Source organism: Myiozetetes cayanensis, unplaced genomic scaffold (assembly GCF_022539395.1).
Source record: "Myiozetetes cayanensis isolate MyiCay16 unplaced genomic scaffold, myiCay2020 scf1, whole genome shotgun sequence".
Lineage (NCBI taxonomy): Eukaryota > Metazoa > Chordata > Aves > Passeriformes > Tyrannidae > Myiozetetes > Myiozetetes cayanensis.
In genome coordinates, this window is record NW_026086604.1 from 134,922,453 (window position 1) to 135,066,032 (window position 143,580).

Genomic DNA, 143,580 nt, shown 5'->3' on the forward strand with positions numbered 1-143,580 from the left:
GCCGAGCTAGCTGGTGGTACTGAGCTGGTATTCACCCCCAACTCTGGATACCATGGAAATAGTTGCTCCCTGGGTTCTAGGTTTTTAAACTCTCATGCCTAAAATTTTAATTTAAATAGAAGTCATTAAACCTATTTAAAAAATAGCGGTAATTTAGGTGAATTGTGTGAATAGGTGTGGGTATGAGGATGGCTGTGAGGAGGGGAGGCAGCAGCACAGCAAACTGCCAGGGTGGTGGGCGGTGGATCTCCTGAGGATAACTGAGGTCCGTAAAACGGCTGGAGTATGGCATGGATTGAAATTTTCATGTGTTGTAGCTATACAAGCAGAAGGGAGAACGGGGAGCAAGAGGAAGACGATGTAGACACACAGAAACTACGTTTCCCGGCGTGCCCCCGCGGCCCCGGGGCGGTGCGGGAGGAGGGCAGGGCAGGGAGCCGCTCCGGGAGACAGAACATGGGCGCCTGAGGCCGGGGCGGAGGTAGGGCGGGCTGAGCGCGGGGCCGGGCGGGGGTGCGGGGCGAGGCCGGTCCGAGGGGCTGGGCGGGCTGTGCCCGGCCCCGCCGGAGGGGAGGGGGCGGGGATCGGGGCCAGGGCCGGGTGGGTACGGCCCGGCGGCTCCCGGCACCGCTCCCGTGCAGGCGGCTGCGGCGAAGGACGCGGCCCGGCAGCCGAGCAGGAGGCGGCGAGGGACCGGGGCCATGGCGGAGACCGGCTCCGTGCACGCCACCAGGTTCGAGGCGGCCGTGAAGGTGATCCAGAGCCTGCCCAAAAATGGTGAGTGCGGCGCGGGGGGGCGGCCTGGCGGCAGCGGCGCCATCGGGGCCGGGCGGGCACCGGGAGCGGGCAGGGCCCGGCTGTGCCCGCGGCCTCCGGGGCGCTCCGGGCGGCGGGGCCGCGCCGGGCCGGGCGCTGTCAGAGCCGGCGGCCGGAGAACCGCTGGAAGCCTCGGCGTCAGTGCCGTGCTCCGCCTCTCCCGGGGAAACGCCGGCTCGGGGGCTTCCGAGCTCCTCAGCTGAGCGCATGGACGGCAGTGCCTGTCAGCTCCTCGCGATTTCAGCCCCCCTGAAAACTTGACGTTGGTTTGACGGAGCTGTTACCGTGCGTTCCCTCTGCTGAAAGAGTTAACAGAACGGAAAAGCAAAAAAAAAAAATAATATCAATCAACCAACCAACCAAAAAAAGAAACAAAAACCCCAAAATCAGAACATATTTTTTTTGTAAGAATAGTGATAATAATTAAAAAAGTTGGTTTTTGCATACATCATTACTTACATTTCTATAAGTAAAACTGGATTTTTTTTTAGGTACTAAGATAAAGACCACTGTAAACTTCTCCTAATGATTAGAATTGAACCTCAAAGTATTTGATTTGATGGGTTGGCTAAGAATTTTCCAGGCCAGCTGTTAGAGTTTTGTATTTATATTTTCTACCTCTAAAAAAGTGTGTTCGCAGAGGAAGAAAAGAAAACCAAATCAGGAGGTACGGTGAAACTGTTACTGAAAGTGCTGTCAAATACCCAAAGTAAACAAAAACACTGCAGAAGGGTATGTTTTGGGTTCATTGTGTTTAGTTTGGTTATTTTTTTTAAGTTCTGGAGTTTCTCAATAAGTTTGTAACAGCAAAGTGACTAGCAAGGTACTTTCTTTACTGGGGACTAAACCTGTCCCTTTAAACTGAGTGAAAGGACACTGCTTTACGTTACTTATTACCTCTTTTTTTTTATTCTAGTCGTGGAGTTTGACCTTAGGAGTAGTAAAGGTTATAGTCCCTCAAACTCAATCTGAAACTCCCTGTTTGTGAAGTAAATATTTTCAGTGGTGCTGGTTCATGGTAGATGAGGTGAAGATGTTCTGTGTTGACTTAAATTGTACTGCTGTGAATCGCTCTGTAATAAACTGCAGGCTGTTTCCTCACAGAAACGCTAAGCTTGTAAAATACTTGTTAATATTCTTGATGGCAATTTAATTGTGTTTTAAAATGCTTTCACTAGGTTCATTCCAGCCAACGAATGAAATGATGCTCAAGTTCTATAGCTTTTATAAGCAAGCAACCCAAGGACCCTGTAACATTCCACGACCTGGATTTTGGGATCCCATTGGTAGATATAAATGGTAACTTTTCATGAGTTGTTATTTTGTGTTTTTTTAATGCATGGAGTGGAGGTGCTTAGAAGAGTGGCACCTGGAGGCAGAGTTTAGTGAGTTTCTTTCTTAAAAGAAAGAACATTTACAACCTTTAATGCTTGAATTAATTTTCTGTTGTATTCCAACTTCCTAGCTCAGATAATTTATAGCTTCTCAGAGTTGCAGGTGGAAACATTCCCTTGGTTCTGCAGGTGGGCAGGTTTTTCTTGGGCAGCCACCATCATGGTACCTCAGCAGTGTTTATCTCATGTTGTAAGATGAAATTATAGGTGCTCTGCAGAATGAGTGATGTGGATGAGTGCCTGGAGTTATTCCTTCTCGAATTTTCATGTATGGTGTGAGCCTGAAGTAAATAAGAGCTCATTGGTAGCCACTGATACAGCTCAAGCTCTTGGGGAAAGGTTGCATTTATGTGTCTTTCTGTTTTGCCTGCTCAGTGGCAGGGCTCCCCCCTGTCTGTATTTTCCTTGCTCTGGGAAGACTTCTGATTCACCAAATTGCTGTTCTCTTTGAAAAGCCAGTGTGAATGTGTTGTTTATTATATTTTAATGATTATTTGTCCTGAAGAATAAGTATTATCACTGTCTTTGTGGTCATGGTGGACTTGGGATCTGTGAAATGATTCCTCTTTTTTTTTTTATTCCTTCCTCTTCGGGTTCCCCAGGTTAGGGTGTAGGGATGTCTTTGCAGAGGACTAGGGCAGTAAGCTTCCACCCACCTGGCTGGTTGTAGCTGGAATGTAAACCACCAACCTTGGTGTTTTTCTGTAAGTGGGGCAGATACTCTGGGATGTCAAATCATGTGCAAGACTGAGGAAATGTTTTATTGCAGTCTGTGTTCTGACAGATTCCTTGTGCAATACTGATAAATTTGGTTGCAGTTTTCTGTCTAGCAGAGTTGGAGAGGGGAAGATTGTATTTAGGTCGTAAGTAGCTGCTGTGGTAACTGAGGGTGATGGTTAACACTACTTGCCTCCTAGGCTGATGTGTCTTTCCCTAATTGCTAAGCTCAGAAAGGAAAGATTTTTGCTGTAGCCTGTTCTGACTTGGTAACAGCTGTTTATAAATGCTGGCTGAAGTGTCTGTGCCTGGTATTTTTGTATAGCAGAGTCTCAGACTCAGTCAAAAGGGAAATGTCCGTGTCTCATATCTGGGCTTGATAACTTTCTGTGTACAAGATCATAGCTAGTCAGGGGAGAATTCTTTGGTCCCCACACTTTTCAGTTTGTTTCTTTATTGGTGTACCACTGTGTAACTATCATAGCAACTTTTATATTTATACTTTAAAAAAAATGTGAATTGTTCTTGCATTTTATTTGTATCAGAGAAACTTTGAGCATTACGTAACTGACCTACTTAAGGCAGGCTGAAAAAAAATCCAGTATGCCCTGAAGATGCTGAAGGTGTATGTGCCTTTCTTTCCTAGGGATGCTTGGAGTGCCTTGGGAAACATGTCCAAAGAAGAAGCCATGATAGCCTATGTTGAAGAAATGAAAAAGGTAAGTTTACTGATGAGTAGAAGGGATCTTCTAAAGTGTTCCAGAAATAAATTATGGAACGTGAAGCAGTTCTTGCTGACTACTGTTGTCAAAGTTTCAAATGAGTTATCCCCCGTGTGAACTGTTAATTTCAGTATTGTGCTGTTTGGCCCATAGGGAGAAGAAAATTTTGTAGCTTTAGAACAAACTACATAATTTATGTTGTTTTCAGAGAAGCAGGAGAGCTCTTGCTTATATGAAACTTAAATGACAGTGGTAAAGAAAGTGAATTATTGAAATCATGGTAAAAGGGGCAGTGGGGAAAAGAGTGAAACCTAAAGTACGACAGAAGAAAAGCTGTACTGCAAACTGCAGTACATTTCTTAGAGGTGGGAGATCCTTATCCTGAAAAGGAGAATAAAACAACTCTCCAGAAGGTCTTCAGGAGCAAAAGTCTCACTCTCATGTCTGGAGACAAGATTATAATCAAATATATAAATGTAATAATCTTTGATTTCTCAGAAAGAATTCATCAACCTGAATATTCTGTACTTGTCATGAAAATATTTCTTGTATATTATAGTTGCAGTCAAACAGTTGGCATTGAGTAATGTGCTCTGTTTTGGAATAGATGTGCAACCTGTAAACAGTCATAGTTACTATATTAAGCAGGAATTGCAGCATTAACTAAACAGAGTTAAAGTTTCTTGTCTTAATAAGTAACTGTTTTCACTGCAGCTTATTCACTGAAGCTTTTCTACGTGGCTTTTCCAGTTAAAACATTATTTGCTGTCAATCTGGATAAAAGTGTAATTGTAATCTATTATTATAATGAGGTGAGGATCGAGGGGAGAAAATCTAAGTTCTGTTCTGAATACAGTTGCTTTTTTCCAATGCCACTATGTCTACCTCGAACTCTTAACCTTTTCAATGATTGATACAACAAAAACCTTTATTAGGCAAGGAGCTGGAGTCTGATTTACTGGTCTTTTTCCTGTCTGTAATTTTGGTAATTTAGGTCCTGCTGGTATTACTGTGTCTGCTTTAAAATGAAAAATAAGCAACTCCAGAAAACATAGAGGGCCAAATACGGTTTGATTAAACCTTACTAAATTGTAATAATACCTCTTAAATGTGTGCCACAAAGTTTAGTGCTTTATATCAAATCTTGGATCCAAAATGTGTTAACACTTCAGTAGACTACCTTGTGGTTTTTTTCAGCGCAGTAACTGCTTTGGTCAGGACACTAAAACTAAGTGAAACTGCAGTATTTGTTCTAAAAAAACTCTAGTGAGCCTCCTTTGAGGAGATCTGCTTACTTGACCCTAATGAAGCACAAATATTCTGCCTCTCTATGGTTTACAAGTAGGGATTGGAGAGCAAAATGACTTCCTGCCTTGCTCAGCTTTGAAACTGGGGAATCTGTTTACCCTGCTTTGGTGCTGTATCAGCTCTCACATTTGAAATACTAGCTTCAGCTTTTCCAACCCAATTGATTCTACTTGAAATGTCAGTGGAAGTGCATTTCAGATGGATCCACTGGGTTGTTCTATCAGCACATACTGCACTAATCCTTGTGCTCTGACTGTGGGCAGTCTGCTGTTGCAGCACAGGTATCCGTGTCTAAGGGGGCAAAAAACCACTTGTACACTGATATCACAGGACTGTGTTTAAGGGTGTATAAAATTGCCATGTTCCCCCAGCCCCTGGGACATGTCCCTAGCATTAGGGCGTTGTGTTTGGGCTATGCATACATCAGATGACCGTGTCACAAGAGGCTTTTATTCTAAACTTGTCTGTTGGGGTTTTTTTGCCTCACTTAATGTGGTAGCCTTGAAAATTACAGATGTTGAGGAGTGTGTCTGGATGAGGTTTTGCAGAGCTGATGAGAGATGAACAAATGTCTTCTTTCTAGTTAAAGTAAACAAAATGCACCTGAGCTCAGATTCAAGGTTTATTTACATTTCAAGTAGCATTTCTGAAATTTTATATTGCAGTACTGTTGAAACTAACTTATTTACACTTCATATATATTGTTTTGTTATATATTAGAAATAAGTGATATCCTAGCATGAAGAATTATTAACTTTATGGTGCTTCTAATTTAAAACATGAATCTTTATATGTGAGTTGTCTGATACAGAAAGAAAACAGTAATTCAGGATACATAAAACTTATTTTGCACTTTCAAATTTTGAGATTGCTTATTATGCCTAGTGCCTCTATAAGCAAGCATTTGATTTTGTTTATGGAAGTACTTGCTCTTTTCATACTCACATAAAAGCAGTCAGTTAGAAAAGATTCTAAGAACTGCTCCACGTAGCATAGAGGATATTGAGGTCTGCTTAGAATAGATGGAGAGCAGTCGTGCGCAGACATTGTAGAAATGCTTGTGTGAAGGAGTTTACAGAGCTGACTCTAGAAGTAAACACATAACAAATACAGCTCTTTTATTCTAGAATGGGCTTCTGGTTTCTCTCAATGTTATTGAAGTAAAAAAAGTAATCACAAACCTGTTCTATTTCTGCTTCATATCCAGCTCTGTGTCGGAGTATTTCTCCCTAACAAACACGGAATGAATTACATACACTGAATAGATCAGAGAAGTGGCAACGAAACAGCAGTTTGATAGGACTGTTGTCTCTTGGTATCCTTAATTGGTTTGCAAGTGATGACTTTTTACATGATTGTCTGCCTGGAGCTCCTGCTTTGTGAAATAATGCCACAACTTTTGCTCCTACTGCTTAGTGGTGTGCTTGGTGCTTTTGAGCAGCATGTTCTGTGGCAACTTGTACCTTCATCTCTTGCTTTCTTGGTGCTCTTCTGGAGGCGGAGGTGCCCCATAGCTGTTAGTTTTGCTTCAACCTCAATTTTTTTCCTATAGCTATTGAAGCTATAGCTATTGAAGCTATAGGAATTTTAAAATATAATAACTAAAAAAGTAGAGGGTGAAGGAGGAACAAAGCTACTGACAAAAAGCTTGGTTGAAAGGACCTTAAACTAGACAAAAATATTATGTGCTTTTAAAATAGTATTCAATTATTGAATCTCTTCTGTTTAATCTATTTTAGATTTAAGATTTTTACATTCCTATCAGATGATCAAAGGTATTATTTTTGTAACTTAAAATGAAGAAATGCTCCAAATTACTTCAAGAGCAGAACTTGGATTTAGTTTGTTCTTCTTCTAAGTGTGTCTTTGTCTTGTCCCAGTTTTGTTGTATTGTGTCCATTTTTATGTTTGGGTTTAGGTGGACCCAGTAGTATGCTTTTGATCTGCTCCTTACATTCCACTAAAGATGTCAGGATTTGACAATATGAAGAATGCTCTAAGAAAAATAAGTCTTTAGGTTTTATTTTCTCTGTGGAAAGACTTGTCTATAAAATAAATATATCAGATAACAGCAGCCTGTTGAACTTTGAGATGGTTTAGTTTGAAAGTGCTGAAGTAATGGATTCCAAGGTCTACTAATAAATACAGTGCCAAGGCTGTCTTTTAGTGTTGGCAATTGCATTTGCTCTGTTATCTCTTCTTCACCTAAAAAAGTTAATCCAACTAGAAGATTCTTGTTTAGTAATTTAGTTTTATGTTGTTTTCCTGTAATAAAAAAAAAGGTAAAAACCAATCAGAATAACATGTTTAGTGGCTTAGTGAAATGTTGCTGAGCTTTACAATGACCATCAGTTTCTAGAATCAGTTGAAATCAATGAGTCATTGAAATGCTGTTTCATAAGATGCTTCATATTTTGGATTTGTGCAGATTCTTGAGAGTATGCCAATGACGGACAAAGTTGAAGAATTACTTCAAGTAATAGGCCCATTCTATGAAATAGTAGAAGATAAAAAGAACAGAGGATCTGACCTAACCTCAGGTTCGGACAAATAACTTCCTTTGTACTACTAATAATCATAACTCAGTATTTTTGGGGGCTTGTTTTCTGTAAATGATTTTAAAGCTAAATGTTGCATTTTTCTGTTCATTCTTTTTACCATATGGCAGTTCGAATGGAGAAAGTCTCTAAGTATTTGGAAGGTAGGAATAATAAATTATATGTAAATCCATCGTTTCCATTGTTTTGGTGCTGTAGTAACTTCCTGCTAACACTTGTGACTTCTGGGCTTGCCATGTCGTTAGTCTGGGCTTTGTTTTATTTTAGACCCAGGTGATTTTATTTTAGACCCAGGTGATTAGACCCAGAGGAAGCTGCATGTATAGTCCTTGTCTACAGGCTTTTTGAGCTGCTGAAGGAGCCCTCTTCCTGAAAAACAGGAGAATATTTAAAACAAAATAACTCTCCCAACCAAATCTAGTTTCTGCCTTTCCATTAAGAAAAGGAAGAAATAACATGTACTGCTACATTCTGATGTTGCTGTGGATTATCAAACTAAATGCAGTTCTGGTAATCCACTTTTGTCATCTGATTTAAAATTGAAAGAAATCCACAATCAAAACCCATGCTTTTTTAATCAAGACTACTCTAATACATACAAGTTTTCTGAGGCTCAAGTTTATGAAGGGGATATTTAAACATTTTAAGTTCTGACAAGTGGCAAACCTAGTGGTGTCACAACTGCATAAAAATCAGTGTGGTGATTTTTATTTAGCAATACCATTGTGAGAATGTTTTGACCATAACAATTATGATGTTACAGGTAATGTGTTCATAAGGTTGTCATGTAAGGCCTACACTTGTTTAAATCTGGCTTAAAATTACATTTAAAAACTGAATTGCAACAGGTTGAAACTTGAAACAGTTTATATAAAAACATTGCACAAATAAACTATTTTAATGTGTTTAAGAACAGGAGTCACCTAGTTAAGTTGCCTTTTGTATATAGCTTTTTTCCTCCTTTCTTGAAGGAACATAGTTTTGGTCTCAAGTCTCAGAGAAACAGAAATAATTTTTCATTGTTTTGGGGGAAAGGTAATGGTAGAAGTTTTTAAATGGCCATTTTGAAAGTGGTGTAACTTTTTTCTCAATTTAAAGTTGTGTATACTTCATGTGTGGGAGGTAATAAGTTTACCTGACAGCTGGATTGATGGGCAGGTTGTAAGAGTATCAGTAGATTCAGGTCAGTGATCTGTGTAATAAGGATTTACTTAGACTTGGTGTCTATGGCACAGTGCCAGAAGTCACATCTTAAAAGAAGTGGCTTTTCTAGGCACATAGAGAATCATGGAAGTTAAACTGTTCCATAACAAATCTACCATACTTGTCTTTTAAAGAAGGAGCTTAAATGTAAGGCAGTGTAAGTTAAAAAGAATAGAAAATTTCAGCTCTGCCTTGTTCTGTCATCATTGCAATAAGTCTGCTGATATGTTGTTATTCATACCGTTTAAAGCTGCAACATCTGATGATGCCACAATAAATTGAGAGAATTTTCACAGAGTCCTTTGTATGTTATAACTGTACTATTGCATTTCTTTGGTGCTCCTGCCACTTCCCTGATTAAAAGTGAAGCTAGAAATAATTATTATTTTTTACAGTACAGATATAAAAATATTTCACAGAAGTATGGAGGCATGTATACCTTCAGTCTTCTAGATAGACACTAAAGATAGAACCAGTGTACCCAAGTCTTTGTTTGAGATGGTGTAGACACCGGGGACAATACTGATAAAAATTGATACATGGTTGTGTTTTGATTGTGTGAGTTCCTCTGGTCCTGTTTCTTTCCCTACTCCCAAGCCCCCATTCTCTGTAACTTCTGTTGCGGAAGATGTTTTTTCACGGGCAGGCAATTGGTATGTTCTGGAAACTGGGACCCTTCTTTTGACTGTCTTGCTTCATATTGCACCCCCATCATCTGGTCCATTCTGTTTTGAGTTCGCTTTCCATCCTTCCATCAAACTTTAATCTTTAGCAGATCATTATCTTGTTTAAGAATTGCATACCACTACCTCAAAATCAACAGTTTCTTGAATTAGTGAAAGAGATTGTCTTGAAGTTCAGTATATATCTGCTATGGATGGTGTATCATCTCTATCAGATTGGCCTCAACAGAAAAGTGTAACCTTTTAAAGTTGAATTTCCACTCCTTAATGTTTCATTGAGAATATTAAATACAAACCATTGAAATGCTGTCTTCTGGAATCAATAGAGCTCATGCCTCTTTATTAAAGATCACTAAAGCCTGATATGCCAGCATTAAAGTGACTTGTAACATCTACTTGAAAACAAGGACAAATTTACCAGATCTAGACTTGAATGAGTTGGTAAAGAAGGGAAAATAGAGAATTCCCTCCAATAGGCTGAACAAATCTGAGGGTTATTTCAAGAGCATGTAACCTGGGTGGTGGTTGGAAATGTCATCCTGCAGCTGTGTGAGAAGCTTGAGTTCTCTGTAAAGCTGTGTCAGTGGTCTCCTTCTGACAGGTATGAAGTACTTCTGTGCAGAGAAAATTATTGGTGAATTATTTTCAGATACATGAAATACTGGACATCAAAGAAATGGGCCCCTAGCTGTCATAGCACTGCAGAAAAGAAGAGGTAACTCTTGCAGTATTAGAGGGACCTTTTGATTGCAGCTGCTGGAAGAATAGAGGGACTGTCACTAAGGTGGACGGTGCTTTAGAAGAGCAACCTTACAACTTTTTGCTCTTGCTAACAAATGCACAAGAAATCTGATGTCCAAGCCAATGCTAAAAAGGCAAAGAAGCTTCAAAATACCATTGCTCAGTAAATTTGATATCTTCAGAATGGGCATTTGAGCTTTCTTACTGTGCTATATCTGAAGAAGCCAAAGATGGGCTAGAATTGTGACCCTAGTGGCCTGATAGTGGGTGAAAATATCAAGAGTTTCAGAGCCAACTCATCCTTCAGAATGTTTCCCTGAGAATGTTTGTGGATGTTTTCTTTTTTCTGGATGTGAGTAAATCCAAAGTGGGGCAAGAAAATCTGTACCTGGCAGGCCCACACTGAGTTAAGGTGTACGAACAACTAAGCAAAATATCTGGAATTTGTTCACAAGGTCTTCAGTAGAATTTTTCTGTGTACTCTTTCTGCTTTGTGACAAGGTATTTAATCTGTTTTAAAATCCTACTTAATAAAGATGACCCTTTGCCTGTATGCTGAGCAGTAGCAGTGTTAGTAAGCCTTTGTGAAGACTAAATGTTCCCTCGAGTAATGACAAGTTATGCACTGCAGAGGCTGTGGAAAGTTGCAGCATTATAATAATCCTAAATTTTGTCATCCTAATGAGTGCTTTTCTTCTGAAAGCTTTGCTCCCAGCTGTGTTGCAGTTGCACCAGATGAAGGCCTGTTGAAGCAAGGTGACTTGTATTGCTGCTTATGCTGGTTTTGGGCAGTGCAGATTGCAGTATAGACTGCTTATGGTAGGAGCCCACTCGGGGCACTGCTTCAGGAGCAGCTTGTTGGGAATGGCAGAAGCTGACCTGGCTCACAGGCAGTTACAGCTGTTAAACAATTTGCTTGGTGTCTTTCTGCATTGGATATGGGAGCTAGGTTTAACAGACAATACTCACTGAGGTCTGTGTGCTTTTAGAACAAGCAAATACATGTAAACATTTGTATTTCAAAGGCAGTAGTTAGTACAGCGCATAGTTCAGCTTTAAAAGCTTAACTATTACTTTCCAGGTAGAAATACTTTTCTTTTAAAACGCAATATATTTTTCAACTGTGTTTCTTTAGATTGCGTATGACTAGTTTATCTTTTCAAATAGTTTTGTTTTCTCAAAGATCACCTCAGGTTATTTTCAGCATCTTTACTTTCTAAAGGAGCATTTGGTGGCACGCTCTTCCTTTACTGTGAAACGCCCTCCTTTTGCTTCATAAATTCACTTTTTTGTGGCTGTTTGTCTTCAAAGGTACTTGTTAAAGAGATTTCCTTCCCTCTCCTTCTGCCTTTCTTTACTAGGATTTTTATGGAACTCAGTGGCTGTGAATCTTAGTCTTTTGTAAAAAGGGGAAAAAGAGCTAAAATTCCTGTTGCTCTGAAACGGCTGTGCTTTAGTAAGTTATGTTAGTGGCTGCACCACAGCCAGGAGGTGCACTAAGGCAGGCTAAGTGTGGGGCAGGAGGGCTGATGGGTGTGTGAGGGTTTTAAAATTCCATCCTTTTAACTTTTTCTCCTCTTCTAGTTTCCAGTGATAAACTAACAGATATAATCAAGGTTACAGATTATATTCAGGAAGGCTAGAGTGAAACTTAGTATACTAATATTTTTGTTAATATCTCAGTAGTGTAACCTTCAAAAGCATCTAGAACATTCTCTTCAGTGTTTGCTGCAGGATAGGATTATTATATAGGATTTAAGGGCTGGGCCAGCAAATGCCAGTCAGTGTAGAGTATCAGTGAGATGTGGATCAGTGTCTCAACAAGCTGTGGCTTGTCCTGTTGCAAAATGTCTGATTCAGGCTTTACACACCAAATCTGAGCCCACTTTGTGACTCACCTTCAAGCTGATGGCTCTATGTGAGTGCTGTCTGTGTTGGAAATTAGGGCAGAGCATCAGTATAGCTCTAAGCCTGAGGATATCAACAGCTTCTTTCTCATGCAGTGATCTATTGCCACAGGGTGAGCAGCAGAGTATCCAAATGTGAAAATGTAAGATTAAAAATTGTTTCTTTCAAAGTGGAGGGAGCTACGAGAAGATTTCTTTCATGAAAAGAAAAGCCTGTCTGTATTGCGTTTCATGCTGAGTTGAATCAGCAGTAACAGTTCTAGTGCATAATTGGTTGTTGAACTTGGATTTTTTTCCTTCCAGCCAGACAAGATTTCCCTGCAAAAGGGAAAATAAGTGTCAAAAGCTCTTCAGGTTTTGAGAATCTAGAAGATGTGTATCCACTTGCTATAAAATGCTGGTGTCTATTTTAGCTGTCTCATAGTTAAGCTCTTGTGACAAGAGAACTGAAATGCAGATTTCCCACAGCTCTCTTCCAGAAAGACAAGCTACAAAGAAGCAGTAGCTGGAGGTATGGGAGGCAGGGGAAGAACAGATGTAGGTAGTTGTATCTTGATTGCTGTCAGAAAAGTTCCCAGTGGAAACAGGCTGGTGTTTCATGTGTAACTTTGTTTAGCAAAAATAATTAATCATAGCCTCTAAGATGTATGGAAAAGCCATTTGTGTTATCTGTGAGGCTGGGTTTGATATGGGCTTTGTAAAAGGCTGTTCAGCTGGTAGGCTTGGAGCAGATGGCAGGAGAATATAATCTTATTTCCTTTTTGTTTGGTTTTTCCTTTGTATAGAGCAAAACAATTTTTGATTCAGGCTACAATGGCTAACTCAGCAATGTTGCTTTGTTTTGTTTTCAAGCATAATTCAGTTTTCTTTATGGGGTTCTGAGTTCACTGTGCTAATGTTTTTTATTTTCTGGGACAAAACTGAAGAATGTAATAATGCTCCTCTCTACTTGCCACGCACAGTGAAATTTCCAAATAATGACTGTATCTCTTCCACACAGAAGAGAGCTTAGCGAGTTCTGCTTGTTCTCCCAGAGGGAAGTAGTACCAGACTTGGGGACATCCTGGATCCTGGGATGATCTTACTATTCTTGCAAGTTACAATAAATATCTAAGAAGCAGCAGTTCCTCATGTCCATCCTCACATGTTGACCAAGGTGTTGACACTAAGCTGGCAAAGCCTGGATCCATTGGTCCTGCTGCACATGCACCATGTAACTGAGCTGCGTGTGCTTGGTGGCCCTGTACTCTGGACATCCGGTGACCTTCATGGAACTACTGCCAGTGCTGGGAATGCCTGTGAAGCAGCTGCTCTTCTCCCTGGCCTTCTCTGTCAGGAAATCCCAGGCAGGTTGTCTCTACTGGCAGAAGGCTCAGGAGCATCAGGGAGGAAGGAAATGTACCTGAGCCAACCCCTAAACTTGGTAACCTTACTTATATGGAACACATTCTGAAAAGTCAAGAGAAAAGGCACTGGTGATATGGATGGAGATGAGAAACTCCTTAGATACTGAAAAGTATCAAAGTCTAGGATAACTAGTCAGTAATCCTAAATACTGTAATTGCAAGTTCATATAAATGTCTGAGAAGTTGCTGTTGTCTGTGTTTGTTCTTACCCACAAACTGTTATTTTTGTTTATTAATGGTAAATAAAGACATGAGTATTGTTGATTAAATTGTATTATTAAATACACTGGCATCTCTTTGAGAGTAACAGCTTGAAAAGCACATAAGCAGAGAGAGGAATGCTGACAAAACAAGGCTGTAGTCTGTTGGAGTATATTAAAAAAAATAAAAAGGAGGATAGGCCTAATTTTCTTAGGAAGAGCTGTCTGCCATGATCTGTGTGCTTAGGCAGTACATTTTTTCAGAGAACTTGCATTTAATGCACTTAAAACTGTAGTAGTTAAAGTAAGGAATTTAATATTTTTCTCTCTGTGTTTCTGACAGATCTTCTAAAATCTCTTTTTATTTGTGATGGCAACTTGTTTGAGTACTGTAGAACAGATGTTACAGAGCAGACTGGGCCCCTGGAAATTTTCTTTGTAGTGTCCTATATTAAAAAGAATGGAAGGAAATGAGAGTATAGAAACCCTTGTTCTAGCTGAAGAGCTTATTGCTCCCAGATGCTTGCCTGTGCCCCTCCTCTCTCACTGCAATCACTCCTTTCACTACTTTGATCCATCAGTTTCAAAAATGAGGTGGAGATGTGTGTAACCAAGTGTATTGGAAACAGCAGAACATGGTTGCACAGGCTTGGAATGGAAACAGGGAGCCCGCTTGGGTTGGTAACAAGCATGAAACATCAAGTGGTGATAGCAGGAAAAGAATTTCAGTTACCTGATTATCAAAACAGTTTTATACAGCACATAGGTCTCTTTGAGACTTAACATAAATATTTTGGCAAAGTTTGAGTCTACTTAAACACAGGTGTGCAGGGAGATCCCTGTATAAGGTGATATGGTGGAAAAAGTCCTGAGTAGCTAAGACAGCTGCTATTGAGCAGATAGTAAAGTTGTGATATTTTACAAAAGCACATAATTTTTATTAAACACTGAAGACATACACAGGTAGTTAAATGTTTTATCACGTCTTTCATCTGCTGTTGTAGACTGACTCCTGGTCACTGGTGTTTCCACAGTGTGTGAGAGGCTGTAGAACTTGTGTGAAGATGATACTGTGGTGTACTGGGCTAACCATCAGTACACCTCCAGCAGTGCACGTTAATTTTGTATAAGAATTATATGCCTGTTCAGAAAACAAAAATACAAGGCATTTAAGAAAAACCTGCTAGGCTAGGTTTTCTCTGTAAAATTACCTTCAAGCTGGGGCTGATCCACAGATCCTGAACTCCCATCTGGGTAACAAAAATTGCCTTGGAATATGTGGAGAATTAGAAATCACATACTTATTTCTGAGAAACTTGGCCTCATTATAGAGGTTATTCAGAAGAACTGTGGTGCTGCCTTTAAAGAAATATATTTAGAATGATTCATAGGGAATCTCTTAATAGAGCTGACACAAGAAAATAAACATCTAGTGAAAGCTTGTAGAGAAGCTGCAATGTCTGTTCTTCATATCATTTCCATCTTGCCGTTTTCTTTTGTTAAATCCTTGTTGCTTCTGTTTTCATGTTGTTACTGTTATACAGCTCTTAGTATATAGGATTAAAAAAACTCAAACCCCATGCTCCAGGTTCTTACAGAAGAGAACTCTTTCTATGGCTACAGAGCAGTACAGCTTTGATTTAGAAAACTGTCACAAATCTCACAGTTTGATGCAGGCAGTGAGGTGAAAGTAATAAACCAAGAGGAATTCTACAGTATCTAAACTAGGGCAACAGAAAAAGCTACTAACATTTTGCCTGCAGTTGAAGTGAGTAAATGGAATAAAGGGGTGGGGGCTGGCTAAGTGGGATTAGCAAAACCAAGTAAGGATTTAAAAGCTTGCTTAACTTGTGTCATTCACATTAAGAAGATACGTTCCCTGGGGAACAGCCATTAACCTATCAACAGGGCCAGCAGAAGTCACTACTAGTTGGCTCTCTTTACTCTTTAACTCTGTTCCCCCTGGGATTAGTCATCATATCTGGTTTCGTAGCAGATGCTCAGAGCAACAAGGAGGATGGCAGCAAACTGTGGTTTTACAATGTAGCAAAAGCAACTGGGGATGGACCTGAGGAGGATAGGAGTGCAAGGGTTCCGGGGAAAACCACACCATTAAGTGTGGCATTGCCAGTGGCCAGAATTCTGTACTATGATGTGTTCTTCAGAACCTGCATCAAAGTGGTGCCTCTTTATGGTCTTTAGGAACACTGTTGCTAAGAATGTCTTTGTGGAAGAAATATGATCCTGATGGATTTCAGTTTATTCAGATGTTCCATGGTGTGATATCATAAATCTATAGATACATTCTCTCAGTTCCTCCTCTTTATTTAAATGTATGTGACGTATCGGAAGTTTCCCCAAAGGAATAATCTCCTTACTGAAAGTAAGTGAAGAAAGAACATACTTGAATGTTCAAAGACATTCTCTTCAAAAAGAAAAGAAGTAAATCTTAGAAAGAAGCTTATGGTATATCTGTGGTTTTTTACAGTATCTTTGGTAGGGTGAAGAGCTTTGCAGTTTTAATTCGCCTTTCTTCACGGCCCAGTGTTCCTCCTAGTCTTGTCTTTCCTGTTTACTCCCACGGCTGGGTAGGACACATAGATTATTGTGTCCCCACCCCCTTGTTGTTCAAAGGGAAGGGTGATTTGTGCCTTCCCATGCCAAGGGAGCTGTGTCTGTGCTTAATGCTCATGCTGTGAGGACAGAATTGCTGCCTTATCCTTCTCATGTTGCTGCTTTTCACAAAAACATCTCAAGAACTGGGATTCACAATTAATGAAACATGCTTGTGAGAAAAACTGGCAATATGTTGGGATTTCAATTTTGTGAAACAAATTTCATTGCAAATAAAATGTTCTTCAGTGAGGAGAAAATGGCAGGTGATTGCTTATATTCTCATAGTTGACAGGGTGAACACTTGCTTTCCAATTCTCTTTTTATAATAAAGAAGTGGGTTTTTTAATCTTCAGATAAGAGTTGGATTACATCAATCCAAAACAGTGATGCAGGGTGTCCACAGAAACCTTACCTTGCAACAAAACTAAGGTGAACATAATATTTAACATATTCGTTATTACTATACAGTAAGTTATTTTGCATTTTTACTTTTTTAAAGTGCTGTGGATAAGCTTGGAAATGAGAGGAATGTGGGAAGGCTCTTCACTGGGAGCTTAAAGCAGAAAAACCCCTTAGCTCTAAATTACCATGCAGCAAAGAAAGTAGTGAAACTGGTTTGGCAACTCCAGTATAATTGGATATCATTTTGCTGTTTAATGTTAAGCCTAAATATAAGAATTAATCTCTCAGTGTTCTGACAAGGGAATGTAGAAATTATGCAAATGAAATGCTGTGGTGACAATTTAAACAGTCAGATTTCAGCCTTGGAGTCAACATGTAAATTGTGTGAGTGTCTTACAGAAACAGCTCCCTCTTTGTACCTTGATCGCTCTGTCCTAACACAGGAGGCTTAAATGATCATCAGGATGTGTTTAACCATATCTGTTTTACCAGAGGTGCTAGAATTGTCCTTTGTATACTCCGTATTTTTAAAGAATTGTTACCTTGCAATTCTTCATACAGTCAGAGTGATCCTTGTTGTTTGTGATCCTTGGAGTGATCCAAAATGTGGCAAGCAAGGATGTAGCAGTTACTTTGTCTATTTCAAAATTTATTTTTTAAAATATTTACGAAAAAATGCTCAGTATATATATTAGTTTCATCAACTTTTGCACTGAAATCAGAGAATTTATTTCCATATGCCTTTGCTAGATAAAGATCTGTGTAAGCTTGAGTCTTCTTACCCTTTTTTCACTGCCTAGATCACAGCAAGAGATATATTAAATACTATCTTTACCTTACTCAGACTTGTGTTCACATAGTTGAATGTTTCAAAATTTGCCTTTGAATTGAGAGCAGTTTTGAAGCATTTCAGCCCAAAAGGGAGCATCTATTAATTTTTATATTATTTATATTTTTATTTAATATTTTATTGTTTTATATATTATTATATATAATAAAATATATAATGATAATATATTATATTATTAATTTTTTTAATAGAAGGAGTTTAAAATTACTTGGCCACATCAGTCCCAGCTAAAACATTACTACAGCTGTACCCTAAATACGGTTACAGTCTTGGTCTGAGACTTGGTAGTGAAAGTAGCCTCCTGTCTGCTCCCAGGGGGCTGTCTCAGAGTCACTGAGAATCTCTGCACCAGCAGCCAGGCACTCACTGATGGGCTACAAAAGAAACACTAAATCAATCAAGAAAGAGTTTACAGAAATGAGCTGCTGTTACTTGTTACATCTTCTAATATGGAAATAGTTTTGTAGAACTGCTGCTGATAGTTTGAGGGGGGAGTGGTTACATGTTTGTTTCTTTTAAAATACATCTTTTTCTCTTCTTTGATTTTTTTCTTAGACCTCAGTAATGTCATGAATTCCACTCCAAATATAAAGGCTGTAAATGGAAAAGCTGAAAGTAGTGACAGTGGAGCGGAATCAGAAGAAGAGGGGCTTCGTGAAGAGGAAGAAAAAGAACTGCAGATAAATGGAAAGGGTACGTTTTCTGGACCATTGTCTCTGCCAAAGTTATTCTTAACCACCTAAATGGCAAAAAAATCCCAAAGTATCATGAATGTTTTTACTTTTTCAAGAGAATTAGGTGCAAATACACAGGGATGCCTATGTGAACAATTTCTGTCTCCCAGCCTAGGTTATAAGAATTCAAACTAGTACAGATTTCTGAGCTGTGATGTACAGTTTTTCACTTGCATAGCAAGTTCTGTCAGTAGGTTAGGTAAACATTTATACCCTTTATTGTTTTGGGGTTTGTTGCCAGTGCTTTTTGTAAGAGCTGTGAATGGCTACATGGCCTGTAAGTGTAGCATTGAAAATTACTTTTTTTTTCTTCAGAGAAAATAGAACAGAACTTTCAATGAGACTCATTAGAGGGTCCATAAAGAGTTCAATGCTGGAAATACCAGCATCTAGTGAAAACCAAATGAAATTATATATTTAAAATTCTATACAGATTTTTTCCTCCAAGGACATTAGGCTTATTATTTAGTTTAGCAGAGAGACTTGCTTTGGATTTGCTTACTTATGTTCTAAGTATCATCTGTTCTTTCTGCAGATTAAATTTTATATTTATGCTTTTTACAAGAACAGAACAATCCACACAAATGTGAATCCAGGAGCATTTACACGTTTTGTTCTGCAGATACATTTTACATACAGTCCATTAGAAAATGAGGTACTTGAAGAAATATAGTTTGAGCTGTTAGGTGCATAGCTTTCTATTTGCAAAGTTCTCTTGTTCTTTTACAGACTATAAGAATGTGAAACCCGAATCAGCAGCTGCTAAGGATTTGGAAGGTATTGTTAGGAATGGCTGTTACAAGGACAGCTTTATCACAGATATGCAGAATGGCATCCAGACCAAATCTGCCTTGAATGGCTTAAACCCAGAGGAAGAAACAAATAAAGAGGAGCCAAGCCTAGAAATAGCTAATAACAGTGCTCACCAAGGTATTGTCCCTACAAAACCATGTTTTCATTTGCACATGTTTTTAATGGAAAATACTCTTTTCTTGAAAGCTCAGTCCTGGGATTCAGAGACTAGCAGTGGTGTCTCAGTTGCAGAAATCTGAACACAGAAAAACCAAAAAAAGCTCAAAAAAATTAATTAATTCCATAATAATTAATAGTTTAAAATAAGGCTTTCTCTTAGGATCTCCTGCAGAAAGAGAGATGAATTCAGAAGCAGAGAGGCCCAAACTCACAGAAAGAGAATTGTTTTCTTGTAATATCATTATGCTACCTAAATAAATACTATTTGCCTTTGAAAGTGAATCTGTAGTAAAATAAAAATCACTAATATCATATTTATCATTCTAAGAGGCTGAACATACTATAAATGCCAGTTTGTTGAAACTGAGGTCTAAATACATAGTTTTAAAACTACCATAACACCAGGCAAAACTGCTTCATACAGAACTAAGGGAGGAGAGTGAACAGGGTAAAATTAAATTTATAATGCAGAAATGTCAGTATGAGGTATCGTTTTCCCACTAGTAAATGGAAAAATAAATATAATTCCTAAATTAATATGGCCTTTTTATTCAGAATGTAAGTTTAGGATGACAATCGTAGATAAAAGAGCCATGAATTGAGGCTCACATTTTAACTCATTGCTTTACTCTTTGCCAGGGTTGGCTCAGCTGGCTCACATTTACAAAGCATATGTGCTATCCCCTTTCCCTACAGGTGCAAGTGAAGAGAATACTGAAGAGATCTCAGCAACTCAGCACTTAACCAGTGATTCAGACAGTGAAGTTTATTGTGACTCTATGGAGCAACTTGGACTAGAAGAGGTATGGGATTCAGTAGCCCCTTAGGTGTATTTTGGAACTGGTATGCTTATTTTTAAATAGGCTTCTCTTGATCAGGTGAACATGGACATGCAGAGGTAAATGCTGTCTTGCTGTTTAAAATATCGGATTATGTTCATTTTATTGTCAGTCTTTTACAGCTTGGTTACTGCTGATCTAAAAGCCTTGAAATTTTTGCCCTCAGAGAATTTATTTGAGGGGAAGGCATGAAAAACAACAGTACAAAGAAACAATTGTCAAAAAACCCAAAACAAAACAGTACAAAGAAACTAAGATCTGTGCCCACAAATTAATTTAGGATCTCACTAACATATGTAGGGAGCAGAGTTCAGCTATTTCTAGGAAACAGGAAGTGTCTTTGTAACAATGAACTTTTTGCTTGCTCTTTTTCTGGCCTGATGAATCCTGTATTTGTTTCTTAGAATAAATAAAGAGTAAGCCTTAGCAGGTGGCTGTAGGCCAGTGCATAAAAGTGGGTTAGGTCTAAAGAAGTGGGAGATAACAAGGATTTCTGTGTTCTCTTGTATTCTCTGCAGTCGTAATATACATCTCTGACTTTCGTCTAAAAAGGTGGGCACCAACTGTGCTGCCATAGTTTTGACTGAATTTGTGCTCCCGCTCATTGTATAAACTGCAGTCTTAGCTGACTTATGGGCTTGGACCTCCTTCAGAGGTCCAGGTTAAGTGTAGACTTCATAAACTGTACTCAAACACCTTGTTTCCTGATTCTGGAGAGGAATAAGTGGATAATGTATAGGATCAGAAAGACCAGTAGGCACTCTAATATTTCATCATTCTCTTGTCTAGCTCTTTCCTGAGTAAGCAGAAAATTCTTTTTAACAAATTTTAACTGTTAATGAAACATGTTAGGAAAGATAATTTGATAGCAGTGCTGCAAGTTGTCTTATCTAGGTGATTTCCCAATCATCTTGTTTATTGTTCAAGCTTGTTTGAGATTCACTAATTGAAGTGGGTGGATAATTTGTCAGTTTCCCAACCTGCATGAGAAGAGTTCTAGTTTTGCACAAAATAACAAATGTTCAGGTATATGTAAATAAATGTACAAGTGGAATTATAGATCAGTCAATTCAAAGTAGAAGAGAGGTTCACTTAAATAATTAAATACAGCTTTTACTTGGAACAGATGTAGCAAACACTCTGCCCTTCAGTTCTGGTGATCCAGGTTTTTGAGCTGCTGTGTGACAAATTTGGGCAGCAGTTTCCATTTCTTTGTCCCTCCTTTTGGTTATTTTGGCTTTTCCATGAACTTATTTTTCAGCTGAGTTTGCTTCCACATTTGCTTGTGCAGGTGCTTGCCCTGGCCCTGAACGAAGGGTTGCTTGAGCCACCGTAAGGCCGTGCAGTTGCAGAACGTGTGGCCTGAACAGCTCTTATGTCATCCATTTTCAGTGTCTTCCTGTAGTACCACTGATTTTGAGTGAGAAGTCGATAGAACACTCCGCCTTTCTTTTGTTTGGTGAGAGGTGCAGGTGCAGCCAAGCTGTTCTGAACAGGTTGATAATAAGCAAGGGGATCTCTTTGCTGTGAGCGCAAACACTGCCTGCTCAGGGTTGCTAATGGCACGTGACTTTTGTCTGTGTGGCTCCCAAATTTGAGTTGAGACTGTTTCACTGTCTAGGTAGCAAAGCAGATTTTACAAGGGAAAACTGAACATTTTCAGATCTTAATGTTCTGATGTAGTGATTATTAAGTATTACTGTATGTGGGAAATATCTAAAGAAATTCTGGTCGTATCACTGTTCTGAGAGCATTTGCTTCAAAGGCCTCTTCAATCTGAAAGTGACATTTAGACAACAGTGAATACATTCTATGGGAAAACAACTGTCCCCTTAATAGAAAAGTCTTAATTATGGGCAAAATATTTTCTTAATTTGAAAGTAGAGATGTTTCTACCTTGTTAATGGTAAACTGTCCCATTTTACAGAATTTAATTACTTGCTAATGTTAATTTGTAGCCCTTGGAGATCATCACGTCAGCTAAAGGATCTTTAAAGCATTCATCCCATTTCTTGGATGTAGATCACAGTCTTCTATTAGAAAATACGGATTTTCCAAGGCGTGCTTGCATGACTTATGGGAATCTCCAGTCTGGAAATACTGGAGAGGGAATAGCTGAAGAACAAGGTGAAGTCAAATGTGGAGGAGAAGATGGCAAAGCTGGTAATGGGGGCCCTCACAAGGAGAAAAAAGGTGGAGAAAAAGCAGATTTCTACAGTGTCAGACGAGGGAGAGGTACTGTGCATGCTGTGTTTGTGTTCCCCCTCTCCTCGCTGCCAGAAGTTACTGGTGCCTGAGAGGCACTTCCCAGCACTGTCCATTAAGAGAGTCATTTATGTAGTGCTTCTGCCCTTCACTGTAACAATAGATAGCAAAATGCTAATGACTGTGGGTAACCTTATATTCCAGCTGCTGTTGTGGCACCTGGGTTTTTAGAAATGTAATCATCAAAACCAGTCTGTGCCTAAGAGGAGTTTTCTTAGAAGTTACATATTTATTGATAAATACATATGCATTTATACCTCTATGGTGGCTTATTTGAAACCATGGAATGGCTTGGAAAGGTGTCAGTGACACATTGTTTTGTGTATTATTGGAATGTTAGCCACACCTTTAAGTGATCCTGATACTATTCATTATGATTCTTAAAACTTAGTCATTCTTAATCACATAATAGCCCAGGTGTTCAATTTATGTTGGACGTCTGCTCTTTTTAATTCCATAATACTTCTAATGCTGTCACCTAGGAGCAGCACCATATTCCAGTGATATGATCTGCAAAGCCAAGGATAACATTATTTTTTCTTGTACAAAACAAAAAAAGGCAAAAAGTATTTTATTTATATATATATGACACCTATATGTAATCAGATGCAAAAATTCAAAAGAAAATCCAAGTAGAACATTTATGTTTAAAACTGCTATGAAGTACATACTGTAGTTTAACTATCTCTTCTCTTTTGTTGTTTTACTGAAGTTTGTTACTTGCAGGCAGAAACACGATATGCTAGTTGTAGTTGTATCTAGTTTAAGGGAGCATTGTAGGTTTCAAATAATTACCTTTCCTCATCACTGTATTCCAGTGATCTTTGTTTTCCAGCTGGACACTGCCAAATTTAGAACAGACCTACACTTGACAGAAAAGACAGATCTTACTTTCTTTTCGCTAGGGCAGAATTTACTGCTGAACTTGTCTGGATGTGAATTAATAGTTTTTCCCTAAATGTTTTTGCAGTTTTAGGAACTTGAATGATACTGTCTCACTGAGGCTGTAGGGAAACATCTCATGACATTTCAGTGACCTCCCAGTGCTTCTGATCTGTCTGAATACAACCTGTGATGAGGAGTACCACCCTCCCGGGTGGAAACTGAGGGAGGAAACTGAACTGTTAAACATTTTCAATTGAGTTGGTAGCCCATTCTGTGTTTTATGTTTCTGTTTTGTTCTCCCTCAAAACAGGGCACAGACTTCAGCCTTTAGGAGACGGTTCCCAGGGGGGCCAGATGGGTAGTGGAGGGGACGGTGAGCGCTGGGGATCCGACAGGGGACCCCGGGGAAGCCTCAATGAGCAGATTGCAGTGGTGCTGATGCGGTTGCAAGAAGACATGCAGAATGTCCTCCAGAGGCTGCATATGCTGGAGGCAGCTACAGCATCACAGGTACTGTTCTTTGTAGTTATTTGATTAATTTTTATGAAATGTCCTTGGATATTTGTATGCCTCTTCAGTTGATAATTTCAGATAATATTTTCTTGAACTGTGAAGACATTTGAGATACATTCTGTATCTCAAGTTCAGTCCAACTTAAATTTTCTTATTGGTACTTACTCTCAAGAACACAATTAAGGACTCTTTTACATGTGAGCAAGAACATGTACTTCAGCTTAGAAATTAGCCATACATTGTTTTACTGATCTCTGATAAGACTGATCTAAGCCACAGTTATTGATACACATTACACAGTCACTATATATGGAGATTCCATAGTTAATGTTAGTAATATATGATCCCAGAGAATTTCTTCATCACTAGATCTCAAAGCATTTTCAAAGAAAGTGAGAAATTATCTTAATCGTTCAGACTGGTGAATGTTTGCAGGCAGAACTTCTGATTCCATTTTTCAGTTAGCAAGACCGATTCTTCTCAGCTTTCTTTCCTCATGAAGTAATCCAGCTTTCTTGGAATTTCACATCATGTACACAAGACGGGCAAAGGAAGTCTTAAGTAATTGTAGGCATTTACTGATGTAGTGTTTCTTTTTCCCTCTGTTTCAATGGAAATACTGTTTCTTCAGGAGAATAGAACATGTTGTGAATACAGTTGATCCAGAAACCTGGAAATGTTTGGTTTTGTTTGACTTGCTGATACATTCTGATCTACCTGAGAATGAGAGAGCTGTACAAGCAGTATCCTATGTGATGCACATCCAAATCTAAGGCAGCCAGGGAAAAGGATTTGTTAAAACCATGATTTTGCTGCTTCACAGCTATTCCAGAATCTAATGTTTTGAATTCAGATTGATTTTCTTTTTTTACCTGAGCAATATATGAAGAAATAGTGAAAGACTGTTCTCTAGCAGTTCATGCTGTGCTTGCTACCCATACCTAGGGAGAAATAGAAGTTTCTGTTTCACACTTGCATAAACTAAGAACTAGAAAACCAGCTGCTTTGTTTTTGTGGAAGCACCACAATAGTGTATGGGAATAGTCTTGAAAAGTTTCTGGTACTTCCATTTTCAGGATTGCCTGGAAGATATGGAACAGAGTATTCTCTTTCCTTTATGGTGTTGGACATGGCTGTAGCTGTAGCTCAGGGCAGACTAAAACAGTGCTTTTCACCTTATAGTACAGGGTAACGTTGAAACGTCATCATGCAAATTAAGCTGGTGGGATTTCTGCTCTGGGTCAGAACTGAGACTGGACCAGGTTTGAGGAAGTTGCAATGACAAGTTGAACAAGGGTGCCTTCAGAAACTGTAAAGAGGTCCAATAAGTGCACTGACTCATTTTCTAAGACACAAGAGATGAGATAATGCTATAAAGAGTAGTGGAAACATCAGAGGTATGTGGTGAAAGGGGGGCTGCAGAAGAGTCGTTCTGTGTATTAAACTGTGATATATACAGATTACAAAGCCTTCACAATATGAAAAACCTCATATCCTTGTTTTGTGAAGCAGAAGAATTTTAATTGAAGTTTCCATTTTTATACTTACCAGCCTTTGTTTGTATTTAAAGGCAAAATCTGCAACACCACATTCAAATTACCAGCCTGCCTCCTCTGTCAAGGTAAAATACTGTTTTTACTATTTGTAAAAACCAGTGTGAACTGTGAAAAAAGATGAGCTGAATATTTTATCTCTAGCTCTTGGTATGTGCTTTTTATATTGTCTCTTCCGTGACTAGGAAATAAAAAATAATCTGTCTGAAGAAATTACTTGATAGATTAATCTTTTCTTCTGGTCTTACTATTATTTTCTACTTTGGTACTGTAGCATTTGAAAGTGATTTAGAATTATACAGGTGATATTCAATATGTGCACACAGATTGCTGACTGGAATTTTTTTCTGTTTTCCTTAGAAACCATCATGGTGGCCCTTTGAAATTTCTCCTGGTATTTTAGCTTTTGCTGTTGTATGGCCATTTATTGCCCAGTGGTTGGTACACGTGTATCTTCAAAGAAAGCGAAGGTAAAGATGTGCATTCAATAGGACCCATATGCTGTATTTCACCTGTTTAAACCAGCACATCGTATATTGTGTTACCTAGGGCATAAAATTCTTTGCTTTGAAAGTTTCTCAATATAAGAAAGTATTGGTTAATTTGACTTTATATGTGGTGTGCTTTACATGTGGCAACTTAGATTAAATGTGTGAAATGTGATGCAGGATAATGTCAGCGAGCATACGCAAGTGGGTGAGACTGGATAGCTTGGAAGCATCTCCATGACAATCTTTGATCCTCTTACTCCTGATACCCTCTTGAGCCATTTTCACTGTTTCTAGACTCCCCAGTCCCCTTGTGCCATGAGAATTTTTTTTCCTGTCACATCCTTTGTGGAATACCACCTGTCACCTATTTCTTATTTAACATCTACCAGTACCTTACTGTGATATTTTTATATCATCTACTTTGATTTCCTTCAGCTGAAGGACAGTTGTACTCTCGTCTTGCCTTTCCTCTCAACTCTCCAAGCATCAGAAGATGGAGTGTTCTGTAGTTGCTGTCTATTTCAGCCTCATAGTTGACTTTGTTAGCTCAATATGCTCTTACCTTTTGTGTTTTTTCCCTCTGTCAGTCTGCAGAGAGTTTGCATGTGTGTAAATCTTAGGAGAATTAGCTAAATCGGTTTAGCTTTTTGAAGTTTGATAGTTTTCATAGTATATTTTCTCATCCAGAAAATCACAGAAAGACAGAGTGGTTGAGGTTTAAAGGGGGCTCTGCAGCTCATCTGGTCCAACTGCCCTTTACTCTACCAGGGACACCTGGAGCTGGTTTTCCAGAACTGTGTACAGACAGTTTTTGAATATCTCCAAATATTCAATTTGAGAGAGACACCACCACCTCCCTGGGCAACCTGTGCCAATGTTTCTCTCTCCTCAGTGGTGCTCCAGTCCTTTAATCAACTTTATGGCCCTTTGTTGGACTCTCTCCAGTTTGTCCATGACTCTCTTGTACGCAGAAGTGGACACAGCACTCCAGGTGTGGCCTCTCCAGTGCTCAGCAGAGAGGAAGGATCACCTCCCTCAGCCTGCTGGGAGGATAACGCAGGCCGCAATACCACTGGCCTTCTTTGCTGCAAGGGCACGTTGCCAGCTCATGTTTAACTTAGTGTCCCCTTGGATGCCCAGATCCTTTTCTGCCAAGCTGCTTCCCAGCTGGGCAGGCCCCAGCATGTACTGGTGAACTGGGGTTGTTTCTCCCCAGGTGCTGGACCTGGTATTTCCCCTTGTTGTACTTCATGAGGTTCCTGTCAGCCCATTTTTCAAGCCAGCTGAGGTCCCTCTGGATGGCAGCACCACCCTCTGGCACATCAGGCACTCCCAGTTGTGTGTAATCCACAGATTGCTGAGGGTGCACTTGCCCCATCATCCAGACCATTGCTAAAGGTGTTTCACAGGACTGGCCCCAGCACAGACCGCTGGCATACACCGCTAATTACTGACCTCCAGTTAGACTCCTGTCACTGATCACCGCTCTTTGGGCCCAGCCCATGGAATTGTAAACAATACACCGCCCACAAAGGCTGCAAGTCTGCCAGGAAGTTCTCCTGGCTCAGAGCTGTCATTGGGAGCGTTGGTGTTACTGCTCTGTCTGATGAAACAGAGATTGCACTCCTAAGGCTTTCAGGCAGTTAACGCACAGTTTGCTCATTTTCTCTACTGGTTAAATGGAGATTTCCATTTCATCGGCAATGACAAAGTTGGTTTTTTTATATCAACGCAGGGTTTTTTTTGGTATCTTATGTGAAGCTCTTACAAACTTCAGTGTTTTGCTAATTGCTCTTTTATGGCCATCTTCTCTTGCTCTCTCTTTGAACAGCTGCTGTTCTTGCAAATCAATTTTGCTATCTGTTCTCACCTCTGTAGCACCCTCAATCCATTCACAGGTTCAGTCAGAATTCAGTCATTAGAAAAGCACCCTTACCAGCAATTTTTCTAATATATTGTCCTAGTGATTCAGAGCTTAGATGAGTAAAAAAAAGGGTATATTATTTTTTTTTTGGATTTGTCTAGTTTTAGTTTTCATTCATTGGATTTTCCTAGATCTTTATCTACTGGGAAAAAAAGAGCCCATGGTGTGTTTTCCATGGGTACTTTATTGGTATCACCAAGTCATCTTGTGTCTCTTCCTTAAAACAAATGGAGCAACTGGAATCTTAGTTTGTCTTCCAGTCTTGGGATGATTCTAGTGGCTCTTACCCAAATGCTTCAGTTTTTCAACACTGAGTTCAGGATCTGTACCACAATTTGTACCACAGTGTGAGACACAGATATAGCACAACCCTGTGTTTTGTTTACTTATTCATGTGTTGTACTGAGATGAACTTCAAGAACAGAAACTAAAGAATTTTCTGTATTCTTCAGCTTTCCTCTCTATTTCTGACAGTCTGCCCATACAGAATTTAAGGACTATCTGCTTCTTTATCACTTCTCCATCTGGAGTTCCATCTCCTTTAGCAATGTGTGGGAAGTTGATCAAGTACACTCAGTGAGAAAATGGAATTGCAGAAACAAGTCCTTTGTTGTCCCATTGCCAGTTTCAGCTTGTACCCTCTTAAGGTGTGCAAGCTCTTGGGCAACACCTGTATCGTGCCTATATTGATCGTGTCTGTGTATTTTTGGTTTTCAAGTCCCTGAACTGTCCTGGAGCAGAAGTCAGGAGTCTGAGCTGCCACATGAGGTGTTCTCATCCTGCAGCTGTGGAGCCATAACTCCTGAACTCTTTTGCACAGTGGAGCAAATTCCATGGAATTGGTGGAGGGACAGCTTTCTGTAACCAACAGCTTTGTGTTCAGCTCATGTCCCTGGGCAGGGGTAGCTCAGCTCTCTCCCAGCACCTCTTAACTTGTCTCCTCCTCCTTTATGGGGAACGTAATGCTGAAAATAACTGAAGAAGGCTTGAAAACCAGATCACAGATAAAAATATAGTTTTAATAATAATTGAGAGTTGTCTGGATTCAGGTCATGATTTTAGAACCCTCTAATTATATGTTTTCTGGAATCACTGCCAAAACAGCTCTAAAGTGTTGCTGTGCTGTGAGCCAGCACACCACTGACTGATGTGGTCAGAGGCTGTTCTGAGGAATTCCATCTTCAGTTCAGAGTTCTTAGTGAATTTTGTACTTGAGGCCATGTTACGTTTTATCTGATAGGAAATAATTCACATGTAACTTCAACTGTTTAGACAAATGAAAAATTGTCTCATATGTGAAGGTACATTAAACTATTTGGTTCCTCTTCTAGAAAACTGAACTGAGAATTTCATGGCTTTACATAAGGACTTCTAGGAGAAGATGGCCCTGGAAAGCGAAGGAATTCTGAATTCTCATAGAATCTCAGAATCTGGGATGATCTTCCTTATGTTACAGTAATATTTTGTACTACCTTTGAGCTAAACATTTAAGGACTAATATTATTGAAACTTGAATGATTCACAGCTCCTAGGTTGCAAAAAAATTTAATAATTCCATCCTCAAAACCATATGAACATTAATTATTTTGGAATGTGCTTGTGGATGGGCCTTCAGTAATTGCTGGCCTTGCTGATGTCAGTTGAGGAAGAGAATAACATCTCTGTAAAAGAGTAAGTTAAAAATATGTAAAACTGTCACTTTAACATAGAAATAATTTTACAACCCCAACTTCCCTGCCTGTTTTTCCACAGGGTTACATAACACCAGGTGAAAGCTCTAATAAAGTATGAATTCAATACATTGCAAGCTGTTGGAAATGTACAATATAGCTCTGAGGAATCTGCTGGTTATTTTTTGCTGCTAAACAAGTGTGGGACAAATTTCCATGTAAATTGGTCGTAAATGAAGTTGAATCCTTCACTTATCCTGTAAAGTTGTAAAGGCGATTTGGGAATTTGTGTATGTTCTGAAAGTTAAAGCCATTAATAACAGGAGGGCTGTCAAATACAGGTTTGGAAACGGTGTGTGGTACAAGGGATCCATGTAAAGAGGAGGCTGCACCTTATCTTTTTAACTTTGATAATTGTACTCTTGTTGACAACAGCTTATTTTAACTGAAATACATAGTTTAGGCACAAGGTGCTTTAAGATGAGATGAAAACTAGCTCTGTAAGTCTATCTCTAAGCTTTTAAAAAGCTCAGTGCACTCTAAGGTTTCTGTTGTCAGTTTGTGTTAAATTGAAGTAAGGTTTAATCCATTGTGGACTTTTCCCAGGTCACATTTTGGAAAATACCAATTCTGGTATTTCTCTCTTATCCTTCTACTTACTTTCAAAACAAAACGTTTCAGCTAATTTTGGTGCTGATTTTTTTTTCCCCCCACAGAGTATTTATTAACCAATATACAGATAAGAGTTACAACTCTGTCAAGTTTGCTTGACTAAAGCATGCTTTACACTCGATTTTAAAATAAATTAATATATAAGTTGTTTAAACCTCTGGAAAAGGCAAATGCACTAAAATTAGATTTGACAGAGAACCTAAGACTTTGCTATAAAGAATTATACCACAACATAATCCATGGTTAAGATCTGAATCTTCAGCAATTTCATGATTATTGATGTACTTTCATTCTCCACCTGGATTACATGTTACAAATAATTTTTAAGGAAAGTTTTTTTCTCCTTCCTGAAAATCTTTTATAGTTTGGAAAGCATTTTTCATAAAAGCTATACTGTATAAAAATGTAATCAGAGAATTTAATGTTTGTTTTACCAGAGAAATTTAAATCTTTTTAGTTACATTCAGGATTTTTTTTTAGTTACATTTCTCCTCTTCTGATTTTCTTACTGTAAAGCTGAATTAAAAATTAAATAAAATGGTTGTAATCTCTTTGAAGACCACTGTAACAAGTAGATGGGTTTGTGTGCCAGAGATGAGTTTTTGGCATGAGATACACTGAAACCTCAGGTTTGAACAAAGCTTATCCTGGAAGGGAAGTTCTGCTGTGACCTGAAGCCCTTGTGTCCAAGCTTAAAGTTCCTAGAGTGATTGACTTCTCACCACAAAAAATATAAATCATACAGGAAGGATACTCTAGCTTGAAGGTCACGTGAAAATAACCTCCCTGTCCTGTCTTCTGCCAGGACAAAGCACCCTGGAGAGCCTCCCCCGTTCAGAACCATGTTACACGTAGATATCAAGCTCTTAGAGATGGGACAAACATTCCCAAAGGTACTTACTTGTTAACTTCCCACCGAAATAAATGTGGGCTTGTACTATCCTTGTTATTTATTCATGTTTCAATAAATGAATCCCTTAATATTTTGTATTTTATCTTGAACTTTCTTAATGTTTACTAAATAGTGTACCCTGGATGGTGGGTGGGACTCTACAGAAGAGCCTGCTGGCTGTGTCGTGAAGAATCAGTCTCAACCTTAAAAGTTGTAATACAAAACATGACTTTTGTAACAATTTACTTTTAACTCAGAACTGGGCCTCAGCCTCTAGGGCTATCTCAAACTCACTGTCACTGCAACAGATTCCTAGTTAACTGGTGTTTCAGCTTAAAGGTAAGGAAAACTATTGTTGTGTGTCTTTTTTTTTTTTTTTTAATCACCTGTCCAGGTACAAAGACACAGCTTTAATGTGGAGGAGATTATTGGAGCTCAGAAATGGTATACATTGTTCAAGCCTGTGCTCTCCTCAGGAGTGCTGGCAGTCAAAACAGTTCTGCACAGCACTGAAACAGCTTAGGCCCAGCTCAGAATTGCACTTCTGAAGCAAATGTCAAGTTGGTTTCCTGCAGTGAGTCAAGCTTTATTTAAAAAGCAGAGTTTTGCTCTGTCTAAAACCAGATTGGAGATATTCCACCCACTAAGAGTTGATAAGAGAACCAAAACAGAGCCTGGTGTGTGTGCGTGGTGCAGCTGTTCCAGGCTCAGGGCCTTGTTTCTTATGCTCTGCTCCTGGGGCAGCACAGCAAGTGCTGAGGAGATGAGCATTTTTTTTTTGACTCATTCTAGTTACCACAGCGGAGGAGGAGGCTCCCAGAGGGCATTACAGGCCAGCTCAGGACTTTGCTCTCCTGCCATTAAGTACACAGATGTAGCTTCTACTAAAGCCTGCAGACACAGGTTAGCGTGTTATGAACTGAAGGCCATGCACACCTGTAATAAAACATATTAGTTATTTCCCCATGCACAATCACTCCTTGCTGAGGTAGTAGGAAACAGAGTTTGCTTGTGTAAAATCCACCTCCCATGTTCCCAGCAGGGTCAAAAGTATACCATAAAGTTTGAAGAACAATATTTTATTTAATACAACAGTATTCTATTTTATATATTTACACAAAAGCGTGCAAAGTAAATTTTTTTGAGAGGAAAAGAATGCATTTCATTGCAAGAGTAACCATAGGTAAACCAGACCATGCTGAAATTGGAACCTCCTAACTCAACAACACAGGACATTCAGCATCTTGGCCCCCAAACTGCACTGGTACAGAGGAGCCCAACAGCAAGTGAGGGGTAGGAGTAACTGTCCAAGACTGCTATTTCTGCATAACAAAGTGTGACACTGATCTCTGCGGTAGTTCTTAGAGGAACAGGCCTGTGCTAATGGCAGATAAACTGTCTCCCAAGATAAACTGGAAGCTACAGAATTTATATGTAGGTTATGCATAGCAGGTTTAGGCCTGTAGGAAGCACCATGTAACAGCTGGATACTTGCCAAGTGATATGTTCCACAGCTTCTAAGGATCAGAAACTTTTGCCAGCTTACTTAATTATTTATAAATAATTACTAATGAGAATAAACTTTAAATCTCTTCCAGCTACCACATTATAGCTTTTTGCACTTTTACGTGTAGTATTTCAAGGGAAGCAACAAGTGGGGCAAAACTTTAAATAGAGTTAAGAGTTGACAAGGAATTCCATGTTGAACAACAAAGCTGAAAAACCACCAACTACAAACAAAACCATACCACAAACCCCAACCATCAACATGTTACACCCAACTCTGTTTGCTATAACCAGGATAAATGCAAGATACTGAAGAGAACAGGTATTTGCACATCTTCAGTGCTGATGGTGCAGAATTTAAATTTTGGACACCAATGTAGAAGTAACTCCATACTAAACATTAGGATTTGTCTGTTGGTCTATTTACTGTTCTTACAGAACCTATGTTTTTGTATTGCATTAATCAACAGGTAGAAAACTAACAACTTTCTTTTAGAATAAGGTTTTTACAGAAGCTTACTTGACCTTTGTGACTGATTCAGAACTGTTTCAAGGGGCTAGAGGTTTTCTTTAGAAGACCATACCACTGCAACAAGTTCTTCCACCTTGATGGGAACATGTTATACTGCAAAATGGGAACAGGTGTAAGCATTCATTAAGCACTGAAGATGAAGAGCTGGTGGTGGTGTTCAGTTTATATTATTTACTCAACATGTAATCGTAGTCCATTCTTGTAAGACTCACTTTCTTAAACCAGATTACTGGAAATGGAATAATAAGTTTTATAAAACATCAGTGATTGCATACCTTAAAGTATCCCTCCTACCCCAGTTTATATATTCCAACTGTACAGCAGAAACCACAAAAGAACTTCTCATCACATTCCGAGAACATGGTTTATGGACAACTGCTTCAGTAGTGCATTACTTTGTAGCACCTTTTTCATGGAACAAGGTAAGAGATTGAACAATTCAGAAGTTTTCTGAAACTGCAATCCTTAGCAAAAGGAGTGAGACTCACTCTATATTTTACAACAAGTTTGAGTTATCACACCTAGAGCTGGGATTGGGCAGTTTGAGCTGTTAAGAATCACCTCTCTCAAGTTTTTCTAGGAAACTTCCATTTTCCTCACTTTTCCCATTCCTTTCCCAGCAACCCGAGGGGACAGCAGGAAGCCTAGCAGGCAATGTTTGCTCAGAATTGCACCAATAAATCCTGTCTTCCAGGCAGCAGAGTGATGGAAGGACAACTTGCATCTGCTACAAAAGGGGTCAGTGCATGAAGCCACTTCAGCCTCTTGGCAAAAATCACTATTAAAATGCTCAGCTGGCACATGGCCCTTGGCTGGCACCACCATGTAGCACAAGTGATCTTTATGTAACAAGTACAAACCTGAAAAATTAAAATCTTCATTCAGTTAGCAGAGAAAGATACCTATGCAACAGAAATACTGAAGATTATTTAAACAGGATTACCTAAAAACAAACCTCTGAAACCTAGCAGATACAAGTTTTGTGTTGCATTTAAAGATAGATTAAAGTATATTTATCCCTAATTCAGATTTATAACACTGAATATACGCTTCTATCTTACGTTCTAGTAAAAATCTAAGCTCTTGTTGTGAGTTTACAGAACAATCTATCGCTTTGCAGTACATTATAGTCTTCAGTATAGAGCAGCTTCCATATGAATACTGCTTCACTTGTTAAAAGCCAAAATCATCTGTTAGCTGACACCTGACATGAGTGAACACGCACACACAGGACATTTTCTAGGTAAAACTTGTACCTGCTAAAATGTATGTTCAGTCCAGCTTCATACAGCCCAAGTGGTTACAACGCAACAATTTAAGCAGAGGATTTTTTTAACAGAGTTAAAGAAGTGCTTCCAACCCAGCCTGTCATTACACCAAACCACCAATAGATGCAGTTAGTATGCATTTTTGTCCTTTCCCTACTAGGTTTAGCTAGGAAATAACATCGCACCTCCTAACTGGAATTACTCATTGCTATGAAAAAGTCCCAGCACTGTCAAGAGTTACCAGCTCCGAGACAGTCAGTGTTCTGGGTTCTTAGTAAGGTGCAGTGAGTGCACAAAGGCACTCGATACCAGTTGCATACAGTAGTTTCACTTTAGAACAAAGGAGACTATAATAAAAAGACTGGTCATGTAAAACACTAAATTTGGCCCAGAAACTCAGTCAAGACCAAGCTAGTGTTACCAGATAACCTGTAAGTGTGCAAAACCATGGAGAATGTTCACTTATCTTGATGCTACAAGCTAAATCCAGACACAGTCAGGTGCTGAGCGTTATTCCTCGCTTCAAAGTAAGAGGTATCAGTTTCATCATCTGGCTGGGGTATAAACGGCATGGTTTGATTCTGCAGATTATCCCAGTCCACACCATGAAAGAGGGGGTGATGTTTCAGCTCTGGAACAGAAGTTCACGTAAGCATTATAAACTTTCTCAGGCACTTTGTGCCCTTATGCATAACTGTCACTAGATTTGCTCTATATTGCTTTTTAGAAATTCATAGAAGGGCAAATTGCAACTGGGCTTTGATTACCCCCAATCTCAGTGGCATCAAACTGTTGTCCTGCCAACTAGCTGCCTTCCCCTGTCTGGGGACCCTGTTCCACACAGAGCAGATCAGAGGTGTCCCAGAAACATTTCTCATGCTGGGGCACCAGAGAAATTCTAAGCATCACTTCAAAGTCTGTTTATAATTTTACCAAAGTTCTGTGCTTCTGAGTAGACACGTGGGAGTCACTCCCACCTGTTGCCACTCCAGGTCCTCTTCCTTTTGCTGTCTCATGGATTTGATTCCCTCCTCTGCTTTGCACAGTCCCCTTTGGCCTAACACCAGACACGGAAGTCTAAATGCCCTTACGGTGAAGTTACCACAGACCACCAGACTTTACTTTCCCAGCCTCAAAATGGGATAACTAACCAAGTTCCCGGACTTTCTGACTCAAGGAGAACTCCCCTGCCCTATCCATTCTGACCAAAAGGTGACCTCCTGGCATGAGGTTCTGATATCAATTCTGCATAACCTGGAAACACCACTCCCTGATGAAAATGACTTTGCTACTTTGATTCAATCCAATAAAACACTTCTTTGTCTAACTGGGATACAAACCCATGTTTTTATCACCTGCACCACAAAATTCAAAGGCAAATAGAAAAATAGGACAGGAGAAAAAAGTTTAAAAAAAACCCCAAAACACATTTGGAAGGAGGTGGAAGTTTGACCAAGGCACTCATCACAAATTTTTCACCTAAGCACATACCACACGCTTTTAGCTGATAGACAGGAGGACATTAACATTTATTATTTCTGCATTTCCTGATCAAAATACAACAACACAACATGAAGCGTTTATTTCAGACAAAAAGGCAGAGTGAGTCTTAACTCCTTCCAATGGTTTCAGCAGCCACACAAGCAGCAGGGCATTGCACAGATCCACTATCTCAGAATTGTATGTAGTTCTGCTCTTAAGAAAGTTCTCATGCACCAGAAGCTGCCTTTGGCCAAGAAGGCATAAGCAAACTTCTTTGTCTTTTCCCACAATATTCACATGTACCACAGCTGGCACTCAGCTCCTGCTCACAAGACTGAAGAGAGGAGTGAAAACCAAACCAACACCAGATATCAGTGTTGTCTGCCAAAACCCACTTTAAAGCTGCTCTTATCTGGAGAGACTGAACTCACAGAAGCACAGCAGCAGGACAGGACATAACTGGGGTTTCTCAGTACCTAAGGCTTCATGCTATAACAATAAAAAGAGAGCATGTGTTTTGGGGAGGGGAGAGAAGATGACAGCAATGGAAACTTAGGTACAATGAGAAAGACTTAATGGTTGTCCTGAAAACTACTCATCCAACTTCACATCAGTGGCCTATAAACTGGACAAAGAGATGGGATACAGTTATAAGGTTTGACAAAGAACAAATTTCCGAGAAGGTCAGATTGGAAGAAACCATTATGTCATCTAGATTAAATTTCTATCCTTGACAGGCAATTAGATTTCACTCCAAAACCCAGGAACAAAGACAATAACTTGTGTCTAACTAGAACACCTTCAAACTGCTTTTTGGGAGACCATAGAATTTTCTGTTGACATCATGATCTTCATTTATACTCCTGTGCCTTCTCTAATTTGATCTGGCCTGGTTTTGGCTTCTAGTATTTTAATCTCCTTATGAGTAACCATTTCCATAGTCATTTCCTTCTCTAGTGATTTCTTGCACAGTTCTCTCATAAGATTTCTTCACCTATTTCCAAAACATCCCACTCTAAACTTCTTTTAAGTTATTAATGTTTTTTTTATAAAACATAGTAACTGTTAACAACAACAAAGGTTGAAGTCCTTCTAAGAGGGGAAAAAAAATATATGTAGACTTTGTATAGTATATATTGTCCAACTCGTCTATGCATTCAAAGACAGGCTGATTCCCAAGTAAAAACTCCTTTGAATTTACTGTTGTAGGAGAATTCTCTCCCAAAATGGAGCCAAAACAGGCTTTAATCAAAGTTCCCAAAAACCATTTAGGTTAAGAACTCCAAGTTAGAGTTAGATAAGAGAGGACTTTGGTACGTCAGATGTCAAACACTAATCATGCACTAAACCTAATCAGGCATTGAAGTTTATTAGTCTAAGTTTCAGGAGGAGGACATCACCACTTTGAAATCTGCAATTAGTTGCAAAGAACACACTTTTAATACTAACCTTTCAGTCCAGCTCTCTTAGTAGTGTCAATTGTTAGAAGAATATCTATTGCATTTTGGGCATTATCAGACAGCTTTTCTTCACCCTCAGGCCAGGGAATATCTACAGACAAAGATGAGTTGGTAACTCAAACCATAAAACAAGTATTGGAAATACATAATTACCCTGATTACTGAAACAGATTACCTCTTTTCAAAATATTTTGGAAAACCTGTGCTGGTGTTTCATCATTAAAAGGTGGAATTCCAGTTAGAAACTCAAACAGACAAACTCCAAGGGCCCACCAGTCTACAGCAGAACCTGATAAAAGAAACCCAGGTCATTACACTTACACAAACAGTATTTGCAAAGACTTGAAGATTAGCCATGGAAGAAATTGAAGAGTGTTTAAATACTACAAATTTCTTGAAAATGAACGAAGAGACAAAATAAGTTGTATTTAATATTCATGCAGATTAAAAATACATTAAAGGTTTTTTAAAGCCACTCTGCTCCTTAATTCATTATAGATAACACTGAGGTTACTGCTAAAAGCTAGGGGACTCTTAATAACAATCTAATTATCAAATTCCATGATAATCCAAGAGCTGACTTCTCCAAGAGACTGTTTTGTCACACGAAACAGCTGCCTAATGTCTGCTCTAGACCTGGATGAGTGCTCCATGTTGTAGCCTGTATCTTCCTCTCGGTTCTTTGAGAAGACTCCAAGAATTCAAACTATTGAACATAAATTTTCATTTGCCTAAATTTATGTGAATGTCTTGAAGACAACTTCCAGAGATAAGCCAGCACACAAGAAGCTGGAATTACTTTTCATTAGGGTAATGTGTAGTTCCTAGCTCTCTCTCCTTTGTAATGAAATATAGTTTTGGTTTTCCACATTGCAGGGTAGGTTTTTTTGCCAATTCCCTTTTTAATAATCTACACAAAAACAACCCAGCAAAGCAATCCCAGACACCGCTGCATGCATTCTAAGCCTTCTGCATGTTTAAGCCATGCCTGCTCCACAGTATAAAGAACAGATGCCAGAACAGATGCTGTAAAATATCATCTTTGAAAGGCAGTAAGTCTAATTGCTCTTGGATTTTTTTGCATATCAAAAACATTAAGACACTTCTAAGTTCAGAAAACAAATGTTTTGAGCCGTTTCACGAGGACTACTGTTACGTTTAGAGATACTGAAACCCAAAATGCGCAACTAGTAATCTAATGCACTTTTAGCAACTTGAAAGAGCAGTAAGAGTGGCCCACCAAGCCAAGCACATCGCAGCAGTGAGATCACACTCACACTTGTTAGAGTACTTGGATGTTCAGATACAACACTCCCAGCTCCAGTCAAAGTCTAATAAGATCACAACTCTAAACAATGTAGTAACACAGCTTTCAGCAGAGATTTTTCTACTTGAAGTTTAACTAAGATTAGATTTACTACCATGTATCTCTGCTAAACAGAACCCAAGGAACAGCATAAAGTTATGTCAGGGAAGGTCTAGGTGTGATATTAGGAAAAAGTCTTTCACCCAGAGGGTGGCTGGGCACTGGAAGAGGCTCCCTGGGGAATTGGTCACAGCACCAAGTCTGACAGAGTTCAAGAAGTGTTTGAAAAATGCTCTCAGGCACAAGTTGTGATTCTTGGGGTGTCCTGTGCAGGGCCAGGAGTTGGACTTGGTGATCCTTGTAGTGATCCTTGTAGGTCCCTTCTAACTCAGGATATTCTATGATTCTATGACTTGAAGCAAGAAGCAGAAATATGAGGTCTTGAGCATCTGAGCCTTCTTCACCCATAGATGAAGTAAATCAGACTGACTACATAAACTAAAAGAATGAGAAGTGTCTCTGGTTTACCCCCACAAGTTCTTTAAGAATGCTGACTTTCCTTCTGAAGTATATGCTTACATGTATGATTCCTGATAGCTTAGTCACACTGGCACTGATGTTTCCTGAACCTGTGTGGGAGCATCACACATTTTTATGTGGAATGCATATTGGACATGTTTTTCTATATAAGAACATTGTTCACCCAAACAATGTTCTTGGAAATTGTGATCTAATTATACTTTGACTGTTCAATTATGCTGAAGACTTAATTCCTGCACGAAATATGAAAACTCACCAGAGATCAGAGTCCCTGCATATGAAAAGACAACGAAGTAAGAATATTGTTACCAAAAAAAACATCTAACAAATATAAACATCAAATATCACATATGATTCTCTGAAAGCATAAGAATGCAGGTTTTTTTATTAAGGTAGTAACTCCACAATAAAGAAAGATGGCAATGTTAAATCTAAGTTAGAAACAGAAATAAAATAATTTTGTAACGTGATTAATTTAGGATTAAAACTACCTTTACAAGCATCTCAACAACACAGGAAGTGCTTAGTGAAGGAAAATTTGGAGTTCCAAAGCCAGAAAACCATAGCTTCACTGAAGGTAACAGGGAATGGCAAAAGCTAAGCACTAATGATTTTTGAATAGTTCACTATCTTATTACTTGAAGGGTTTTCAGTTCTAGAGAAATGTAAATATGTCACCTTTCCAGCACTGACAAATGGCTGGTTTGTCTTACCATGAGGCTTTGTCAAAAGCAGCTCCGGTGCCAGGTAGTCTGGGGTCCCCAGGATGCGTTCACCTTCTACTGGGGCAGCTCCTCTTCTTACACTCTTTGGAGTCCGATAGGGTGTGCCAGCATCCCCCTGACGAGGCGTCTTAAAAGATGCAACAAAGATTTCAGATGTGAAACAAAACCAGCTGAGAAACTCCCATCTCCAGGCTTAGTAATGGATATAATAGTTGATACTCAAGTTTAAGTCAAGAATATGTCACAAACTATTTCCTGAAAAGTGCATGTAAAATGTGCTTCCATTGCCTTATCTCAACAATCTTGAAGCATAAAGTCAAAATGCCTATTCTTCAAGAAACTTATTCTTAAGTTCTTCTTCCTGTGTGAAATCCACAGCAGCTATTACTGTTTACATCAGTCTTTGCAATAGGCTTGTAACTGGCACTTGACACAGTATACCATTACTTTTTCCAAGACAAAAAAAAAAGGAAAATAGTGGGCACAGTGGCAGCTACCAGCAGCTGAACAGCATTTGCAGACCGTCTTGGGAGGGGTGCAGGATTAAAAAAATAGAAAAAAATAATCAAAGACTTCCCATTACATCAGGAAACCTATAATTGCTCAAAGGAAATACCACACTGTACTAGAACTAGAATGAGATAAAAATAGTACAGGCTTTTCTTATCAGTTCACTGTAACAGCAATGGATTTCTCAAAGAGGTCAACAGGCAATGCCTTTAGAGCCACAGGCAAATCAATGAACAGTTATTGCTAAACCTTACAGAAATTATAATTTTGGCCACACAAATGCAGTAAGAGAAAGTCTGTCAAAGTGACTTTTGCTGACAGGCTACCTCAAACTACTTGAGTTTTCCCTAAATTTACAACTGAAGTAATTTCAGGTTTCTAATGGTCCAACGCATGCACGAAATTTCCATGTCTCCTTACCTACCTGATAGGCCTGATACAGCCTTCCTTTCTGGGATGGAGTGATAGCTGTTGGGTAAGAGCCACTACAAACAGGTGAAAGATCCATTATATCTAAAGAAGTCATGCTACACGGCTCAGATACATTGGACATATTAATTGGACTATTGTAACTTCGAAAAACAACAGCACTTTTTTTAAAGAGACTCAGAGCTTCCATCATCTTTTCTGAAGGAGGAGATACTGTGTTAAGGCAAGCTCCTTCCCCGTGTTTCTGGTCATTATTCTTTTCATGATGTAACAGCTTGCAGTCCTGGACTGTATGTGCTTCCTCTCCACTTTGTGGGGCATCTTGGGACTCTGGCGACATTATCAGCACGCCTTCAGGTTGTGGCTCCTCAAAGGAGAGGTCTTTAACGCTTTTGTCCAAATCTAAAAGCTGCTTTTCTAAATGGCTTTCCGTGACAGACATTTCTGTAAATACATCAGAATCTGCACTGAGGATCCCTAAAGGTTTCTCGTCGTCAGTATCTAAAAAACTTGAGTTCATGTACTCCTTTTCATCATCCTTTCTGTAGTCTGCATCCAGATCACACATAAGATTTTTGGCTATAGTTGGAGTAAGGGATCTTTCTACTGTTTGTTGTTTGCTAATAGAACACTTCACTTCCTCCTCACTTCTGCAGGTGTCACGTGGGCATCCATCATTACAGAGCACTAAGGATTGAATTTCTGTTGTCAAACCTGTCCTACTGTTTGCTGGAAATTCAGAGATCTGACAGCCACGTTTATATTCTGCGTTGCTTTTTTTAACATAGTTAAGTTCCTGACAAGGACTGGTATCAACTAATTCAAAGCTTCTTTTAACACCTGGTTTTTCAAAAATTTCTTCCTCTTTGAAAGGCTCATTCTGCCTTGAAGATGACTGCTGTGGACTGGAATTTTCTGCTGTTTCATTAGTTCTCTCTCTTTTATTTACACAGACTTCTTCTTCCCGAGTCTTTTCAGAAATACATTTTCTTACTATGCCTTTCACATCCAGTGTGGTCACAGGAGTATCTGTTATATTCGAATGTTCGCTTCCCAACTTCTGCCTACAGCCAGAATCATTTCTGACAATGGGAGAAATAGCAGACTCAAGTTCTTTTTTCTTTAAAACTTCCATACTTTTGCTATTTGGCAACTCAACATTTGAAGGGAGAGCCGACCCACTGTTACTTGTTTTGCATGTTCCAGAACTAGGTTCATCTTCATTGTGCTGCAAATGAGCATATTAAGCTTTAAGTATCAAGAAAAATAGGATTACAGCACTATAGAAATGTGTCCTCTGAAATTCTTGATTTTCACTTCCATAATGAAACTCAGATTTGCAAGCATCACTTATTCTAACCACTACTAGTGATGAACATAACATAATATTTAAAAATTAAAAAAAAAGTCAAAACCAAATTAAGGATAACTTGATAATTGGACTTTTCTTAAGAACATAAAATAAGCCTGCTAGAGTACAGTAGAAAATGCAGTATTTTTAAATGCCTAAGGATGAAAAAAATACAGCAATTGAAGTTGTATTTGTGATTTTATGTTAAGAAGTTAAGCTACAGAAGTTTCCAGTTGCTAAGAAAGCCCAAAGCAAAGAACTCCATCATACTGCCCTGTGGCATATTACACTTCAGAGATGACAAAAGGAAAACCTGATATTACTAATATTTTGATAACACACTAATAAAACCAAGGCCTTGAGAAACAGACAGATAAATAGAAAAACCAGACAAATAAAAAGAATTATGAATTGTTTTAAATCCAAGTTTTTCTGCACAATCTAAATAAGAATTATGGCAAAAGACTACAGAGCAAAGGAGCACTTTGGTTTAGGTCTGTATTTGTAGAGAATTTCATTTAAAGTTTAAAATAGGAGAAAATATTTTGTATCAGCTACAATTATTGGTGTTAGGTTAGTTGATACAAAATTCCTCAGTAATGAAAACCTTAAACTCTTTCGTTTTAACAGTTAGTAGAAGTTTAAAGTGTATTTTCTTTATTATTTTCCCAAGTTGCAGTGTTTTAAAGAAATAAAGCTCTAGGGATAAGATCAACTTCCAAAGTGCTCCCAGCATCGGCCACCTGTGCAGGACACAAACCAGTGATGGCCAGTAGAAGCCTTCCTTTCACTGCTTTGCTGCAGGCTCTAACATCTGCTTTTCCTGTTATGTTAGACAGGACTAATATTTGTTTGAAGAAAAAACTGTATCAATTTGATCCAAAATCCTACTCAACAAGAATTACCAATCCCTGCTCCTTTTTCTACACTTGAAATAAGTGTAAGTAAGTAGAGGAGATTTGCAACACTGCATACACAAGTACAAAGTAATTTTAACTTTTAGTGGGAAGATGAAACAGTCCTGACCTCTACGTCTTTCTCCCACCTGGGGCTGCTGCAGCATTCTGATTCCACACTGGACTGGTGAGTGTGTGACTCACTACTAACACTGCAAGCACCAAACCTCTTTCTTGACTGAAGCAGAGTAGGAGTCAAACTTCTTGCTGGCATCACAGGCGTTAATTGAGAATTATCAAGATCTTGAGGGGAAAAAACAAATCAAACGTTGATAAAAGTTGATACAAATTGACCAGGTTCACACTACGTCAAGCTTTCACATCCAAGGAACTTATGGAAAGCTTTCTATGACAACATAATTTCTCTTGTCATCTTTCCCACATAGTCAATTTACACTTTTTTTGAATTAGGGAGTTGCCAAGAACATAAAAGCAATATTAATATTACCAGCATAGTCACCTTCTTTCTCATTTCAGGTTAGAAATGAGAAAGCAGCAAGGTAAGACAATTTAAAGGAAAGCACTCACTGCTACATTAAATAATTTTCAATGATAAAATGTCAAGAACTGACACTTTTCTGTCGTGGTTTTGAATTCAGTGGTTGTGATTTGAAAAAAAACCCCAAAAAACATCAGAAGATAGCATAAGTAGTGTACGTGAAAACATGTCAGACGAAAAAGCACACTTTTTATGAAGTGGGTCCAGAGTACTCACATAAAATTAAAAGACCACAACCTTAGAGCCAGAGTATTCCCTCAGCACAAGGCTTGGTATACTCACGTGTTTTGAAGAATTTAGTTGAAAGAGGGGTATTTTCCTTTTGGACCACAGGTAAGGGAGAAACCACTCCACGCAAACTGTCGGACGATTTACTTGAATTGTGCGCTGGCATTTTCATTCCAACAGGAGAATACTAACAAGCAGGCAGAAGCATAGTTAAAAATAAATGGAGTCTGAACAAACAGTCAATCCAGGAATGAGAACATGACTTCACACATTTGTTATTATGTTTGCATTGGAGTTTGGCCATGCCCATTTACCACACCTTGAAGCACAACTGATAGTCAGCAATTCAAAATACAGACCAAGGTAATCACTTCAGAATTTTAAAGTACTGGAAATATATAATAAGTTAATTCTCCCAGCTGGCAGAAGAGATGCAAAAATAGCCTTATCATGTTGATTATTAAATTTAAGATAGGAAGTAAACTAAAAGAATTATGCACGTCAAAGACAGTGACAATTACTTACAAAGCCCAGAGAACTGATAAGAGACAACAATTGTCCTGGAGTACGTGAGTAGTCTTGTTTTGGCTTTGCCATTGATGGCGTAGTAAGGATATCTATCATATTTATCTCTGCAAACAGAAAAAAAAAAACCAAAGAGGCCAGGTTTTCATTTTGCTATTAAAAAATGGCAAAGTTGTAGACATTTACTTAAGTTTTATCAAGAGGAAAAAGAAAAAGTCATATGCACAACAAGCATACAAAAGAAGCCATCAAACCCAACTGAAGATGTGCCTATACATTCTTATTCAACATAAGCTGTTTCTTCCTATACATCCATCACAAAGTTACAGTTTATATATAGAGAAATTGTAAAAGTCCAAATTCTTTTCCAATAGACTATGCTGGAAGTATTAAATTTTCTAACTTGATACCAACTTTGGTTTTTAGGCAGCAGTTCCAGCCTGTGGCCCACAGATTAAGATGGCAAATTTGATTCAAAGCCTGCCATCTCTCCAAAAGACACCTCAAAAAAGCTACAGAAGAACTTTTCATAGGAGAAAATGCAACTTTAGATCCTCTTTTTTTTTTCCTCACTAGCAGTAAGTAGGCTTATAGCTTGCATATCATGTTCAATTAGACACAATCTCTGCCATCAGAACATCACTTAAATCAGTACATTATAGAAAACACAGTATACTTAGGATTTTCCTTCATATTCTTAAAACGATGAATCAGAAACACCATAAACAACTCCGAATTTCTGCATTCCTTTAACTATTTAAAAAAGGTGTACCCACCAGCAGCTGTCTCAAAAAAAACATGAGCTGGTGCTGTGCAGTATAAGTTTGGACAATCTGGCTAAAGGGCTGGAGTTACAAACTAGTTCAGAAACAGGCTATTCACCTTAAGACCTGAAGCCTATTACCTGTGCCAGGCAGTTATTTGGCTATTCAACTGTATTTACTGCTACTTGAAAAGAGAATGTCAAAGCACTCTTCTTCAATCTTCTGTTACAGAGTTAGCACCTCTCCCTGTCCCTCACATTAATGTCTGCAATGTCTCAGCTAATTTGCTGGAAATTAATATAGGTAAGGACTGAGAAACACAAACTGAAGGACAGAAGTAGTCAGAGAAACACCAAGTTTTTCATTTACTCACTGATTTCTCTCTGTGGACTTCAGAAAACTTTGAAATCCATATCCCTCAAGAGAAATGGCTCTAGATCATATTTCATGCAATCTTGTGCCAAAGAATAAATATTTTACCTTCTGAAGTGCAATGTATAGAGCAGACCCTTTACTAGCATGTAGCTTATTGGTACTTGCCTACTAGAAATGAGATATTTGTGCAAAATGTGCACTTATTTAATTGAAAGCTGCCTTCTATAGGGATGCAAAACACTCAAGAATACAGAAATGTGACTCAAAAATACATTCTAATACAACCAAAGGTAGACAACTCTTACCTCTGTTCAGAGTAACTCTGGAAAGCCCAAAGTCTGTCAACTTTATGTGGCCCTGATTAGAAATGAGCATGTTGTCTGGCTTCAGATCCCTGAAAACATGAATATAGTTGGAGTCAGCAAAAAGACCACTGAGCAACACTAAGAAAGTCAAGTGACCAGAAACACTCAATACAAAACATTGGTTATAGCTGTTTCTCAGTAATATCTCTCACCCAGCAAAAGATTCCAATTAGAGGAATACACCAAAACAACTAAACATATCTAACACTAAACATGCTATGAACATCTCAGGCCTTGTAAAACCTCTATGCAGGTCACCAAGAGCGGCACATTTGTGTTTCAGCAGGTTTAACAATTGTTCTTCCTGAGTACCACTATCATAACACTTACTAATGTGCAGCTCCTAAAAGTGACAAGCAAACCTCTAGTGACAGTTTTCAGGTGTGTCCTCTGTATCACTCCTGACTGCAAAAAACTCTCACTACAGGGGGAGTGTTTGGGTAGTCAGTGTCCCTTTGTCCACAGTTACATGTTTGAAGTACCCAGAGGTCCTGAACTAACACAGCTGCTGAGACACCTCTGGACTGTGAAAGTAGGCAGGGGAGAGCAGTGTGTATTTGTCTGCTCAGCACACATGGACAGATTTCATTTTAGGCATTGTTTCATGACATTGCTGCCGTGCACACATGCAAAAAGAGCTTCCAGAAGCTCTAGCAAATGAGGCAGCTGTGGTAGCTGTTACAATAAATTGGTGATTGGTTATGTGATAGAGTGAAGAAATTAAACACACAAACTACCAAATACTTATTTGTATGGCAAAAAAAAATTACCTGTGGATTATCCCATGCCTGTGAAGATAGTCAAGGGCCAATGCTGCTTCAGAAATATACTTAACAGCCATTTCTTCATCAAAATATCCATAAATATGGAGAAGAGATTTGACATCTCCACCAATAAGGTACTCCATCACCTGCCATTCAATCATTTTAAATTTAAAATTTAAAACATTTCAAATTTGCAAGTATCAAAATACAAAATAGTTTTCACCCATAGAAAAATATTATTTCAAGGAGCAGAAGCTGCTAGAAGCTGGATTGTGCAAACTTCATTTCCCACACAATACTTTTCACTTGGATGAAACAATTAAGGCTTCAAATGACAGAGAAGATGAAACATTTTCTTTTAATAGATCATTTGCTTATTTTATTTGCCTGGGCTACTCTCAGAAGTTAATTTAAAAGCTGACTACGGTAGTTATTTGAGAGTTGACTACAGAAAGAGTTCTATACTATAGGAAATGAAATGCAAAGCACTCCTGTGAAACTCAAGGCCTGAAGCCAAAGACCAATGATAACCTGTTCTATACAAATCAAAGTATCTCAATATTTGATTCTGCGAGTACTTATACACAATACTAAATTCACATCTGAGCCTTGCAAAATAAGTACAAATTGCCAGAAATGTATACAGAGCTACTGTGCATTTAAGACAGTGTCTAAAAAGAACACACACAGAGACATTACTATGGCCCAGGTCATATTCAAGATAAAAGACAGCAGGGCTTCAGAAGTCCTTCACCCTGAAGTCCTCTACTGCATGCAGCAGTTCAGAGACTGCAGAAAAAGAAGCCTTTGTTTACGCTCCAAACGCATTGTAGGAGGAGTGCACAGCAACCTCCCCTCAGAACTGGCTGCGTGTGCTTACAGCAATCGAGACAAATTATGCCAGACCCTTTGCAGACAGCCTGAATCCATAGGACCTTCTCTGGAGGCAGTATATAAACTCATACACAAGTCCTCCTGTGCTCCACAGTGCTCCATGTAGACTAGCACTTGGTTTTGCCACTCAGTCTTGTCATGTAGGCCAACTGTCATAATGAGTTTTGAGCACGGGTAAAACAGATTCCCTTTAAGGGAGCCACGGAGTGTCTTTCAGTCATTCGGATTCTGCTTGAACAGAATGGTTTCTTGTTTTTCCTAAGATTTCTACGTATTTCTAAGACATATCAGCTATTAGAAAATAGCTTTTCCTGTAAAAAAGGAGAATGTGGGTGAAAAGGTACCAGGGGAAGAGAAATATTTTACTTGTTGAACAATTCTGAGAAAGAAGAAAGTAAAAGTGACTAAGGAATATCCACTCAGTACTATAAAAATGTTTCTAGATATCACTACACTTCACACTCCATTTTCAAGACAATCATAAAAGACTACAGAAATTTTTTTACTCACCAAATAGATGTTATTAGCTGACTGAAGTGAGTAGTATAAGTGCACAATGAAAGGACTTTTACTGAGAGCCAATGCATCCCTCTCTGCCTGGACCTGGTGAACCATGTTTTTGTTGATCATGTCTGCTTTTTTCATCACCTGAAAAACAAAACAAAATCAAGTAGATAGACATTCCTTTATTTGCTAAACTTGCAGTTCTTCAGTCAATTAATTTATCTATATATTTAAAACTTGCATACATGAAATAGATCTGTGACTTCATAGACAGAGAAAATTTTAAACAACGGGTTATTAGACAACCATTTCCACTGTTCTCCTAATTCAGTCCTGAATGGAAATCACACTACCAAAGATTTACTACAATTGCACACACTGGAAGATAAGTGTTTAGGCTGCATGCGAAATTAAGCTGCACTGAATTAAGCCTCTTATCCACAGTACACAACTCAGAACCATGAAAAACTGTTCAACACTTAGAGAGGCACTTGCTGACCGAAGTCTTTCTTCAGAAGCTGAGATATAAGAACAGAGATTGAAAACAGAGTGCAGCAGTAAGCCATCCCATCTTGGTATCTCCAAGTGCAAGACTGCAACTGTTCCAGCCTCTAATTCTTAACTTTGCAGAGAAAGCAAGAAAATTGTAACTTTTAATTTAAAGAAAAACTAAGTCATACACAAAAAATTTGTTTCTTTGAGAAGGAGCCTCAAAGGTATGCAACTCATCACAAAGAAATAATAAGCTTAATTGTGATTTAGGCTCCAATTCCTGCTTTGAATTACTCCACTCTGTGATAAGCTCAGTCAATATTAACCCTGAACAGAAGATGCACAATAGCACAGCTGGCAAGTATTTAGGCAAGTATGGCATATGCATTAGAAGTTTGCCCACTCACACCATCTTTTTTCAGATATATATGGTGATAATAAAGCAAGTTTAACTTATCCATTCTCTATGCAACATAACTGTAAAAAGTTGAAAAATTTGCTCAAATTTGATACTTTCAATGTAAATGTTGACCTTAGTTGTAAAAATATTTAGCATACATTAAATTCAGTAGTTTGAATAACCCATAAGTCTCTCTGCAGTAGGGGTAAAGGATTTCCACAAAAGCTTTTAGGTCACAATACTTTCAATAAACTAGAGTATGATACTAAAGTAACACAATTTAACCACTCTATATGCAGCACCTAAACCACAGAAAGTTACTTTCCACACCTATCATCACTATTATCAAAGATGATACCGAAAAAATTCCAATTCATACACAGAATGCATAGAATTACACTTCTAATAACTTGTGGCCTTAATAAACATTTAGCATATGTTAAATGTTGTTGTCGTGAACCAGTCATAGACCTCACCGCAGTAATGATGAAGAACTTACACAAATGCATTGATCTCAAAATCCTTAGAGGAAAATAGTGTAAACAGACACACACAGCTCTGAAGAACAACATCTATTTTGCATGACTAGCTTTACCTTTCCTCTTCTTTGTGTACTACGCAGTTTGTCATAATCCTTTTACTAACAAAGTCAGGCTCGCACAAATCATCAGTAAAGTTTTTACTGCTGGCAGACTTAGATTTTAGCCTTCTGTGGATCAACGTAGAAAACACGACAGGGTATTTGTTTGTTTGTTTTAATGCGTACTGGGCAACAATGTTTTGCATGATTTGCTCTCGTCACTCATCTCAGAGGCGGTGTCCGCAGCCCCGGGCAGCCGCGGGTGCCCAGTTAGGGCAGCTGTTCACAGGGGAGAAGCAAAGCGCTTGGCGAGGCTTTTCGCGCAGTTCCCTCGACTCTTAAGGTACCTCTACAAGCCGCCGTCATTACCAGAGCCCCCCTGTCAGAAGCCTCGGGGCCGCGATGACAGTGGAGCACAGCCCTGCGGACAGCGCGAACCCGGCAGTGCCCGAGAGCAGCTCCCTGAGAGCCGGAGCCCCGGCTACCCCCCGAGAGCCCGGGGGGGCTCCCACGGCGTCTGCTCCCCCGAGAGCCGGGGGGGTCCTGCTGGGGACCCGGGGCCTCCCTATCCCGCCGGGACGCTCCCTTCCCACACGGGGTTACTCGTGAGCAGAGCCGGCAACGCCGCGACCCCGGGCGACCCCTCACCTTCACGGCGTAGAGCCGGCCCGCCTTACGGCCCAGGTACACCTTCCCGAAGGCGCCGCGGCTGATGGGCTTCACGATGGTGAACTCCTCGATGGAGGGGGGCCGGGGGACCTCGACGCGCCTCGGGCCGGCGGCTGTGGTAGCAGCGGCGGCGGCATCGCCCCCCGGCTCCTCAGACCGCTCCATCCCCATAGCGCGACCCGGCCCGGCCCGGCCCCGCCGCGATTCAAAGCGGCGCCGGCCCCGCCCCGCCCGCGCCGTCACCAACGGGCCCGGGGCGCTCTCGCGAGAGCCCGCGCGGTGCTGCGCGGGGATCCAAACCAGCCCCACAGCGCCCGCCCCACAGCGCCCCCCCCACAGCGCCCGCCCCACAGCGCCCGCCCCCACAGCGACCCCCACAACGAACCCCACAACGACTTCGACAGCCCGCCCCAGCGCCCCCTCACAGCGACCCCAGCGCCCGCCCCCAGCGCCCCTCACAGCGCCGCCCCACAGCGACCCCCGACAGCGCCGCCCAGCGACCCTCACAGCGCCCGCCCACAGCGCCCCCTCACAGCGACCCCCGACAGCGCCCGCCCCACAGCGCCCCCTCACAGCGCCCGCCCCACAGCTCCCGCCCCGCCGGGGAGCGGAACGGGGACCAACGAGCGAGGCTGCCATCTGGCTGATAACTACTCGGCTTGTCATCTCGGTTCCCAGTTTGGCAGTAGGCTGTCAGTTGCCACGACCAGGTAGATTGTCCACTCTCCGTGGGAAGCTTGAAGGTGTAGCGATTCAACAGAACTTGGCGTGAGACATTAAAGAACTGGAAGATAATATTTATTTACAAAGAAACGACTGAATTTGGTCCCACATACAAATTTTCTCGTGTCCTTCACTCACATCTGAGTTCAAGAAGCATTCGGACAGCACTCGGGCACATGGTGTGATTCTTGGGGTGTCCTGCGGAGGGCCAGCAGCTCCCAGCAGAGATCCTGTAGGGTCCCTTCCAATTCAGGATATTCTGTGATTTTGTCATACTTGCATACTTGATAGCTCCAAGAGCTGTGCCCAAATGGCACAACCAGGAGGGCTTGTGTGTCAGAGAACTCGGCCCATCCTGTCCTTACTGTCTCCTGGTGTTCTCGGGGTTGGTGGTGGCAAACTGCTCTCTGGGCAGGTCTTTTGTGATCAGAAGTTAGATTAGTGTGTTCTGTTGCTTCCCTCTAGTTCCTGATTACTTCAGCTGCTATTTATCTTGGGCAAGGTTGCTCCATGTTTTGTGTCCTTATTTTGGATATCTCCGTGGCTACATTCTGCCTCCCTGTTATGACAGCAGGGGCAGGGATGGCATTTACATTGTGCTCTGACCTTGCTGCTTTCCCCCTGTTCCCACAGCACAGGCCTTCTGACAAAATATTTGTGATAGCGCTTTATTTTATCACAGCACAGGCTGCCTGTTTTGTTTACACAGCACAGCCTTAGGTGTTTACCAGTTTTACTGCACTCAGTTGTGTTCTTGGTCCCTTTTTTAACCCTTGCTCTCCTGCCTTTATACTGCTTTCACATATACATTGCTGTTCATGTTTCATTCACACTGATCTTAATTGTTTTGTTGCAGTCCGTGCAGCAGCAAAGAGCTATTGCTGCAGAGGTCAGTGCAGAACTGGGGGTCTGTATTAGTAAACACAGTAGATTAGTCAACAGGCCCTTGTTTTGCTCTGACACATCACTTATACTGTGATACTGCACAAGGAGGCCATGTACTTGTGAAGGAGAGCTGCTATCCCACAGATTCCAGCAATACAAGCAATTTAATGAGCAGATGTAGAAAATGTTTTCAATTAGCTTTCTGTAATGGTATTAAATACAGTCTATCGTGGCCTGTGTCATTTAACGTTAGTTTAGCTGTATCTCACTGCCCCTGATGGCAGCAGAGAAGCCCAGGTGAGAGCAGGAGGGATTTCTCCTTGTGCTGGTATCCTGTGCCAATAGCAGGTGATGCCAGCTGTGAAACTGCATCAGGCAGCTCATATTCTGGCACAGCCTGAGCTCCTCCGAAAGAGGGCCTACGCCTTCTCTCCTTTCCCCTCAAGGCACCACCGAGTCGTTGCACAGCTACGTGGCAAACTGCTTCATGGGGTGGATCCAGGTAAATGTTCATCAACGCTTAGGTTTTTTTGCTGTTGCCGGGTGAGGTTTCTGCCAAATCAGCAAGCTGAGCCACATGATTGGGATCAGGAGAGTGGTAGTGGAAAACAGAGGAGATGTACAGGAAGGCAGGGGGAAGCAGCGCTGTGGCTGTGCTCATCTAGATCAGTGTAACCTGGTGTGGGATAGCACTTTCAGTGAGGAACAGTGATCAGGTGAAAGAAAGGAAACGGTTGTAAACCCCCAAAATAATTGGACAGAACATGGAAAAAAAATGCACAAGAAAGGAAAAATATCAAAGACCAAATTCTGCCTCATGTAGATCCATCTTAACTGAATGCAAGTAACAGTATGGGGGTACTGATTCTGTCACCGAAAAAATGGGAAATAAACTCTAAACTAGTTTGCTGGGTTAGAAAGTCAACATTACTTTAATCAGTGCTGAAGGTACATGGGGATACCTCCACAAAACATGTACATCGTTATCAAAACTTTTTACATTTTAGCAAAGGAATTAGTGTTCATCACTTACAAGTTACATAGTTCTCGTATTAATTAGTATTTTATCTTATACTGATTAATGATTCTCTCACTTCTCATGCTTATTAGTCCCCATGCTCAGTTTCTTTTGGGTCTGGAGGGGCGATTACTTGGGTCAGTGGTCTGTGGGTCAGTGGTCAGGGATGCCCTTACCAGAATTACCTTTTACCCACTTGGAGCTGAATTTCAGCACAATTACCGAGTTAGTTTTATTAGTTTCTTCCTTATCTTAGGAGTCCCGCCAGATGTCCTGGTTGCCCATAACTTCCGCGTTCTTTCATTATCAGTGGTACATCCCTCTTCCCAAGCCACGCTAATTTCCTCCCCCAGGTCTGAGCGCATCAAAGCATGCCAAGCCCTAATTTTCTTCCAAGACACGGGCACAGAGCTTGCTTGTTAGCCGCTATCCGTTTCACGGATTAAATCTCCCTTATGGTTGATTAAGCCCTAATATTTCCCCCCACCGCTGCACAGGCTCCCTTTTTAAAGAAACACAACTTGCTCGGTAACCATACATAATTTAACGTGTAAAATTCTTCTACGGGCGCGGCACGCTCTTACCCCCCTTGCCCCCAGAGTGTTTTTGGCGCTGGAGGGGCTCCCGCCGAGCGCAGCCCGCGAGGGGCCCGTTCCAAGCGGCGGCCCGGAAGCTGTTCCCGCGCGCCGCTTCCGGGGGGGCGGGCCGGTCAGCGCGGCCGCGGGCGGACATTTCCCGCAGCGGGGCCGCTCCTGCTCCCGGCGGCTCCCGCGCCTCGGCTCGCTCGGCTCCGCTCCGCTCGGCTGGGCGGCGGGGGAGGCGCCGCTGCCCGGCGTGCCCGGCGGGACGATGTTCTCCTTCTCGACCGTGCAGCCGCAGGTGAGGGGCTGGCGGGGCGGCCCCGGCCCGGTGCGGGGCCCGCGCTCCGGCGGGCGGCGCTCGGAAGGCCCGGGGGCTGCGGGGCTCGGCTGGAGGAGCCGCGCTCCGAGGAATTTTGTGCGGGCAGAGGAGCGGGTGGGGGTCTGGGATCCCTCACCTGGGAAAAAGTAAATGGAGAGAGAGAGAGAGAGGTACAGTAAAAGCTTGTGAAGAGTAAAAGCCTTCTGAAATGACGAAACAACCGGAGATGGCGCTTTTTAGTGTCTGTACTAGAAACGAAGGCTGGTGGTGTGTGTTATTACAGCTCAAATTAAATGGTGCTGATAATTGTCATGAGTTGTTGCGAAAACCGAAAAGAAACGACGTAGAGCGTTAGTGGAGAAAAACCCCGTTAATAATTTGTTATATAGAACAGTCTGAATGCAGTCGCGAAGGCATCTGTTATTAGACAGTGAGTTTGATGGCACTGGTGGGTTTTGTGGACTTTGATCTGAACCAGTGGCTTTACTTTTATGTTTTGTGTTAGAGGGATTAGTATGTGATGGTTTTATTCCACATTTATTTTATTTGATTGTTGTTTTCAGTTGTGGAGAATGTGTTAATAGCCTTTGTTAGTGTAGTGAAGTGGAAGAATTTGTACGTTTCTAAGACTATGTAATTAATTTCACCATAGTGGGAAACGCAGGAGGGAAGTTAGTGGTCGGGGTGTTGGCTCTGATCTCTGGACACTTTATGGTTTAATTATAACTTTGGACAATTACTTATGAGGCAGTTTTCATGTCTCACAGCACCGTCTCTCTAGTCAACACAGAGATGAAAGTTCTTGCAGAAGGACATTCACAGACATACCTGATTAAACTTCGGTCAGGTATCATTCCAGCAGCCACAGCTGCACCTCAGCTCATTTCAGTGATAGGTACTGAGACTTTGGAAGTGTTGAAATTATTTGTACCGTATATTCACAAGAGATGTGATCATGTGCTAGAGGAGGAGCCCTGATAAGTGATGCACTTGGGCTTCTGTACTGATTCATGAGGTGGAGTCAGCTGAGAGCTGCTGAACTGCAGATTTGACTGTCTGTGTGTATTAGGTGTGTTGTTAAAGTGAGCTCCCAAGAAAGAAAACATAAAGGCAGTTTTTGGAAATAGCTCTTATAATGCAGGAAAAGTACAGATATTTCAATTTATGAAAGCATTACTTTATAGATAAAAATAGGTGCTGTTTGGAAAACAATACAGGAATCAATAGTACTTAAGAAAAGTGTTCTCTGAATTAGTAAAACGTTTATTAAGCCTCATGATTTAAGGGTGTTCAAAAGCAGCCACTGAGCTTTCTGTTCAAGTTGTTTCAAGGGGAACCAGCTGGATGGGGGTCTCTTGTTTTTTTTGTAACTACACATTGAAGGCAGTCTTTGCATGTCCTAAGTGTTGATGAAATGTATCTGCTAGTGTATTTGCAAACCTAGTGGCTTTATTTAAACTAAACCTGTGTTTGGAAACCAGGAAATACAACCCATTTTGTTTTTTCTTTCCTCTTCCTGGCTTTGTGAGCTTCTAATCTGTCATGTGCATTTAAACTTTCTTTTTTTCCCCTTTAACTAGAGATATCAGCTAACACTGTGGTGTTGAAGCTGAAGTCCTCAGTTAAAAGGCAGTGTACAAGGTCCACAATTAGAAGTCAGGGTTTGGAATAGAAATATGATTAAATAGTTTAAACAAGGTTAAATCATTATCTGATTTTTTTTTCCCCAAGGCTACTGTTCCTCTGAGTCACCTTATCAATGCCTTTCATTCACCAAAAAGCTCCACTACTACTGCCAGCAAAGCATCCATACAGCCTGTCCAGAGGGACACCTCCCCGGAGCACGATCCTCAGAAGACCGAGGTACTAAAAAGCTTTAGAAAAAGTGATTTTTACTTTTACCTAAATTAAATCTGAATAATAACCGTTTAAGTGAATTTAATACTCAACTGGTTTATAAAATAATGTGACTAAAACTAAAGAGAATGTTTATTATGTAGAATGTAACTTTTTGACAGAACAGCAGTCAGTCAGTTCTTCATCAGTAAGGATTCTACAAAAATTGCAGTATTTCACTAAGAAACAAAGCTGGTACTTGTCTCAGTAATTTACAAATGATGAAGGAATTTGTTTTCACTTTCAGCTTCAGTTTTTCTCTGTCAACGTAACAAGAACTTTTAATAAACCCCATGTTGTCTTTTCACTCTAAGTTCTAACAAGGTTTTTCATTATTGCTTGTAAGAAAATGGACTGTAATTTAAGATACCTTGAAGGTTTGAGAGATTAAATAGCATATTTGCATAGTTTTTTATTTTTCAATTAAAATGTCTTTTATTATTATTAGGTATTCCTTGTTCTTGACATTGAAAATTGAAACACAGGAAGTGCAAAGTAGTATCAGATCTTGCCACTTCTCTTTCAACTCATTTATTTCAACAAGTTTTATAACTAAGGAAATTTTTGGAGGAAAAACGCTGAGTGTCTCACTAACTGCAGAACTTTGGAAGTCAGCATGGATTGTACTGTTTATTGCTCTGTTGTGATTCCATTTTTGTTTCTTTATTTTTTTACTTTGTCTGTATGTGAATCTGTATTTGCTTTTGATGCTACTGAGAGTTTTTTTCCCTAATGTAATCTTATGTGAATTTTAAACACTAATTTCTATTTTTCAGTCTTTAGTTAAAAATTTAAGAGACCTGGGATTGTCTGATTTGAAACCTAACCAGTTCAAAGAGTTGGTGAACAGGTTACTTCCTGGCTACTGTGCAGAAAACAAAATCTCTTCACAGTGGCACACGTCGTACGTCTCTGCTCAGTCCTTCTTTGAAAATAAGCATGGTATGTTTGAATGAAATGCTTATTAGAATTGGTGGGAGTTAAATTATTAAAGTGAAAACAGATATTCTTTAGTTTAATCTCTTTTGCTGTAGATAATTCATTGTTTAAAAGCATATTTATTAAAATAATAGTAATGTATTTTTAGTTTTATATAGATTTTCTTTAGAGTGGTGTTTTTGAAACTTGGGAATTTCAGAAAAATTCAGCTCGGTTTTTGGAACTGTTTTTTAAGATTTCAAATTGTCTACTGTTGAATTTGTCTGAAGTCAGCTGGTAGTACAAGTGCATGCCTTTTAATGATGAACCTGAGCTGTGAGTTTTTCCACCAGTTTGTTTCACCAAGACGTTAGATTTTGCTAATCTGCTAATTCAACAGGGTCACAAACATCTCCAGTTTACATTGATGATCTCTTTTTCGCTTGAAGCAACGTCGTGCAAAGACATTAATTAGAAAGGAATTCAGGGTGTGAACTATTAACAGTCCATACAGAGTATTTTGTGTCTGAAATAAACCAAGAATGGTTCCTTACAGTTAAAGATTTTTTATTGGAATTAGTCTAAAATGCAGGAAGTAAGGGCCATTGTAGAGTGCTAACACCTGCTGAAGAATGTATTAGAAAAAGAAGCTTAGAGCTGACATTTGAGATACTGCCTATATAGTATAGCAATAGAGAGAAAGAGTGTGAAGAATAATACCCTAGGGCAGCTATTAGAGAAAAAGTATTAAATTGCATTGTGATATGAGATATAAACAAAAAATAGCCCAGAGACAATTGCCTGAAAGTGAACAAAATAGTTGCATGTGCTTCAAAGCTTTGATAGATGTTCTGGTAGTTTGTTTGATTAAAGATGCCTGAAGGACTGTAGTATTTAAGAAAGGAAAAAAACCCCAAACTATGCAAGAAGTAATACTGAGTTACCATTTAAAATAGGGTGTATTTACACTTTGCTGTATCTTTTTACAGGTTTCGTGGATGTTTTCAGTGTTTTACGCTCATCTTGTTTGTACAGACAACATCCCAATCCCCTCCAAAATTTCTGTTCAGATGTTCGGTGTTGGCCAGGTATAAAGCAATAAACTACATTGTTTTTAATCTCTATAGTACTTTTCTAGTCTGGGAAAGGGTTTTTACATTTGTTGTAGAGGCATCACTCAGGAAATACCAGTAAGCTCCAGGAGGAATTTTATGTGATATTAACACTTCAGGTCATGAAGTTATTTTTGCATTTGAGTAGTATGTTTCCAGAATCAAGTTAGTAAACATTGTGTTACCATAGAATCTTGTTTCAAGATGTCAGTATTTGTGGATTGTATTCTTAAAGATCATAGATGAACTGACTATTTTTGAATCAATAATATGTTGAATCCAGTACTCATCCAGTTAAGCTTTCTGAGGGCTTTGGTGGTTGGTTTAAAGTACTCCAGAGCTGCCTGATCAAGTGTTGAAGTGAACCTTTTTTGAGCAGGGGTCAAAGATCAGCTGCAGAAGTTCTTTTTATCTGGTTCTGTTCTAGTATAACAAAATGCTTAGTGAAAACTATATAATCGACTGGCATTGGTGTTTATTTTAAGTGAAAGAAATATTCTTGGCTTTTTTCCATCACAAGGTTTCTGATGTGATAGGGGATGACATACAGTGCTATAAGATCGCTGTGATTAAATGATTTCATTTCCTTTGGCAGTTTCTAAGGTAACAGCACACTTAAGCCCTTCCAGATCTCCTCAGGGCGCCTTATCAGCTGAGCTTGTAGATAAGGCTTTATTCTCATCCTTCTGGATTTGCTTCCGAATGCTCCATGTTTGTTAGCCTGCCTGGATTTAATTCAGCTGCATGCCTCCTGTTCCCTGAGTTGGGCAATCTATAATTCACAACATGAGCTCCTGATTATTTTAACATAAAATTTTATGTGAAACATTAAGCAGGTTGTATGCAAGTTCAGATTACAAATATGGTGTGTGATTACCTGACTATCCATTTACAGTACAGTGGATATGTTGGGAAGATTATATTCTGTATTCTTTCATATAAGAGTTTCTGACATTTTTTAGACTTTTTTTTTTTTTTAAATGGTGGGAGTAATGAGTAGGTTTTAACTTTCATTTATTCTTACTACTTGAAGTTTACATACAGTCACGGAACTTTAAGACTTTGAGATCAAGAGCAAGACGTCTGCAGTCAACATCTGAACAATTCACAGAACCAAAGAGTTCACTTTCTTCACTTTTGAAGGTAAATACGAGTAACATTATGAAGTTGTTTGGGGCTTATTCAGACCACCTCTTTTTCTTGAATGAACCTTCATAATTTACCAGGGGTATTTTCTTTCATTAGTATGAAAGAATTTCTTAATTCTGAAACTTGAGCTAATGGAAACAGATGTTATTTTCTTATTAATTCACATATTTGCCTCCTATATCACCAGTACAAAAATGATTTGAATATTTAGGTAAATAGTTTCAGAGTATATATATGGTTTTAAACTCTAGAAATAAAACCTTTTGTATTCTGTTTCTGTGGCTTTGTTAAAAATAGCTTTGAGATAAATTAATTATTTCTTTGAACAGAAGTACAGCTAGTTTAATATTCCAGAATGTTTTCAAGTCAACAGATAATGAAACCAAGTTTACCTAGGTACTCTTTGCTTCTAATTGGTGGTATGGAAGTTGGGCTAATTAAGGCCTTTGATCTTATTGGGTGTGTAAATTATCTTTGACCTCTTCCCTTCTTTTTGGCATATGTGGCTTATTTCATCGGTGGATTAGGTATGCTGTGGATGAAGATAAACCAGAGCTAGCTCCATGCAGTGCTGCTTGTAAATTTGATAGGGCACATGAGATATGTTTGTTTAAGCTCCATTAAAACTAAACTTACAAAGAAACCTTGCAATTGGAAATAAAGCAAAAAGCTTAAGCTAATAACTTCCACTAAGTCCAGTGAACAAAGCTGGTTGTGTACAGATCTGCCTTAGGCTGTTTTCTGTTTGGAACTGGGATCTGAGAGAGCTCTGAAACTGATTTGCTCAGCAAAAATGAGGGTGCCCCTGCTCAAACCGTGGGGATTCCACACTCGAGCTACTGCTCTGTATCATCTAACTAACCCTATAGCATCTGAATTATATGGTTTTGTGATTTACATTTTTCCCCATCCCCCATGCTAACTAGGTGGTAAGTTAACTGTGTGTCAAAGCTTAGTGTATACTAACAGTGAGTGCTTTGGAAAATATTTCAGGGCTTTATCCTGAGAAAGCGACGAATTGATGTTGAAAACTTAGATGCGCTAATGAAAACAAAAAACATCCCAGAGGCACACCAGGATGCTTTTAAAACTGGTTTTGCAGAAGGCTTTTTGAAAGCCCAGGTATTCCTACAAAAAACACTTGGTAAGTTGTTTTAGTTCATGTATCTTGTCTTTGCAATCAACAAGTAGTTTATTTCAGCCCAGGTTAAATATGTTTTTGTTTTCTTTTACAGATTCCTTAAGAAGATCACGTTTGCTTTCTTTCTTTCTCTTCGTTCTTTGTTTTTATCTTGCTATATATTCGTCATTTTTACCTGGGAAAGGTTCCTTTTCCGATGCTGGTTAGTTAACTTTTTTCCCACACTGTTGCACTTGTGTTGTTTCTTCCAGCAGGTTTAGCATAAATGAAATATATTTCGACATTATGATTGTATTAGGATAATGTTTCAGTGTACTAATGAAAGACTTATTTACTGCTTCTGGCTACAGCCTTTGAGATGACAGTGTGACAAAGCGTTTATGAAGACAAAATAAGTTTTGTGTTAGTATAATTACTTTTTTTTTTTTTTTGTGAAGCAGTTAGATGGAACCAGAGAAGTCAGAGTGTTCACCAATTATGTATTTGTCTTTCAATTTAGATGATGTGTTACCTAGATCAGCTATAAGAAAAATGGTTTGATTTTTGAATTTGCAATCACAGCCTAGTTTATAGCGACTAGGAACGTGCATTGTCAAATTGTCATCTCAAGAAGTCCATTGGAAACAGTGGAGAGATCAAAAGTCTGAGTTAATGTGACTGGAGATACTCAACTTGATGCTAAATTATCACCTGGGTCTCAAGATTAAGTCAGAGTATATGCAGAAACACTGAGGGGGAAGCTCTGGCTGTGTACATGCTTCTGATTGCAGTTTTCTGTACTAAACGTGACTAAAAAGCACATCACTGAATTAATTGCAAAGATTTTAAAGACTTTTTAAAAAATTAATCTTATTCTTGCCGGACACTTGTAAATGGACACGTGCCCTTTTAAAAGGGCAGGTGTCAAACTGGTGTCTTGGTGTCTTACGAGTTCAAGTGCAAAATTCAGTCTTGGAATAAAATGACTCTGTGTAAATTTGTTGTTTGTCATCTGCTGTTTGCTCTTAGTACGCTTTCGAACATCAAGTATCTTTGATGCAGCAGTTGATCCAATCCAGTTGAAAAATGTCACCTTCGAACATGTAAAAGGGGTAAGATTAAAAGTAAAATGTCTGCAAGATCTTGTTTAACTAATTATTGTGAGTCTGAAGAATGTCTTGCTCTGTTCAAGAAATTTCTTTGTATGAACTGAAGCTTTGTATATGTTGGCCACTTCATGATAAAGGAAGGCTTTAACCACTCTTGTTCTACTTTATATTTTTGTGGCATTTAATAGCTTATAAAAGGTGCACTCTCTACTTGTTGAATGACATTTTTAAAGGCTAGAATAGCAAAAGGCAGACCATAAATATCCGTGTTAATCTATTATTTGCAGAAGTTGATTTGTACAAGAAGATAAGGCCATTTGATCATTTCTCCCTTCGTGCCATCTCTTTCTGATATTGGGATAGGAGATACAGAGAATCCCAGAAAAAAGTGGGCATGTCACTGCTTATGGGATAGCTTTATTTTTTCTATTTAATTGTTCTTTGGCTGTTAGTGGCAAAATGAGGACCTCCCCCTGTCCTTCCCCTTGGACAAACAGATAGAATTAATGTCTTTTTAATTAATTAGACTAATATCTTGAGGTAGAATTTTGATTTTGTATTTATTTTGTTGGTCAGATCTGGTCTTGAACTGTTGGGTTTTTCCTTCATTTTTACTAAGTTTAATGTGTACTTATTCCTATGAGCAGTTCTAGGATAGGTTGAATTAAATGCATGGACAATTGGTATCCACACAAATATTTTTTATTGTCTTCTGTTTGTATTTTTGATCAATATGCAATTAGGGACTTAATCTCTACTCAACTGTGGAAATCATGCAGTATTTTGTAAATGCTTATTTATATTTGTGTCATGTTTTTAATGTGTAGGTTGAAGAAGCTAAACAGGAATTGCAAGAAGTTGTGGAATTTCTGAAAAACCCACATAAGTTTACTGTATTAGGAGGTAAACTTCCAAAAGGTAAGAACCGCTGCTCAGCAGAAGTGAAAGACCTATGTAGCCATGGCTATATAGCTTGTTCTATACTGAGTGACTTATTTACAGCCTAGTTTCTTACTGGTTTTTTCATGTATTATGCAAATGAAAATTTTGGAGTTAGACAAAATTTACTGTGCCTTCTTTATTTATTAAATTAATAAACGTAGTTCTTTGCCCTGTAAAGCAAGGGGAGGGGTTATGTAACTGAACTCTTAAAAAGCCTTTATTTCTTCCTTACGGCTTTCAGCACCTTTAGTGCTTGCTAACTGCTTTAGACAGCTCAGAAACAAATGTTTTCTTTTAAAAGGATGATTAAGATTGACCATAGTGGAAGTCCCAAGTGAATCTGAAATACGTCAACCTGATAAGTCTGTTTCTTGTTAGTGCTCTACACTGTTTAAAGACAATTACTTGAAATGATTTAATTAAAAAAAAAAGTTCCACAGAAACAGCCAGGAAAATGTCAGTTTGAAGAAAACACTTAGAGAGTCAGCTGCTAAACATCATAATTTTGTAGAATACTGTAGGTTTCTGTTTCTATTTGATAGTGTTACAAGTCTTTGTGTTTAAATGTGCATCAGAATGCATGTAGGTTTGTTACAGGAATCCCCTTCAGGCTGCAAGTAATGAGCAGGATCTGAAATGGGATGTTAACAGCTTTTTGAAGCCAAGTGTAAATAGTTCCAATGTACGAAAGAAACTGGAGTCCCTGGTGGTCTAGTGGTAAAGGCGCGGCGCTATCACTGCTGAGACCCGGGTTCGATTCCCGGTCAGGGCCACTCCCGGGCAGGTGGGGCTCGTTAGCCCTTAAAGGCAACCCACCTACGTCCTGAGGACCTCGCTGCCACCGTCCAAGCTCGCTTGGCCCCGGCAGATGAACCTTAGGATTAAAGGGTGGGCTCAGTTCCGCGCACACTGTGTCTCACCTAAAAAATCCAATGCGCAGGCTGGAAGGTGTAAAGACCTTCCCCAGATCTTCGCTCGCGAAGACTGGCCGTTATTTATTACGAAAGAAACTACCCATATAATAAGACTGGATTTGGTGGGTTTGTTGTTTGGGTTTTTTGTTTGTCTTTTAGGTATTCTGTTAGTTGGACCACCTGGTACTGGTAAAACGCTTCTCGCACGGGCTGTAGCTGGTGAAGCCGATGTTCCGTTTTATTACGCGTCTGGATCAGAGTTTGATGAGATGTTTGTTGGTGTAGGAGCGAGTCGCATCCGAAGCCTGTTCAGTAAGTTAAATATTTGTGGTTTTGAAATCTTTTCATGTGGGAGATTAAGTATTCAGTGGTGTTTATGTGGTTGGATTAGATGCAGTTCTGGTTACTGGAAAGTAAAAGTGTACGAGGCTAATAAATAAAACTTTACTTCTGTAAGTAAATGTTAGAATTCTGTGAGCATCATTTAACTGGAGAATTTTCCCAGTCATCAGATGAAATTATAGCAAAGATGATAACTGATGTTACAACAGTCCAAGAAAGAAAAAGTAATTTAATTAGAAATGTGAAGTCCTATAAATTAAATGAAATATTTGAAATGATAAACTTAGTCATACATAAATTGTTGTAAATTTTGAATTGTAAATTTTTAAGATGAAAAATAGTGTTAACCTTCTTAATTCTCTCATATTTTTATTTATCTGAATTAGAGCTTTATGGTATCACAGTATAGCAATAAGCTGATATTTCCCTTTTCACACCCATCAACAGGCTCAAAATAAAGGACATTATAATGAAACTTTCAAAATTAATGGTTAGATTTATAACTTTCACAAAAGAGGCTATTTTAAGTATGCCACTATGATTGGAGAGAGGGATATCCAGCTTCTCTCTTAAATGGAAAATTGGTAGTGTCAAATATGTACAATGTACAAAGTAGTTTGCATTTGTAGAAGAAACGTGATTCCTACATGTGGAAGGGATGCAAAATGTAATATGTGTAGTACCTTAAAAATGCATTTCCTTTTGTTGACTTTAGAAGTTTAGAAGACTGACTGGTACATTGATATAATTTTTACAGATATGTCTGGCTGGGTGAATGAGTTGCATCTTGGCATGCATGTACCAACCAGTGGTTTTTAAGTTTATGGCTGCATTTTTATTTTGTGTGTTTCATACTTGTAAACTTGAGTATGAGCCCTTCACTGTTAAATAACAAGCAAGTTCTATTAAAATAAGTTAGCATTGAGAACCGTCACATATCATACTGGTTTTATTTAATAGGCAAATGTTCTCTACCCAAGCCTATGAAAGAAACTGTGGTAGGGAGTTCATACAAAATACAACAATTTCTTAATGTATTTTACTGGTGATTTCCTGTAACATGATAAGAATAACTGATGAAGAGATGAAGAACCTTGCTTCTCTTTGTGTCTCTCCATTTCAAAAATACATTTTTTTTTAAGCTAAAATCAAGACACTTCTGATGATGTCGCATAGAACACTTTATAACCCAAGAGTAATAGAAATAGTAGAATCTTAAATTACATATGATATGCTGTTTGTTCCTTTGTGTGGTTCAACGCCCTTCTGCTGTTTTCGTTTTGTCAGGGGAAGCAAAAGCAAATGCACCTTGTGTTATATTTATTGATGAATTGGACTCTGTTGGTGGGAAGAGAATTGAATCCCCAATGCACCCCTATTCAAGGCAGACCATTAATCAACTTCTTGCTGAAATGGATGGGTAAGTATATGGATTCTGAGGGCACAGAAGGTGCTTGACTGACTGGTATTTTGGATTTTGGATGAACTTTTTCTCCTTGACAGCTTTGAAGTTTTATGTAAGTTTTTGTAACGATTTTAAGGATATAAATTTAATATGCTTTTATGACTACTTTCTAGTACTGCCAGTAGTTGCATTAACGGCCCTGTTGTAAAGAATATAGAAGCTTCTGAGTTGTAGTTGCACAGTAGCTGCAATTATTTTAAATGATTTCTCCTTTTTTTTAGCCTGGTTACATATCTAAAGGAAGAAGTTCAAGTCAGATCAGAGCATGTTTTTAAACAGTTGCTGGGTTCAGTGTGGTCATTCTTGGATCATATGTTGTGGTGTGAAAACATGTTTTTGACTGGCCAGTGAAGTCACTGAAACTAGTAACAGAAGTATGGACAAAATTGTAAATTTTGTGTCCAAAAAAAAAAATTCTCACCCTTTTATCCACACAGATTTAAACCGAATGAAGGTGTTGTTATTATTGGTGCAACAAACTTCCCTGAAGCATTAGATAAGTGAGTATAATACATTGATCATTTTTACAGAGCAAATATTAAAAGGCAAAAACCCCACCTGCAACAACAACAAAGTTGCTTTTGATAATCTTCAGGTATTAGAGTGTTATGGCTCAGGTTTTTCCCTTTTAAAAAGGATGTGTATGACCAGTTTTTGGTATTTAATATGTTGCAGAGTTAATGGAGAAATAAGCATTTAAAGTTTGACCAGCTGCATACCTTGTTCATAATGCAAAATTTTCAAATGCTAAAAGCCCTTTAAAGCATGTTGTCAATAAACATCTTCCATCGGTCTTTTTATAAGGAAATAAGAAAAAGATATTCTTTGCATCTATGCAAGAGACATAATCTTTGTAGGTGTTTTTAGAAATAGCAATGAATTTTTTTTCCTTGGTATGTTAGTAAGTTTACTGCAGCATTTTTCAGCCAATGTACTAAATTGCTGTTTCCTTTAGTGCTCTAATACGTCCTGGTCGCTTTGATATGCAAGTTACTGTTCCCAAGCCTGATGTGAGAGGTCGTACGGAAATTCTGAAGTGGTACCTTAATAAAATCAAGTATGATCCATGTAAGTAAATACTGCAGTATCTTTTTATGTAACAGTTTTTATACTGGATCAGCCCCCTCATGTGTTCGCCCTTTATTACATTGGCAGTTATGGCTTTACCTTGTGTCTTTAATAAAGAATACAAAAATTGTCTAATACATAGTGTTGTAACGATTTTCTGAGGCAGTGTTTCTTCCTAGTCCCCAGGAGTTCATAGTGTCTTGACAATTAGACTTCATTTCTTCTAAAACTGAAAATTTTTTGTTTAATGCATTTTTTTTAATGGAACATGATTCTTGCTTACAATTTTGGGAGCGGTATGGACTCTTAATGACAAATTTGTTTGGGTTTTTTTTTTCCCCCACAGCTGTTGATCCAGAAATTATTGCACGAGGCACAGTAGGATTTTCAGGAGCAGAACTTGAAAATCTTGTAAATCAAGCTGCCCTGAAGGCAGCTGTTGATGGAAAAGATATGGTAACCATGAAGGAACTAGAATTCTCCAAGGACAAAATTCTGATGGGTAGGATTTTATGCAAAAGACATTCGTGCGTATTACACTACACAGAGGCTTCTTGTGTGATTAAGACTTTTACAGGGAAAGAGACATTTTTATGCTGTTGTTTGGTTGTTTTGGGGGTTTTTTTTGCACTGGGTTGTTTTGGTGTGGGTTTTTTTTGTTTTGTTTTGTTATGTTTGTGGTGGTATGGTTTTGGCAGGGTTTTTTTCTTTCCTTTTTTTTTTTTTTTAAACAAATAAGTCTCCTATTAGTTATTTCTGAATAGAAGCTTTTGAGACCTGAGAGCAGTATGTAAAACTCTTAAAAACTTGATACTATTTTTAAAATCAAAAATGCATCTTGTACTTCAACTCAGAGGGAGACACAGGCTTAATTTCTTATCTTTCCCCTACTTACTCATAAAGGAAAGGAGCAAATAAATGACCAGAAACCTGGAACTTCTGTTTAACTAACTCGTCATGTGATAGCACAAAACTTAAACATCTGAGACATAAAACACTAAAAATCTGATCTGTTCTTGCTTGAGAAAAGACATGGAATTTTCTCAGTTGCTTAGACTGCATCTTAAATCTATTCCTTTAAAAGTAGCTTGTCTGTAGAGTATATTGAGGTCCATTTTTAGACATTAAAATCTGACTCGTAAATATTTTACTGTTAATGAGTGTTAGTTCCCTTTGTTTGCACGCTGTTCCTCAGCTGCTTTGTACTCTGTTTGAGTATATGCAATGTGTGGATTGTGGAGATAAGCTGTACAAAAAAGTTAATTTCATTTTCCTCTGTTCAAGGACCTGAACGTAGAAGCGTAGAAATTGATGAGAAAAACAAAACCATCACTGCTTACCATGAGTCTGGGCATGCCATCATTGCGTATTATACTAAGGATGCAATGCCCATCAACAAGGCCACCATCATGACACGAGGAACAACACTGGGACATGTGAGTGTTTCTCTATCTAATTCTACTGGTGTATTTTTAAAATTTTATTTATTTTATTGGTATTTCTTTAGTTTTATTTTTATGTTGGCTTGGTGGTGTTAAGGAATTTACCAATGATGCTGTATGTTGTGTTTTATGTTAATGCATATTGTAGTCTGTTATGAGCAATCTCTTGGAAAACCCACTGGTCATCTTTTCTGTGTGATAGAAAGCTTTCTTCCTTCATTTCAAAATAAATGGGCATACACTTGTATAACAATTCAAATGTACAAGGGAAGAAATGTACGTTTGATTCTGCTGCAGTTAAAATAGCACCCAACAGCAAAACTTTGTCTGAAGGACTGCTCATTGTAGGGAATAAGGAGAACAGATTGTTCTGTTTTTTCTGGTGGTAGGTATAAGTTGCTCAATTTGATGTGGTGCTCATGGTCTGTTGGAAGCTATTTCAGTGGTTAAACTAAGAACCTCCGAGCAAACCTGATGAGTACACAGACACGGAGGAGGCCCAGAGCATTTAAAGTGTTGCATAAAAGCCTTTGCATCTGCTTTGGATATAAGCAAGAATATTTTCGAGATTGCTTCAGTATTTCTTCAGGTTTTTTTGTTACCTGACCGCAGTTCTGTATCTTACAGGTGTCTTTGCTCCCAGAAAATGACAGATGGAGTGAAACCAGATCCCAGTTGCTTGCACAGATGGATGTCTGTATGGGAGGAAGAGTAGCAGAAGAGCTCATATTTGGAACTGATCACATCACGACAGGTCAGCTGATCGGTAGTTAAAAAGGTTTTGGATCAAGGCTGTAGATTGGCATGTTTAACTTGGTTTCAGTAATGTGACTTAAATCTGTTTGCTCTCTAGGTGCTTCCAGTGATTTTGACAATGCTACTAAAATTGCAAAACTGATGGTGACGAGATTTGGAATGAGTGAGAAGGTAGTGTTATGAATCCTTTAATATTTATATGGAACAAAGCAAGGTCTGTTCTGTAATTAAAGCCTATGTGGGTGTCAGTGATCACTGAAACTAACATAAGTATTTTGACAAAAAAAGTAAGCCTTTTGACCTGGCCTGCAGTAGAAAGCTCAACTGGAAAACCTGTGTATTTGACAGTTTAATAATTACCTTGCAGGCTTTTCACTTCAAAATGGCCTTGAAAGTTACTAATGACTTCAGAAAATAGTTGTAAAGCCAAACATTTTGGAATTGAGGGTAATCTTGGGTTTGGGAGGGTGAGGAGGGTAACAACATTGAATTTTCTTTAGATGCTTCTTTAGTCATGTTTATTACCCATCAAGTTTAGCAATTTTGGTTTGGTTTTTCTGTAAGAAAACACTTAATCAGGATCTGTACTGTGACCTGTTGAAGTAGAATTCTGCAGTGACTACACAGTTGATGACTAGGCTTCTTGTTTTGCTTCTGCTGAAAGGACTTCAGCAAGCATTTGAGTCTTGATTTTATTTGTTTGCATGTAGAAGCAATAGGTGATAAATCTTGTCCAATGTTTTATGTGTATTGCAACAGTGGCAAGATAAAGATGTTTTTGTTGTTGTTTAGCTTGGTGTTATGACCTACACTGATACGGGGAAAGTCAGCCCTGAAACCCAGTCTGCAATCGAACAGGAAGTAAGGACGCTTCTACGGGTAAGCCTCTCCCCCTCCACTGATATATTTATTTTGAGATGTGTTGAATGTCTGCTTTCTTGATTGTTCGTTCTTACAATGTATACTGGTGAAAAGACACAGGTGGATGAAAGTATTCCCAAGTATTTAATGTAGCTGCAACTTTGAATCTGTGCATATCAAAACTTGGTGATTGCCATGCACAAGTAGTGTGAATCAAGTTGGTGGTGTCCTGTTCTTTAGTACACTCTTTAACACTTCCTCTTATCAGCATTTGTATTTTGCCTATTCAATTAGTAGGTGAAAAAGTAGGTCTGTAAATTGTTTTAGAACAGATGTGAATGTTTTATGTTACTCTCATCTTCCATAACTGTAATTTTGTATAGAATCACAGGAATGGCCATAGCAGATCAAAGAGTTGCCTTCAGTATCCTGTTCCTCACAGGGAACAGTGTCAGATGCTTAGAGAAATCTGTAACGTCTGATAATCACTGAACTTCACAATCACTGTTGTGGTAATCTGAAATAGTTTGGTACAGGCAGGAAAATTACTTATAACATTTAAGTGTTTAAACTTCTGCTGTAGTTGTTTTTGAACTGATTGGATCATGTGAGAACTACCAATGCAGGACTACAGGTTGAAGCTGGTAATGCTGGCAGAGTGCATCTACTGCAGCAGCTGGTAACTTCCAGGAGCTGGTAGCTTTCAGCTTTTTAAAAATGCATAATACTTGGAGTTTTAATAGCCTTTGAGGAATAATCTGTAAATGCTGTAGTTCTACTCATAATGCAAAACTAAATATACCTGTTATAAAAATCAGGAAGTTTTCAAATCTAGAAATCTTTTCTAAGTCATATATAAAAATACTAAGATTTGTCTCAGGATTTTATTTTTAGTCCTACTTATGCAAAATATAGGTGGCATAAAGTGTTTGGTTGTTTTTCGTTAATTATGCCAGCTAAGTTTTAAATCTCTGTGAGTCAGGAGCTGTGCTAGCTATGATATATAAGGCACAACTTTAATGTTTGTTTCAAGCTGTATTTCCTGGAAACATTTTTTAAAGTGCAATCTTGCTGTTGTTTTTGTTCTAAAATCTTAAACTCTCCTTCTACGTGTTTTTAATACTAGGACTCATATGAGCGAGCAAAGAACATCCTGAAGACTCATGCAAAAGAACACAAGAATTTAGCAGAAGCTTTATTGAAATATGAGACTTTGGATGCCAAAGAAATCCAAATTGTTCTGGAGGGGAAAAAACTAGAAGTAAGATGATAACTTCTGGGATATGTAACTGATAATTTGAAGAATGTACATCTAGCAATGCAGTAGTCTTATGCAGCATAGCCTTTTTTTCTCTTCCTGATGTGTGTATGGCATTAGTGTCACTTAATATTAGTCTGTCTCTTGTGAGCTTCTGTTAACTCATCTATTTGTTGTGTCTCGTCAGAAAAAGACACAAAATAAAGCTAGTTTCTCATCCTCTGTTCCCGATACTCTTCGCACAAGAAGTTATTCAGAAGGCTAAATCTCAGGGTTGAATTTAGCGTTTTGGTTCAATCAGATGTGTTGAAGCTGAGAAGAAAGGTGTGCAGATACACTGGTGTGTCTCGGCACAGCATCCCGGGCCATGCTGCTACGTGTGCGTTTGAAGTGATGCAGTGTGGAATGTGTTCTGGAGAGTGGCAGAGATGTACAACAGTAGTGTGTGGTGTAACCAATGCTCATACTCTGTTTGAGGCTAGAGACCACTATTAAAGACTTCTTACTTAGAAATGTAACAAGACATCTCTACGAATGAAGTAGCTGCATTGTGGGAGCACCACGTTAGACAGAAACATCAGTGGTCGTGCTTCAGTACTCTTGGGGTTAAAATACACACGTGTATGGCTGGGAGAGAAATTTTAATGCAAAACCAACAGGCTAAATGTGTCTAAGCCTCTTTGGACCATGTTTGGGGCAGAACCATGGCAGGGATAAGAGAAGTACCTGTGATCTCTGATGTGCTGCTGACAAGATTCTTAAAATTTTATTACTGCAGTAAATGGATGACAGTGCTTTGATGACAGTGCTTTTACACTGTTGAAGATTCTACACAATTAGTTTCTACTAATACTATGTATGGGTGTTTGATAATCCAACAGATAATTTCTTCAAAGAGGGCAATGTTGCTTACTAAAGAGTAGTTCAGAAAATGTTTGAAGCACGTGCTGTTTCAAATAACATTCCCAGTTCTGTTCTACAGTAGAAGTAGAGAAATAAAACCTTTTCTTTCAACCCTTACAGAAACCTCTGGAAATTCTAAGAAAATAAGGAAAAGATTTCAAAAACAAAAGCAGTTTCCAATCAAGTTGAAGTGATTGCTAGCAATTATATGCCAGTATTCTTTAGATCTCATGGAACTGGTTTTTATGAATAACACATCTTGATCATAATCTTTCTGCACAATCAGTTGTAGCCTTGTGGAACTATATGCTTGTGTTGCAAAGAGGGCTTGTTTTAGCATATTAATGTTGAACGTTACCATACTTGGACATGAAAATAGTTGGGCTGGTGCCAATAAATGTGAGTGGAAACTGGTAGCTACACCTAAAACTAGAAGTAACAGTATTTTAGAATTTTCTGAGTGTAATGCTTGATTATAACCTAGTTTTTTAGTAGAAGCACATGCATTTTTTTCTCCTTTCACAACCAGAGTAATTTTCTTTTTGCCTGTTTTTGTCAGCTTACTATAGTGACATCCCACCCTGCGTGGGAGAACTTCCAAATGTTATAAAACAGTATACAAAATGTCTAGGCTGACTACTTAAGAGTTGTACATGTATTTTAGAAATATGCCAACAGAAACAGAAATATACTGCATATTTGGCATCTGGTTTTGGAGTAATAAAGGTTAATTTTAATTATGCAGATTGGTTTTCTTTTTATTCATTGTAAATTGCTATAAAATGTAATACCAAGTTCCCTACTATGTAAATTGAGGTGTATATAACATTTAAAGTTGTAAATAAATTTGAGAATTATGGCAAAATTGCACTCTCTCTAATGAGATTTCTAGGGAATGTTCTCCCTAGAAATTCAGACCTTTTTGCTGCTTCTGTAGTGGGACTTGAAAGGGAACTTTTCCAGCTAAATAATGTGAATCTGCATTTAGAAACAAAAGCAAAAATTTTGTTTGAAGTCACTAAAATCTATATTGAGTGATCTTGTTTGAGAGTTAAGTCCTTTAAGTCCAACTTATTTTTCTCATTCAAAAGCTTCTTGCTATATGCATAGAAGTTGAAAAGTGGTATCTCATTAGGTCATGAAAGATTTTTACAAGATTAGCCATGAAGTGTAAAAGGGATCTTTGCTTTCTGGCCAACTTAACAGCACAGGTATTAATGTAGAGTTTGTTGTCATTCTTGGTTGGTTGTGTGCATGTGACATCTGTGGAATTTCAAAGAAACTTACCTGTTTAGGCATTGGGTTTCACCTCTGTTGTTCTTGGGTATATCTAGGAGCTGGAATTTCTCCTCACATAATCATGGGGCAGAGGTAGGAAACCACTGGATTGGGTTTGTGTGGCAGGGTTTTTGTACGGAGGATGCTACATGGGTGGCATCTGTGAGAAGATGCCAGAAGCATCCCCAAGAGGGACCCACGACTGGCCAAGGCTGAGCCCATTAGCCATGGTCGTAATGCCTTTGGGATAACACACTTAAGAAGAGGAAGAAGGTCCTGTGCAAGAGCAATTGCAGCCAGAAGAGAGAGGAGTGGGAATACGAGAGAAACAACTCTGCAGCCAATAAGGGCCGTGAAGGAGGGGGAGGAGAAGCTCCAGGCACTGAAGCAGAGATTCCCCTGTAGCCGGTAGTGAACACCATGGTGAGGCAGCTCTCTCACTGTGGCTCATGGAGCTCCACAAGGCAGCAGAGACCCACCTGGAGCCTGTGGAGGGCCCCACACCAGAGCAGATGGATGCCCAAAGGAGGCTGTGCACTGGAGCAGGCTCCTGGCAGGACCTGTGGACCACTGGAGAGTAGCCCCCTGGAGCAGGTTTGCTTGCAGGATTTGTGAACCACGATGGAGCACTTTGTGAAGACCTGCTGCCTGTAGGAAGGATCCATGTTGGAGAATTTTGTGGAGGATTGCCTCCCATGGGAGGGACCCCATGCTGGAGCAGAAGAAAGAGTGTGAGACCACCCCTCCCCGAGGAAGGAAGAGTGGCAGAGATGTGTGATAAACTGACTGCACCGATTTCCTGTCCCGGTCCCTCCCCTTGCTGCTGTAGGGGGAAGGTAAAGAAAAGTGGCAGTGAAGTTGAAACCAGGAAAAAAGCAGGGGAGGGGGAAGGGAAAGTTTTTAAGATTGGGTTCTATTTCTGATTTGATTGGCAATAAACTAATTTCCCCAAGTCAAGTCTGTTTTGTCCATGACAGTAACTGGTGATCTCTTCCTGCACTTACCTCAACCCTTGAGTCTTTCTGATGTCTTCTCCCCTCTGCCTAGCTGAGGAGGGGACTGATAGAGCAGCACTGGGGCATTCCTGGTGTCCAGCCAGGGTCAACCCACCACAACCACAAAGGCAGCTTCCAGGCGTCAGTCAGAGGGTGGGAATAACCTCAGTTCCCTTTAAGTCCACAGCCTCCTGCTGTTAAAAATGGGGCAGAGCTAGGTGCTCAGATGGACTGTTGGCTTTTTAAATACCTGTAAAACTGGTCACAAACATGGTGGCACATAAAATAAGAAATTCACACTTGGCCGTGATTCTGGATTTTCTCCATTTCCAAGGCTGACGTGCCAGAATTTTGCCATCAAGCTCAATACAAAGAAAATGCAAATTTCCAGATAAAGATGTGGCCCGCTCTTTCTGGCTGCTTCCTACTCAGTGATGACCTGAATCAGCTAAAATGTCAGAATTTTCTAAATCTCTATTCCTTAAACTGAAATTAAAGCAATCAAACCATTGGTAGCTTGATCTGCTTGGAAACCTCTGCTAGAAGCAAGGAGAGCTATTTCTAAAGCATGTTCTAAAACACGGTCAAACAACAGGGTTTGAGTTAAGAGATGAGAGTACTAACTTTAAATACGTCACTCTCTCTGCTTTCCTCAGAGGTAGCTTTCCATTCCCTTTTTCCAAGAGCACGACTCCTGTTCTAGTGTTTATGAAGAGGCCTTCCTCTGGTGCTGGCCAGTGTGAGTGCTTCCTCTGCTCTTTCCACAGCATCACTGCAGAAATGGCCATATCATATGCCATAATAAAAGCACTAATATGGACAGTGAAACATTTCACGGGATAAGAGGGGACTCTGGTGCATGGGGTTGAGGTTTGGTTTTGGGGTTTTTTTTCCCAAATCTAGCTTTGTGGTTAGAGCCCTGTCCTGGGAATTTAATGCTGCTGGCTGTAATTCTGAAATTCAGTGATGTACCACATGGGCTGTAGTAGCACTGGGTTTTGACTTTGAACTCAGCAGCAGACTTCTCCTAAGATTAATTCAAGTTTTCAGTCTTTGACTACTATTTCAAGAATTGTTTCTTCTTCTAGGAACAAAACTTCTTCTTGAACTCTATGTCATTGCAAGACCAACTTTTTTTTATAAACATTTACTCATTATTACGGAGCTACTTCTGCAGAATATTCAACTGCCTTAGTGATGAAACAACACCCCCAAATTTTGTTTATCTTTCCAGGTAGAAAGATCACAGAAAAACTGAAATTAGAAGGAAGCATAATGTAATTTGCAGGAAAGTTCAGGATACCTTTTGTAAAGAATTTAGTGTAAGAATTCTCGGGCTGTCATAGGTAGAGGGGAGATGTGGTAGGGTGATTGGTGTTTTATTTGTTTCAATTGCCAAAAAGCAAAAAAGCCAAATCAATCTCCAAAAAGCTCTAGCACCTAGGGATAAAGGTGGAAAGATGCATCAGCTGAAATGCACTTCTGGTTTCATGCATGTTAAGTATTCCTCCAAAAAACTGCTTTGTGCTTAATTTAATTTTGCTTTTACGAAGTGATCTAGGATATGTCTTAATGATAACTGTAATCATTCAGACCATAGAATTATTAAGGTTGGAAAAAACCTCCAAGAGCATCAAGTCCAACCATTAACCCAGCATCACCGTGTTCACCACTAACCCACATTCCTAAGTGCCACATCCATATGTATTCTTTTAACGTTTCCAGGTGATTCTACCATTTCCTTGGGCAGCCTATTCCAACGCTTGACCATCTTTCAGTGAAGAAATTTTTCCTAATATCCAACCTAACTTTTCCTGGCACAGCTTGAGGCCATTTCTTCTTGTCTTGTCATTTGTTCCTCGGGAGAAGAGACTGACTCCCACCTCCCTACAACCTCCTTTCAAGCAGTTGTAGATAGTCATAAGGTCTGCCCTGAGCCGCCTTTTCTCCAGGCTAAACACCCCCAGCCCCCTCAGCTGCTTCCCATAAGATTTGCGATCTAGTCCCTTCACTGGGTTCACTGCTCTTTGGACACACTCCAGCACTTCAGTGTCTTTTTTGCAGTGAGGGGTCCAATACCGATCACAGGATTTGAGGTGTGGCCTCATCAGTATCTCTTTAAATTTGAGCAGTAACATAAAGTTAATTTCAGGTAAACTCCATGTGGTCTCTGCACTTTTTTCCAATTTGACAAGGTGTGCACAGGTTAAAAAGATTTTGAGGAGGTGTTGGGATTTGATTTTTAGTTTCCTTTTCTGTAGGAACTTGGTTAATAATGGTTTTTGGACAGAAAGTTGCCAGTATTCTTTCATAAATGCTTTTGTTGTATCCCAGATTTTGCAAATATTGAGTAACTGGTCCCACAGTTTTTTCTTGGCTGTCAGTGCTTTATCTGCAGCTTTGTTATGTAGCTTTCATAGCGACTCTTAAATGGAAATACCTGTAGGTTATGATTCACTGCTCCGAAAATTAGTATCAGTACTTCCTGTTTGTCCTGGAAGTTAATCATCAGTTTGTGAATGACTGGATTTCAAGCCTGTGATCCCCATAAACAGAGATATCATGGAAGAAATAGGATTCTGCCTCATCTACTGGGTCTCATATAACCAGCCAGAAATCCACAGGGGACAGAGGCAGACCCTGGCTTTGTCACACTTGCTTGATCTCTCAGCAGAAACCCTACACAGCAGCAGATTTGGACTGAATCGGTTTGTAAGTCCTACATCAGTTTTTCCAAAATTACAAATATCAGTTACCATAATTTGATTTCCAATGAGTTGCTCCTTATATTAGCAACAAATTACGAATTGAATTCTCATCCACTGTCATGCCCCTACAGGTCAGAAGACTACCTCATATATTCTTAGCTCTCAGTCAGTGAAAGCTCCTCTCCTCTATTAACACGTCAAAGGATGGGCTGTCACTGGTGAACATGGTGGAATTTATGGGTTTACAGTTTTAGGACTGACCTACTCAAACCTGAGTTGGTTTTCCACTTCGCCTTCAATCAGGGCATGATTCTCCCTAGTGAATCCTTGTCCCGTCGTGCACAGCATCTTCCATGGTGGTTACTCAGGAGGTGCATGCAACTTCAATAATCTACAGCATATCCCTTTGCAAACTGCAGCCAACAGAAGATACACACAATCTTCTTAAAGGTACCAAATGTTTAATCTTAGCTAGAAAACTGGACACAAAGACAAGAAGGCTTTGAATAGAAAATGTGAATCCATTTGTCTTCCCCAAGGGTTTCTTGTGCTGTATTAGGAGCCTAAGCAGACTTTGTCTCCTGAAGGCTTAGGAGTCATTTTAATACATTCAGTAAACACAAAAAATATTTAACAACATTAGGATGTTGAATCAAGCACACACAAAAATGAGAAATGCAAATGCACTCTAAGTTTTCATTTCTTCTGTTATTTTTCTTGCATGGCTTTTTTGAAGCCTTTCCTTCCCTGATGCATTTATTTTTCTGTCCTTCATATTTTTCATTTCTTACATTCCCTGAAAGTCACTGCATTTAAATCAATACATAATATATATATAAAAAATATATAAAATAGAATACATGGACAGTCTTAATGTAGTCATGAACAATCTTTATAATCTCTTAAGCTAAGCTCTGGCTTTTCAGATTTGGTATCATGGGGTGATCTGCCAAATTTTCCAAAATATGTTAAAAACACTGGAATGAAAACAAGACCATGAAGAGCACCAAACAAAATGACAAGAAACATGATCTTGAAAAAGGTCCTAAAGATGTAGGTTTTTGCTGCAGCCAGGACAACGACTCCTAATATAGTAGAAACTGCACCTTGTAATACCGGGTAGCCGAGCAGGGACAGAGCTTCAATTGCCCTTTTATTGGCTGATGACTCTCCACTTGTAACAAAGGCATAGGAAATATGAGCAGAAAAATCTACCGAAAACCCGATACAAATGACCAGGTTGATCATGGATATGGAATCAAGATTGACGTTCCAAAATGACATGAAACCGGCAACACCAACTATAACAGAAGCTATAGCAAAAGTCACCCACAGGCAACACAGCGGGTTGGGAATGAGCAGAAGGGAGACAACGAGCATTGCCCCGGCAGCTACGACAACGTTCTGAACGGTGTTCTGCACTATTACCAGGTACTGGTCGTAGTAGATGAACGCTGGGTGATACACCTTCAGTGGAATACTGCACTGCCTGGCTGTCTCTCTTAACTGATTGAGAAGATTCTTCTCAGCAACCGCTGTGGTCACGTTCACTGTCTGGATAAAGAAACGTGAAGCTTCTATTTCATCCTGAGTCTTGTTCATGTCCCATGTAAAGTTGCTATCATATTGGAACAGTACAGGTAAGTTATTAAAGAACTGAGTCTTAGTGTTTATATTTATGTGAGTCCTTTCAGCGAGTACTGTGTATACTCTCAGCCATGACTCTGACAGGGTCTTATCTACGTAGGAAATGTTCTCTAAATTCTGTGCACAGTCCTCAATGTCTTGACGAACCGTCTCATTCCAGTAATCTACCCTTTCAGTAATGACAACCATGACCCTGGGTCCGTATGTTGAGAAGTATTCCTCATCGTCATCATAGTATGGAATAACATAAGAGCCATCATTAGCCAGATTTCGAAGATCAATGCCTTCCCTGATCTGAGTACACCCGTAAACACTGCCACCCAAATATGCCCCATACAGCAACACCACGAGTAGCTTGATCCATTTATTTGTAAAAAAAGGCCCGTAATACTCTTTAAAGAATATGCTCATTGGATGTTCCCCTTCTGGCTCAGAGGACTGCCTGGAACAGCTGCCGATACAGCAAGCATTGTACAAGCAGGACTTCTCAGCCTGATCTTGATCTACTCCCACACGCATACAGGTCAGCCAGTGTCGGTTTCCTTGCTCCCTTTTATGATTTAATACAAGAACTGCCCCAAAGAAGGTCATGGTATATACATAGCAGAAGACAAAAGCAGTGCCTGTATAGAGACAAAAAGCTCTCACGGATGGAAAAGCGGTCCAGGTGCCAATGAAGAAGGCCAAAACATCCGTGAGAGTGGTGATGGTCACGGAAAGTGCTGCCTCTGAGTAAGTCTCAGCCAGCAGAGATTTAACATTGGATTTCTCTTTTTTCCTTGAACTTTGTTCCCAGGAAGCGATCATGATGAACATGTCATCAACACCAACTCCTGCAAGAGGAGAAAAGGTTAACTGCATTGCAAATGGCAGCTTTCACTTACACCCAACAAAACTACAACATTAATGACATCTAAGTCTGCATAAAGTTTTGAAAAAGAAAGTTGGGCTATTAACATTGCTTTAGTGGTGATGTAAGTTACAAGAGAATCAGGAAAACAGATCCTTTGTGTGTATTACCTTTCAGAAACTCCTGGTGACCCGATGGCTTGATAATCCCTCACCCTTATCACTGTAGCAACTTAGACCAATAACTTCTTCCTCTGCCATCAGCACAAAGGGAGAGCAGTTGCAATCCCAGTCTTCCAGTGGCTCACTTTTTTACACTCTTTGCCCTCCACTTCTCTCCAGTTTATCTTTCAGCACTTATTCACAATTTATTATTCATTTATCTTCACATTTATACTGATGCACTCACAAATATACCCCCCAGAATCCTCCTAAACTCTGCCACAAAGACTGGATCCTGGACTTGGGGGTTTGCTAAGATACCAGAGTAAGTGAGCTCAAGTTCAAAAAGGAAGAGCCAATGTGCCTCTCTCAGCTCTGCCAGCTCTCAAGATTTTAATCACATACCTTTCAGTATTTTGACAATGTTGTCAATTCCCCAAAAATTAACCACACAAAAAGGGAAAGCAAGACTGTGTGAGTAGAGGAGTGAGAACAGATGATTTAGTCAAGCTTAAAAGAATAGAAGAAACCACTCCCTGCTGCCCGAACAGGCAACTGCCAGTAGACAGGCAAAGATGAAGTAAGCAGCACTTCAAAAGGTACTAGTGGATGGCAGTGAGCCACGCTGCTTCCAGAAAGCAGGCAAGCACAAAGTAAATCATCTGATGTACTGAGAAATTATTTGCTTTAATGCAAGGAAGACAAAAGTCTGCATGTTATTTCTGATGATCTGAGGGGTTTAAGCCCTTTCCCATGTATACAAAAGGGTCTTTCTGTCCCTATTCAGAGCCACTGCAACTGATGAGCAAACAAAAGCAAATACAAAATGTGTTGGAATTATGCAGGAAACAAAGAAATGATGCGTGCCCTAAGGAGCATTTGCAGTAGACAGCTAAGATGATGCACAGCCTCTATTAACCTGGAAATTCCATGAGCTTTCCTCATCATGAGATCAAGCCCAAGAAATCTTCACATGAATTTATCCTATAGGAGAGCAGATAAGGATTTTAAAAGAGGTAATTTATTTGCTGCAACATTATCGAAAGGCATTTGGAAAGTTCAGCACTGGCTGTCAAGCAGTCTGTGCCACAGTGATGCAATGATACCAACTTCTTCAGGTTTTTGTGGGGAGCTGCTTACATAAATGGTGCATCACTTCAGTTGTGTAGCTGAATGAGACTGGTTAGTACATAGTCATTATATTGCAGAGGATTAATCACTGTGGACATTACCAGGGACACTAGAACAATGCCACAAGTGCTAACCTTACCACTCTAACCTTACCACTCTCTCATTTATAGTTTTCACACCATAGCAGTGGAACTAGCTATGGGAAAAGCTGCCCTTGCTCCAGAACACAGCTGAGCTGAGCTGAGGGGCTCACCCACCTGTAGGAGCTCTAAGGAGGCTGCATCTCCAGGTATCTCCTCCCCTCACTGCAGCACAGAATGTTGTATGATCTGATGCTCACATCATAAAAGACGGACACCATTAGGTTGTTTTAACTTTGTATCTGATTCAGACTCACTTTTCTACTTACCCAGAATCAGGAATGGTGCATTTGCTACAGTGACCACAAACGGGGCTCCACAAAAGAGCATCAATCCAAAGCTGCTTAGCACAGCTAAGCCGGCAGAAACCACTCCACAGCAGGCAAGCCAGACGTTATTTCTTATACAGCTCAGTCTGAAAATATTTCAAGGAATATCTTAGTTATGTGTCAAATATTGCACAGATGTCAACAATACCCTGTCTGAAGAGAACAACTCATGAAAGTTGCTGGGAGAGCTCTGAGGTGTCAACACTGGACAAGATTAATTTCTCTAGGAGGTGAGCATTCAAGTTGGTTATGTTTGCACTGAACATTTGTTCAGGTATTCATTTGGTACTTACCATGAACCCCATCTAAGCAGGTGAGAAACATGCATAGGTAGACAAGAAAGAGCAAAGAAATACATGTTGCCTCTTATGAAATGCCACGATCTGGAGCTTCAAGAATGCCTTCACTAGACAGAAGCAGAAAACAACAGAGGCAGGTGAAGAAGAGTAGAAGTCACTGCGCATTGAGCCACAGCTTAGAAGGCATTTTACCTTAAGCAAGAGACGATTGCAAAGGTTATTGTCAAGAAATATGTTATGGAGAAGAGCGGGATCACACTCTTGGTATTTCCTTCAAACTCCTGTTGTCTGGAGAGTGATGTAAAGTAAGTCACCTGCCATTAAGAGAAAAGGAAAGAAACGATGAAGCACTTGTTTTTCTTTTTGGTCTTGGCACACATGCACAGGCAAGGCTAAACATCACCTTGGCACTAGAGCATTGCCGTGGCTCTCACAACCCGCAAGCCACCCGCTTTCTCCCCGCACCGTCTCCTTTCCTTTCCACGACGGGGCTGCCCGCACATTTCGGGGCTCGGCGGCTCCGCACGGCCGTACCCGCCCCTGCGTTACCTGAATGGAGCTGAGGTCCAACTCCGTCAGCTTCGACGAGATGTTCCGCAGGAAGCTCTGCAGCCACTGCCGGCTGTCCTCCGCCTCGGGGCCGTCCTCCCGCAGGTAATACACCAGCTTCAGGGCCCGCGCCGACAGCAGCCGCCCGCCGTCCGTGTCCACGCCGCCCAGCGCGGCCCCCAGGAAGACGCTGCCGTTGACGGGGAACTGGAGGCTCCCCGGGGCGGGCGGTCGCTCATCGCCCCTCCGCGACAGCAGCGGGTTGGGGCTGGCGCAGCTGCCGGCGCTGCGGGCGCAGAGCCGCTCGTAGTCGGCGTCGCGCACGGTCTGGTCCAGCCGCAGCACCTCTGCCCACGCCGCGGGCTGCAGGACCGAGGTGCCGTTGGTCGCCACGGCGATGAGGGCGGCGTAGGCGCCCTCGGTGGGCAGCCGCGGGGCGGAGAAGCGCTGCGAGTCGTCGGTGGGGAAGTGCCGCCGCACCAAGTCGCGCTCGGCCTTGGCGGGCCCCCCCGTCGGCGTGAACTGCCCCTCGATGTCGTTCGCCTGCCGCTGCGGCAGGAAGAGGAAACCGGCGCCCAGCCCGCCCGACAGCAGCAGCGGCACCAGCACGAAGGGCCAGGGGCAGGCGGCCACGCCGCTCGCCAGCCCTTCGAAGAGCCGCCGCAGCGGCCGCTCCACGCAGTCGGTGTTGCGGCAGGAGCAGCGCTCCGCGGGGTCCCGCGGCCCCGCCATGGGCGAGGGGGGCACGGGCTGCCGGCCGCAGCTCCTCGCCACGGGCGCGTCCCACGCCGGGGGCCGCCGGTGCGGGCTCTGCCGGCGCGGGCTCTGCCGGAGCCGGAGGAGAAGAGAGGGAGCGGAGTGAGAGAGGAAATAAAGAGGACTGGAGAGTCACCGTCTACCCCCGGGGCCGCGCAAGCAACTCGCAGTTTTCAGCGCAGGGTGCGGCCGAAGCCCTCCCTCCTCATGACGAGACGGGCAAGGAGGCAGACCAGGCTTCTCCGGGCGCGCCTACCCACTCTCTTTCTGGCTCCTCCGGGCGCGCCTATCCACTCTCTTTCTGGCTCCTCCGGAGATGGAGGCAAGCTCTGGTAATGCTCAGCAGGCAAGAACTGGTCTAGAGGCAGGAGCTACCCAGTCAGGGTACCCAGTACATTGGGCAGAGGTCAGTGCCTTTAGGTTAAGTCTGAGTGCCACATTTTGTGTTTCCAAATGCTAAAGAAATGGTGACAAGAAGAGCTGGTATATGCCTGACATGCTAAGAAGAGAGCTGAGAGGGATAGCTAATAGTCTGTACTTGCATCTTTGCATGCTGTGTGGGGACAATCAATTAATTTCTAATATCCCCAGTGGCTTCATCCCAGGGTGATGTCAGAATGTGTCTAACACAAGTACACTGTCCACCTCAAGCCCACATAAACCGGTGAGGGTGGTAAACACCAAGAAAAGGGAGAAACAAGGCCAGGGTGGGAAGAGAAGGATGGGAGAAATGAACACTGGAGCAGGAGAAGAAAAGAGGACACCTGGGCAGGGGCTGGAGCCAAGGTGCTGCTGGAGCAGGAACTGAGAGGTGCAGCCTGGAGGAGCTGCTGCCAGTGAAGGAACCAGCACTCGTGTGCTGTCCCCAGTCTCTCGCACTGGCCACTGCCTCAGCAAGGGGGCTGAACATGGCCTAGGAGTGATGGGACTGAGGAGCAAAAAAGTCAGTGAGGGGAAGAGGTGTCAGAAGGGAAGCAGAGTTTTTTCTTGAGGGTTGATTGGCTTTTTCAGTCTCCCTTGATACCAGAGTCTGTAACTAATAGATTGTTAATTGGCAAATAAATTATATTAATGAAAATTCCCTGAAGGACTAAATAGGTTTTGCCTGTGACAGTCCCTTCCTGGAATTTCTCTTGATATAATTTGTGACAGTTAGTCCTTATCCTTTCCCGGGACAAGGATATTGCACTTTCAAATTCTCAGTCAGAGCTAGAATGGCTAATTTCTGCCTCACTTTTTGGAATACCAGGACAGAGGGGCATTTCTGTATCCAGGTTGCTCATGGAAAGTGCTATGTCACTTGCGGGAGATGCAGTGAACCCTGGAATAAAAAAAAAAGTGGCATCAAGAAGTCTTCGGCCCCATTTTTCCCCACCATAATGCAGCATTTGGTATGCCTGTGCCATTTGTGAAGGAAATTTGACTAACTTGATCTTTACAGTGCCCATCATAGTACCTGACAATGATAGCGAAGTTGTCTCTGATCCCTATCCTATCCTATCCTATCCTATCCTATCCTATCCTATCCTATCCTATCCTATCCTATCCTATCCTATCCTATCCTATCCTATCCTACCCTAATCCTTTCCCTTCTCTGTATTTGGATGAGGCAGGAGTACTCTGTAGGCTGCTTAGCTACTGCCTGTGTTTGCATGCCTGGCTGAAATAGGACTTTGTTACCTGTGCAAGGCAGTGACAGCCCATGGCCCTGAGGTTACCTGACTGCAGATGGCTTGGCAGATGCAGCCCCTCAAACCCCTGAATGCAAAGTGAGCAGTCTGCTTGTCAAGCTGGGGGCTATCAGGTGGGAGACGTACCCTCTGTGCCTTCACTAGCAGGTGTGCAAGAAAGAGTCACATTACCTGGGGCCTTCAGGAAAATGTCCACAAAGCAATAATGAGGGTGGGGTGGTGATGAGGGCAGCCAGATGGGAGGTGAATTCCTGGTTTCCTCTAAGGTGACTTGTCTGTTTAGAATACAAGATTTCAGAGAAATCCCAGACGTTATTCTGGCACCAGGACCCGGAACTAACAGATGTTTATTCACGTTGAGGACCTGCTTTTCCTTCTCTTTGGGAGTGCACAGTGACACTGAAATTGCCACCCTCTCAGTGGTGGCAGGATGACTGGCTGCTGCTCCTCTGCTGTGTGATGAGACTGGTATCTGTGTTCATTTGATTTTTCATTTTTTCCATTTTTAGGAAGAATGAAGCTGCCTAAGTATTTTCACTGTCTGGGTGATACTGTGGATAGAAACTGGCTGTACATTATCGTGATGGACAGAATTTCATCTTATCAGTGTAGGACCTGAAGAGAGGCAAGGCGAGTTGTCATATTTTATTACTTTAGCTCCAGGAATATTTCTTTCCAAGGTGATGTAAAAGAAAAATTCCTGTCTCCACCCTGATTTCAGAATCATGAGGTTTTCCATGAGGACCACTCTATGTTCTACTTATAATACCCTGGAATGCAATGATTCTGATGTAAGGTGAAGCTGCTGGAGAACCTAGTCAGTTTTGTATTTGCTCATCCTGCTAAAGTGTCCATAACATTTCACTTTCCTGAATGTACATAAATGATTTCCCAACTGACTTCCATAGAACCACAAGAAGTTTACCTCTTAATCAGTGTGAGATTAATAGAGTCTGTTATCTTTATAGGCTGTTTGTTTATTCTGTACATGTTTATAAGCTTCCTTGTACATTGATCTGTCAGGTCTCGACTATCTTCAGGAAGTGTAAATGCATATTATTTATGGAGAAAGACCACAGAATAAAACTACAGTGCTTCTCGTTCATTCCTGCTTGGATCAGCCAACGTCTGCTTGAACTTTTATTCGTAGGGATTTTTTTAGTTTTTATTTTAAACACTACCTTATTATTTTGAATATTTACATATCAGAGAATAGTGATCTGAGCACAAACTGAACTTTGATTCGTTAGAGCTCAGATACGCAAGAAAGATCTTGCAGAGATTAATGCAAGCATTTATTCTGTTATCTATGGAAGGGATGACCTTTGAAATTTCATTTAATTTCATTTACAGTAAGGTAAATTTTCTACATCCTTGAACAGGAAATTTTCTACCAACTAATGTAATCATTGCTCATCTACTCCAGTGTTTCTGTGCCAACAGGATATTAGAGAAGTTATCTCCTTCTTAGGTAATCCAGGCTCTCCTGACATTTATCTATGTTTATTATGGGTTTGCATATCATAGTATCTTCTGTTGCTGGTGCAAACATGGAAACTGCTTGTCTGGCCCTATCTGTGCCTATATATTTTTATCAACATGTGTCTTTCAACTTTTTTGAGGGAACCAGGATGAGTTTGCAGAGATGTCAGTACCTGGGTAACCTGATTTACTTAGAATATAGCAGAAATGTAGAGAATTTCAGCTTCTTGGATTCCTGTCAGCTTGGGAATGCATTCCCTAGAATACTGACATGTCACACAGAGACTGACATGTCCTTGGGAAAAGATCTCTTTGATCCCTGAGTAGTGACAGCCACATTAGATATTGCTTTTCATAAATGAACCAGAGTGCATTCTGATCCCCCCTTGGTCTTCCTCTGGTACCTTCATTTTTCTTCACCCTTTCCATTTTCCTCACTGGTCACCTAGTGGAATATTGTGCAGGGAAATCACTCCCATTCAGTCAGCAACCCTCTCAGATGACTAATTGTAAACCACAATTAGTTGCTTTCCTTTCCATTTTGCTTTCTTGGATAGGAATTATCCTCTAACTGAAAGTCTTTTTCCTTCCTTTCCCAGGCCATTCCTCAAATGTTCATTGCTTTCACTTGGTGTGGGAGTGCAGTGATCTCCTGCGCTGGTCCAGTGACCAGCTCTCTGCAGTGCTCTATTGCCTTTGCTGACCAGACCTTCATAAACTGTTAAAGGCGCTTAGACACTCATCTCCTATGGAAGCAGATGCTTATACTTCACCAACTAGTGTGGGTGGGCAGTTCTAGGTGAAAGAGTTTCAATCTATGCATGCTAGATTTAGTACTTAAATCTGCAGCAGACTCCCCCCTCATGGTTCACGTGCCTGCCTACCCTTTCCATAAAGTCTGTTCAAAAGAATAATGTCTTCTAAGGACTTTTCTACCAGCAAAAAGTTCAGCTGTCCAGATTCTTCTGGCTCATTCTAAGGTTACGGGATTATAGAGACAATTTTTTTGGGAGAGACAAATTGACAGGAACTACTTCAAATCCCTTTGACGTATCATGCATTATTGTGAATGGGCAAAGTTTAAAAAAAAAATCAATAAGCAGAAGAGCAACAAACAAATCCATTCTTCCTGAATAGTGAGGACCTTTAGTGATGTGGAACAGAACCTCAAAAGGCAGGCAGACCAAGTCTGTGCAGAAGACATGTACAGCAGTATATTGCTGTTCTTATCCCAAAGTCTTCTTGAACATCTGTAATCACCTGTCTTCCTTTCTCTGTTTTGTGATTCCGCTCTTAGAGAGTTCTTGTCATGTGAGATATCATAGCCATGGTGGGGAGAGCCCTGCTGAAGGAGAAGTGAGGTAATTCTCCCTTAGGAGCATATTGAGTCAAGTATGTCTCAACTCCTTTGTGCTTTCTTTTAAAGCAACGTGATATCTGTCTCTGAATGGGATCTTCTCTGTGGTTTTGAGGGTTCTAAGGGGTGGTTTTGATTCTCCTTGGTTTTTTTTGTTGGTGTTTTTTTTAGATCATGCAGAAAAATATGCATGCATCAAAGATTAGATTATGATTCCTTATAGATTAATTATCCATGACATAGGGTGTTATCAAATGCCATTTCACTTGACACTTTGAAGCTTTACTACAGCTTTCAGAAGAAATCATAAATCATTTGAACTTTGCTCAGTATTTCAATATGATAAGGAAGCACCAGTCAATTATTTTTTCACCAGTTTTATTTTATGTGACTTCAGTCTGAAGTCTGCAATTATGGTCATGAACAATTATAAGTTTATAATATTTTTCACTTTAAAACGAACTGTATATTCATAACTGAATGTTAGGAATGTTTGTATTTTACATTCAAGGAGAAACTTTTTTACATAGGGCAGGCCCAGATCTTCAAGGCTTTGAATGCAGCAGGGGGAGTCCTTGTCCTCAGTACTTGCAAAGAAAAGTTGTAGGTATTTCTTCTCTCCCAACCTAAGCAGACAGGCTTGGCACCTGCAAACATAAAACAGCCATCCAGGCTCTGAGCAGCATTATATGTCTCCTGCTGTGCTCAGCATTTAGGACAGGTTGGATCCTGGTGTTTCCCTTTTCCATGCACAGGTGTTCTGTGACAGGTATGTCGATTCTAAGTTTCTGTGTGGGAGATGGGCCCTTAGAAGCTATTTCCTGTAGCTTTTAAGTTGTCTAAGTTTTAATTAGTATGACTCCAAAGTAGTAGCTTCTCCCATGTTCCGGTCTCAGTTTCCTCAAATGGATTGGCACTGTGTTAGAATAAGAGCTGTTCACATAGGAGGAATCTGTCAACAGAAAAAAAGGGGTAAGTTAGTTGATGTCATGTAGACACTTGATGTACTAGTGTCAAGTTGTTACCCAGCTGGAAAAGATAGCCTCTGTTACACAGAGATAACTGCAGAGAAGAATAGACCTGTGTCTGCAAATAAGCTATAGAGACACCCCTATCCCCATAGCCACACATAGCAAGAAGACTTGTAGGATAACCTGGCAGTGGACCATGTTGTGGATGATTCACTGACATTACAGCAGCCATGAAGAGATGGTGTCCAGTTAAAAGCTTTCACTGTAAAAAACAGTAATAAAGGGTTACTGACTTCTCCTAAAGGGTTATAAACTTCTTAAAGCTCAACAAGGGCAGGAAATAAAATTTGACACATGAAGATCCTCCTAAACCAGACCCCACTCCCTTGCTTCCCCCCTCTTCCCCTCCCCCTCCCTGCCTGGGGGATGGAGCTGAGAACTGGAGGCATAAAAGGTGAAAATCACAGGTTGAGATAAGAAAAACTTACTGAAAACAGCAATGAAATAATAAAATTAATAGTAACATCAACGATATTAATAAGAAAAGTGTACAAAGAGAGGGTGTTTTACATGCAAAAAGTTCACCAAGCCTGGGACAATGAAAAACAGTGGCAGACAGACCCTACACATGCCACGCTCCCCCCTCAGAAGAGAGAGAGACCCTTTCCCCTGCCCCTGGTAATGACATAAGATGGTACAGAATAACACAATGTTTTGACCACACCACCTCCCACTGATCTGCACCAGAACCAGGACAGCTGGAGCAAGGAAGACCTCCCCTTGGTCTTAGAGAGTTGGGTTAGAGATTGGCTAGGCAGACTTAACACCTGCAAATCCATGGGCCCTCATGGGATGCACCCAGGAGTGCTGAGGGAGCTGGGAGATGTTGTTGCTAAACCCCTCTCTAGGGAAAATGTTAACCATATATGAATGCAACACTGTGTTTCCATTACAAAGTCAGAAGAAGAGAAAGATAAGTTTGGTAAGTTTGGGGTGACATCAGATAAGGGAAAGTGAAAAAGGCATCCAGTAGAGACTGCTGGACTTGATCCCTTCAGACGTTACTTTTGGATATTCCACTGTTTCTCTGGCCTTTAAGAAGATGACAGTTTTTAGGAAGAAAGCTCAATATTGCTTTTAATGTCCTGGTGGAGTCAGAAATGTTTTTGGGACTTTTTTGTTTTGACAGGGCTTTTTGTGCTTGCACACTTAAATGCTCCTTCTTGATGAAAGAACATAGCTATGGAATCAAACATGAAACTCAGGGTGTAAGTGAGTTTGTGCTTAATTTCCAGAAATGATGCCTCCAACAAATAGATGAAGCTTTAAATATTAGTTCAGATTTGTTGATATTAAGAGCAAACCATATTGAGTTGTTATTTTAAAGACAGAGTTTTAAAATCATATTCTTAAGATCATAAAATTTTACTGGGCTATTTGATGATGATCACCTGGAGCACCTCTCCTGTAAAGACTGGCTGAGAGATCTGTGGGTATTCAGCTTGGAGAAAGAAGGCTCTGGGGAGATCTTACAGCTTCCTGCCAGTACCTAAGGAGGCCTACAAGAAAGCTGGAGAGGGACTTTTTGGAAGGTTGTGTGGTGATAGGACAAGGGACAATGGTGATACCTTGGAGTTTTGATGTTTTAATTTTTTTATTTTTGTAGACCTTAGAAGTAGTTATGTAGTAAATGTAGATTTTAGAGTAGCAGCATATTATCCCTTTACCCTTAACACACCAGCTCAAACCCCTGTTACCCATTCCCATATCAATTCCCTAAATTCCAGATCCTGTTTAGTCTCTTTTTCAAGGTAGAATTGTAGAAGAACACCCTAACCCTACGGAACAAGATATAGCCATAGACCCAACAACCTTCAGGCCTAGAATTCTGGAAGGCCTCCAAGGACATTACATGCTCTGAGGAAGATGAAGAAGAGGGGGTCCCAAAACGCCCCCAGACCCAATTCCCAAGAGGCGTGGCGGGGGCAGAACCTGGGTGGTAACAAGACGGGGATTGGGTAAAAATCATTATAAAAACTGTGGACATCTGTATTTCGGGAGCGCGCACGCGCTGGGGTATTCCAGAAAGCCTGGGGACTCATTAAAACTTTTGTATCCTTATCTTATCTCCTACCTAATTTGGCTTGGAGTCTTTTTTTCCCCACAGCCATTTAGGCAACAATGGCTTTAAACCGAAAGAGAGTAGGTTTAGATTAGGTATTAAGAAGAAATTCTATACAAGTTGCCCAGAGAAGCTATGGATGTCCTACCCCTGGAAGTGTTCCAGGTCAGGGTGCAGGGGGCTTTGAGACAACTGGTCTAGTGGAATGTGCCTCACCCATGACAGGGGGTTTGGAGCTAGATGATATTTAAGGTTTTTTCCAACGCAAACCATTGCAAACTGTTGCAAACTGTTCTGTGGTTCTATGGTTCATGACAAGGTATCTCCAAGTAATTGTTCACTAACTGTAGAACGTTAGATAAGACAGAGATATTACTCTTGACCTGGTGTAAACCTATTTGTAGGTGATAACCTACAGATTTACTACTTCAGGGAAAATAGTTTTAACTTTAGTCAGGGTCACTGATTAATCACATTTGCTTTCGTTTCTTTGAAAGGCCTTAGCATTTTCATCATGGTTTAGCAGGTGTATTTGCATAAGAAACCGCACAGAGTCCCATATAAACAACTTCCACAGATTCAGCCAATTACTCCATCCTACTGGGAAGTTATAAGGTAAGAGTTATATGGGTCACTGGATAACTCTCTAGGTGACAAAGACATATATTATGTTATTGACTGGAGGTCCTTATTTTTCTACTTTTTGCTATTCAAGTGCTAACTTAGGAACAATGCTTGAAAGTACCTTTGTGATAAAAGTTTCTTTGTTAGGCTTTGTGGCTTTAGCTTATCAATTACATTAAAATAAGAAATAATAGAATCATAGAAATCATAGACAATTTTGAAAGAAGTAAAAGGAAACAATTGTTATAGCATTTCAGAATTTGTATTATTGATAAAATAGAATTTACTCCTAGTGAGCCAGATTCTGGTCTCCTTGTTCTTGCCAGGTGTCTTTTTATCTTTTTCAGTCTTAGTTAATGGATCCGGAAGTAAATTTTTCAAAGTGTGAATCTGAGCAGTTATTCATAATTTCACCTTTCAAAGCAAACCTCCAAGAAATGATAACTCTGAATAATGTGTGGGGCTGTCAAAAAAATCTCTGCTTCACTGCTGTCAGTCAGTGACTGAGAAGGGCTCTTTGGGACCTTATATGATATCACTGAGTGAGAATCTATCCCTCTGCCACAAATTCCCCCCAAAACCTTACAACAGGCATCTTCTCCTCTTTGTGGGTTGAAGCAAATCCAGGAGGACCCAGGAGGACCTGTATCCTCTGAGGTGGGCATCCGAGGGAGTTCTAATTAGTTCAGTTGAGCTGATTTTTATCAGATGTGTTCCTTTCCCAGATTAAGGAAAAAAATGATCTGTCAATTCTATAGTGAGGTATTTAATTTGATCCCAAAGAATTATCTATTTTTGCCATTTAATTGGTTGGAAAAATTAGTATATTACTGTAAGTCTTTTCTCAACAAAAATCTTTCCCTGTGGAGCTGCAAATGAGCTGAAAGCCAGTTCCTTGTAGAGCTGTAGTGGGGCTACCTGGAGACTGTGCATTGTCAGGAACAGTGAGATCGTGTGGCTCTCAGCGTGGTCTGTGGGGGTCAACCTCTGCCTGCAGATGAAGCTGCTTTAGACCAAAGCTAGGCAGCCTTGGGGTCCAGGGAATGAGGTGTTGCTTTCCAGGCAGTTTTCTGGAGTGTGGAAGACGCACCTTTTGTTCCTTCAGCAGCTTGGTCACCGGCTGCCTCTTTAAGTGGTCTGGTTTTAGGTGGTAATTTGCAGAGTCTGTGTGGGAGATCTGCTTTGTGAATAGGAGGGAGACAACAGAGCTGAAAGTCTGACTTGGTCAATGCACTGTCCATTTCTGTACAGAAGAAGAAACGCAGAACAAATCTAGGGCAAGGCTCAAGAGCAGATCGACAGGCAGGAGTAGCAAAGGTTAAACAGTAAAAAGGATGTATCTGTGAGTGAGGGAGTTTGGGGAATTAAGCAGGGCAGGGACAGCAAGAAAAATACAGAAAAATACAGAAAAATACAGCACAACTCTGGTCACCTGTGGGGAGTGTCATTGTTATCACAACCAACAATAGCTCATTCAAGATGAATCAAGCTTTGAACAAGTGTATGTGGTATATGTGTTTGTGAGAAGTTCACCTTTTAACCTAAGACTTATGTAATGGTAAATGCATAATTGTTTGATCTGACTGACACTGCACCTGTACTGTGCAGCCCAGGAGATGGAGATCGAGACTGCAGATGAAGTTGCTATTGTTGGAATAGGATGCAACTTTCCTGGAGGTAAGTTTGGGTAAAAGCAAAGCTGGCTGTGAGTGAACATTGAAAAGCAGAGTAATTTATTGGTGTTGGAATGGAGGAAAACAACATGATCCTCCCTTAGTAGACTTTGTTGCTTTGCTACTCGCAGGATCTTTTAAAAGGTCATGCTGTGGTGGAAACTAGTTAGTTCAAATTAGTCTGCTGACAGACAGACAGACAGACCGAGCGAGCGATCTGCAGTGCTGGCAGCGAGCAGGGCATTGAGCTGCACAGGAAACTCACACAAATGAACTGGATGGGCCTGGGATGATTTGAACTTTCTGCAGGGGCACTGTCTGGGGGCCTGTGCATTGGTGCAGGACTCTGCATCCATAGGCTCAGGAGAGATCGAGGGCTGGACAGCATCACCAGCTGTGCCTGTAATATGGATAGGTTGGGTTTTCCTCAAAGAAAACTTCCTGCTTTGTTGCAGTATGCACCGTGGGTGCAGTGAGACAGTAGGGAAATGGGGAGAGAAGGTGGTTAAGGATTTTGTGGGGTTCCTTTGCTTTTAGACAAGCAGGAAAGGGACCAGTCATGCTTTTCAACTTCCTCTCACTAAAGAACGATCTGTTCTTTCTCTGGCAACTCTAGTGAGCAAGCTAGATTTCCCTGTGGGAGTTCCTTGTAGCTGATTGTGCATCTCTGAGTCTGCAAAGGGAGGGGGAGCACATAATTTAATCTATCTTAAAAATTTTGTACAACAGGAGATGGAATTGACAATTTCTGGAAAGTCCTGGAGGAAGGCAAAAACTGCACAGTGGAAATCCCCCCTGAGAGATTTAATGCCAAAGAGTGGTATGATCCAGATGATAACAAGCCAGGAAAAATATGTACAACACGAGCTGCTCTTCTCGATGAGTGAGTCTGCTACTCTCTTGTGCCACTGATTTTTGTTATACTTAGGCTAACTTGCCTAGCCTTTCAGGGGATGCAAGGCTCAGGCAGAATATATAAATTAGGCCTAGGAGGCTTTCTTGTATCTCACATGATGAGCAGGCAGTTGTCACACTGGTGTGTGACATAGATGAGTAAATTTAGTTGCAGGCTGTGTCAGGCATGTCTAGAAGCACATATGGCCTTTGATTACACAATACAACATGTCTGTACACACTCACCCGGTGTTGAGATGTCACCTGCCTGCCATGTGTCGGAGGTGTCTGTGTTTGGGGTATACAGAAGTAGAGAAGCATTATGCATGAGGGGTTGTTTAGTGGACCTGAGTTGGGTGCCAGCCTGTCAAATGATTGGTACTGCCTATAGTACTGTTGCTTTTCTCTAGGCTCATACTGTCATGATTTAAAAAAAGAAGCTTTTTATTCTGAGTCATTCCTCCATAATATTGAGGGACTATGTATGTATAAGTATCAGGTAAAGATCATCGTGTGAAGAGAATTTCTGAAGGATCAAACTGCGGGATGCATCCTTTCACTTGTGTCCTCATGTTTCATATCAAATTATCCCAGAGATATGGGTACAAATGTTCGAGGGCTGTGACTTATGTGAAGAATAGCAAATTGCAGTATTATCAACATAAGTGTCCTTTACTTGAATTCTGCATTCACCTTAAATCCTCAGGCTGCAGACCTTTATTCAATTGAGAAATTCACTTGCACAAAAAAAATCTTATTGGCTCCTGAGGTTAACACTTGGCAGGGTTGAATCGTAGGGCACAGAATTACTTCAGTGATTAATTCCATGTTAGATATTGAATTCTGCATTGAAATCAAGAGATGATAGAAGGCCACAAAAATCTGATTGAAAAAATACAAGATTAAGGTTGAACTTGGTCTTTTGTAAGCATGGGCCTACTCTGAAGATGGTAGAAGACAGTATTTGTTTATAACTTGTTGGCTAAGACCACATTACAGCAGAGGGAGACTCATTCTGCATATTTCATAGTCTGAGGAGTCCTGTTGGTACTAATGGAATAACCATGCAATTAAAAGTGTCTAGGAGTGGGCTCTTACCTCTGCAATGCATAATCATTGATAAAAACACATATTCTGTAGTGAGACATCAAACATCCTTGGCCTATACACGGTTTTTTCTAAATTTCATAAATGGGAATTGTGGTTTAAACAACAGCTTTTGCTTTGCTTTTCATGAAATTGCAAAACGTGTACTGTGAGTCTAGAAGTAAACATGTCTGATGCATATGTTGTACCATTTTCTGGTCTGTGCATTTTAGATTTAATTCCTTTGACAACCACTTGTTTGGGATTAATAACATGGAAGCTGAACGCATGGATCCTCAGCAGAAGTTACTGATAGAATGCACATACAAAGCCCTGGAGGATGCAGGAGTCCCTGTAGAAGCTGTCAGTGGCACCAAAACAGGTGTTTTTGTTGGTAAGACGAAAATTTCATGTCAAAGAAAGTGTGTTTGAACCTCCCAAAGACTGGAGCACTCCTTCATGAACTTTCCAGACTTATCTAGCACTGGAGATATAAAGCTACTGTGCTATGGCACTACTGGTTATCTTTGATAAGAAATGCTAAGTTACTCTGGAAGTTCATGAAGCAATTCCTGTATTTCTTTTAGGTGCTTGTCTTTCTGTCTTCAAGTACTGAAGTTGAGGCAGGAAACAATTAAACTGCCTCCCTACCCCCTTCTGGGAATGATACTCGCAAGCCAGGCCTACGCTTTTTTCCAGTACACTGTTTTCCAGTATAATAATATTGGTTAAGGTGTTGTGGGGGTTAAGATCCTTTAAAACCAGTGAAAATCCTCCTGTAGACATTAAAATGGTACCAAGGTGCACTTGTCCAACTGCTTACCTCAGTACCAGGAAAAGTTATGGAGGAGATGATGGTGTGGAAGGACATTTTACAAACCAATGCTAGAATAACAGCACATTATTGCTGGTGTAATCTGTGTGTCTTTAAAGAGGAGTTCTCTGGGGGAGTTAAGCTGATGTACCTATAGGGAGAAACTCTTTAGTTTACCTTTTAGCCTGAGACATGCCCTTCTCCACAGAGGGCACTATTCCTTGCTCTCTGAATAGGGGTGCTGCATTTTCCACAAATGCCACCAGATTTGGGGATCCAAGGTACTTCAGGTATATGTGTTCACAGAAAGAGGACACAACTGCTCTCACAGGACCCGTTCTTCTTTTCTATCTCTGTCTCACTGGTTCACAGAGTGGGGGGAAAAAAAAGCTCTGAGTGTAGGTTGTGCTGTGATTTTTAACTTGGTAATCTGAGGGACTGAAGCTAACGTCTCGTACATTTATGTCCCAGTTACCCTCTTTGTAAGTTGTTGATATATATTCCCATAGCTAAACCAAAACAACCACTCTCCAACTGAGATACAGGTGCCTAAGCAGGCTACAGAGGGCTTAGCTGCATCACACAGTGAGCTAAGCCATCAGGAAAGGCCTGTCATTTACTGGGCAGGTAGGAATTTCAAGTGTTAGGTGTGTTTGTGTAAGGTGGGTCCCAGGGAAATTGCTGGGAGTTTTGCCTTTGACTTGTGTTGAAGCAAAGGTTCATCCCAGGAGCACTGATGCCACATGGTTTACTATTAAAACTGAACACCAAAACACACCATCAGGTTTAGAGCTGTATATCCCTGTTGCTGGCCTGGGTTAACTTGACACGTATCTTCTATTTTACAGGACTTATGAATCGAGACTATGAAATCATAACAAGCAGAGCAGTGAGTGCAATAAATCATTATGATGGTACGGGAACAGCCATGAGCATTGCTGCTAACAGGGTCTCATTCACATTTAATCTGACTGGACCATCCCTGACTATTGACACTGCCTGTTCATCTTTTCTTTTTGCCCTGCACTACGCCTTGCGAGCCATTAAATCAGGTACTGGGACTGAAGAGATGCGGGACAGTGAAATTAGGATTGCTACTGTTTCTGTCTATCACCTGGGCCATCTCAACATGAGTATGTTTCTGTTTTACTGCAGGAGACTGTGAGGCAGCAATCTGTGGTGGGGTGAACTGCATAATAGATCCCCGCACCTTTGTATCTCTCAGTAAAGCAAAGATGATCTCTCCAGAGGGAATAAGCAAACCCTTCTCCAAAAAGGCAGATGGCTATGGAAGGGGAGAAGGCTGCGGTGTTGTTTTCCTCAAACCACTGAAAAAGGTAAGATAGCTTGTGAAGCAGCCTAAAATATGACTGGTTGCTTGCCTGGATCTTGTATCTTCAGCTCTAATAATTACATTTCCAGAGAAGAGTTTCCAATTCATGCTTAAGATTAATGAAGGATTTCTTGAGCATTAAACATTTATGGATCTTCCCCTACCATGGGAAATGGATCACACGTTTAAAAGTTATCATGATACTCTGCCTGTTCTTGGCTTTGTTGTGGTGTTTTGTTCTATCCTCTACAGAGAAAGCATGAGACTATTACAGAATCACAGAATGGGTCAGGTTGGAACAGCCCACAGTGGGTTGTCTGGTCCAACCTCTCTGCTCAAGTGGTATCATCCTAGAGCACATGCCACAGGATTGTGTCCAGATGGTTCTTGAATCTCTCCAGTGAGGGAGAGTCCACAACCTTTCTAGGCACTCTGTCCCAGTGCACAGTCACTGCACAGTAAAGAAGTTCTTCCTTATGTTCACATGGAACTTCCTGTACATCAGTTTCTGCCTGTTACTTCTTGTCCTATTGCTTGGCACCACCAAGAAGATCCTTGCTCCACCCTTTGACACCCTCCCTTCTGATAGTGATACACAGTGATGAGGTCCCCTCTCAGTTATCTCTTCTTGAGGCTGAATAGGCCTCAGCCTTTCCTTGTAAGAGACACTCCAGTCTCTTAATCATCTTTGTCACCCTACACTGGACGCACTCCAGGAGCTCCATGTCTCTCTTGTACTGAGGAGCCCAGAACTGGACACAGCACTCCAGATGTGGCCTCACCAGGGCTCAGTGGAACACCTCTAGAGGGGAGGAACACCTCCCTTGATCTGCTCTTCCTTAAGGCACCCCAGGATTCCCTTGGCCTTCCTGGCCACAAGGGCACACAGATTGTTGTCCACCAGGACCCCCAGGTCTTTTTCCACAGAGCTTTCCATCAGGTTGGCCCCCAGCCTGTCCTGATGCGTGGGGTGATTCCTCCTCAGGTCCAGGACCCTGCATTTACCCTGGCTGAATTTCAGACAGTTCTTCTCCACCTGTGTCTCCAACCTGTCAGGGTCCTTCTGAAAGACTGCACAGCACTCTTGGGTATCAGCCACTCCTTCCAGCTTTGTGTCTTCAGAGAACTTGCTGAGGAGGCATCTACCCCTTCATCCAAGTCATTGATAAACAAGTTAAACAATACTGTATTAAACCCTGGGGAACAACACTAGTGACGGGCCCCCAACTAGGCTCTGTGCCACTGATTATGACCCTCTAGGATTTGCTGTTCAGCCAGTTCTTAGTTCACCTCACTGTCCACTTATCCAGTCCACACTTCTTGAGTTTGTGTATGAGGATGTTGCAAGAGACAGTGTTGAAAGCCTTGAGGTAGACAATATCTGCTGCTCTCCTCTCATCCATCCAGGTAGTTGTTTAAGCAATCAGGTTGGTCAAACATGAGTTACTTTTAGTGAATCCATGCTGACTACTCCTGATCACCTTCTTGTCATCCATGTAGATAGAGATGGCCTCCAGAATGAGGCGTTCCATCATCGTTTCAGGGATTGAAGTGAGTTTGACTGCCTGGTAGTTTCCAGGGTCCTCCTTCTTGTCATTTTTGAAGACTGGGGTGAATTTTCTTTCTTCCAGTCCTCAGGCACCTCTCCTAATCACCACGACCTTTCAAAGATGATTGTGAGCAGCCTGTGGTGTCTGCCAGCTCTTCCAGCACTCGTGGATGCATCCTGTCAGGGCCCATGGACTTGTGGGTGTCGAGTTTTTTTAAATGTTCTCTAACACAATCTTCCTTGACCAAGGGAAGATCATTCATTTACCATTTATTTACCATAAACATGGTAAATAACATTTATTTACCCTGGTCTCTTGGGTTAGAGATCCCTGAGCGCTGGTCTTATCAGTAAAGATGTTCAGTAACTCTGCCTCCTCTGGGCCTGTGTTACCAGGGTCCCCTCTCCATTTACTAATGGTCTCACATTCTCCTTAGTTTTCCTTTTGTTACTGATGTATTTGAAAAAGCCTGTTTTGTTATTCTTGATATCCTTGGCCAGATTTCATTCTAGATAGGCTTGGCCTTTCAAGTCTCATTTCTGTTTACTCTGACAACCTTTTTATATTCACTCTAAGTGGCCTGACCCTTCTTCCATCTTCGGTATATATCTTGCTTATACTTGAGTAATACAGGAGTTCTTTATTCATCCAGACAGGTGTCTTGACCCCTTGGCCTGATTTCTTTCTTATTGGGAGGCATCATTCTTGAACCTGGAGGAAGTGAACCTTGAATATTGACCAACTCCCTTGGACCCATCTTCCTTGCGGGATCTTCTCCCACAGGCTTCTTCCAAGAAGAAGTAAGCTCTCCTGAAGTCCGTGGTTGTAATCTTGCTTGCTGTCCTACCTCTTTGTTCAATACTGAGCACTACGATCTCAGGGTCACTACAGCCAAGGCTGTCCCCAACCTTCACATCATCAACAAAGCATACCCTGTTTGTTAGTGTAAGGTTGAGCACATACCATTCCTTGTAGAAACCTCCACTACCTGTGACAGCAAGTTGTCATCAATGCTTTCAGAAACCTCCTGGACTGTTTGTGCTTTGCTGTGTTGCTTCTCCAACAGACGTCACGGTAGTTAAAGCCCCCCACAACAACCAGGGCCTGTGACTTTGGGATGGCTTTTAGTTGCCTGGAGGAGGCCTCATCCACTTCCTCCTCTTGATCAGGTGGCCTGTAGCACACACCCACAACAATGTCACCCTTACTACTATGCCCACATCCCAACCCATAAGCTCTTGACTCGCTCATAATCCTCACAAAGACAGAGCTTGATACATTCCAACCGTTGCTTTACATAAATGGCAACTCCACCCTGGCACCTTCCTGGTCTGTCTCTCCTAAACAGTGTGTAGCTGTTCATGACAACATTGCAGTCATGCGAGCCATCCCACTACATCTCTCGTAATCACAATGAGATCGAAGCCCTGTGACTGCACACAGATCTCTGGTTCTTCTGTTTGTCCCCCATACTGCATGCATTGGCGTACAGGCAGTTAACAGAAGTATTCAACGGTGACAATGTCCCAGTGGGGGTGCAAAGGCATATCCCATAGTCCTGTCTAGTGGTTGCGTCTTTATCTGATGGTGCTTTTTTGACATATTCCCTCTTAAGTCTTCTGCTGCTGTTAAGGTGTTTCTCTGATGTTTGCCTGTTGGCTTCTGTTATCTCAAGAGTCCCTGACTCGTCTCTGTAAGACTGCAAGTGTGCTCCAGTATGGCTGGTACATCTCAGAGGCATCTGAAGAGGGCCCTACCAAGTACCCTTCCGCTCTAACGTTTTCATACTATCCCACAGTTTGCCAAAGACGAGCCTAATATTGCCCCCCTCCCCTATCATATTAAGTTGAAAGCTCTGCAAATGAGTCTCATTAGTTCCTGGGCAAAGACTCTCCTTCTTCACTGAGAAATGTGAGTCCCATCTGATGCCAGCATGTGTGGCTCTGCCTAGGCCATACCATTGTCAAAAATCCCAAAATTTTGGTGGTGACACCAGCTGCGGAGCCATGAATTAATAGGCACATCCTGTCTGTTTCTTTCAATATTGCTGCTTTCTGTTATTGCGGCTTTCAGCTGGAAGTATGAAGGAAAAAATAACTTGTGCCCCTGACTCTCTTAGCAAACATCCCAAAGCAGTGAAAATATTTTTACCATTTCCTCTCTCCCTATGTGGAAGATCAGTAATGGGTAGTAGTCTGTGGGCTGCACCAGTCTTGGAAGTTTCCTGGTGACATCTTTAACCACTGGACTACTTGTATTATTAAAGATAATTTTACCTTTTTATGAAACAGGCAAAGGAAGACTACAGCAAAATCTGGGGTGTGATAAACATCAGTGCAGTAAATCAGAACGGTAGGTCCGCAACTCCGATCACAAGACCATCTCCAACAGAGCAAGAGAAGTTACTGCGCAGCATTTATGAAAGTCGTGTTGATCCCTCAGTTGTGCAGTACATTGAAGCACACGGTACAGGGACTGCTGCTGGAGATCCTGTTGAGGCTGAAAGCCTAGGTAGTGTCATTGGTAAAAACAGGTCTTCCCGAGCTTCCATTCTGAAAATTGGTTCAGTGAAAGGAAATATTGGGCACACCGAATCAGCTGCTGGAGCAGCCGGGTTAATCAAAGTGCTTCTGATGATGCATCATGGAAAGATTGTTCCATCCTTGCATTACTCAAAGGAGATGAGCAGCATCGATACAGAGAAATTAAACCTTGTTGTTGCCACAGCTGTAGAGCCCTGGGAAGAATCCAGTGAGTATGGAAGAGTAGCTGGCATCAACTGCTTTGGGTTTGGAGGAACCAATGCTCACGTTGTAGTCAGGCAGGTTAAGCAGCCAGAGCCTCTTCCTGCCTTTAAGAGGCCCCTGGAATTATTTCTGCTGTCAGCAGCATCAAGTAAGTCTCTTCAGATGACAATGTCTGACACAGCTGAGCAGCTGAGCACAGGAAACTCTGTAACTCTCCCAAGCCTGGCCTATACCTCTGCCTGCAGAAGAAGCCATGCCAACTACAGGTACCGAAAAGCGTTTGTCACAAATTCCCTCCAACACTTGCAGCAAGAGCTGAAGTCAGGCAGCACTGAACCTGCCGTGTCCAGGGTGGAACCACAGCTGGTGTTTGTGTTCTGCGGCAACGGCGTAACGCTGAAGAAGTTCAGCGAGGCTCTGCTGAGCTCAGAGCCAGTGTTCAGAGACAAGTGTAAGGAAATAGAAGACCTTTTTCGGCAACACACCGACATCAGCGCCCTGCCAACGAGGGATCATAGCCCACAGGATTTGTTGAATCCAGAGCTCTCCCAGCGCTTGCTTTTTACCCTGCAGGTTGCCGTAGCTTCCCTCCTGAAGTACTGGGGTATTAAGGCTGTTGCTGCTGTTGGCCACTCGGTGGGGGAAGTTGCTGCTGCACATATTGCTGGGTACCTTTCCCTGGCAGATGCAGTCCAAGTGATTTATCACCGGAGCAGGCTGCAGGCAAAGACCGCCAGTGGCAGAATGTTGGTGGTTGGAAACATCCCTGTTCAAGAGATTGCTGAGCGTCTGCATCCCTACTCGGGAAAGGTCTGCATTGCTGCTTTCAACAGCCCAGTTTCCTGCACCTTGTCTGGGAATGCAGACTCTATGGAAACTGTCCAGAGAGAGTTAGCTCAGGCTTTCAGACACAGAAACATCTTCCTTCATGTTTTAAATGTCCCAGCTGCGTACCACAGCCCCAGCATGGATATGATACTTGAGGAGCTGGAGGAGAAGATAGAGCCTTTAGGAAAGCAGAAGGGGGAAATTGAAGTGATTTCAACGCTGACTGGGGTGGCTGCATCTGAAAATGATTTTGCTCGTGGCAAATTCTGGGCCCGGCATACTCGTGAGCCTGTTGCTTTCAGTCAAGCCATCCAGACTGCAGCTAGAGACAGGGAAAATGTGGTGTTTGTGGAAATAAGTCCTCACCGAGCATTGCAGCGAAGCATAAAGGAAACTCTAGGAAAAGGCACAAAGGTGTTCTCCTCTTTGGAAACCGATGCAGAATATCAGACGCTCCTCACCCTGGTAGGAAATCTGTTTGAACTGGGATATAATCCCAAGTGGCAGCACTTCTATAATGGGTATCAAAGTGTTCCGGTGGCCATTCCACGCTATCAGTTTGATCGCCAAAAACTCATGGCTTGTCTGGATATCCATCAACAAGCAAGCCAAAGAGGTGTCAGTGCCAGTCATCCTTTGATTTATGGCATAAACAGTGACAACGTGGAGTTTGGCTGCCTGCTGTCTCAGGACACAACACCGTACTTATACGAGCACAAGAACAATGGGGTGGCCTTAGTCCCGGGTGCTTTTTATGCAGAGCTTGGTCTGGCCTCTGTGATGAGCAGCTCACAGCCCAAAGTGCCTCTGAGTACTTGCCAGCTGAGTATTGGTTTTTCTGCGCCCTGTGTTCTCACTCAGAGTTCCCAAGTGTTGAGTGTCAAGCTGAGTCCACAAAAAGATGTGACAGCCTTTGAGATTCTCTCTTCCTCCAATGCAGTTTATGCTGCCGGCCAAGTGGCAAAGGGGCCTGAAGCTGTGGTGGAAGAAAGCACCATCTCCTTCCAAGACATCTATCAAAGATGCAGAGCAGTGATTAGCAGAGAGGAGGTTTACGAAGCGCTGTCTCAGGTTGGCTTTCAGTATGGCTCCATATTCAGGCAGCTCAGTGATGTGCATTATTGCCAGGAACTAAAGGAAGCTATAACAAGCATAAAGGTGAACAAGGAGACTGTCAGAGAGATGTACAGCTACTGTATCCACCCAGTGCTGCTCGACTGTTTTCTGCAGATGACTGCTGTCTTGACCTCAAGGACACTCCAGTCCAGAGCAGGCTTTCCTTCAGGGATTGGCAGCCTGGTGGTGCTCCGGCCACTGGAGGAAGAAATGATGATATATATGAGAACAAGCAAGTCCACGGAGAACTGCCTAGAGGTCTGTGGATGCTTTTTGGACAAACACGGCTCTGTTTTGGCTGAGCTCAAGCGCGTTGCTATCACTTTCATGAAAGAAGCGTCTTCCAGGGACAATGAGTTTCTGTTTGAAAACAAGTGGAAAGAAGTCTCTCTTTCACAGTCAGTTGGACACCTGGGAGTTAAGCCCAGAGTCCTAGTGTTTGCAGACAAATTTGGGATAGCTAAGCAGCTCAAAAAATACTTGCATCCTGCTTCAAAGTATGTTATGTATGAAGACTGGGAAGCCCTCTTGGAAGGCCACACAATGAATAAAATGAAAGCAGAGGTTGAGGATTATGATGAAATTCTCTTCCTGTGGGGAATTCAAAAGTTAAATGAAGATTGGCCAAACAAAGTGGTGGATCAGTTGGCAAAGTGTTGTGAAGCCTATCGCCAAGTAGTGGTGGCATTAAGAGAGAAACGTCCCGCTGTTCAGTCAGAGTGATCACCTACAGAACAACAGAAAGATACGTAGACCACGTTAACTGTGGGTTTGCATTGTATGGCATGACCAGAACTTGTATTGTTGAAGTTCCAGAAATCACATTTCAGTTGATTGACCTCAGCTCTTGCAGTTCCCTGGACATCTCAGTGCTAGCAGATGTTCTTGTCAAATGCAGAGGTGGGGACTATCCAGAAGTTTGCATCAGCCAAGGAAGACTTTATGTGTCTGAAATCAGACGCACACCTTTTGTAGACACAGATTACATCCACCCTGTAAGATCTCTCCAGAAGTCACAGACATTCACTTTGTACACTTCGGATCCGTACACAGTGACAGACTTGTCTGGTGAACTATCCACCAGCACCTCTGCTCCGCTTGACAAACAGAGTGTTGAAATTCAAGTGGATAAAATTTGCGTCCACTCAGAAGATTATTTTCCCATTAGTGTTTCTAGTTGCAACTTTGGTAATACCCTGTATTGGAACTCGCAAGCAGGAGGCAAACACAGACTTTTAGCTCTTGATTTCAGTGGCACAGTAACAGCAACAGGAACTGATGTGAAAAAAGTGAAAGTGGGAGATCATGTGGTTTCATGTTATCCCACTGCTGCATCATCCAGGGTTCAGATTCCAGGAATAGTGTGTTTCAATGTAAAGAAATTCCCCTTGTTTCAGAATGTCCCTTGTTTGTCATACTTTATAATTGCCTGGGAAATCTTCACTCAGAGATTACCCAAGGGGAAACATGGCAGAACGTTGGGTATTATTACTACAGAGCCATTATCAGTTTTGTGCCATGTTCTTTGTGCAGCAGCAGAAGAGATGGGTTGGAGAACAGTCCTTGCAAGGCCCACTCCTGATAAGTTCCAGTTTATAAAGTCTATGCAATGCCCTTGTTGTTCTTCCTCCAGTCAACAGACTGTCTCGGGAGGATCTGGCCCACATGTACTTTCTTAAAGATGTGGTGATCGTGTGTGGCAATCGACAGTCTGAATGTATCCAGAATGTCAGTGAAATTGGTCATGAAAACATCAGCTTCCACATCCTTACCCTTGCCAGTGTTTTCCAGAAAGCACCTCTAAAGGAATTGCAGAAGACTGTACATGTCTGGATCAGTTCCATGGATATGAAACAGTTTAGGCGTCTGTCAGGTTCTGTTTTTCAGCAGACGGACAACTTTGAAAGGCTAAACTCTGTGGTGTCCTATTTCGCGTGCACTTCTGTCCCCCTTGCTGTACTGAGAAGGCAGAAGGACATCAGCATGGTATCAGACATACCGTTGTACGAACCCCAGAAGCAGCTGTTTAAGCAGAATGCTGTTTATGTGGTAGTGGGAGGGCTGACTGGACTTGGCTTTGAAACGGTGAAATTCATAGCTGAGAATGGAGGAGGGTGCATTGCAATACTCTCCAGGAGAATTCCGAGCAATGAGAAGCAAGAAGAGATGAAGGCTTTGCAGCAGCAGTACAAAGGGAGCAAAGTAGTGTTTGTGCAGTGTGATGTGACTTTGACCGGTGATGTTGAGAAAGCTTTCAGGTCCATTGCAAACACCTTTGCGGGGAGTCCCATCAAAGGTGTGTTTCAAGGTGCTGTTGCTTTACACGATGGCCACCTTGAAGTTCTGACCTTGGCTGACTTTCAGAAAGTGCTGAGCCCAAAAGTAGCAGGGACTCTAAATCTCCACTGGGCTACCAGAGGCCAGGAGCTTGACTACTTTGTGTGCTACTCCTCTGTTACTTCCTTTCTGGGCAACGCCACCCAGACAAACTATGCAGCTGCAAACTCTTTCCTGGATGCCTTCTGCCTCTACAGGAGGAACCGTGGGCTTTCAGGCCAATCCATTAACTGGGGTGCTTTGAACCTTGGCATTCTGCTCAATCAAAACCACATCCAGAGCATTCTGGGATCCAAGGGCATAGACATTCTGCAAGTGCATGAAATTCACGAGTATCTCAGGAAAAGCTTACTTACCAATAACCCACAGCAAGCTGTCGTCAAATTGAACTTTCAAGTTTTATATCATCATGTTTTTACTCGGGTAAGTTCACTCAAAACTCGCTTCATAACACTTATGTCAGAAGATTTCCGGAACAAGCTTGAAAGCCCTGAGGAAACTCAAGTCCCAGATACTGCCTTTCTCAAATCAGAAGACTACGTCACCTCCCTTGTGAGTGACCTCACCGGATTGAACCCCGAGGAACTAACCATGAACACATCCCTTTCATCTTTGGGCATAGACTCTATGTTAGCTATGACAATTCAGAACCGTGTCTTTCAAGAGAGAAAGGTGGACATACCTCTTCTGAAACTGCTTGATCCTCACACAACTCTGTCAAGTTTAGTGGTAGTTTTAGAAGAAACAAGCAATGCAAAGAAAGTAGTTGAGAAGAAGAACGGTGCGGTTGAAAGGGCAGAAAATGAGAGCCGGCTGTAGGAATCTTCTCCTCCAGGAATTGTGTAACTTTGGAGATATCCAGGCCTTTGTAGCATCTCAGAATACGTTGTTGCAGATGGGGTAGAACATCTGGTGATGTTGAATGAACTCTTTTACGATGACCCAGAAGACCCCACACAAGGTTCTTTTGTCATGGTGCTAGCTGTATGAATCTCAGCAATTATTTGACTTGTTAGTGTTTGCATCTATGAATATACATGTAAAGCAGCATTAGTAGTATTATAATCATTATAGTAGTTTTGTATTTTTCTTTTTTTTTACAATATTTTCAAATTAATTTGATTGTGAATTCTGTGTAAAGACTTTTTCAAAGTCTTTCAGATATTGGGAATTTCAAGATTTCTTCTGAAAAAGAAAACTTGATTTTTTCCTTATGATTATAAAAATATTAAAAATTTTCCAGGTGCAAAATATTCACTAAAGCAACTGTTTTTCTTTATTAATTAACCATTTTTTATGACAGCAAAAAGGAACAAGAATAGTAAAACAACTTAAAAAGCAAAACCTAAAGAGTATCATTATCTTATTTTTTGTCCCCATTCAGTCCCCTAGTTTAAATTTTTCCTAATCCTAACATGTGCCCTTATTTTCTTCCAGTGACACCTACCTCACACTTTTGAAAGCAGAGCCCACAGGCAGACAAATTCCATGATACTTATGCAATAATAATAATAATAATTCTAGAAATTCCAGCATACTTTAAAATGCATTATGATTAAAAATCATAGCATTGTATTTGGTTTGAAATCTTACTGTAATAAATAATTTTCATACCTGTAAGAAAGCATCTTCTATTGCAAGCTTAACAGCAAATACTCTGTATTGAAGTCAAACACAGAATACAATTTCCATGAGTGCAGTCATGAACTGTGACTTTATGTACCTGAAATTAATTAGGAGGACAGTCTTATCTACTACTTGCAGACACGGTCCCTCTTCAGTTAGTTTCTTCAGTTCAGACCAAGTATCTCTAGATAAGTCTACAATGAGGAAAGTATTTTGTATTACACAAAAGTTATAAATGCCTTTGATCAAGTAGGAAGCAGCATTTTTGATTATTCTTTACTTAGCACTATTAAATCCTTGTAGCAAGCGTGGGTAGAGCCCTTCTCGGATCTTCGTTTGCGAAGCCTAGCCATGATGAAGACAAATTTAGTGTTAAACCTTCTCAGTAAAAGAGAGATACATCCAAATCTTGTCACCAAATTATACATAAATAACATTTTCCTAGAGACTCACCATTAACATCACTGGGATTCTCAAGAGCAATGAAACAGAGCAAGAACAGTACACTGGATGAATTGTAAAATATTTGTTTATACTAGGGAAGAGCTTATGGTTGTTTTGGAAGTGTTTATTAACCACGGAGTTGATTTGATAAAAAAATTACATACCTTTTTGCATCTCCTTTGTCTAAAGTAGAGGGAAATTTCTAAGGACTTTTTTGGAAATTTATAGAGTTTGAGTTGGAGGAGACCTTTAGATAGACTTAAAACTCATGACTGCTCTCCTGAAAATCCATACCGCGTTCATAGTGTCTGTGGACAATATCTATCAGGATAGACAATATGAATTCTGAGCTCAGAAGATTGTCTTAAAAACAGCTGGAATCAGAATATAAATACACCTTACTCAGCAGAAACTGGAATACCTTCCAAGAACACTGGGCCTGGCACTGCCAGTGATGTAGATGGACAATGTAGTCAGGATTTAAGACTGGAACAAGGCTTAATCCTGGATTTAAATGAAAATATTCCCTGTTTATATAGTATTCAGGTGAAAGATAGCAAATATTTGCTGCCATACAGGTTTCCCACTCTGAAAGTGCAATAAAGTGTTTGCACAGCTCTTCATGCCTGTCTGTATCCAGTGCAAGCATAAAAGGGATTTCATATATTCAATTCTGGTTATTAAATAAACCAATTACAGACAAACTACTTAAATCCTAGCAGAGATGAGAATAGCTGACACACCTCACAGAGCAGACAGGCTGCTTGTTTTTCAGCTGCAGTGTTAACTTTGAGAATTTTGACAAAAGCATGTGGATCTGGAAGAAAGAGGCTGACCTGTTCTTGTATCATTTTCATGGATGGGCTTAGCAAAAGGTGACATCCTCAGTGCAAAAAAAAAAAAAAGAAAAAAGAAAAAAGAAACCCACAAAAAAAAAGAAGAAAAAAGAAACCCTATCCCAGAAAAAACATGAAATGAATTTGAAAAGCTGTACTGTAGAAAGTCTTTGAGGCCAGTAATCTCTCAATCACATCATTTGCAGCACGCATCAATCGTGTATTTTCGCTGACATGGACTCCCCCAGTGTGTTATGACAGACTGCAGTCTGGGAGACAAAATGTGGAAGAGACTGTAGACGCTGTTGCAGGTAATCCCAAACAAGCTGTTTCAGGGAAGTCAGTATGGTTCAGAGACTGCATAATCTGGAGCCATACTTTCCTCTTTAACCAAGGACTCTTATTAATCCCCTGTGAGGCAAACTTCCTGATATAGGATAAAGTGCAGCGGAAAATAGGTGCTGATCCGAGCATACGTAAATAAACCTCGTAGAGATGTCTAAGTTATGTTCATTACGCATGACTGACACTCCAAGCACTGCAGCTGTGATGTGAGTTTCATGTACAGAGTGACAACTAGTGGCTTCAGGGGCTGCAGTTGTGAAGAGAACCATGTCTCACTCAGGGTAGTATGTGTCTCAGAAAAGCAGACATCCTGGAAGTACACAAGGCAGAAAGGGTTTGGAGGATTTGGAAAACACAGATAGGGTGTGATATGAAAGGAAGGGACGAATAGGGGATTGTGTAGGGCAGCGACGGAAATGAATGCCTCAAGCTGTCAATGGTAAACACAGCTGAGCAGCTGCGTGCAGGAAATCAATTGCTCGCTCCAGACTCGCCAAGTTACTTGTCCGTAGAAATGTCAAGTTTTCTGGTGCTTTTCAGAAATAGTTGCTTTTAGCACTCAGCAGAAGAAATATCTGTCTTCGTTTTTAAATGTCTCAGTTGGGTTCTACAGTTTGAATCCACTACTAGAAATCACGGAAAACTCTGAATTTAAAGAAATAGAAGTGGATTCATCACCACCTGGGATTGCTGCTTCTGCAGAGGAGGTCACTGAGCAATGCACAAAAAACCTGAGGCTCTATTGTTTTTAGGCAAGCAATAGAACAGAAATAGGAGAAAAACTGAGAGTAAACATGTCTTCAAAATTACATGATATGGAATAGATATTGTGCAGAAAATAAGGATTATTCCTCCTCACACACTAATGTTGGACATCAGGAGCCTGTTTGCCCTCGAATGTAATCCAGACTGGCAGCCCCTCTGTGCATCATTTGCTCTTTCCCTGAATCATTTATCTGAGTGTCCCAGTGCCCATTCCACAGTACCCATTTAATCACAAGAAACTTGTGGCCTGTCTGGACGTATCTGCTGTCCATGTGTGCCGTGTTCCCCACTTGGCTCCTGCCGCAATCCAATGGTTCTGCACTTCCTCCTTGCACCAGCACCGGCCTGGGAGCCCGTCAGGTGGGTGGGAGGACGATGAAGTGCCGGCTCCGGGAAACAGTTCCTGAAAACATTTTAGCTGTCAGCAGCCTGCTCAGTTTCCTTTTTTCCCTTTTTTCTTTCCATAAGGCTCATTTTCTGTTTTTAATTCCCATGTTTATTTGCTGCTGAAGCCTTGGCAGTGCTTTATCTGATGGCTCAAGTTTGCACTAACAGTCATGAGCACGCAAGCCAGATGAAAAGTAAATACTCAAATGCTGGCTGGGATCGGAAATGTCAAAACCAGGGAAGCAAAACCAAAATTGCAGCCTGACAGAGGCTTACAACTATGAAACCTCAACGTGAAAGCGGTTTGCTCTGGACAGTGTGTAGGAGATAGGAGAGATTTGTTCAAGGATTTTTATTTCTGTTCACTATATTCAACAAAGTCAAAGAAAAGATGGTAAGGGATAGTCTAAAGCAGGATATATTTTCCTGGAACCATTCTTGGCAAACACTTGTTTAGTGTGATCCTTGAAAGACTCCAGCAATGACAATTCCACAGCACCCTTCAGCGTTTTGTTACACTTAGTGTAAAGAAAGTTTTTCCTGCTTCTTGATACTTCCCTCTTTGTATAATTCTGTTTGTTTTCATGGAATACTTTGGTTCTTTCTTTATGTGGCTCTTCTCAAACTTTGAAGCTCTATGTTTGGTTTCTTAAAACTCTGAGGCAACTTGGTTTGTTTCGTATTTATCACTTGCTGATGACTCAGTTCCAAAATCCATTCAATTTCCCAAAATTATGTCACTAATATACATTCATTACGAAACTATTTGGGTTGCATATTTTTAAAGCTGCTCATGGATATAAGTATTCTGCTATGAACCAGAGGCAGCTGTCTGTGAACCACATTGATAAAATTAATACAGTAAAAAATATAATTTAAGGATTGACCTTGGCTGTTACACAGTCTCACATGCTTACATTTTCCCCTAGTGATTTTCCTGATATTAGTTATAAATTCAGGACTGGGTAAATGGTTTGGCAAAATATTCAAAGCTTCATGACTTGGCTGACTGATGAGCACCAAAACCAGATGTTCATCCCGATGTATCAAAGAAGTAGCAAATGTACTTACTGCACAGTGAGCAACTGAAATCATTATTTTTTCACTGCACTGAAAAAAAAAAGGATGAAGTGGGAGGATTTGTCTTCTTTCCCCAATGACAAGGTGAAATTTAAAAAATTTCCTCTTTTTCTAAAAAGCTGAGCAAAACACTCTCTTTGGCATTACATGAGAAGTAGAGAGAATGCTGGTTCTTTTCCCTGCTGTCGGCTCACAAAAGCAAAACAGAAGACACGTATGGAAAACTTCTAAATATCCTACTTTTTGATGGACATGGAAATACTTGGGAATTGCTTATGGTGAGGATGGAAGTCTAGTTTCAGATAGAAAGAGGAGTGAATCATGAATTTAAATGTGCAATAAGTGGCTTTGATGCTTCTGCTTTAAAGGAAAGGACCTAAATCACTGCCAACTTAAACTGAAATCAGAGGACTTTCCACATCAGGTCATTCAGGAATGAACATGCCACTGTCTGCTAGAGTCTGCTGGGTCCAGCACAGGGCAGAAACATCCATTTTTTCCTTGTCCTCCAGGCTTTGCAGTGACTTTGTAAGCAACACTTGTAACCAATTGCTACTTAAACTTTTCAGCACATAAGCCTCTGGGCTGAGTATTCTTTCTGCTTCTTGTTATTGTCAGTCCTAATCCTACCATATTGTTAAGGGACAGTGTCATGGCTAAGGGCTCTGCTGTTATTAAGCACTGTGCCAACACCACTCAAAAGCTACAACGCTCAGCTTTCCAAACACAGTGGTAAATCTTTGAGTAATATTTTCAGTCATGCCAAAGTGACTTGGGGCCCTAAGCCAGAACTTACTTAGAGATGTACATTTGTATTGGCAAAAGCATTTATGCCTTGCTTCATTCAGCCTCACTTAGTGTCTGTCTGTGCTTCTACATGCCAAAGGGCAAGAGACAAAGAGATACATCCTTGCAAAACTTTCAGTTGATCCATCTTTTAGGATGCTTTGAGTTACTTTGCATGCAAAGTCAAGCAGCAAGAGTAACGTTAGAAATACCCACACATATCCATACAGGAACACTTAATTCCTTGTGAGATTTACAGTGAGAAGAGTGACTGCTTTGGGACAATGACTTCTGGCTTTCTCCTGCTTAATTCCTGGTGCCGAAGTCATTTATTTACAGAGCAAATCTCTCAAAGCTGACAGATTCTGATTGCGCTAAGCTGATGAAATATATGCACTTTCCTGCCAACTAAGGAGATATTTCCCAGATAATCCAGCCTACTGGCAGGACACTGTCTCTCAAGAAATGTTTCCCAAAGGCATTGCAGCTGATTTGGTGCAGGAATTTCCGTCAGCTCCAGGTGGCAGCTGAGACAGTGCAAACTGGCACCATTGGAGCCACACCATGATTTGATGGCCCCACAGAGCTGGTGCCTGTGGCAGCCCCAGGGCCAACACAGAGAGGTTCAGCTGGGTCTGGGGGCATGCTGAGACCAGCAGCTCAGCTTCACTGTCTTCAAATGTCTCCTCCCAGTCCACACCATGGGGCCTGAAGTCCCTGCAGTATGCTCCCCCAGTAGGAAAGGAAGGTGCATGGGGATTGTTAGCAAAGAAGCAAGAAGTGGGCCTCTGACACTGTCTTTAGCTATTTTCCAGGAGTAACAGGATCTGTTTTGCTTCACAGCTGCACATACTTTAGTGTAAGTTTATGTGCGAACATTCACTTACAAGTAAGAATTTCCTATCTTGAATTAATTAAAGTTACTTAAAAAAATAAATCTCCTTAAATTAAGTCAAGTCTCTTAATTTTGCCCTCACATAGCTTTGTACCAGGATTGCTGGAAGCGTAAATTAGACCAGATGTAGTCAATTCAGTACCAGTGTGTGTGATGAGGAAACACTCCTGCGAACTGATCATCTGAAGATTTTTCAATATATTTCTTGTCAGCAGTCACAACAAAGCACTTCAAGGCAGCAGCGCAGTTGGACAACAGAATCCATAAACAGCTCGCCATGGCCTGTGATTAAAACAGAAAATGGCTTGTTTAACTTCAAGCACAAATCCCACCACATTACTTGGCCCGTATCTACAGGGGTTTTTCCTGGGATCAGGGCAGCAGTCATGGCAATGCCTGGCTTCTTGTTATAACAGTTCATCAGAAAATAATTATAAAAGTTAAATCGGTGATGCTTACAAAGTGCCTGTAAGGACACACGAAGGAAGGTATTCTGTTCTCTCTTCTATTTACATCTGTACACAGAGAGCTGTTTTTTCTCAGCCCATTGACTGCTCATTCTTCTACACAGAAACAAAGACAATCCAACTCTTAGTCTAAAGATGGAAAAAATTCAGGAAAAATGCAGTAAGTAATATTTACTAATCTACTAGGAGCAGATTTTCTTTGCTGGTCTTCAAAGGAAAGAGAGAGAAGGCTGAAGAGCCAGCTTCTCAGGCTGGATTTAAAAATCACCATACTCTTCACATAGGCATTTACAGTATCAGATATTCCCAGGTTCACTCCTGGAACATCATGTGAACAGATATGTGATTGGTACTTACAAAGTTAGCCCTTATAAACTGCCATTATGCATGCACATGGAAATGCAAGCCATTTTGAGGTGTAGATGGTAGAAAAGAAGCAAGAGAGTGAGCTGTCTATTCATCTCTGATGGGTGAATCACTCTCAAGCCTGCGCACTGATAAGAGTAATTAGCAGTAATATACAATTAGCAGGGAAGCTAGTAAAATGGAAAGAGGGCACTTCACTTTAAACCCCAGGAAAATATAAATAATTTGTTGTCATGATTAATATGAAGGTCTCTTTGGCTGTTGTCTCCAACAGCAGAGTTATAGAACTTATCAAAACGTGCCATCTTTTCAATGTTCTATAATTTAGCAAAGCCCCAGGATCTGGAAGCTGAGAACTGTCCATTCTCATTTCTCTTCAGGTATCATTCTACCTCCTTTGCTGTTTGCTAAATTTTTAATTAAACTCGAACTATCTGACTTGAAGCTAAAGTTGCCTTGGCAGTTAAAGTAAAGAAAGACTCCCAAACCCAAACAAAACTGTCCCTGTTCCAAGAGGAATAATCATGAGGCTGAATGAAATAATGACTACAGATTATCTTAAAGTGACTAAACATTAAGAAATTATCAACGGCAATTTTTTTCTGGGCTTCCTTTTAGCTTTTTGAAGAAAAATTATTCCAGTCCCTCTTACAGAAGAAACTGGTTTTCTGTTGTTTGGCAGCATGTGGTTAGAGTTCTAGATGAAAGTCAGGTATTTATTTTCATTTTAAAAGCTGTTTTTGTGGAAGATGACACTAGATGGTAGCTTCTCCTCAGATTACCTTCATGCCCTTTTTCTGCTGTAGACAATCTCCCTCAGCTCCTCTTCTCATAATTCTTGGTTCTCACTTTATCATTCATACCTCCTCTCAAAATAGAAGGATTTTTCTTTCTCAGCTCTCCCTACCATTCTCCAGTTAGCTAAATCATGTAGTAATCTCTTGGAATTATACTACTCACAAAATTTACAAGCCAGAAGGTCTAAGGTGCTTTTTCATTATAAAATTGCAATTTTCAGGCAGCTGCAAATGAATTATCAGTGTCATCCAAAAGTCTGAAATTCTGAAAATAGGAACTTCCCTCTGTTTCAGACATCTCCATCACCCTGCTTTCCTAGTTCACCTGATAAAGGTGCCATTGCCACCCACTTGCACAGATTGGTGACAGTGGCGCCTCAAACCTCGCCACTATCACAACTTTGAATTGAAAATCAGGAGGCAGAGCTGAGAGGGAGAGAAGAACAAAGTGTGAAGAACTTGTGAAAGCCAAAGGATTTGTCCAGCTAGGTTTCACTTCATTTCCTGGGCTGAGATTTTAGGAGGAAGCTGTGGTTCCCATTCTCATTTGCCCTGCTGAGCCTCCTTTTTTTCAGGGCTGAACACCCCGAACTCCCTCAGCCGCTCCTCACCAGGCTTGTGTCCCAGACCCTTCACCAGCCTCGTCACCCTTCTGCTGGACACGAAAATGCCGTGTATAACTGTCCTGTACACAGTGTCCTTTAGCAGTGAAGTTTGTCCGTTCCGAGCAGGGAAGGCTCTTTTCCGAGAACATCCCCTGGAGCCGCGCGCTCCTGCCCGGGCCGATCCCGGGCCGATCCCGGGCCGATCCCGGGCCGATCCCGGGCCGATCCCGGCGCTCCCGCCCGGCCCCCGGGAGCGCTGCAGTACCGGCAGTGAGCGGCAGGGGGCCCCCGCCCGCCGCAGAGGCGCGGGATGCGTTCGCTTCCCGGGAATTTACAGCCCCGATCCCTCCGGAACAGCGCCGGCCTAGAGGTGCTGCGGCAGAAGGGCGAGCGCTCAGGAGGAGGTTCATCACGAAGCTGAGGATGACAATCAGTGCTGATGGTGGTGTGAGCACGTTCTGCTGCCGCTCAGGGGACCCGTCAGGTTTACGCTGGACTTGATGAACTTTCCTCGCCTAAATGATTCTGTGATTCTGCAGCACTGAAAGCTGTGATACAGCCCGTTTCAAGGGCTCTATCACGGGCACCTGCGTTACTGAGGGTGGTGTTTGGGAAACAACAGGGCTCTGGGGAACTCCTTGCTATGGCTGGTTAGAAGGTCAGCAATTTTTTGCTTGCTAAGGATGGTATAAAACCTTGAGCAGATGCTATTGTGAAGTTTTTGCTCAGGCAATGTGTGAAATGCTTAGTTAATGTAAAACACATATTTATAGTGATTTTTTTAAGTGTACATAATTTAATAGTTAAGATCCTGGTTAGTGATGACATGAGAAAATGGATGATAGCACACAAATATAAGCAAGAATATTATAATAGCTGTGGAGGAATTAGGAGGACCCTGAGTTCCCCTAACATAAAGTTTTATTCTGAGGGAAGGGTTTGGGGTTTTTGTTTGTTTTGTTTTTTTCTTTATAGAAAGCATGGTATTCAAAAGGGAAAATCTAAGATTTAATCTAAAGCTACCAGTTTACAAGTGAAAGGTGAAAAAGTGTCAGTCTTAATATTAATACTATTCCACATGGCAACCAGCAATATTTTGCATTCCTGTTTTTCTTTTCAGATGTTTCTTCTGGTGCTGCTGAACTTCTTGCCCCTTGAATGCTTTGCTTTCTGATACTAGAAGCACTGCATGCTCATCCTTCTTGAAAGGGGCTATTTATTCAGTAAAGTTTTTGTCAGACCACTTATGTAACTTCAAAACCAATTCCCAGTGCTTTCCTTTTGTTGCCTCTTTGTGAGAAGCATCTGGATTCTTGGACTGAATGAATATTATATAAATACTATACACTGTGCTGCCCTATCAGCATCAGTTGCTGCAGTTGGATCAGCGATGCTATACAGACACAGAAAGGAAATAGTCTTGATAAATAGGATACATAGGATTTTTCCAGTACAGTATTGAGAAAGAGCTGCCACATGAAATCCCCATTTGACAGCAGCACAACGAAGATAAAGGCAAGCTACATAAAGTGCCACAGCAGCAAATGCGAATCTTTCCCTTTTTTTTACTGAGTTCTTGCTCGCTGCAACCATCACCATGCCTAAGTGAAGAATAGCAAAATGTATTGGTTTATTAGGTATAGGAAAGCTGATGACTGACAGAGAAAATCAGCTTCACTCCAAGGCACAGATGGGAAGCACATACTGTAATGAATTTGTCTGCTTTTCCTTCAGACAATGACAAGTATTTAGCATTATGCATCCCCTGGGTATCAGTGTTGAACTTGAGTGTGAAATACACAGAACATTTCAAAGTGATTGTACTGTTGGCACAATTACAAACACACTTGATTAAACCATCCTACACAATGAAAAGTGGTTACAAACAACAGATTCAGGGTCAGCTTTTCTTCTTGGCACAGACCTCTTCAGATGGCTTCAAGTAAGTAAATTTACGGGCATAATCTTTGAGAGAGTTGAAGTGGTGACATTAACTGTGTTATTGAGTGATAATATGTTGTTAAATTATTTTTTATCTTCCCTCTTTGTTTATCCTAGTACTAAGCAGAGGGATTTACATTATTAGTACAAACTAGCAGGGAGGACTTTGGAATACAGAAGTACTGACACTGTTCAAACATGCAGTCATATATTGACATTATTCCATGCTCTTCCCACTAAGGATGATGGCACCAGCTCTGTCAAATAAGTCCCACATGGCCCACTGCTAGTAAAAATGCTCTTTTTCCATTAGTGGAACCTGCCAGGAGGGAAGAGAAGACTCAGCCCACAATATTCTGTCTTGAAGTTGCCATTGACAAAACATTTTACCTAAGTATTTTCAGGCATTTGATGAGGATCTAGTGTCAGATGGATTGGAAAAGGAAATGACAGGAAGATTGTGAAGATTTTTGGGACAGACCTGAAAAATGAAAATGTCTTTTCCAGATCTTTCCAACATTCCTCAAGTTGGCCAAAAAAAAAAAAAAAAAAAAAAGAGAAGGCATTTTGCATCTAAAGGCTATTTTAGTAGAGAATCCAGAAAGTGCTACTCGGTGAAAAATCTTACCTTTGAAAACCTCTTGGCTATCAAAGGAATGAATTAGACTGTCAGTGAACTATTAAATTATTTAAAATATGAAGGATACTATTGAAAGGGGTATTGGAGATGATGGATTATACCTATTTGCTACATAGTGGCAAAATAGATGCATAGTAGTACAGTTTCTAGTGTGCCTCTTTTTCATTTCTAGTGATTTATTGGCAGGAGGCCTGTAAAAATAATGGAAAACCAAACAAAGCAACCAGTTAGTTAAAAAATGATAGCATTAATGCTCTTAATCTGCTCCAAAACCATATTTTTATTTTAAATAATATTAGTCGCTTTTTAAATAGGGTATTGTATACTGTGTCTGAGGTCAGAGCAGGTACGAGGTGTTTGCATAACTCACAGGGTACAAAGCTCTCTCTGCTATTTCTGGGTGCTCAGAGCACCACTGAACCAAGACTGCATATTCATAATGCATGTTTTCTTCTTGAAGCTCATGTGTATCTCTGATTATAATTCCTACAAATTACTTGAATGTCTCCATGCAGTTTAAAGTCATGTCAGAGTCAAGTCTTTTTAAAGAAGTGATTTGCAGAAAATGAAAATGTACTAAGCCCTTTAATCTTGAATCTTATCCCCCTAGCAGAAGAAATAGATCTGAGTAGAAGAATGCTAACTGCTCATATGAAAAACTGGAAAATGTATAAGAGGAAAAAAATACATCAACTGCTAATACTGGCAATCTAAATCTTTTGGACACTCTAATTCTGAGAACTAAAAAATGTGAGTTCTGCTGATGAGGTATCTCCACTGATGGAGAAGGAACAGCTGAAAATGTATGAAAATTTACAGGGTGTAGTCTAAAAATAATTTAACAGAAAAACAAGTTTTGAAAAGCACCATTTCAAAAGTCTGTTTTTACAATGAAGGATGCAAAATTACTCATCAAGTGCTTAATCACAATCTTCTATAGTTTCTTGGCTGCTTGCTACTATGAGTATTACGATCCAGACTCACTTAGTTGGCTCAGCTCTTCCCTTGATGGCTTATATGATTTACTATCCATCCTTCTGAGAACACAGGCTCCAGGAACACTCGTTCCAATCTCTAACACATGCCTGCTCTGTGCCTGCTCTAAAGAAGGCTTTGGGGTTCTGTTTGTTTGTTTGTTTGCTTGTTTGTTTGTTTTTGTTGTTGAGGTTGTTTGGTTGGGGGTTTTGTTTATTTTATTTAGTTTGGGAGGGGGCGGTGTTTGGGTTGGGTTGGGTTTTTTGGCTTTCTTATCCTTTGAATCAAACTGCTGACAAAAAACCCCATGTGGGTTGTGACACAGCTGTTGCTATTTGGACCAGTTAAAATACTAGACACATACTAACTCCTGCTGAGTGCTGAATATTCTCTTGTATCAGGGAAGATGAGAGTAAAGAGAATGAAGAGACTGAATAAGTTTATCAGCTTTTACAATGGTCAGTGATAGCTGAGCTAGGGACAGCAGGAGTTTAGTAGAGCACATACCATATTTTTTGAGAAATAAGTGTGATGTGTTTACACATGTTCAGAAGCAATTCCATTGTCTTCTTGGTCTCATTGGCCATCCTTTGCTAAGTTTGTTTAAGATTACAGAGTTCAAGACTGTTGAATTCAGTCTATCAGGTTAAAGCTTAAGCAGCCCCTACTCTGTGCCTGACTTTCTCTGCCTGGAGAGCCTCCTAATTTTCTCCAGACCACTGGTGAGCATATACTGGGGAGGTGATTCTTCACTCTCCAGTTGGAGGGATTTCTGGTCCTCTGTCACTCTTGGTTTAGGGTGCAGTGCCTTTGATTTCAGTCCCTTTTTTCCCTTCAGCTGGACAGGACGTGTGAGGAACAGAGGGAACAGGCAGCTTTCTTTATTTGAAGCATTGTTTTATATTGACAATAGCAGCGTAGGAACACCTAAGAGAAAAGGATTTTAAGTAGCACAGCTTTATATCACATATGGGGCACCTGCCATCCTGATCTCAAGCAGACTTCAATTCCCTAAAGACTGTGGGCTGTTCCCCTGCTCCAAATCACCCCTCTCTTCTGGCTCTGCCTGCGTGCCTTGCTGTTAACAGTCTCTCACCTGCTTACAGCAGATGTCCTTGGAATTTGCTGTGTTCATCAGTTTGCTGATCTCTTTCTTCTGTGTTCACAAGAAAACCTATTCCAGTGAGTTCAGCAGTGGCTTAAGGGTAAAACACACAAAAGAATACTGTTTTTATCAGTGGTCTTGTAGATTTGCAGTCTTCAGCTGCTATCATATGTCTGCTTATTCTTCCAGTGCTGTTACACAAAATCAACAGATTTATAAAGAAATACACCAGTCACAGGCACACGATCATACACTATTCAGAAAATAACAGAGAGCAGCTGTGATACAGGGAGAGTTGGTAATGCTAACCTGAAATTGCTGGATCATTCTCTTGTCATTCTTTAGCTTGAGAAATGAAATAACAAAATGACAACTCCTTTGGGCTGAATTTTGTGTTTTTCATAGTTAAGACTTTTTGTTAAATGGGTTTTCTGACTTAGAAGTCCAATTCCAGATCTTTACTTTATCAGAGAGAGAAACTGAGTGTTAAAATAGAAGCAGGTAGGTAAAACAACTGGAAGCTCTCCTGGGCCTGTAAGTGTGATGTTGGATTTTCTACTCCAGACTCTATGTTTAGCTAATATGTTTGTATGTGTTTATAGAAATATCACTTATGTATATATATACTTAAAGAAATAATCTTATTCTTTACAATTTGAGTACATCCACTGTTTTGTCTGCTTTTTCTCTTTTTTTCATGTATTAGAGATGCTCAAAATTATACTGTCAGAAAAGCTAACCTGTTTTACATTTTATGTGTATAGCATAGGAGTGCCAAAGGCAACAGCAGTTGTTCCATTTGTGCACACTCATGTTTGCAAAATATGTCCATAACATTTTTTTTTATCACTGTAGTACATTTTGCATACATACAGTTTGATACCAGTAACAAACTACACTGCCTTACATTCAGCCTCTAAGTAGTCCGTCTTTCAATAGGCAGAATCAATTCAAGTTACTACATGACTGGAAAATCTCTAGAGAACAAATTTAGGAAATGGTACAGGTGATTTGATAGATTGGGCTCTACCATCAGGGCAGAATGAATGAGCATCCCAGTTCTATACTGAGAAGCCTTGTTCTGAGGAAGGTGCTCACTGTGTTTTAGATAAGACAGAAAACTGAGGCCCTCACTGCTTGTGGTCTTCAGAAAACTTAAACTACTTTCATAGTGTCAACATTAAAACTGTGGCCAAGAGCCACTCATGTAATTACTTTCCACTTACTCAAGTCCCCCAGCGTTGCAGTGGCATATGAGACCCTCCTCTACTTCCAGCTCTCAGTTCATATTCAAAATCACTCATTGTTAATCAGCTACTGTGCTCCTTCTTGGAGTGGGACTCCTAACTCTTGGGACTACTGTATAACATTTAATACTTCATCCTTCAGCATCCTCTGAAAGAAGGAGACAAAGCTGTGGGGAAAGAGTAGATGAATGTCTGTGTATTTAAAAGCTTGCTCCATAACTCCAGAGGTGAATGCCTGTCATGGCTGGCAGCAGTTTAAATCTCAAGCAGAACTTTGCAGGAGGCTCACAGTTGTGATACAAGCAAATTTTCTGAAACTTTGACATTTCCCTTTCCCTTTCCTCAGAGGATAAAAAAATAGGTCAGTTCTAGGTATGAGTGTGAATTCTGTGGTTTGGTCACTTTGCACAGAATCCGGTTCTTTGGTATCACTGGTAACCACAGCTCACTGCCTTGGCTATAAATCTATCTTCAATTTAATTTGTATTTCTTCTTTGTACCTCTGCAGCAAAGCCCTTCATAACTTTAGACTAGCTTTCCAGTCTTTCTGGAGTTTATTCTTCTAAAGCCAGCATCACCACTATGGAAATGAAGAGAAAGAGTGGGACAGAAAGCTGATAGTTAATAATTTTCTCTTACTGGATGTGAGAGGGATGAAAGCAATGCCCTTTGGAAGCACAAAGAGTTATAGTGAATGGGGTAACATCAGGATGGAGGTTGTGTCACTAATGGGGTTCTGCAGGGCTCCATCTTAGACCCAGTTCCTTTCAACATCTTCATTAACTACTAGGACACAGGACTCGAAGGAGTCCTAAATAAGTTTGCTGATGACATTAAATTGGGAGAAGCTGTCGAATCCCTCGAGGGCAGAGAGGCCCTTCAGAGATACCTTGACAAGTTAGACATGGGCAATCACCTACCACATGGAGTTTAACAAGGGCAGGTGCTGGATTTTGCACCTGGGACAGGGCAACCCTGGTTGTGTGCACAGACTGGGGAACGAGAGGCTGGAGAGCAGCACCATAAGGAGGGACCTGGGGGTCTGGGTCAATGGCAAGTTGAATGTGAGTCAGCAGTGCCCTGGGGGGCATCAGGCAAAGCATCAACAGCCGGGTGAGGGAGGGGATTGTCCGCTCCGCTCTGCTCTGCACTGGGGCGGCCTCACCTTGAATATTGTGTGCAGTTTTGGGGACCACAATATAAAAAAGATATTAAACTATTAGAGAATGTCCAAAGGAGGGCCACGAGGATGGGGAAGGGTCTGAAGGGGAAGCCTCATGAGGACTGGCTGAGGTTACTTGGTCTGTTCAGCCTGGGGAAGACTGAGGGGAGACCTCACTGTGCTCTTCGACATCCTCAGGAGGGGAAGTGGAGAGGCAGGTCCGATACTTCACTCTCGTGCCCAGTGACCTGACTTGAGGAAACACAAAGCCAAGTCAAGGGAGGTTTAGGCTGAATATGAGGAAAAAGTTTTTCACCCAGAGAGTGAACAGGGCACTGGAGCAGGCTCCCCAGGGAAGTGGTCACAGCACCAAATCTGACAGAGTTCAAGAAGTGTTTGGACAATGATCTCTAGCACCTATGTGATTCTTGGGTGTCCTGCTCAGGGCCAGGAGTTGGCCTCAGTGATCTTAATGGGTCCCTTTCAAATAAGCATATTCTACGATTGTATGATCCTATGATTCTATGAAGTTTTAGCTATCAGGTAACTGATATTCAGGAGAAAACAGTTTCATTCTGCAGGTAGATATTTATTTCTCATTCCCCTTTTAGTCTCCAGTTCTTTCCAGTTATTTCTTTATTTCTAATAGAAATGAACATGGAGTAGCTTTCTTTGCAAGAAGTAGCAATCCTTAGCAGCAATTACTTGGTTGGAAACTTCAATGGATACTCAGGAACCTTGCTTAAGTGGAATCCATGATGGAAGACATCCAGGAAAATCTATTGGAGGCTCAGATTGTACTGAGTAGTGTTAGAAGATTTAAGTCTCTCCAGAGATGCTTAAATCTCAACTAGATTTGACAACCGCAGCATCTGCTGCAACTCTTGTTAAAATAAAATAAAGTAAAAGAATAAAAAGAGATAGGAGTCAAATAAAGGTAGATATTAATAAACCATGCTCAAATGAATGGTGAAACTGTCAGCATGGAATCTAGAAAGAGAACAAGAGATGTAACTAAAATCATATCACAAATAAATTGCACCAATGTCAGTGCCTAGGCAAAGATTTTCAAATAGCAGGTCCCTGTACAGGTGCATGAGGTACTGGCAACAGAATAAGAAAAGTTCAGCTGTGACTCAATTTCACTGGGAAGGAGAGAAAGTTATTTATACAATGAATACAATGAAAACAGTTATGTTTCAGGACTGCCATCCACATTTTTTGTGCATCTGGAACATATTTCTCTTGGAGAACAAGTAAAGATAAATCCTCATTTGAAGCCCAAAGAACTCAACAGAAGTCTTCAAACTGACTTCAGTGGATTTTTGACAAAGCCTGTGATTGGCACACCACATAAGCAGAAGTTGTAAATGAGAATCAGAATAATATTTTTGGCTTCCACTGTTGTGGACACCTTTCCTAGCATTTTGGATGGGGATGCAAAAACATTTTAATTAAAATATTTAGCTTTCTTCCAATGCTCATAAGGCAACTGCACTGCTAGTGACAAAAACATCATCAGAACCTTATAAACAGCAAGAAACAATAGGGCCCTGGAGGGATGTAACCCTACCAGAGCTAACTCATCCATTTAATTTAAACCTGGATCATTCGCTAATCTGGAACCAGAGTGCCCAGTGCCAGGCATTAATGAACCCTCAATGCCCAGTCATGGGGAGGCTGCCACAGGGACTTAAAATACCAATTTCAGGAGCTCAGAGGTTTCATGGTATTTTTCCCTATAGTTTTACCTCATTCAGCAGTGCTTAAGTTTCTTTTGGGCTTTCCATGAGTAGGCACTGACCCAGTATTTAGACTTTAATGAAGAACAGAAGCATTAAATGCTATAAAGTTTTCCAATAAAGAAGCAAGCCATTACTAAAATTCACTCATTTTATCCTAATAACATTGTATTTCCTGCCAATAGCTTAAAATACGCCGTTATTCTGCCTGAAAAGAAAAAGGTCTTAACTCTAAAATAAGACTCTGGAAATGATATAATATAAACATGTGCTGACATTAATTACTGTAATATTTATGTATAAAACAGATGGTAGTGCTTTCAAAAATGTGTGAGCAATGATCAGAATGAATTCATTAGGCATTTATACTGCTGTCATGTACTCGCATAGGTGTTGCTTTGGATCCTGCTATATGCTAAGGGGCTCTTTCTTTTTAAGCGAGGTTTTACCAAACAGATGGAAAACATTATTAACTACTGTTTTCCTTTCTTGTCAAAGATGTTTTGTCTAATCATCGCTATAATTACACATCCACATTGTAGTAAATCACGCTATATAAACATTTAGAACAGAGTGGATTATTAGGGTGAAATGCAAAGTATTCCAGACATTAAAACAAAACAAACATGGACTGGGCTCTGCTGAATAATAACAATTTTTTACATCAAGGACAGACAAAACATAATTTAATAGCTTTGGCTTTTCTTACTTCCATTTATGTCCCATTATTCTACATACAGTGTATCCTGGGTGCTTTCAAAAGCCTCCCTCCCCTTTCTGTGTGCGAATATTTTAGTGAGGAGACATTTTCCTTACACATCGTGGTGCCACTGTTTTCTTCTTTTCATTTAAGATACAAACACAAAAGAATTCAGGAACAAAGAGGACAACAATGAAATCTAATGAGGGCCCTTAGTTTTCTGAGTTAGCCATGAAATTTGTATTCTAGCTGAAGCAAGTGTGTTTGATGAGGGTGACCAAGTATTCGGGGACCAGAGTTGCAGTACTCACCTTGTCCCTCTGCACTGTCAGGTTCAAAGTCACTAAATATCTGCATGAACAACTGCCTTTCTGTCAGGCTTGTGACTCCACTCGAGGCTGCTGCAGCCCCACTTCGGGTAACAGCCACAGCCTGGGAATGGCTGGCACAGGCGGTGGTTTGGCACCGACCCCTGTGCTTTGGGGAGTGCAGTGGGGATGCATTTGATTTAACATCTATGGTGTAGATGCCTGCATTTGTGCTAGTCACTCTTTAAAGTCAGGAGCTTTTACAGGAACTTTTAAGAAACAGGAGCTTTTATGGCACTGGGTTAATTGACTGTATTGACAGGGCGAATTCTGCTCTGGTGCCCTCATCTTTCTTCTTCAAGGCTCTCTGAACTTCTAGGATGTAAAAGGTCCTGCTTGAAACTAATATCTTCCTATGATCACAAAGGCTTGTGAATGTTGTCTTAGAATGTCAGAAAATTGAGTTATTCTCCTTCTGTAGACATCACGAAAGGTGTCTGTTCACTTGTTACAGACAAAATTCAGATTCCATCAGAGGCCAGAATATTTATTGCATCTTATATAGGGTTTCCACTTGGAAAACAATAAATACCCTAAGACTGTGCACAATATCAGGACAATTTTCACATCTTTTTTAGGAGTCAATCTGCATCAATATTTCCCCCTTCTAAATTAGTTAAAGGTTATTGCACCAGCTCTTTCTTGCAAGATCAAAAATTTATGATAGGTATAGGAGCCAGGGCCAGACACTAAAATACAAAAAGATTTTATTGGGTTTAGACCTTTCCTGCATACTTGTACATCCAAAATAGAATTGTGCAATGTCTTGCTATTTCTGAAAAGACACTATGGCCAACTGCAGAACTAGCAGAATGTCAGTTATACTGGGCAAATAAAGCTGATTTATAGGGGAGCTGAAATAGTGAGAAAAGAACCAAAAGAGAGACATAAGTAGCTTCTATGAAAAGCAAACTAACTATATTCAATGGTAAAAAATGACTGTCTGTACAGAATTAATTTAACAGCTTGATCCCTTGGTTTTGGCCTTCTTTTGTTCAATATCAAGTACTACTTAAAGGATAAAAATGCTGGAGTATTTTTTTTTAAGCAAAACCAAAAACCAAGCCCCAAGAAAGGCAGATTTAAATTTCATCATGTTTCCAATAAAATCAGTGTAATTTTCCTCTTTGCATCAATCCTGCTTTTATTTCTATTAAAAAAAAAAAAAGGCAGTACAAAGCAAAGTTTTTCTACTGCAGATCAATATATTTCTATCCACAAACATTTACACAGGATGTTGCAAGTTCATAATGCCTTAGTTTTTATCAGCAGCACCCTTTTTATTGTAATTCCAATGTTCCAAATTTGGGTAGTTCTACCAGCTGGTTACAAAGTCCGCAACAAATTGTGAGCATTAGGGTTTGATTAGTGCCTGCTACAATACAAAACCTCATGCGAATTGTTACTACATCAAAACCAGGTTGATCATCAGTAAATCCATTATACCTTTCCACAGATACAAGTTTTTACAACTCCTACAGCACATACCTCAAAACCCAACCTCCTCAGCAATCCCTCGTGGGTGGCAGAGGGTTTAGTGAGCTGAGTTTTGCTGTGTTGAAATAACCCCAGAGTACTACCATGCCATTAGCTGGCAAGGCAGTAGGTGTTTAATGTTGCTCTTTCAAAGCGCATCAAGGCCACTGCAACTTTCCTGGCTCGGGAGATGCATTTCCAGCTGCTGCTTCACCCTGCCAGTACTGTGCAAGGACTGCCCATGTGCTCACCCTCTGTGCCCAATACTGCCCTGAGGCATGATCGCAGAATCACACAGGATATTCTGAGTTGGAAGGGACCCACAGGGATCACTGAGGTGAGGCTGACCAGATGACAGCTCCTACTTAACTGCTGGTGCATGGTTAGGATCAGTCTGTTTGCAGTGGTGCTTGAAGGGCTGTACAGGAACACACTCTAACCTTTCAGTAAGCTCTGTTAAGGACTACCATGCCACTTACCTCTGTCATCAGCAATGCAGGGGCCTGGCACGTTGCGCCTTCTAGAAAAAGTGGATGTTCAGGATGCCTTTCTGAAGAACCACTGAAGCATTAAAGGAAAAGCCAAGGAATGTCACACCTGGTACAGAAATCCATGCCATGTGAAGGTTCTTTCATGCTATAAGAATGTCAAAGATAAAACCAGATCTCTGGCTGCTTTGAAGCCACCTGTTTGTATTGGAACAGGATGCAGAATTTACAGAATCACCCTTTTAAAGGTGACCACATTTTAAAGCTGACATCAGCAAGCTATCAAAGGCATTGAGACTGATTGATAATAGCAGGACCTCATTAATTAGTGGAACATCTTTGATATAAAGTCTACAGCAGAAGGAAAAGTCTGCTCTAACCCTCAGCTGGACACCCTGATGGGGAAGCCTCCTCTGGTAAGTACTGTTCTTGTATCACATATTGGAGCAGATGATCTGTGGTAAAAGGATTTCTGTGGTAAAAGGATTTCTGTGATGCTGCTGGACTTTTCTATTTCTAAGGTCCTAAGATGTATGATGACAAAATATGATGGTAAATATTAAAATATTGTAAGATATAACTGCTGTTTACAGCTAAAACTTTTTTTTTTTTTTTTTTTTTTTTTGGTGCTAGCTGGATGTTGTTGTTTTGAGCAGATTTGAGCCATTACACAGCCTCGTCAATGTTGTAAGTGTATGAAGGACGTAACACTTAAAAAGTTTTGTGAAAATACTATCTGGCTTTTCCTTTCCACAGACCCCTCTTCATTTCTTTCTGTCAGCTGTCAGCCATAATAAACTCTTACCATCAAAATGTAGCTGGGGAGGTTGATCAGGAGAGGTTGTGGTGGAAGAAGTTGTTTAAGAGACTGCTGCTCAAAGAAAGCAAAAGACCTCAATCACCCAACCATGTGTCTCTCTCAGTTTGCCATGGACGACACAAAATGGCACATATATTCTCCTTCTCTGCAGTGCACTTCACTAATATTACCCTAACTGAAAATTTATCGAGGGTTATGATAATGAGACATATTTTCATCTTATTGTTTAATACTTGAACTCATGTCCCTGCTTCTCAACAGAGAAGGATGGAATTGAGTGTAAAAAGCCTTATCCCGATCTCACAGCTGCCCCAGCAAAGACCTTCTCTGGGGCTCAGAGGAAAGAAGTAGGAGATACTGACTGAAAACAACCTCTGACAGCACCTTCCTGCATCCATGGCACTTGCTTTACGGCCTGCACAGAGCGTACGTGCTGTGAGCAGCTCCTTCGCATCCAGATTATGAGTTTGGAGAACAGACACTCATGGGAATTGAATTTGAATTTCCAATCCTACTTAAGGGCTTATGCCTTGTCATTTGACTTTTTGAGTTTCCAGAAGGATGGCAGGAAGGAAAACCTGGGGTGAAAGCCAGTGCATACACCTCAAGTTGGTCAGCTCCATATCATAGGAAGAAGAACCTGGCAGAGTTTCATCTGGTAACCAGAATTATCTGAGCAGTGAGAGGACACACCCAGTGGGTGCTGCTGAGGTGAGCTTGGCACCCACCGCTGCTGAGCTCTACTAATTCATTGTCATCAGTGAGCTCTGCAGGCAGCAGCACTGCTGCTACCAGGTCAGCACCAGAGCCCTTTGCTACAGCTGAGGACCTTGAAAGCAGGATTGAAGAAAAGACAAGTGACCTCAAATTTATTTCCATACTAGTGTCCAGTCAATGTACTCTTTACTAGTATTATCATTACTATTTTCCTAATGTTCCTGCCATTGTGTGGTATGGGTTAGTATCACAGAGAACAACACTACAGACCCAAAACCTTGTAGGTTTGCTCTATTTGCAAAACTTTTGGCAGACTGTCAAATACATTGCTAGAAGCTGACAGCTCCAATACTATTTTCTCCATGCTAGCCAGTGAGAGATCAACAGCAATGTAATTACCAGAGTAAGCAGAGATCATAAGAGAACAGTAAAACAAGGGAAATGGTGAGTTTAGCCTGTCATTCCTGTTGATTCTGGATGGTTTCAGCTTGTAATTTCATAATGCATCATGAATTTCCATAAGGCAAAGAGCCCAGCACATGCAAAAAGAATGTTTGGAATATTTGCCCATAGGGTTGAATGCTTAATATAGAGAAAAGTTTTGATCTATGGAAACACAGGCTGAGACTGCAGTAGGGGACAATTAGCCATCTGGACTCAGGCATTACAGGTTGTCTGGAAAGTCTCCTGCAGTGCAGATAACTGTAACCTCCACACAGGAGCAGACAGGCCCTGTGACTGTCCCAGTAACCTCTTCAGCTGCTGTTTAGTAACTCTCTAGCTTCAGTAAATTGACTCTGAGCTTCTGCCAGCATGAAACCAGGCACAAATCCTGGCAAATAAGTTCCAAAGTTACCTGTACTTACACTGTGAGTATGCCATGACTGCAAGAGTCTAGCTTGATTTGCAGACAAAAGGAGATGAGCTAAGTTACACAGTATTAGACTCACATAGCTGCATTTCAGTATTTGAACCAGTGTGTTGTGATGCACAGTGGAGACACTGATCTTTCCCGGATGCCAGCCAGTGGGAGCACTGCACAGACAGGACACAATCAGGGAGAAAAAAGGGCTCTTATTGCCCCTGAGCAGCCTCCTCCAACCTCCTGTGCTCAGCACGAAGCTGAGAGCAAAAGGCGGAAGAGTCTCTAGAGTTTCTCTGCTGGGAGGACACTTGTCAAGAGATGGGGTTTGCGCCAGGGCTGACAGGAAGCAACTTAAGACAGATCAGTTTAGGTCACAGGAAACAATTTATGAGCCTATCATGTTCTGGTTTTCACTAGACTGAATGCTGAGTACACAGACAGTACCTGGTCAGGTTTCTTCACCAACACACGTATTACACACCGCTTGCTGTGATGGACGGTGACATGCCAGGCAGCTGGATTTCAGATGTGCAAACTTATAAAGCACAGATGATAGTGTTTATGCAGTGAAAGGTTCATTAGCTAGGACTAGAAAGTCAGACTTTTAAAAGATAGGTTAGAAAAAGCCACATTACAATGTTTTTGATAAAAAGAAGTATCACAGACTTTACAGAATTAGGAGGAAAAGCCCATGTACTTTTACTGAAATATTTTGTGTTGCATCTCATCTGTAATAAAGCTAGAGGAACTATGGAAAAATGTCCATCCAGCCCTTGATTGCTTACTTAAGAATTTATATACAGACCATGTCTCATCTCAGACATCTCATCTGTGGCATGATCAATATGCATGTTGAACCAGCTTTGGAAGAAAGGTGCAACGTCCAAAAGCTGTAAAAACAATAAAAAACACATGACACTACCAGAAGATGACAATGCTTATTTTACTTTTTATCCATTCCTCAATTTTTCCTGATTTTTCCCTCAAGAGTTCAAAAAGTTCAAGCAATTTCTATACTTTTAATACTCTTGAAGTCCTGCTGTATCAGAAAATAATCTATGATCCTTTACAGAGGCTTATTAGTTCAAAGATTCTGAATTTTGGATGCCTCCTAAACTAGAAATATTTCAATATTCAATGTGAAATTCTTCTTCTGACATCTATTAGTAAAACAATAGTTAATGATCTAGGTCACGGTGGTGAGAAGTATCGATGTTCTCAGCAAGTCATCAGATTTTATCAATCTCTGAAGAATTTTTAGAAAAACTTTTCTTTCTTTCCTGAAACAATCCGGTTTTGACTTGGATTATGTCAATCTCTACACCACCACTCAAGAAAAATTAAACTAGACAACGAGTTTGGAGTTGTAATTTAAAAACAATGGAAGATTGTATCACCTGTGGATATATGATCTGATTGTTATGAACTCCCAGGACACTGCAATGAGCCCAGTAGTGTATGTGATGTCTGGAGAAGATGTCAACCACTACCTGAACCTGCTAGTTCCTATTCTGTGCACACAAGGGCATTATAAGGCAATATAACTTTGATGTAATGTTTGCAGTTTTGTATCCTGTTTCCATAATATTTGTGGGTGGAATTCCAAGACTGAAATTACCTTTGTGGGGTTGAATGAATATCTCCCATTAAAAAAGGTTGCTTTTATCAGTTGTCTGCATAATCTAACATAGCGGTACTCCAAGTAGATGGCTATCCTCCATGTTACAAGACAAATTTTGACTTACAGGTTCTGTTTATAAATCAAGATAGATCTTGGTGGTACCTATTTGCTTGTATAAATATTTGCACAAATTTTCCAAGAAATAAAGCTAAACTAAAAATAGAAGAAAACAGGTAGAGATAAAAATTCCCTTTTTTTTCTGCTTCATTTACATAATTAAGATGGAGAAGTGCAAGCTGCTGTAATAGTAGCTTGCAGTGGAAATGAAGGTATTTTCTTACTGACTGTAGTGGGTTTCTGTGGTTAGGTTTTGGTAGCGGCGCTGGGGGATGCTCTAAAGGAGGTGGCTTTTGTTAGAAGCTGCTGGAAGCTTCCTCTATCTGGTGGAGCCAATGCCAGCCGGCTCCAGGATGGACTTCCTGCCTCTGGCCAAGGCCGAGCCAATTAGGAGTGATAATAACACCTCCCCTCGGGAGCAGGGGAAGGGCTCCTCTCCCTGAGCAGCAGCAGCAGAAACAACAACTGACCGTAGTCCCCATTCCTTGACCCCTGCACAGCTTGGGGGGAGGAGGGAGAACATGGAAGGAAGGAGGGGTGGGGGGAAGGTGTTTTTAAGATTGTTTTACTTCTCAGTCTTTTGCTTGGACCCTGTTAGTAATAAATTCAATTAATATCCTCACTTTGAGTCTGTTTTGCCTGTGATGGTGATTGGTAAATAACCTCTCCCAGCTCTTAGCTCATAAATCCTTCACTTCTTTTATTCTCTTCTCTGTCCAGTTGAAGAGGGGAGGGAGAGAGTGGCTTCAGTGGGTACTGGGGATCCAGCCAGGGTCAACCCTCCACACTGACATAAAGCTTACCCATTTCCTGTTATCTGCATAACCCGAAATTGTCTAAATTTATACTGAGTGGGGACTGCAGGAGTGACTCAAGTGGGTCTGAGACTGGGGTGGGGGGGGAACCCCTCAACCATTTGGTTACTGCACCTGCCCCTCCACCTGTGCCAGCTCTGCCCATGTAGGGCAGCCACAGGGAAGTGAGAGCAACTTGTTGATCTGACTGGAACCTTCCTTCTGCACAGCTTGTTTTCAATCAGGAATTGGAGCTTTCCCACTGCTCATGGTCAGGAGGCAGTGGGGCCATGCACCTGTGAGTGGGAATAAAGATAAAGTCCTCGGTTTTGGCAGCACTGTGGTCTCAGAGAGGCTTCTGTAGTCTGTGTGCTCCCTGGGTGCCTGTGCTGTGGAAGATATGACATTGTTTGGGCATCTAATAAAGGCACCCCCTTAGCTTTAGTCAAAATAAGATTGTAGATGCTATGCAAAATCTTTTCCTCATATTATAGCCCCTCAATCACATAACTGATTTGTTTTATTGGCAAGTATATTTCTTTCCTGAAAAAGCACTACTGGGTATTAATGGATTAGGAAGGAGGCCTTCACTTTGAGAGGTGAGAGAATAAGAACACTGCATGCTTCCTGTAATATAGATGGTTATAATCTCAACTTTTGTCCCAGACCTAGTCAATATCTTGTACAAATTAATAGTTAAACCATCCTTTAGTTTTTGCTTAAGAGTCTATAACCCTTTAAAGCCTGTAGTTCCCTGTAACATCCGGACATAACATGACAGCTCCTTTCATGATACATCTGAATATCTGAATTACAAAGCAGGATGAGGTTTATTTTGTTTATACCAGTTGAATTAATGGGATATTTTTACTAATAGCCATACATCCTAATTTACCATATGTTTATGAGACAAAGAAGAACTCCTCTAATTTTGTTTCTTGAAAGGGTAAACCCTGAAACCTGTACTCAGCCTGATCCCTCATCCTGGCACAAGGGCATTTCCATGGAAGCTGTGGGGGAAAAAACTGAATCTTTTCTAAGTTGCTAGTACAGTCACAGGTTACGTTGGCTTGAACAGATAATCTATTGTGTTGCCTAAATGGCTGTGGGAGAAAAAAGACTCCAAGCCAAATTAGGTAGGAGATAAGATAAGGATACAAAGGCTTTAATGAGCCCCCAGGCTTCCAGGAATATCACCCCTCATGCCCTTAAATACAGGTGTTTACAGTTTTTATAATGACTTTCACCCAATCCCCGTCCAGCCACTGCCCAGGTTCTACCCCTGCCAGGCTTCTTGGGAATTGAGTCTGGGGGCGTTTTGGGACCCCCTCTTCTTCATCTTCCTCAGAGCATGTAATGTTCTTGGGAGGCCTTCCAGAGCTCTAGGCCTGAAGGTTGTTGCGTCTATGGTTGTATCTTCTTGCACAGATTTTACACAGAGGTAGAGAGGGTGTTCTCTACAATTCTACCTGGAAAATGAGACTAAACAGGTCAGTGGAATTTAGGGGAATTGATATGGGAATAGGTAACAGGGTTTGCTGTGTGTGGTTGGTGTGTTAAAGGGTAAAGGGATAATGTATTGCTACTTTAAAATCTACATTTACTATATAACTACTTCTAAAATCTACAAAATTAAAAAATCAAAACTCCAAGGTATCAATTGCAACTCCATGGAATTAGTGAGGGAATGGCTAGCAAATCTGGGTTGCCCTGTTCTCCCTAGTAGTGATAGCTTCTGGCAGAGCGTGCCCCTGCCCTGTCTGCTCCCAAAGCACCGAGACCATGTAGAGTCTCCTTTTGCTGCTCCTCAGATGTCACAGGCAGCACAGCAGGACCATGCCTTCATCTTGGATTAAGGAAGAGGTAGGATCTGACTGAATTTGGCTGGAATATGATCTTAGCAGACAATGCAACTTTAGAATAAAAAGAAGCTATGGAGCTAGCCAGTATTGCTTACGTCTGTAATACAGGAATTGCCTTTCACATGTCAGCTAGCAGCCATCTGCCAATGTGCCTTGCAAGCAGAAAGCTTATGGTGTCTAAAGGTCAAAAGGAAGTTTTCTAATATCAACTTTCTTTGCCTTTGTAGTCTTTGTAAGACACAATGCAGCATACAGAGCTAAGGTTTCACAGTATTTCTGCCTCACAGTAAGGTTCTATAGCAATGTCTAGCTCTTTCATGATGCTTTCCATCACTAGAAATGTTCTGTAAAGGACCTTATTTTCCTGTACTGAATTTACAAATGAAGAAAGGAAGGGTACAATAACATAAATACATAATGACATTTTTATAGGTCATCCAACCACCTCCTTCAAAATTGCCTCCTGGGCACCAAAGCACCATGGTGTGATCGAGCCACTACGTAACAGGGCCTTGCCTGTGTGTGCTCATCCAGAGTGCCACACCTGTTGTTCGCATGGGAAGTCGCATATCATGAAACATCCTGTAGCCATGGTCGGGGGAGAGAAAGAGTAAAATAATAAACTCTAAGTGATTTTAAGAGCTGTTGACTTGGCATGTACTAAAAGGTACTACTATAGAATGTTAAAAAGTACTACTATAGGCAGGAGGAGTTTCTGATTCTGTTCAGACCTTTCTATGTCGTTGAAAAGCATCCTCTGGTTTTATGATCAGCCTCCTCTCTTCTATCTCTCCTCCACAAATTGATTTTCACAGTCACCCTTGTATCCTGACCTCAGGTCACAGCTGTCCCCATTTTCAAGATCCCATCATCTAGGTAAGCTCTGCCAAGACTTCCCTGAGAACAGCTCTACACTAATTCTTTACCACAATCATGTTTCTTTGTATTAAGAAGTTGACATTTTCTGATAAATTACATCTTCCTTCCTAGAAGAGTACAGGTAAATACTGGAATACCTCAAATCAACTCAAGATGCTGATTATTGGTTATAATTAATAAATTAGTGTCCAGCTGTTTCTATATAAGTCCATGAACACATCCTGAATACCAAATAGTATGTAAAAATACTTCCCTATGTATAGCATTGAACATTCTCCATTCAACACAACACGCTGAATCAGATTATATGAACAAAAACTTACTGAAAATATATGCTTGCAATTGCTTGTTCAGAGAGTGTTAAAAAACTAAGCTACACAAGGTACAAGGTGATGATCTGACAAATCACAGCTGAGATCCAAAAAAAGGGAAAGAGGCAAAACCAACAGAAGACACTTCAGAGTGTGAAAGAAGCAGAGGGCATGATTTATGAGAGGAAACCATTATGACATAGTTCTGCTTATACAGAAATCAGTGTGAGATTTATTAGTAGTTCTGCAGGAGCAGGACCAAACCCTGTATAAGTGGGTAATGAATGAAAACAAGAGGTCTGGTACTGCACTGCTGACAGTTTACATCCTCGTGTTCTCAGTGTGTGCATTCAAATATTACGATATATAGATTCAAAATAACAAAAGCTCAGGGTTGAATAGCTCTATAAAAAGTTGCCAGGTTCCTGGAAAGCAATTTAACATCAAAGGCTTTTTTCCCCTATGGGAAAAAGATAACTACCAATATCTTAATACCATATGAAGAATTTCTCCAATTTCACAAACTACACTTGGATGTAAATGTATTGAAACAGATTGTAAAACTCAGAAATTATCTGCAAGTAAAAGACTCTGTATGAACTTTATTGTGCTGACATTTCAGTGAAGATGAGACTAATTTCACTGATCTTAACAGGAGATGAGAAAAAACTAAAATATGAAGTTATCAGAACTGTTTATAATTAGTAATAAAGATGAAAAAGCACTGCTGTGTTGTCTACTAATAACTAATAACACTGTGGACATGAAACATGGAAAAAACAACAGCCAAAAAACCTCAAAAGTTCACAGAAGTCCAGAACCCTGACTGCCCATGGAAAAGCCAAATAACATGTTTGCTGAAATGCAATAGCAATAAGTATTTGTGCATTGTCAAGTATTAGTCAAGACAGGGACACAGGTATTGCATCTTGAAAAAAATATTTTGTTTAAGGAAGTTGCACAGATTACTCAGAAATCACAGAAAACAGGAAATTACTCACATCAGAGGACTTCAGAATCTCCTGCCACTTACAGGGATGAACATACTCAAATGTATTATCTTATTAAAACAACTGTGAATGCAAAGGATACTTAAGATCTAAGGATCAAATATATATGAGATCTGCAAAACTTCTCCCAAAGTTCAGCGTACTTCTAGGACCTGAGATGGAAAGCTCGAAGTGACAAATGGAAACCAAAAGCTTTAAAGACCTTAGCAAATACTAAGTATCAATTTGTAATTGAAACGCTTGTGGGAAAAACTGCTTTGACACAATGGATGGCAGATGATGGAACAAAAGATCTTAAGGTTGAATACAAAACCTTGGGGCCTCTAGTAGTATATCCAAAGACTAAATGACAGATCTAAAAGCTGTAACTTCATTCAGGTTACTGGATGCTCCATAAACAGAGTGGAGCAGATGAAACCAGAGAGTCAAGGGGAAGTATTACAGTGACGCAGGAAACCCAGTGGAAAAGTAATCTTTTCAAACCCAGGGGAAACAAAAACTATGTGTAACTATATATATTGTATAACAGAGGAGGATTAGGTGAAAGACAAGGAATAATCCTTTCATGCCAGGAAAATTCAGTCATCTAATTCAAACTCCTGATCCAGAAGAAATTATTTTGGTTTGTTTGCAAGTGTTTTAGCTTACATGTTGTCACGAGATGACAGCAGATTATACTGCTATCCAGGACACAAAGCCTGATCACTATTTGAAGATAGATATCACCAAAAAAACCTCAATGCGTTATAGGGAAAATTCTTGCCTGAATAAGTAGGGCTAGTTTTCTCTTTCAACAATGTCAGAAGCCTGTGATTTTGCAGAAATGGATACAGTTGGTTTCTGTTCTAATGAAAGTCTCCAGGCATTTGTGCAGTGGAAATACAGAAATAATAGGAAATCAGTACCTCAGCTTGGTATTAACAAGATTTGCTCATTTACTGGCACTGTTTCGTATCAGATGAGAAGGAAAAAGATTATGAACTTGAGCTGCAGATTCCCATTGCAATTTTTGTAACAGTATGAGGGTACTATTAGTATCACTACACTTTGACTCTCTCCATCTACATTTTGGCTTCAGTTGCAACTGGAGATTGTATTTTGCCTTGCTTTCTCTTCTAAACTGGTCTTCAAGGTTGATGTGTCTCACAATTTCTGGCTTCTACCTCAAAGAGCTGAACTTTAGTGGATGCTAAAGAGCCTTCTACAAAGTTTACAAATAACACTCGGGAAAAAGGTATTATACAAATATATTTATAATGACTGTATCTTTTTATTATAGACTTGATAGCAAGAAGAAATGACTACCTACACCTCTTCTTAAAAGGGAGTTGCAATAGATTATCAGCATGCCTCAACAGAATGTTTCGTAATATTAGCATATTATAAGTGCAAGAGAAATGTGATGAAAGTGCCACCACATTACTGCAAATCATTCCCAAACTCTGATGTGCTGCAGTTTTTATAAGGGAAGATCTAATGATGCACAATGTTTGTTATCATGCTGCCATGGCCACCTAGTGAGGAACATACTTTAAAAAAGTCAAATTACACTATCCTTGGCATAAGCCCTCTCTTGGACAAAGAAACAAGGGTCCTTTGCCAAGTATGTTGGTGGATGAAATAAACTGCTCGTGAAGGAGAGGAGAATGTCACATTCTTTGTGCTGTATTCCTTTTTAATGCCCATATATTCACAGTGAAGCCCAAACCATCTGCTGGAGGTATTGGCAGAGACAGGTAGCCCATCCTCTGCCAAATGCCCATTCCCACTGCCTCCCTTTGCCACAATCACATTACCATAAAGGGATTTCTATGTGGCTTCTCTCATAGGTTTTTAAGTTCCTACTGTATCAGCTGTTTTGTGCGTTAGAGCAACCTTTGAGCCACATGGTTATTATTACTATTAGTATTAAGTCTTCTCCTGATTGGAAGCTGATTACTTAACATGCAAACAACAACCATGTAGGATTAGGAGTGTGAAACAGATAGCCTGACCAAGGTGATCACAAGGCACAGTGAGTTGACGAGCTTCTCAGCCATGGTGAGTCTCTCAGAGAGGCAGGGAGGACAAGAAACTCAAATAATAATGAAAACTACAGTTAGCTCTAAAATATTGTGTCTGGACATGGTGCTAGGAAGGAAGGTTTGGATTTAGAAAAATAACTTTTCCACTTGTTGGGAATGATTGGTTTAGATCACTTAAAGGATCCCCATCAAAGCTATTAGCAAAAGCAGGTTTAATATAAATTTGTGAAAGCACAACTTAACAAAGTTCAGTGGCAAGGTTCACTCTATTATTTACTTCATGGCTGGAACATACTAGGGAACATTGGATTAGAATTAACTTAGAATGGTTTATATGTAGACCAAAGATGCAAAAGGGTATGGATGAAAAAGGGTAAGGGAAGACCCTTCCATTGAGCCACAAGGTTCAGAGTGGACTCCTTGGATCCTAAACTCCTGCTGGACCCACAGTCAAAATGTAACTATGAACAAGTCTTACAGTATGATAATAATCAGCTATCTTGAAGAAAAGACAACAGGAGGAAAATCTTGCACCTCAAAAAAAAAAAAAAGATGAAGAGCACTTTGAAGATGACTAAAGGGTAGAATGCAAGCAATATGCAGACCATACTTGAAGTTCAGCATAACTGTAAGCCACCTGTCAGTAGCATTTTTTGAATGATTCAAAAGGCCAACATGGACAAACAGCAAGATAAAGGAGATTTTAAAATCCCTCATGGCATCCCTCGTGTCAGTGAAGGCCAATAGCTTCATGAGTTGTATTAGGAAAAGCATTGCCAGCAGGTCAAGGCAAGTGATACTTCTCCTCCACTCAGGTAGAGGTCATGCTGGAGTGTTGGGCCCAGTTTATCAGAATGATTCTGACTTAACAAAATCAGTTCAGTGAAGGGCCATGAATATGATGAAGGGACTGCAACATCCTTCATACAAGGAGAGATTAGGAGGCCTAGGACCCTTTAAGTCTGGAGAAGAAAAGACTCAAGGGATCTTATCAATCTGTATAAATATCTGATGGGAGGGAATGGAGGAGAAGTTAGGCTCCTCTCCATGGTGCCCAGTGACAGGACGAGAGGTGGCAGGCACAAACTAAAACAAATGAGATTCCATTTGAACACAAGGAAACACTTCTGGGTTTACTGTGAGCGTAGTGAAACACTGAAATACGATGTTTAGAGAGGTTGTGGAGTGTCCATCACTGGAAATATTCAAAAGCTGCCTGGATATAGTCCTGGGCAACCTGCTCTAGCTGACCCTGTTTGAGCAGGGAGGTGATCTCCAGGTGATCTCCAAAGATCCCTTTCAATGTTATTGATTCTTCGGAAAGTTGGAGCCTCATTTCCACTGCTTCTCTTTGCCACACTCATGCTACTACAATGTTTTTTGTGAAGTTAATTTATTCTGCACAAACACATCAGAGTTCTTTGAGAAGCCAATGCTACATCTAGTTGATGCATTCTACTTTGCATTCAGTAGGTGTTCAACAAGAGCCTTCATCAAAGATCATAAAGAAACTAAGCTCCCATGGAAAAATAGAGATCTTCACATAAACAAGTAACTGATTAAAAGACAGAAAGCAAAGGCTAAGAGTTAAAGGGGGTGGGGATTCACAAGTGGTATCTGAGAAGGAAGATGGTAGTGAGGCCTGGGATGCACCACGTACCTTTCTGAACAAGGGGGATACAGAAGGGAATATAGTTTGATTCTGCAACAGCAGAATCATTCAGAAGAGTGAAGAGGGGGAATGAAGAAGAGTTGGAAGGATCTTGTACTATTGAGACACTGGGAGGCACGATGGCTAGACAAAATTCAGCATATGTAGGTGAAAAGTAATTCATCCTGGGAGAAACTGTCACGTGAACAGAAACTGAGAGATCTGGGATTGTTTAGCCTGGAGAAAATACGGTTATCAATGTGGATCTTATCAATGTGAATCAGCACCTGATGGGAGTGAAGAAGAGAGAGCCAGACTCTTCTCAGCAGTGTCCAGTGACAAGTGGCAATGAACCACAAAGAAGCCACAAATCAAAATGTAAGAAATTCTGTCCTGCTCTGTGATCCTGTTTCAAAAATATCCTAAAAGTACATTTGTAATGAAGAGCACTGACCTGTCTGTTACCACTCCAGAATGAATGAGAGGGCAGGATTTCAAACAGACAAATACTGTTTAAACTGTAGGAGTAAAAGGACGGGAATAAATAAGTAAAGGAAGGATTTAGAAAATATTATAACGTACAGGTCTATGAAAATGGTAGCTCAGAGATAACTGGTAACCAATAAAACAAATAGACTGTTAGAAAATATTAGAAAATTCTCATAGAACAAACCTAAGGGCTCTCATTTTCTTCTGTACTTTCTTTAGTTTAGTCTCCTCATCTGAAAGATGATACAGCAGGAAAGCAACTGTACAGCAAAGTTAAAATACAATAATTAAAATTTTAATGGCTTCCATATGAGGAATGATTAAACAGATTCCTCTGGTTGAAAAAGTTAGAATTATGGGAGGGTATGCTGGAGATCTACAAAATCATGTGTGGCATAGACTAAGCAAATAGACAGTTGCTCACAGTTGTGCCTGATCTGAGAAGGGAAATCAAATAAAGGTAATAGGCAGAAAATACAAAATAAAAATCAGCATGTATATGTAGTTAATCTGTGCAACTAAGCCTCAGGAGGCTCTATGTGTTATTTTGGGTTAAAAATACATGGATGACAAACTCTCTTCTATGAAGAGAAATATTGCTATTATTTAAGAGAAATACAGCTATCATATTTGAAGACAACATCACGATGGGCTCAAAAGACCCTGGGTCACAAACTGCTGAAGTCTGCAGTAACATTCTGGGCAAGTGCCATTTTGTGCTTGTCCTGCCTGTATGCTGTTGCCTAGGCAAAGCCACTTGCCCTGGGGACAGATGGACTTTGCTCTGACCTGATAAAACTGGTGCCATAGTAGGCCTTGGTTTGCCTCCATCTGAATTTACATTTCTGAATGCATTTCTTCCAATGATTGTTACAGATTAATACAAATTGTTGTTTGGCTTACTTGGCATCTGCCTTGATGTTATGTCTCTGTCCCTCGCCCACTAGATTCTCCAATAGCTAAGGATTTCTTCACACAGTGTTGTGCAAAGAGCAGGATAGTGATGACAGTGGTTACTCAATCCACTCCGTCCCTTTCTAACAGATAATCCTGCAGGCACGTGTGATCTAATGCTAGATGAGGTATGTTATCCCTTCAGAGGGGATTATGGATGAAATGGTCTCACAGCAGGGAAGGAGTTATTCCTTCCCTTCCCCCTTAACATTAACCATATTAAATACTGAAAGCAACTGGAGAAGGAGAAATAAATAAGGTCTTTATTAAATGCAAAGTCAGTTTTTTAGAGATTTCCCCCCCACCTTGAAATGTTAATTTAAAGTACACCCTCTTTGAAAATGAGAAGAGTTCTTTCAGAACATCTGCTTTCTGAGAAGAAACCTGAGTTGCCTTGCTTGTGAGAAATACAGATCTTGCTAAAGTAGAAAGGCACTGAACAGAGGTGTGTGCCTATCGTGCCTCCTTTAGCACATTCACTGTATTCACAAAATGCATCCTCAGCTCTCCCACATAGGAAGTCCAAAGCAAACACTAAACTGGCCTTTGAAAAACTGAGGAACCAATGTGGAAATAGTAAGCTTGTGTTACTACCTTTCATTTTGTTAAGACTCAGAGGAAACACTTCATTTCAACATGATCTGTCGAATACTTTGTGGGGTTTTTGTGATTTTGTGATTTTTTTTGTGATTTTTTTTCTATCTTCTGACCTTTTGGTGGCCCGTTACAAGTGGTGTTCCCCAGGGCACAGTATTGGGCCCAGTCTTGTTTAATATCTTTACTGATGATCAGGATGAGGGGATGAAGTTGTTTGTGGACGACACCAAGCTGGGTGGGAGTGTTGATCTGCTGAAGGCTAGGAAGGCTCTGTAGAGGAATCTGGACAGGCTGGATCCATGGCCCAAGGCCAGTGGTATGAGATTTAAAAAGGCCAAGTGCTGGATCCTGCCCCTGAGCCCCAACAACCCCGTGCAGCACTCCAGCCTTGGGGAAGAGTGGCTGGAAAGCAGTCCAGCAGAAAAGGACCCAGGGATGCTGGTTGACAGTGGCTAAACATGAGCTGGCAGAGTACCCCAGTGGCCAAGAAGGCCAATGGCATTCTGGCATGTATCAGCACTAGTGTGGCCAGCAGGACCAGGGAAGTGACTGTCCCCCTGTACTCAGCGCTGGTGAGGCCACACCTTGAGTACTGCATCCAGTTCTAGGCCCCTCAGTTCAGGAGGGACATTGAGGGGAGGGAGTGGGTCCAGAGAAGGGCAACAAAGCTGGTGAAGGGTCTAGAGGGTAAGTCCTATGAGGAGTGGCTGAGGGAGCTGGGGTTGTTTAGCCTGGAGGAGGCCCAGGGGAGACCTTATTGCTCTCTAGAACTGCCTGAAAGGAGATTGAAGCCAGGTGGGGTTTGGTCTCTTCTCCCAGGTAACAACAACAGAATGAGAGAACACAGCCTCATGATACATCAGGGGAGGTTTAGGTTGGACATCAAGAGGAATTACTTAACCGAAAGGGTTTTTTAAACATTGAAATGTACTGCCCAGGGAGGTGGTAGAATCACCATCCCTGCAGGTGTTCAAGAAACAACTGGACTTAGTGCCATGGTCTAGTTGACAAGGTGGTGATCAAAGGTTGGACTTGATAATCTCAGAGGTCTTTTAAGAATCAACTTAAATGATTCTGTGATCTCAGTGGTCAATACATTAGATATTGTGCTGCACTGGATACAATTACACTTGCTATGAAAAAAGAGAAATTCTCAGCACTCACTGTTCAGTATGTTCATGAAGTACACGTGAAGTGCAACTGTAGGAAAATTCTAACATTGAAATGTTGTTCTTTCTGCATCGCTTGAAATATGTTGCCTCTCACCCTTTTCATTGTTGATGTGCAGTAGATTATTGATTTACTTAAAATATCAATATACTATAATACTTCTTATTATTTAAAATGTAGTTAATGTTCTGTAACAAATCTAACAATCCTAAAGAGTAATCTATTCCTGTACCATTATTGTTTACAGATTTCAGTGGTTGCTTTAGAGACATTTAAAAAAGAGTATTTAGGTCATCCAGCCTTAAAAGCTGTCCTTGGTTTAAAGGTTCATGACACATTTTCAAGATTACTGCTTGCATTAGTTGGGATTAAATGATTAATCAATTTATCTGAACAAAATTCAATGTGGTTAGCCTTTTTCACCATTTTCCAGCAAAGAAGCAATATGTGCCTCTTGAGAGCTATGTCTCATATCTAGCAAAATAAAATTTCAAAGCATGTAACCAAGTTTTTCATATTATCTTCAGGAATCACATTATTCTAGAACAAATCATGAATCTACTCATGATTTCTATGCAAGACTTGGTTAATGATCTTCAAAATATATGTTGGTTTTCTCTGAAAAATACTGGTATATCACTCTCATATACAACCATGGCTTTTTGAGTGGCTGAAACAATATTTTTCTTGTTGTTCTTCCCCAAATAGCTAATTACAGCCCCAATGCTGTGTATAATCCAGTTTTTTTAACTGTGTTGACTATAAGCAGTGTATTTTAATTGCCCAGAGCTAATGTGCTTATAGTCTTAAATCCCCCTTACTGTTCACAGAAACCAAGCAGACACTGAGAGGATCAACAGATGGGAGTGTCCAGCTCTGACTGCTGTTGGAAGGGGGAAGAAAAAGATTATTATGTAGTTTCTTCATAAAAATTGGCTGGATTCTTTAGAAAAGGAGTGGCCAGCCACAGCAGGGTCATTTACATCGCAGTGTGGTCTCCAGAGAAATCCTGCCCAGAGTTCTGGGACTGCTGCAGCACTTTCACTCCTCAGTTTTATTTGCTGAATGTGAAATCTTATGGATGTGCTGACTGTGCTTAAGGATGTCACACAGAAAAGGAACCTCCCTTAATCTGACACATGTAGTGTTGCTTTTACAAACGTTGCAAATTATTGCATGAAGCAGCAAAAAAGAATGAGTGTCTGTGTGTGTGTCACCTCTGCTGGGAGTGACTGGTGAGTTTAGAAATCATGCTTGTTTCACTGTGAATCATAACTCCTGACTCACTGCCCCAGCAACGCATGGGTCAGCCTCACAATCTGGAAACGGGACAGTAGGATTAGCCTTTGCCACAGGAGGCTGCAGGTTGCTGTAAAACCACTCTCTGAAGTGACTGAGCTTCTCAGCTTCTGCTGGACATTGTGCATGGTTGGCATAACTGAGAAAATCTTTGTAAGTACCAATGAACTAAGGACTTTGACACCAAGACAGGTGCATACTCCTAAGACTTTTGTGTACCTAAACAGCCTAAACAGAACGTACACGTCAAGGCCTGATTTTACTTGTGATGGCATAGAGAGAAAGGAGGATAGCCATGTGATTAAGGAGATACTCTCCCATCATGAATTTCACAGCTTATGCTAAACTAGGCAGTGCTAGCAGAGAAAACACAAACCCTTAGCTCCCTTGGCCTATCCCCCCTGCTGTTTCTGCAGTCTTCTATAGCAAATGCCATTATCCCCACATTTAAGCTGTGGAAGCTAAAGCAGATGGTACAAGTGACTTTACCAAAGGCTCCCAGGTGTCTTTCAGACACAGAATGAGACAGAGGGAGCTCTTTGTTGTTTATCCCATGTTGTCTCTCATGTTATTGACTTATTATTACTAACACATTCATCTCTGATGCCAAGGTTACACTGCAGCTGGTTCAGCAGGAACAAACTGGATGTAGGTCCTTCTGGCCTTTACTTGCTCTCAGTGGCTGCCTAAGGGCACTGTGCTGTGCTACTGGTCTGGAGCCCCTTGAGGATACATGAAGTGCAAGGACCCTTTCATTGTAGAGCTCAACCCTAAGGGAGTGACTGTAAATAAATTCCTACCTTTTGAGAAAGGTATTCACAGTTATTCAGTTCCAATGGCCTGTTTTCATG

General features: G+C 40.7%; 5 protein-coding genes across 9 annotated transcripts; 3 read left to right on the forward strand and 2 right to left on the reverse strand.

Annotated features, from left to right (window-relative positions):
* Positions 1-421: 421 nt before the first annotated feature.
* Positions 422-31,024, forward strand: ACBD5 (acyl-CoA binding domain containing 5). Of its 4 annotated transcripts, XM_050308422.1 has the most exons (14): positions 422-481; positions 642-777; positions 1,995-2,115; positions 3,574-3,646; positions 7,386-7,497; positions 7,626-7,658; positions 18,079-18,216; positions 18,987-19,187; positions 19,926-20,032; positions 22,027-22,303; positions 23,529-23,728; positions 25,302-25,352; positions 25,645-25,754; positions 29,031-31,024. In XM_050308422.1, exons 2-14 carry the CDS (start codon positions 702-704, stop codon positions 29,041-29,043), a joined length of 1,512 nt encoding a protein of 503 aa, XP_050164379.1. In that variant the 5' UTR covers positions 422-481; positions 642-701; the 3' UTR covers positions 29,044-31,024. The 4 variants fall into 4 exon arrangements, with proteins under 4 accessions (XP_050164379.1, XP_050164395.1, XP_050164402.1 ...); XM_050308438.1 differs by lacking the exons at positions 422-481; positions 18,987-19,187 and having other exon boundaries at positions 571-777; XM_050308430.1 differs by lacking the exons at positions 422-481; positions 7,626-7,658 and having other exon boundaries at positions 575-777.
* A 972-nt stretch (positions 31,025-31,996) lies between these two features.
* On the reverse strand, positions 31,997-50,239 carry MASTL (microtubule associated serine/threonine kinase like). 2 transcript variants are annotated; one of them, XM_050308401.1, is made up of 13 exons: positions 50,037-50,239; positions 47,923-48,060; positions 46,525-46,664; positions 45,695-45,783; positions 44,251-44,357; positions 43,780-43,912; positions 43,069-43,241; positions 40,687-41,919; positions 39,741-39,879; positions 39,284-39,298; positions 37,357-37,470; positions 37,171-37,272; positions 31,997-34,870 (listed from the first exon to the last, which is right to left on the reverse strand). In XM_050308401.1, exons 1-13 carry the CDS (start codon positions 50,226-50,228, stop codon positions 34,713-34,715), a joined length of 2,733 nt encoding a protein of 910 aa, XP_050164358.1. In that variant the 5' UTR covers positions 50,229-50,239; the 3' UTR covers positions 31,997-34,712. The 2 variants fall into 2 exon arrangements, with proteins under 2 accessions (XP_050164358.1, XP_050164367.1); XM_050308410.1 differs by lacking the exon at positions 39,284-39,298.
* Positions 50,240-53,391: 3,152 nt separating this feature from the next.
* YME1L1 (YME1 like 1 ATPase) lies at positions 53,392-71,582 on the forward strand. The gene is made up of 19 exons (XM_050314827.1): positions 53,392-53,562; positions 55,315-55,446; positions 56,256-56,421; positions 57,387-57,485; positions 58,543-58,652; positions 59,652-59,802; positions 59,894-60,001; positions 60,808-60,890; positions 61,715-61,805; positions 62,903-63,055; positions 64,373-64,505; positions 64,988-65,050; positions 65,506-65,618; positions 65,965-66,120; positions 66,903-67,054; positions 67,688-67,814; positions 67,914-67,987; positions 68,609-68,695; positions 69,804-71,582. Exons 1-19 carry the CDS (start codon positions 53,533-53,535, stop codon positions 69,945-69,947), a joined length of 2,172 nt encoding a protein of 723 aa, XP_050170784.1. The 5' UTR covers positions 53,392-53,532; the 3' UTR covers positions 69,948-71,582.
* Positions 71,583-76,698: 5,116 nt separating this feature from the next.
* Positions 76,699-81,657, reverse strand: PTCHD3 (patched domain containing 3). Its single transcript, XM_050335505.1, has 4 exons — positions 80,926-81,657; positions 80,569-80,690; positions 80,018-80,163; positions 76,699-78,299 (listed from the first exon to the last, which is right to left on the reverse strand). The coding sequence occupies exons 1-4, from the start codon at positions 81,655-81,657 to the stop codon at positions 76,699-76,701; spliced, it is 2,601 nt and encodes an 866-aa protein (XP_050191462.1).
* Positions 81,658-91,544: 9,887 nt separating this feature from the next.
* LOC126639701 (uncharacterized) lies at positions 91,545-105,125 on the forward strand. Its single transcript, XM_050314818.1, is given in 8 exon segments — positions 91,545-91,605; positions 92,331-92,484; positions 93,815-93,975; positions 95,244-95,447; positions 95,551-95,732; positions 99,570-102,669; positions 102,672-103,573; positions 103,575-105,125. Coding segments are annotated over 8 exon segments (6,315 nt in total).
* The last annotated feature ends 38,455 nt before the right edge of the window (positions 105,126-143,580 follow it).

Excerpts from the sequence above, each read along its gene's own strand:
- YME1L1 (XM_050314827.1), top strand. The coding sequence starts at position 53,533 with ATGTTCTCCTTCTCGACCGTGCAGCCGCAG. Across the intron at positions 60,891-61,714 it reads CCTTCGAACATGTAAAAGGG|GTTGAAGAAGCTAAACAGGA; the intron begins GTAAGATTAAAA and ends TTTAATGTGTAG. Across the intron at positions 66,121-66,902 it reads CAAGGACAAAATTCTGATGG|GACCTGAACGTAGAAGCGTA; the intron begins GTAGGATTTTAT and ends CCTCTGTTCAAG.
- PTCHD3 (XM_050335505.1), bottom strand. The coding sequence starts at position 81,657 with ATGGCGGGGCCGCGGGACCCCGCGGAGCGCTGCTCCTGCCGCAACACC. Across the intron at positions 80,691-80,925 it reads TGGACCTCAGCTCCATTCAG|GTGACTTACTTTACATCACT; the intron begins GTAACGCAGGGG and ends TCTTAATGGCAG. Across the intron at positions 78,300-80,017 it reads TGCACCATTCCTGATTCTGG|GAGTTGGTGTTGATGACATG; the intron begins GTAAGTAGAAAA and ends CTCCTCTTGCAG.
- MASTL (XM_050308401.1), bottom strand. The coding sequence starts at position 50,228 with ATGGGGATGGAGCGGTCTGAGGAGCCGGGGGGCGATGCCGCCGCCGCT. Across the intron at positions 41,920-43,068 it reads GGTGGGAGAAAGACGTAGAG|CACAATGAAGATGAACCTAG; the intron begins GTCAGGACTGTT and ends GCTCATTTGCAG. Across the intron at positions 37,273-37,356 it reads CCAAAATATTTTGAAAAGAG|ATATTCCCTGGCCTGAGGGT; the intron begins GTAATCTGTTTC and ends CTTTGTCTGTAG.
- ACBD5 (XM_050308422.1), top strand. The coding sequence starts at position 702 with ATGGCGGAGACCGGCTCCGTGCACGCCACCAGGTTCGAGGCGGCCGTG. Across the intron at positions 2,116-3,573 it reads CCCATTGGTAGATATAAATG|GGATGCTTGGAGTGCCTTGG; the intron begins GTAACTTTTCAT and ends TTTCTTTCCTAG. Across the intron at positions 22,304-23,528 it reads CAGTGTCAGACGAGGGAGAG|GGCACAGACTTCAGCCTTTA; the intron begins GTACTGTGCATG and ends CCCTCAAAACAG.